This window comes from Balaenoptera borealis (genome assembly GCF_965194805.1).
Source record: "Balaenoptera borealis genome assembly, chromosome: 4".
Classification (NCBI taxonomy): Eukaryota; Metazoa; Chordata; class Mammalia; order Artiodactyla; family Balaenopteridae; genus Balaenoptera; species Balaenoptera borealis.
Genome location: NC_138861.1, coordinates 51,640,573 through 51,776,173, shown reverse-complemented (window position 1 = coordinate 51,776,173; position 135,601 = coordinate 51,640,573). Strand labels below are relative to the sequence as shown.

Sequence of the window (135,601 nt, the reverse complement as noted above, 5' to 3'; positions counted from 1 at the left end):
CCTAGAAAGAGATTAACTCCAAATATTTCTTATCAATTTCTCATGAAAACAGTATTTAGCAGAGCCTTAAAGTATTAGGTGTTCCAATATCTGAAACTCGGGACATACAGCCTCCATACAAGTGTGGGGTAACGACTGTCCCTTGAATTTGGAGACTTTGCCAAGCTTCCACTCCATACATTTATCTTTAGCTGTTGGCCAAACTTTTCTTCAGTTTCCCTTTGATGCCTACATTGGTATGTAATTACACCAAGCGCCATGCACTTCGGGCTTACTACATGCCTGGTACCGCAGGAGGTGATTTACCTTGTATTCCCTTTCACTCCCACAGCACTGACAAGTGGGCATTATCCTCATTTGACATGTGAGGACCCAAGCTCTGAGACATTAACATGTCCAAGGGTCAGAATCGGGATGGGAATGCACTTACGGAGCAGCTGGCAGTCTGTCTTGGCTGAAATGTAACTTCCTCAAAGACGCTTCGCCTGAATCTCCAGGCAGCTGAATTCCCCCCATGACACACTCTTACAGCATCCTGAACTTGCTAGAACTTACCACATTTGTTAGTATTGTATTGCTACACATTGGCCTCACCTGCTGGATTATAAACTCCGTGAAAGCAGAGACGGGGTTTGTCTTGTCTACTGCATTCATCAAAGCTCACAGCACCGTGCTTGGCACCTAGTCTGCATCCAATCAGTGTTGAGTAAGCAAATGACACCAAAACCCTTAGATTTTTCTGCTTAGATTGTACCACCAATAAAGTAATAAATAAAAATGGATTGTTTTGAAATTTATGTCTAATTTTCATAGATCTGTCTATTCTTAAGCAATTTAAAAGATTTTCCCCCGTGCTGCATGGCTTGTGGGATCTTAGGTCCCCCAAAGTCCCTGACTAGAGATCGAACCCGGGTCCCGGCACTGAAAGTGCTGAGTCCTAACCACTGGACCTCCAGAGAATTCCCATTAAAAGTTAAATGTATAGTTAATTGAGGAAGGTTACAGTTTGGAGATTTTGTGTGTATGTATCCACTACTTAGCAACTGTGCAATCTGAATCAGGTTTCTATCCTACAATTATACATAAGAAAAAAATTCATATATAATCACCAAGCTACCAGGGGATCATATGGCCACAGACATGAAGGTGGAAAAGCAGATGCCTGGGCTCCTTTTCTGCCTTTGTGCATGCAACCTACCCCACTCCACCCATGCCCCTGTTGTCATGGGGCAAATCACACCAATTTCTTTGGAATATTTGGGCTATTTTGAAAACTGATCATTGCAAGTTTTCTAAATAGTAAATCCTTGTGACATGGTGAGATGTGGGTCAGTGCGGTCCACATGTGAGTTACTAATATGGAAACCGGGAAAACATAAATGAGGAAGTGAAGAAAAGCGACTTGCATAAATGATGGCTGAGGTCAGATGAGTTCCCAGCTCCTGGATCTAAGCTGGTTTGATCCACTGTGCCAGATAAGAATATACAGGCACATAGAAGGGAGGCTATGTGGTAATATTAAAAGAACTTGTCATTTCAGAGACACTTTATAATTAGATACCTTACATTTTTATGGCAAGTCCAGCTTACACACATCCTAGCTAGAGCCCTTTTACATGCATCTTAGGCCTGCAGCTTGGAAGGGTGTGGAAGGTTGGGCCAGTTTTTCAACTTCCCAGAGCCTCAGCTTCCTCATTTGGAAAGTGGGTGTAATAATACATATTTCACAGTGCTTCTTTTAAGACTCAATTAACCTAATATATGTAACACATCTAGCTCCATATGCAGTATGAAGTACATGTTCAACAGATGATTTATTATAATTACTCATTTAATCTTCACGATAATCTTGTAAAGTAGAGTTGGACCCAGCTTTCTGATTCTAAGTCCAGAGATTTTCCACTATTATCTCCCAGATTTAGTGACTCACAAATTATGTGACGATAATGATTTAGAAATAAAAACCTTTAAATGAACTAGGACCAGTGCATGCGAATCATTTAATAATTATGACGTAACATCATTTCCATGTAGCCTTGGATTGACTTTCAGTAGTGGCATTGGGTTAAAAGCCAAAAGGGACTCACAGAAAGTTTACCAGGTCAACGACTACAAACACTTGTAAGACAACAGCTGACTGCAGGGCGTCTTCAGAAAATAATAATCTTTTCACTTGTCTGTCTAGAAAATTAAGATTTTCCTAATGTAGAAATCCCTTAGTGATGGCAATCTCTCAGGCATTTGTGGCTCCCTCCAGACTGTGTAAATAGTACACAGATAATATGTTGTTTTCAGTTATTGGGTTAAGACTTACTAAAGTTTTACTTTTAATTTTTCGACGATCAAACTATACTCTAAAACAAGGGGAAACTAAAAGCAAATATATGCTAGAGACTGGAAAGAAGGAAGTTAACATGTACTGAGTGTGTGTTATTCTTCAAGGTGCTTTCACATATTTGTTTATTCATCTAATCATTCAAAAATGTATTGGGTGCCTATCATATGTCAAGCACTGGGTTGGGCAGCAGTAAGTAGCGAGCAGGAGGGGTCCCTGCACTCTGCAGCTCTCAGTCTCCCTGGGGAGGCAGATGGTATTAAAACATAAAAATCACACAGAAGTGAAATTGCAAGTGTGACAGATGTTTCAAAGATGATCATGGTGCTTTACATGCATATGTTGGAAGATTTGAATTTGTGTGGGTGGGAGAGTTCCAATGGAGATAAAACAAGTCGAGAGCTGAAAGATTAGTAAACAACTTGGCAAAGTTGGGGGTTGTGAAGCATTCAAGGCCAAGGGGATGGCATGTGCAAGGGTGAGGGAGCCAGGAAGGAAGAGGCTAAGAGAAGTCTAGGGGAGCTGGACAGAGAGAGCGAGGGGACTGGCATTGCAGGGTCTGGCAATATCCTTGCAGCGATGGGGTTGAAGCACTGGAAGGGCTTCAAGCTTTCAGCAGGCAGAGAGGGGATGTGATATGATCAGATTTATATTTCATTTTATTTTTTTATTTAAAAAAATTTTTTGGCCACGTTGAGTCTTCGTTGCTGTGCGTGGGCTTTCTCTAGTTGTGGCGAGTGGGGGCTACTCTTCATTGCGGTGTGCAGGCTTCTCATTGCGGTGGCTTGTCTTGTTGCGGAGCACAGGCTCTAGGCGCACGGGTTTCAGTAGCTGTGGCACGTGGGTTCAGTAGTTGTGGCTCGCTGGCTCCAGAGCGCAGGCTCAGTAGTTGTGGCGCTCGGGCTTAGTTGCTCGGTAGCATGTGGGATCTTCCCGGGCCAGGGCTTGAACCCGTGTCCCCTGCATTGGCAGGTGGATTCCCAACCACTGCACCACCAGGGAAGTCCCAGATTTATATTTTAAAAAGCAAACTATAGATGTTCTGTTTCCTCTCTTGTGTGGATGTCTGTTCATAGAACATGGATGTGCATTTCTCTATAGCTCTAGACTGGGTTCCCAGTTTTTTTCTATTAAGTTTATGTCTATGTATACCTTATAAATATGTATTTCACTCTGTGTCTGTAGGAAAGTAGGTACTTGGGGCCCGGAAGTGAGCCTGGGGGTGTCAGAGAAAGCAGGAAGTGTCCCTAGAATAAGGACTTATAAGTCCCAGTGTTCACACACAGTAACCAGGTAGGTTACTGTGGTGTAGGCTGAAGGATTATTCAAAGATCCCCAGAGGAAAGCTGACAGCCCAATTTTGGTCACCTGTCACTGGGATGGTGAAGGCCCTGGAAGACCCTGTTAATTATACTTATGCCAAAAAAAAGCACAATAAAGTGAGTTAAGTGGACATTATTTATTATTATCTCCGGGTTCTATAAAGAGCATAAACAATACAAACATGGGCAAAGAAGGAAATTTCCAGCAAATGCATTGGAAATAAGTAAGTGGTTGGGGAGATAGGGAGGAGGTGTCCTACCCCAATACTATATGTACAATAGACTCTCTACTATGTTCTTGACTTGGGTCCAGGCATCAGGTAGTTTGGGGCCCTCTCAAGAAATAAGTGCTATGAAGCGGGTTGAAAGTATTTCCTGCTTTGTTGAGTCCAGATAAACAGTTAATAAGGAAGGTGGCCTGTGTAGGAAACTGTTCTTGAGATGGAACTGATTTCGTGCTGGTGACTTAGGCATTGTAATGATTACTGTTTGCATCCAGATTGTGGCCAAAGTGCATGTTGGAATGCTCAATGAGCTGGGCGGGCAATGGCTTCTACAACTTTCATTGAATAGTTGGTTCGGGCATGATTGTGCAATTATTTGAATACTGCATTAGATTTTGCCATTATTTCATAAAAAGAATAGAAAATGGAAAATACTATTGCTGAGAAGCATGCATCTTAGTAACTTACTTCATTTGCAACCAGGTGGGAAATCGTTAGGTGTGCTGATAGAGACAAATCTTTTTTTTTTTTTTGCATTTTTTAAATTGAAGTATAGTTGATTTATAATGTTGTGTTAATTACCGATGTACAGCAAAGTGATTCAGTAATGCATATATATTTATATATTTTCTTTTTTTAGTATATTCTTTTCCATTATGGTTTATCAAAGGATATTGGATATAGTTCTCTGTGCTATACAGCAGGACCTTGTTGTTTTTCCATTCTGTATATAAAAGCTTACATCTGCTCACCCCACCCTCCTACTCCATCCCTCCCCCAACCCCCTCCCCTTTGGCAACTACCAGTCTGTTCCCTATGTCCGCAATTCTCTTTCTGTTTCATATATAGGTTCATTTCTGTCATATTTTAGATTCCACATATGAGTGATATTATATGGTATTTGTCTTTCTCTTTCTGACTTACTTCACTTAGTATGGTAATCTCTAGTTGCATCCATGTTGCTACAAATGGTATTATTTTGTTCTTTTTTATGGCTGAGTAGTATTCCATTGTGTATATGTACCACATCTTCTTTATCCATGCATCTGTTGATGGACATTTGAGTTGTTTCTATGTCTTGGCTATTGTGAATAGTGCTGCTATGAACATAGGGGTGCATGTATCTTTTTGAATTATAGTTTTGTCTGGGTATATGCCCAGGAGTGGGATTGCTGGATCATATGGTAACTCTATTTCTAGTTTTCTGAGGAATCCCCACACTGTGTTCCACAGGGGCTGTACCTAGAGACAGATTTTTATCCTCAATCTGAAGCTCTTCAGACATACTCAGGCCAAATGTGCATTCAGTTCTGAAGGAAAAATTTATATTAAAGACTCTATTCAAAAATGCTAGAAATAACCTGATTCCAGTCCCAACTCAAACAAATAAACTTTGTTTTAAAACATGTATGAAGCCATTAGGGAAACACAGACTGGATATTTAATGATACGAGACAAGTTATTGTTAATTTTTTTTAAGGTGGGATAATGGCATTGTGGCTGTTTTTCAAGAATCTTTATGCTTTAGAGATATACACTGAAGGTGTTTATGGGTACAGCGATATGATGTTTGGGATTTGCTTCAAAATAAACTCAGCAGGAGGAGGGAAGTGGGTTTGGGTATGGATGAAACAAGATTGACGGGACTTCCCTGGTGGTTCAGTGGGTAAGACTCTGCACTCCCAATACAGGGGGCCCGGGGTCAGGGATCTAGATCCCGCATGCATGCCACAACTAAGAGTTCGCATGTTGCAACTATGAACCTGCGTGCCACAACTAAGACCCAGCACAGGCAAAATAAATAAATAAATAAATATTTAAAAAAATAAGATAAAGTCAAGGACAAAGAATAAAAAAAAAAAGATTGACTGTGAGTGAACAATTATTGCCGCCGGGTGATGGGTATGTGATTTTATTTTCTAAATATGGAAGTAACAGTATTTCCCAAACCACATATCCTTCTGTAATTTGACCTATCCAACCTCCCATAGAAAGGTGGGGAACTATGTTTCTTCCCTTTGAAAATCAGGCAGGCTTATAATGACTTTGATCAATATGGCATAAGAGGAATGACACAAGGTGACTTCTAAGGCTAGGTCATAAAACCCACATGGCTCCCACCTGATTCCTTTGGTACACTTGCTCTCCAGACACTCCCTCTCAGGATGCTCCATCTGGGAACCCAGTTGCCATATTATGAGGAGACAAGTCAAATGGAGAGGCCATGTACAGATGCTCCAGTCGACAACCTCACCTAAGTTCAGCCTTGAAGTCACCCCAGCACCGGGACGGATCTGTGAGTGAAGAAACCTCCAGATGATTCCAGCCCTGGTGATTCAAATCACACCAACCATTCTGTTCTTTTCACTTGAGGCCCCAGACATTGTGAAGCAGAAATAAGCCATCTCTGCTGTGTGCTGTACAAATTCCTGACCTTTGGAATCCATGAACATGGTAAAATGGTTCTTGATTTATACCGTAAAAGTTGGGGTTATGCAGCAAAAGAGAAATGAAACAGAGGGGCATTTTGCTCTTTAGCTTTTGTATATATTTGAAATTGTCCATAATAAAAAGTTTTGAAAAGGTTTGTATGGACATTAAAAAAAGATTGCTAGAAATACACCATCAGGTTGTCTAAAAGGTGAGATGCGGGACTTCCCTGGTGGTGCAGTGGTTAAGAATCTGCCTGCCAATGCAGGGGACACGGGTTCGAGCCCTGGTCCGGGAAGATCCCACATGCCGTGGAGCAACTAAGCCTGTGCGCCACAACTACTGAGCCTGCGCTCTAGAGCCCGCGAGCCACAACTACTGAAGCCCATGCGCCTAGAGCCCGTGCTCCCCAACAAAAGAAGCCACCGCAATGAGAAGCCCGTGCACCACAACGAAAAGTAGCCCCCGCTCGCCACAACTAGAGAAAGCCTGCGTGCAGCAACGAAGACCCAATGCATCCAAAAATAAATAAATAAATAAATAAATAAATTTATTAAAAAATAAATAAATAAAATAAAAGGTGAGATGCAATGAAGGATTTTACAATGGTTTTAGCTCTCTGGGGACAGAATCCCCCTTATAGTATGGTAAACTTTCAGACTCCTTGATCATACACGTGCAGCCTGTGAGAAAGTCAGAAACTGTCTAGATGAGATTTCTTGTATTAAATTGGAGAGGAGAGCGTGTGGGGAGATAGTGGGAAGGGTAGACTCCTGTATACAGAGTGAAGGGTCAAATTAGAGTAAATTGCAGGCTCTAGGTAGATTTCTTTTTTTTTTTAAAGATTTTTTTTTTTTTTTGATGTGGACCATTTTTAAAGTCTTTATTGAATTTGTTACAATATTGCTTCTGTTTTTATGTTTTGGCTTTTTGGCCGCGAGGCATGTGGGATCTTAGTTCCTCCACCAGGGATCAAACCCGCACCCTCTGCCCTGGAAGGTGAAGTCAACCACTAGACCGCCCGGGAAATCCCAAGCTTCTAGGTAGATTTCTAAATTTTATGTGTAGAGAAGCTGTCTAAGCCCTTATTTCTTCTTCATGAATATTGAGATTGTGAAGTAAAATTCATATTTTATGGCAAGACAAGAAAAATTTAAATATAAAAAATTTTCTCTGCCCTTTGCCCTCTTCCCTCCCCGCACTGTGCACTGTGTATCTGCATCATGCAGTGAGCAAGCCTCTCCCGTAGGCAGAAATACCTGCTCAACCATAAAAAGGCAACATTCTCCCAGCGCCAATAAGACAACACCTTAAAAGACGACATTCCTTCTTGATCTTGTAAGGGGCCACGATGACGCTTAGATCTGGATTGTGTGAACTGTCAATAATACGTCATTTGATGTACAGCCCTCGGTCTCAAAAAACGGATATAACTCTGCCTTGACTTCTAATGGGCGGAACAGTTCTCGGAGCTTTCTGAGATGTTCTTCCCGAGTTATAATCCTCAAATTTGGCTCAAATAAAATGTTCCATTTCTTTCTTAGATCGACTGCTTAATTTTTCATCGACAGGATTATGGACAATCTTTTCTTTTCCTTCATAGTTGACTAAATTCCCAGCAGTCCTGCACAATAGGCTGATCAGCTAAGTTAAAGACCTTTGCACCTCCCTTTCCTTCTCTTTGTTACCTGTGCTTTTCGAGGGAGAATGTGTTGTCTTTTTCCAAAATGGATATAGCCTAATTTTATTTCTATTTATAAAGTGAATTCATGTTCTTTAAAAAATTAGTATGTTTAGAAGCAACCCAAATGTCTATTAGTGAATAAATATGTAAACAAATGTGATATATACATACAATAAAATGTTATTGTCTTAAAAAGGAAGGAAATCCTGTCATATGCTATAACATAGATGAACCTAAGTGATATTATGCTATGTAAAATAAGCCAATCACACACAAAAAAACCAAATATTCTATAATTCCACTTATATGAGGTTCCTAAATTAGTCAGATTCATAGGAACAGGAAGTAGAATGGTGGTTGCCAGTGGCTGGGGGCTAGGGGGAACGGGGAGTTTCTGTTTAATGGGTATAGAGTTTCAGATTTGCAAGCTGTAAAATATCTAGAGATCTGGTTCACAGCAATGTGAATATACTTAGCACTACTGGACTGTACACTTGAAGAGGCTGAAATGCTGAATTGTATGTTATGTGTTTTTTACCACAATGAAATGTTTCAAATTAGTATATAAAGAAAAGGAATAAAGAAAATAAATATCTTCATAATCTTATAACCTAGAAATAATTGGCATTAATAGACATGTATCCTTCCATACATTTTCCCTATGGGTATACACACACACACACACACACACACACACACATTTATTTTAATTAAATACGGGATCACACCATACCCATTTAACAATAAAGAAGATAACTTTTCATTCAATAGATATGTTTCCATGCTCCATTTCAATGGTTGCAGAGTTTTCTGCCATACTAGATGTGTGGCAGAATAAAACTTTGGCAGTGGTACTCAAAGTTTTTGCTCGTAGGAACCCTTTACACAATTATAAATTATTGGGGCCTCCCTGCCACGTCTGCCACCCTCTCCCTCCTACGTGGGCTTAGCTGTATCTCCCGTAGAACAATGAAGGGCTACCAAGTTTGCTAAGACTCCCAGGCACATTCTTTGGACTTCTGTGATAGTCTTCAAAATGTTTTGCCACCGACTTTTACAAGAAGCTGTTTTTTTAAAAGCCCTTCCCTTCGTGGATTGCTTTGTCTGAAGATTACTCAGGGTGACCACGGCTAAGCACTTTAGCCTCAGAAGGCAGCTATCCAAGAGTGTTTTTGTGCGTGTCTATCTGTTGAGACTTAGGAAACTAGCCACAAATGTTGGTCTCAATTAACAAATTCTCTTTGGACAAAATTGAAAATCTGACCCAGGTTATTCAGTATCTAGTGCCCAAAATGCAGCATCCGGGAGCAGAGTTTCACACTTGGAACTCTGGTCTGAAGTACCAGGTGGAGGCCTCTGCATGCAGCATCCTATGAGCAAGTGAAACTAGATGAAGCGCAAAGGAAAACAAACAAACAAACAAAAGATCTAAGGGAACCAGAGGCTGGAGATGTGGAGTAATTGTCCCAGCTCTCAAGGTGATAGAGTGAGAACCAGAACAGAAGTGTTTCTATTCCCTGCCTCATGCTCTTCTGGGTACTGTCAGAGCCTAAGAGCTGGACTTAGAAGAGACAGCAGTTCAAATCCTGGTAACACCACTTCCAAGCTGGGAGATTGGTCTTGGTGCTCTGGCCTGGTGGCAGGCCTGAGCCTCTGAGGTGGGAGAGCCGAGTTCAGCACATTGGTCCACCAGAGACTTCCCAGCCCCTCATGATATCAATCGGCAAGAGCTCTCCCAGAGACCTCCAACTCAATGCTAAGACCCAGCTCACTCAACGACCAGCAAGATCCAGTGCTGGACTCCCCATGCCAAACAACTAGCAAGACAGGAACACAAACCCACCCACTACCAGAGAGACTGCCTAAAATCATAATAAGTTCACAGACACCCCAAAACACACCACCAGATGCAGTCCTGCCCACCAGAAAGACAAGATCCAGCCTCATCCACCAGAACACAGGCACCAGTCCCCTCCACCAGGAAGCCTACACAACCCACTGAACCAACCTTATGCACTGGGGGCAGACACCAAAAAAAATGGGAACTATGAATCTGCAGCCTGTGAAAAGGAGACCCCAAACACAGTAAGTTAAGCAAAATAAGAAGACAGAGAAATACATAGCAGATGAAGGAGCAAGGTAAAAACACACCAGACCAAACAAATGAAGAGGAAATACGCAGTCTACCTGAAAAAGCATTCAGAGTAATGATAGTAAAGATGATCCAAAATCTTGGAAATAGAATGGAGAAAATGCAAGAAACGTTTAACAAGGACGTTTAAGAACTAAAGAGCAAACAAACAGTGATGAACAACACAATAAATGAAATTAAAAATTCTCTAGAAGGAATCAATAGCAGAATAACTGATGCAGAAGAATGGATAAGTGACCTGGAAGATAAAATTGTGGAAATAACTACCGCAGAGCAGAATAAAGAAAAAAGAATGAAAAGAATTGAGGACAGTCTCAGAGACCTCTGGGACAACATTAAACGCACCAACATTCGAATTATAGGGGTCCCACAAGAAGAGAAAAAGAAAGGAACTGAGAAAATATTTGAAGAGATTATAGTTGAAAAATTCCCTAATATGGAAAAGGAAATAGTCAATCAAGTCCAGGAAGTGCAGAGAGTCCCATACAGGATAAATCCAAGGAGAAACACACCAAGACATATATTAATCAAACTATCAAAAAATAAATTCAAAGAAAAAATATTAAAAGCAGCAAGGGAAAAGCAACAAATAACATACAAGGGAATCGGCATAAGGTTAACAGCTGATCTTTCAGCAGAAACATTGCAAGCCAGAAGGGAGTGGCAGGATATATTTAAAGTGATGAAAGGGAAAAACCTAAAACCAAGATTACTCTACCCAGCAAGCATCTCATTCAGATTCAACGGAGAAATTAAAACTTTTACCGACAAGCAAATCTAAGAGAATTCAGCACCACCAAACCAGTTTTACAACAAATGCTAAAGGAAATTCTCTAGGCAGGAAACACAAGAGAAGGAAAAGGCCTACAATAACAAACCCAAAACAATTAAGAAAATGGTAATGGGAACATACATATCGATAATTACCTTAAATGTAAATGGATTAAATGCTCCAACCAAAAGACATAGACTAGCTGAATAGATAAAAAAAACACGACCCATATGTATGCTGTCTACAAGAAACCCACTTCAGACCTAGGGACACATACGGATTGAAAGTAGGGGGATGAAAAAAGATATTCCATGCAAATGGAAATCAAAAGAAAGCTGGAGTAGCAATTCTCATATCAGACAAAATAGACTTTAAAATAAAGACTATTACAAGAAACAAAGAAGGACACTACATAATGGTCAAGGGATCAATCCAAGAAGAAGATATAACAATTATAAATATATATGCACCCAACACAGGAGCACGTCAATACATAAGGCAAATGCTAACAGCCATAAAAGGGGAAATCGACAGTAACACAATCATAGTAGGGGACTTTAACACCCCACTTTCACCAATGGACAGATCATCTAAAATGAAGATAAATAAGGAAACACAAGCTTTAAATGATACATTAAATAAGATGGACTTAATTGATATTTATAGGACATTCCATCCAAAAACAACAGAATACACTTTCTTCTCAAGTGCTCATGGAACATTCTCCAGAATAGAACATATCTTGGGTCACAAATCAAGCCTTGGTAAATTTAAGAAAATTGAAATCACATCAACTATCTTTTCTGACCACAACGTTATGAGACTAGATATCAATTACAGGAAAAAAACTGTAAAAAATACAAACACATGGAGGCTAAACAATACGCTACTTAATAACCAAGAGATCACTGCAGAAATCAAAGAGGAAACCAAAAAATACCTAGAAACAAATGACAATGAAAACACGACCACCCAAAATCTATGGGATGCAGCAAAAGCAGTTCTAAGAGGGAAGTTTATAGCCATACAATGCTACCTCAAGGAACAAGAAACATCTGAAATAAACAACCTAACTTTACACCTAAAGCAATCAGAGAAAGAAGAACAAAGAAACCCCCCAAAGTTAGCAGAAGGAAAGAAATCATAAAGATTAGATGAGAAATAAATGAAAAAGAAATGAAGGAAACCATAGCAAAGATCAATAAAACTAAAAGCTGGTTCTTTGAGAAGATAAACAAAACTGATAAACCATTAACCAGACTCATCAAGAAAAAGAGAGAGAGGACTCAGATCAATAGAATTAGAAATGAAAAAGGAGAAGTAACAACTTACACTGCAGAAATACAAAGGATCATGAGAGATTACTACAAGCAACTGTATGCCAATAAAATGGACAACCTGGAAGAAATGGACACATTCTTAGAAAAGCACAACCTTCAGAGACTGAACCAGGAAGAAATAGAAAATATAAACAGACCTATCACAAGCACTGAAATTGAAACTGTGTTTAAAAATCTTCCAACAAACAAAAGCCCTGGACCAGATGGCTTCACAGGCGAATTCTATCAAACATTTAGAGAGGAGCAAACACCTATCCTTCTCAAACTCTTCCAAAATATAGCAGATGGAGGAACACTCCCAAACTCGATCTATGAGGCCACCATCACCCTGATACCAAAACCAGACAAAGATGTCACAAAGAAAGAAAACTACAGGCCAATATCACTGATGAACAGAGATGCAAAAATCCTCAACAAAATACTAGCAAACAGAAGCCAGCAGCACATTAAAAGGATCATACACCATGATCAAGTGGGGTTTATCCCAGGAATGCAAGGATTCTTCAATATATGCAAATCAATCAATGTGAAACACCATATTAACAAATTGAAGGAGAAAAACCATATCATCATCTCAATAGATGCAGAAAAAGCTTTTGACAAAATTCAACACCCATTTATGATAAAAACCCTCCAGAAAGTAGGCATAGAGGGAACCTACCTCAACATAATAAAGGCCATATATGACAAACCCACAGCCAACATCGTTCTCAGTGGTGAAAAACTGAAACCATTTCCCCTAAGATCAGGAACAAGACAAGGTTGCCCTCTGTCACCACTATTATTCAACATAGTTTTGGAAGTTTTAGCCACAGCAATCAGAGAAGAAAAATAGATAAAAGGAATCCAAATAGGAAAAGAAGTAAAACTGACACTGTTTGCAGATGACATGATACTATACATAGAGAATCCTAAAGATGTTACCAGAAAACTACTAGAGCTAATCAATGAATTTGGTAAAGTAGCAGGATACAAAATTAATGCACAGAAATCTCTTGCATTCCTATACACTAATGATGAAAAATCTGAAAGACAAATTAAGGAAACACTTCCATTTACCATTGCAACAAAAAGAATAAAATACTTAGAAATAAACCTACCTAAGGAGACAAAAGACCTGTATGCAGAAAAGTGTAAGACACTGATGAAAGAAATTAAAGATGATACAAACAGATGGAGAGATATACTATGTTCTTGGATTGGAAGAATAAACATTGTGAAAAGGACTGTACTACCCAAAGCAATCTACAGATTCAATGCAATCCCTATTAAACTACCAATGGTATTTTTCACAGAACTAGAACAAAAAATGTCACAATTTGTATGGAAACACAAAAGACCCCAAATAGCCAAAGCAATCTTGAGAAAGAAAAACGGAGCTGAGGAATCAGGCTCCCTGACTTCAGACTATTCTACAAAGCTACAGTAATCAAGGCAGTATGGTATGGGCACAAAAACAGAAATATAGATCAATAGAACAGGATAGAAAGCCCAGGGATAAACCCACACACATATGATCACCTTATTTTTGACAAAGGAGGCAAGAATGTATAATGGAGAAAAGACAGCCTCTTCAATAAGTGGTGCTGAGAAAATTGGACAGCTACATGTAAAAGAATGAATTTAGAACACTCCCTAACACCGTACACAAAAATAAACTCAAAATGGATTAAAGACCTAAATGTAAGGCCAGACATTATAAAACTCTTAGAGAAAAACAAAGGCAGAACACTCTATGACATAAATCACAGCAAGATCCTTTTTGACCCACCTCCTAGAGAAATGGAAATAAAAACAAAAATAAACAAATGGGACCTAATTAAACTTAAAAGCTTTTGCACAGGAAAGGAAACCATAAACAAGACCAAAAGACAACCCTCAGAATGGGAGAAAATATTTGCAAATGAAGCAACTGACAAAGGATTAATCTCCAAAGTATACAAGCAGCTCACGCAGCTCAATATCAAAAAAACAAACAACGCAATCCAAAAATGGGCAGAAGACCTAAATAGACATTTCTCCAAAGAAGATATACAGATTGCCAGCAAACACATGAAAAGATGCTCAACATCACTAATCATTAGAGAAATGCAATCAAAACTACAATGAGGTATCACCTCACGCTTGTCAGGATGGCCACCATCAAAAAAATCTATAGACAATAAGTGCTGGAGAGGATGTGGAGAAAAGGGAACTCTCTTGCACTGTTGGTGGGAATGTAAATTGATACAGCCACTATGGAGAACAGTATGGAGGTTCCTTAGAAAACTAAAAATATAACTACTATACGACCCAGCAATCCCACTACTGGGCATATACCCTGAGAAAACCGTAATTCAAAAAGAGTCATGTACCACAATGTTCATTGCAGCACTATTTACAATAGCCAGGACATGGAAGCAACCTAAGTGACCACTGACAGATGAATGGATAAAGAAGATGGGGCACATATATACAATGGAATATTACTCAGCCATAGAAAGAAACAAAATTGAATTATTTGTAGTGAGGTGGATGGACCTGGAGTCTGTCATACAGAGTGAAGTAAGTCAGAAAGAGAAAAACAAATACAATATGCTAACACATATATATGGACTCTAAAAGAAAAAGAAAAAGAAAAAAATGGTTCTGAAGAACCTAGGGGCAGGACAGGAATAAAGACACAGACGTAGAGAATGGACTTGAGGACACAGGGAGGGGGAAGGGTAAGCTGGGACGAAGTGAGAGAGTGGCATGGACATATATACACTACCAAATGTAAAATAGATAGCTAGTGGGAAGCAGCCACATAGCACAGAGAGATCAACTCGGTGCTTTGTGACCACCTAGAGGGGTGGGATAGGGAGGGTAGGAGGGAGACACAAGAGGGAGGGGATATGGGGATATATGTATACATATAGCTGATTCACTTTGTTATACAGCAGAAACTAACACAAGAGTGTAAAGCTATTATACTTCAATAAAGATATTAAAAAAAATTATTAGGATCCCAAATATTTTTTTTGTAGTTATATCTGTGATATATGATGTACTAGATATTAAAACTGAGAAAGTTAAAATATCTATTCATTTAAAAATACTGTAATAAACACATTTTAAATTAATATAAATAACATTATTGTGAAAAATAACTATATTTTCTAAAATGACAATTAGTGAGAAAGGTGGCATTGTTTTACATTTCTGCAAATCCCTTTCATGTCTGGCTTAATAGAAGATGCTGGATTCTCATGTCAACTTCGGCAGTCAATCTGTTAGCATATCACATATGTAGCTTCTGGAAAACTGCACTGTTCTCTCATGAGAGAATGAAAATGAAAAGAGCAAATAACATTTTAGTATTATTATGAAAAGTGCTTTGATCTCACAGACCCCCTGCATGGGTGTCTGAGACCCTTTATGGACTGTGGACTACATTTTAAGAACAGTCTTTTTATACAATAGATATTACCATATGTCCTATTCAAAAATTTTTTGAAAATTTCAGCTTTATTTAAGTACCATTGGCAAAATTTTAAGACACTTAAAGTGTACATGTGGACTGCCCTGGTGGCACAGTGTTAAAGAATCCACCTGCCAATGCAGCGGACACGGGTTTAAGCCCTGGTCCGGGAAGATCCCACATGCCGCGGAGCAACTAAGCCCGTGCGCCACAACTACTGATCCTGTGCTCTAGAGCTCGCAAGCCACAACTACTGAGTCCCTGCGTCCCACAACTATTGAAGCCTGCATGCCTAGAGCCTGTGCTCTGCAACAAAGAGAAGCCTCCGCTATGAGAAGCCCGCACACTGCAATGAAGAGTAACCCCCGGCTCACCGCAACTAGAGAAAGCCCGCGCACAACAACAAAGACCCAACAAAGCCAAAACAATAAATAAATAAATAAATAAATACATGTATAAATAAATCATATTAAAAAAAAAATAAAGTGTACGTCATGGGAATTCCCTGGCGGTCCAGTGGTTAGGATCCCGCGCTTTCACTGCCGAGGGTGCGGGTTCAATCCCTGGTTGGGGAACTAAAATCCCACAAGCTGCGCAGCATGGCCAAAAGTAAATAAAGTGTACATCATAGTGATTTGATATATGTATGCACTGTGAAAGGATTTCCCACTCTAGTTAATTAATACATCTATCACCTCGGGTATTTATTTTGTGTGTGTGTGAGAGAAAACATTTTATTTCCACTCTTTAAGCAAATTTCAAGTATACACTACAGTGTTATCAACTATAGTCACCATGTTTTACATTAGATCCTCAGACTTTACTCATCTTATAGTTTAAAGTTTGTACCCTTTTACCACCCTCTATATGTTTTGTTTTGTTTTTTCTTTCTAGTCTTCCCTTTAGAACAAGTAGCCAGCCAGGCTCATTGCCCCATGGTAGGGATGTGACAAGGTAAAAAAAAAAAAAAAGAAAGAGAAAAAGCTTTCATTTCTAAAAGCCTATGCCTAAATCTTCTAAGGAGATTATCTGATGTGCATGAGAGGTAACATGTCACCGTAGTGCAGCTGCCAACCTTGTACTTGTTTTGACATACACAGGAAACTACAGCATTTGTAGGGCACTCTAGGGAAAGCTATGCTTTGGAGGAAATCTATATACACTTGGCAAAAAATCATTCCATTTTGTATATTATATAATTATGATAAGAAAAATAAAATACAGAGCATATGCTTCTTAAATATTTGATTTGTACACAACTTCCAAATACTGTCTCTTCCATTTTCTTAACAAAAGACTTGAGCTTGATTCCATGAACAAAACTTTTTAACATCCAATGTTGTGCTTGAAATGGCTGGCCACCATCTTCATCAAAAGCTTTAAATGATGATCTCTTCAAATTCTTGAGAAAAACTTTACTCACACAGTATATAATAAACAAAAAAAATTTTTTTTACTAGTTGTAATTCTATTACGAGAATCTTACAGCAATTCCTTTTCTTTCACGACAAAGATAATGTTGAAATTTCCTGTGATAAAGTGAATAGATTTTTAGATATAATTTAACTTTTCATAGTAAGTATTTCAAAATACTGATGAAGCTGTAATTGGCAGAAAGGGCTTGCTGATGACCAAGAGGCAGATGGGCCAGTAGACGTTCCAGCTGACACTAGAGTGGATGGATGCCTGGAACTTCAGTCCCACCCGTCACCTGCCTGCTCCCTCCAAATACCACACCTTGGCACTGTGCAGGCATCCCCAAACTCAGAATAATCCTACAGAAGAGGGAAAATTCTTTTTTTAATTTTTCTTTTCCATTATGGTTTATTACAAGATTTTGAATATAGTTCCCTCTGCTAGACAGTAGGACCTTGTTGTTTATCCATTCTATATATAATAGTCTGCATCTGCTGACCCCAGACTCCCTCCCCATCACCCCACCCCACCCTGCCAACCTCAAGTCTGTTTCCTGTGTCTGTGAGTCTGTTTCTGTTTTGTAGATATGTTCATTCACGTCATATTTTAGATTCCATGGATAAGTGATATCATATGGTATTTTTCTTTCTCTTTCTGACTTGCTTTGCTTAGTATGATGATCTCTAGGTCCATCCGTGTAGCTGCAAATGGCATTATTTCATTCTTTTTATGACTGAGTAATATTCCGCTGTACCACATCTTTTTTTAAAAACGCCATTTATTCTATGAGTATTATTTTTTTGTTTTGTTTTTTGGCCACGTGGCATGTGGGATCTTAGTTCCCTACCAGGGATCAAACCCACACCCCCTGCATTGGAAGCACAAGTCTTAACCACTGGACCACTAGGGATGTCCCACCACATCTTTACCCATTCATCTGTCAATGGACATTTAGGTTGCTTCCACATCTTGGCTGTTGTAAATAGTGCTGCTATGAACATAGGGGTGCATGTATCTTTTTGAATTATAGCCTTGTTTGGATATGTGCGCAGGAGTGGGATTGCTGGATCATATGGTAACTCTATTTTTAGTTTTTCGAGGAACCTCCATACTGTTCTCCATAGCCGCTGCACCAATTTACATTCCCAACAACAGTGTAGGAGGATTCCCTTTTCTTCACGCCTGAAGAGGGAAAATTCTATTGACTGAGATTGTGTCTACCCCTCCTATGGAATGGGCTCAAAATAAAAATTAAGTTGTCATAGAAAATGTGTTTAAATTTTTTTTTTTTAAGGTGGAACTCTATTCTCTCGTGTTCTTTTTTTTTTTTTAATCTTTGTTGGGGTATAATTGCTTTACAATGTTGTGTTATTTTCTGATGTACAACAAAGTGAATCAGTTATATGTATACATATATCCCCATATCCCGTCCCTCTTGAGCCTCCTTCCCACCCTTCCTATCCCACCCCTCTAGGTCGTCACAAAGCATCAAGCTGATCTCCCTGTGCTATGCAGCTGCTTCCCACTAGCTATCTGTTTTACATTTGGTAGTGTATATATGTCAGTACTATGTTTAAAGTTTTATACTTAAGGCACACCTCAATTTGTGCTCTGAGATTCATTTCTGTCACAGTATTTATTTAGGGTATTTCCAAGTGTTTTGTTATGATAAACAACACTTTGGGAAACTTCTTTCCACATACATTTTTTCAGCTAAGATATGATTATTTCCTTAGACTAAGTTGCTGAAACAGACTTGCTGGGTCTAAGGTTTGTGGTATCTATCACCTATCATCTATTTATACTCTGTTTTTTTATTTTTAAAAAATGTCCTTGATATATGTTGGTAAAATAATCTTAAAAGTTGAATAAATTGATCATTCGGGTTTTTTTCCATCATTTTGTTATAAAAGCTGCAAATATACAGAGAAATTGAAAGAATCATACAGTGAACACTCATAGCCACCACCTAAATTCTACAATTAACATTTTGCTATGTTTGTTCCATCATGTGTCTATCCATCTAACCATCCCTCTATCCCATCCATCAATCCATCTTATTTTTTTCACTGAGGTACAATTCTCGTATTATAAATTCACCCTTTTAAAGTGTACAATTCGGTGGTTTTTAATATATTCACAATGTTGTGCAACCATCATCACTGTCTAATTCCAGAACATTTTCATCACCCTTAAAAGAAATCTTATACCCATGAAGCAGTCACTGTATGTTGCTATCTACTTCCTGTCTCTATGGATTTGCCTATTCTGGACATTTCATACAAAAGGAATCATACAACCTGTGGCCTTTTGAGACTGGCTCCTTTCACTTAGCACAGTGTTTTCAAGGTTCTTCCATGTTGTTGCATGACTCAGTATGTTGTTCTTTTTTTTTTTTTAATTTAATTTTATTTTTTTAATTTATTTATTTGGCTGCGCTGGGTCTCAGTTGCAGCACGCGGGATCTTTTTTTTTTTAACTTTTTTTCGGTTTATTTATTTATTTATTTATTTATTTATTTATTTATTTATTTATTTATTTATTTATTTATTTATTTATTTATTTATTTATTTATTTATTTATTTATTTATTTATTTATTTATTTATTTATTTATGGCTGTGTTGGGTCTTCGTTTCTGTGCGAGGGCTTTCCCTAGTTGCGGCAAGCGGGGGCCACTCTTCATCGCGGTGCGCGGGCCTCTCACTATCGCAGCCTATCTTGTTGTGGAGCACAGGCTCCAGACGCGCAGGCTCAGTAATTGTGGCGAACGGGCCCAGTCGCTCCGCGGCATGCGGGATCTTCCCAGACCAGGGCTCGAACCCGTGTCCCCTGCATTGGCAGGCAGACTCTCAACCACTGCGCCACCGGGGAAGCCCCAGTATGTTGTTCTTTTTATGGCTGAATGATATTCCATTGTATGGATATATGCCACCTGTATTTATCCGTTTATTCGTTGACAGACATTTATGTTTTTTCCATTTTTTGGCTATTATGTATAATGCTCCTGTGAACATTCATGTACAAGCTTTTGTGTGGACATATGTTTTCAATTCTCTTGAGTATATACCTTAGGAGTGGAATTGCTGAGTCGCATGATAACTCTGTGTTTAATATTTTGAGGAATGTTTTTCCATGGTGACTGTACCATATTACATTCCCAACAGCAATACATGAGGGTTCTAATTTTTCCACATACTTGCAAATACTTGTTATTGTCTGCCTTTTTTTTTTTATTATACTTATCCTAGGAGGTGTGAAGTGATATTTTATTGTGGTTTTCATTTGCATTTCCCTATTGAAAAATGCTGCTGAACATCTTTTCATGTTCTTATCAGGCACTTGTATATTTTCTTTGAAGAAAAGTCTACATAAATTCTTTGTCCATCATCTTATTTTTTTGATATTGCAATGTAAGCTGCAGATAGTATACTTTAAAGACTTCAACATGCATATTATTACCTATAGTTCAATATTTGTTTATGGCTCTTTCATTTTTAGGAAAAATTTACATACAGTATGTTAAAAACAACAGTCCCCAAATGGAGTCATTTAGGCTAAACCCCATGTCACTAAACCGAGATAGATATAGTTTTAGCATCTCCCAGAAATGGAATCTTCAACCAGTCAATCAGGAATCACTTGATCAGCACTAGTTAGGTAATCGGCCTGTTAGACCCCTGCCATCCCCTAAAGAAAAGTGATCTTGCAGTAACCAACCTGCTTTTTTGCGTAGTATAACTTCCTTGCTCCCGCTCCCTTCTGCCTATAAAAGTCTTTCATCTTGTACAGCTCCTCAGAGCTCCTTTCTGTCTGCTAGATTGGATGCTGCCTGATTCATGAATCATTGAATAAAGCCAATAAGATCTTTAAAATTTACTCAGTTGAATTTTGTTTTTTAACAAGTGAAATGCACTAATTCTAAGTGTAACATTTGATGAGTTTTGACAATGCGTGAACCCAAATCTCTATCACTCCAGAAAGTTCCTTCAAACTCTTCCCCTGTAAATCCCTTCTCCCATCCCCAAAGGCAATCACTGTTCTGACTATATTCATCAAATATTGGTTTAGCCTGCTCTAGAACTAAAAAAAAAACCAACAAATCACTAGAATCATACATTATATACTCTTGTGTAATACTCCTTTCACTCAGCATAATGTTTTTTAAATTAATTCAGGTTGTTGTATGTATCAGAATTTATTCATTTTTTTTTTCTAAGCAGTTTCTATTGTATGAATATACCACAGCTTGTTTATCCATTTTTCTATTGATGGGCATTTTAGGTTGTTGCTGATTTGGGGCTATTATGAGTAAGGCTGCTTAGGACATTCTTATCTTAGTCTTTTTGTGGACATATATTTGCATTTCTCTAGGGTAAATAGCCAGGAGTGGAATTGTTGGGTCATAGGGTCATTATGAAACTGCCAAAACTTTTTTCCCAAGTGACTGTACCATTTCACACTCCCTTAAACAATGTTTGGGAGTCCTGGTTGTTCCATGCCCTCACCAACAATTAGTGCTGTCACTTTAAAAAACTGTACCCATTATATGCCCATACAGGGCGTATAATCCTATCTCATTGTGGTTTCTATTTTCATTTCTCTGATGACTAATGATGTTATTTATGTGCTTACTTGCCATTTGAACAGCTTCCTTTATGAAATGATTGCCCAAAAGTTTGTTAACTGTATAGCATTTTAATATATGTAAGGGTTGTATGCCCTTCAAGGTAGTAAAATTTTAAAAAGAACACAGAATTCTGAGAATTCAGACACATGTATCTGAAGAGCCAAGGAAATGCAAAATGCATTTGGCATGAGGGGCCCATCTAGGTGGATGTCAGAGTTCTGTAGATTGATTTAAGAATAAGGTCCTGATAGAACTCACACCCAGGGAAGTGGGCTAAGTGACTAGAGTGCCATTATGACTTCATAGACTCTGGGCACTTTTGCCTTTATGGAAAAACGATATTAAAATTTGTATTTTACTACTGCATTGGAATAAAGATTAATATAATCCACACTTGATTTGGTATTATATATTCATTATTGTTATACTAATATTTTTCTTCTGATTTTAAAAGAAATTAAAATTAGAATATATTTGTGGGCACCAAAAATATTGTAGGTCCTAGACACTGTGCCACTCAGCTTAATGGATAAGTCAGCCCTGTTGTTCATCACCCCTTCCTTAAATTATGGCATAAAACACCATAGTGATTAGAGATGGGAACTCAGTCTACGCTGGGATTGTAAGAAAAGCTGGTCAGGTTGCAACTTCTGGTTGTTCTGCAACCTCTCAAGCATCTGAGAAGATAATTCCCTAAGAGTGTAGAATGACATCATCTTTTCCTTGGTGGGTAAGCATCTCTCAAGCTCAGAAAGCATTAAGTATAGGAGTTTAGGAAAATCACACCTATACATGAATATCTTTGGGTTAAAGAAATTGTACATATTTGACATTTAAATGTTTAAGGGAATTTGGCCTCTTTTCTTAATATTTTAGCTTTGTAACTCCCAGTTAAATGTATAACTGAGCAACTGATTTAGCTCCTGATTTTAAGTTGAGGTGTTATATAAATTTAATTTATTAGATTTTAACTCACCTAAGAACATAGGAAGGTTTTGTTTGTTTAAACAGTACGTGAAAGGTAAATCAAATATGTTAAAAGTATAAATATAGTTGGAAATATTTAAGGGAATCTACTCACTTTAAAAATCCATCTTTAAGGTGAGTGTTAAAATTGTCTAGAAATATAAAGAGAATTATATGTTTTAAAAAACTGTGACTTCTTGTGTGGTGAATTGGGAGATTGGGATTGACATATATACACTAATATGTATAAAATGGATAACTAATAAGAACCTGCTGTATAAAAAAATAAATAAAATTCTAAAATTCAAAAAAATACTATGACTTCTTAAAAGCTTAAGAAATAATCAGGTTTTAAATAAATGAGATACTAGTTTTTAAAATGAAAATATCTTTCTGTGCACAGAAACTACTCATGAGGACATTAAAAAAAAAAACGTGTTGACAATATATATTGCCGCAGTGGAGGAAACTTGCTTTAGATGAGTGGTGAGGAGAACGGGTTGTATAAAGATGGGATGCCAGGAACACAGTGAGAATAAGAGCCTGTTTCTCTTATCCAGATCTCAGACTTGTCATTCTGGGGGCTTAGCCCTAAGCTCAAACATGTATCTATGAAGGCATATGTGCTAGATAATGACACCCCAATATCAAAGCCTCGTATCAATCAATTTGTTATGGTCACCCTCCCACAAAACACACTTTAAATCTTTCCATCAGTACCCGAGCTCTCAAATATGACTTCCACCTTGGCCCAGACTCTCTGCTTTTGCATTATTTATCTAGCTATTTATTCCACCCAGATTCTTCTTTGTACTCCCTGGGTGCAAATTAGAGTTTTTGGAAGCAGTCTCAAAATTTTCAGTCACTAGGGTCCTATTTACCCTCACTTCTCAGCATAATAATTCCTCAAATGGTGCCCTGGTGGCCTGAATAAATGGAGGCCCCTTCCAAATGGCCTAATTTGCATCCTGAGCATGATTTAGCCACCCAGCAACATCTAGGATTCTGTTTCTATTTATCTCATTAGTTAACTTTCTAGTTACTTTGATAACTATTCTCAGAGTAGCCATATCATACTGCTTGGATAAGAGAAATATTAAAGCCACAGAGCTAATGTGGGTTATTTTAAGTTGCCGTATGTGAATACACATTCATATGCTAAGAGTATCATTTTTTAAATGTGGAGCATGATATTCCTATATGCGGGCAGTTTAAGAGTTACATCAATTCCACATTAAAGCTACAAAGTCCTTGTTCCCTGGGACATTGTCATGTACATACGACAGTGTGTTTACCTACTCTCCATCCTCCAAGAGCTGCTCCTCCTACCCATCCACAGCGTTGATTCTGTGCAGTAAATTTGTCCTGTGTGATGGCCACTCTTTCCCACCACAGTTGATTGACCAAGGATGGGCATGCAAACTAAACGTGGTCATTCTGGGGAATTAAGTGTCTGCTGGTCTGCAGACGAGAGGTCCTATGAACGAGGTTCTGAAGCTATGGCTGTGGGGCAACCATCCTGCACCGCACATCTGTAGAGACCAAGGACTCTGTCTGCAGAGTGAGAGAGAGCGAGAGAGCGAGAGAGAGAGATGCAGAAGTGCTGAGCAAAGCAAAGGTAGATACGCGCTAGGCAGCATGGGAGAGACATAGAGCAGCTGTCTGATAGCTTTCTAGCTCCTGGTTCCGTCCCTTATGAACCTGAGGGCACATCCCGTCCTTGGAGTCTGTAAAGTGACCCTGCATTTTATAATAAATCACCCCCCATTCACCCTACATTACTCTGCTTGGGTTTCTCTTACTTGTAACTCAAAGAACTTTGACTAAGAAATAAAGGCCACTTACTGGGACTATCCTGGTGGCACAGTGGTTGAGTCTGCCTGCCAACGCAGGCGACACAGGTTCGATCCCACATGCCGCGGAGCAACTAAGCCCGTGTGCCACAGCTACTGAGCCTGCGCTCTAGAGCCTGTGCTCCGCAATGAGAAGCCACCGCAAAGAGAAGCCCGCGCACCACAGCGAAGAGTAGCCCCCACTCGCCGCAACCAAGACCCAACGCAGCCAAAAATAAATAAATTAATTAATTAAAAGAAAAGAAAGAAAAGTCACTTACTAAATAGTAGTCACAGAATCTGAATATCATTTTAAAATTAACTTATTTGGTTAATGCAATCTTAAATGAAAGAGGTGTCACGGTTTCAACAGTTTAATTAGGTTCTACTGTGTTAGGATTTCCATTCTCAGCTTAAAGCAAATAAAGTGCACAGTAAGTTCAACCTAAAATACCAACCTAAAACATGCATGGAAATAAGCACATGGTCATTTTCCCTTGATTTTCTCAGAAACTTTTACTTTTCAGAGGAGATGTGTGAATTCTGTAACACACCCTGTTCAACAGCTCAGTTCAGATCTTTAACAGACATTTGATGAGCATATAATAGATTGTGCCAATATTGGGGATACAAGATGAATAAGAATGGTCTTTTGCTTCTAGAGGAGTGTCCAACACAGAGGGAATGTCAATAAATATAAGTTCCCCTCCTTCCCCTTCTCTGCTGTCGGCTCCATGGGGAGGTGGGGCGTGGATCAGCTCCAGCCAGCCTTGGAGTCTGACCTAGCAGAAAAGCACTGAGCAGGACACTGGGTTTCAGGCTGGGCTTTACCAAAACTAACACAGCTCTGTGACACCCTCTCCTAAGCCAGTTTTCCTGTTCATTTTCACAACTGTAAATGGGCAAAGGGAGACTGAGAAAGGGGCCCACGTGGGTAGATCACTCAAGATTCAGTTGTGGAAAAGGGACGCCGCTCCATGTATACTATGCAGAAAGGGATTTCTAAAAAGGTAATTAAGCACTTACAAAATTGCTGCAGGGGCTATAAGAGAGGACTCCAGGCTGGGCCTCTGCGATGAGTCTCAAAAGCATGCTGCAGAATTGGCCCACCAGGGAATCAGAGGCTGAAGCAGGACCCATTGACTTCAAGGACACACTTCCACTGCCTTGATCCATGACCACCTGCCTCAGGACACCTAGGAAGCTAGTGATGGACACCAGACCCAGGCTGTAGAAAACCCCAGGGCAGTACTTGGCAGAGAAAGTCAGCTACACAGCAGGAAGGTGGCCTGCACTGCACTTCCACCTTCAAAATAACCACCACAGGGCTTCCCTGGTGGCGCAGTGGTTGAGAGTCTGCCTGCCGATGCAGGGGACACGGGTTCGAGCCCTGGTCTGGGAAGATCCCACATGCCGCGGAGCAACTAGGCCCGTGAGCTACAACTACTGAGCCTGCACATCTGGAGCTTGTGCTCCGCAACAAGAGAGGCCGCGACAGTGAGAGGCCCGCGCACCGCGATGAAGAGTGGCCCCCGCTCGCCACAACTAGAGAAAGCCCTCGCACAGAAACGAAGACCCAACACAGCCAAAGATAAATAAATAAATAAAATTTAAAAAAAAAAAAAAAACCACCACAACAAAGATGATAATAGAGCTAACATTTATTGATACTATGTGCCAGACTAAGCAGTTTATAGGATTTAATTCACTAGTTCTCATAACAAACCTAGACGTAGATGCTGTTATTTCTATTTTACAGACAAGGAAGCTGAGGCAGAGAGAGTAAGCATCTCCAGGTCACGCAGGTAGCAGTAGCAGTAGAGGTGGGCATGCATTTTATGGTGTAACCTCTTTCATGTCTAGGACCCCAGTTGCAAAGAAGTCTAGGAAGCAAAGCGTGGTTTTTGTTTTCCCACCTCTGGAACTTTCAAGATCACACTATAAGGGAGTCAGGCTATGCTGCGTGGATGTTCACGACATCCATCCCGGTGAGGCAGCTGCAGACCCAGGGCTGAACATGGTAAAAATGCTGCAGCAACAGTAATTCAGTGCAAATAGATTCAATGCACCTAATCTCTTTGTCATCTGTTACCCTAAGATTAGCTCACCACAAAACCCTATCAAAGCAATACACACAGCTTCTAGATTGTATCTGACATGCATTCCTGTTTGAATAAGGCTTAAATTAGTGTGTTGCTTGTGTTTATTTCATTGATACAAAATTACAGCCTAAATTTTGGTGTTTCAGATTTACTCATTTTTTTGGCAAAATATGAAGTGTTTTTCTTTAAAAACTAGCAGACCAACTCCGAATAATGATTACAAGCTCATTGGGTGTCAACAATTCCCCTTTATTTTTCAGAACCAAAGTCAAAAGTCATCTCTTTTGTGAGGATTTCCATTCTGGCTTTGCGTACTTTTATTAATTGTATTATTTTCTGTAAAATATCTGTACAGGTATGCATTAGTTTGCTAGGGCTGTTGTAAAAAAGTACAACAGACTGGGTGGCTTAAACAACAGGAATTTATTTTCTCACTATTCTGGAGGCTAGAAGCCCAAGATCAAGGTGTTGACAGTGATGGTTTCTATTGAGGCCTCTCTCCTTGGCTTGTAGACGGCTGGCTGTCTTCCCCCTGTGCCTTCAGGTGGTCTTCCCTCTGTATGTCTGTGTGCTAATCTCCTCTTCTTATAAAGACACCATTCATACTGGATTAAGGCCATCCTAATGGCCTCATTTTACCTTAATTACCTCTTAAAGACTCTATCTCCAGGGGCTTCCCTGGTGGCCCAGTGGTTGGGAGTCTGCCTGCCAATGCAGGGAACACGGGTTCGAGCCCTGGTCCAGGAGGATCCCACACGCCGCAGAGCAGCTGAGCCTGTGAGCCACAATTACTGAGCCTGCACGTCTGGAGCCTGTGCTCCGCAACAAGAGAGGCCACGACAGTGAGAGGCCCGCGCACCGCGATGAGGAGTGTCCCCGCTTGCCGCAACTAGAGAAAGCCCTCACACAGAAATGAAGACCCAACACAGCCATAAATAAACAAAAATAAATAAGTTAAAAAAAAAAAAAAGACTCTATCTCCAAATACAGTCATATTCTGAAGGGGAGTTAGGGCTTCAACATTTGAGTTTAGCGGGACACAATTCAGTCCATAACAAATCCTTTGCCAACTAAACTATTTTGCTTTCAGCATTTTTCATACCAAATACATTTTTTTCCAAATCTAATTTTATTTTTCCATGTAAGGGATAAGAAATTTTATGTAGTCAAATATGCCCATCTTTCCTCCAATTCTTCAATTACAGTTTCTTATTTTTCGTTCTGTTTATTTATATAACTTTAAAGTATCTTGAGCTTATTCAAGTGAGAACCTAGTTGTTATTCCTCTAAATTTTTAACTAATTATCCCACCATCACCTTCTGAATATGCCTTCCTTTACTCATTTGAGTAATAATAACTAAACAATAATAACAAATGAATGGTAAAATAAATAATAAATAAAGCTGTATTTTTATGTAACTCTGTTGTTTTGCACCCAAGACCTGTAAATAGGTTCAGACCTTCACCAGAACAAATGGCAGAATATTTCTTTGTGTTTTCAGTCGGCACATCCCTCGGTCTGTCTGGAGGCAGCTGAGGATGGTCACTTGCAAATGGCCCTACTTCCCCCCTTGCTCTGGTCTCCTCTGCTGCCCCCCGGGGTCCAGACTCCACCTCGCTTCACTTCTAGCTGCTGGGGTTGGTGGAACCATTTGCTCTTGGCATCTGAGACAGGTAGGATCGATTTTTTTCTCTTTGTCCTGGAGGGCGATGGATCCTTACAACCTTCAGAGATCTGATGGGTACGGATGCCTGAAATAGCCGTTCTGTTGAGTGCAACAGGGAGTTGATCAGAGAAATGCAGTGTGATTTCTGGGCAGGACTGAGCCCATTTGAGGTTGGTGATCATGAATTTATAGTGGAAATCAGCAACTCCACCGTGTGCCTCTCTTCAGTGGGACTGGAGAGCTTTGAATTCTTTTGTGTGGGGATTAAAAATGAGCGGAGTGGAGAGGTTGAAATCGGAGGAGAGATGGAGACAGTGGACAAGACAGAAAATACTTCACCCTCTTTGAGGAGGGAGAAGAGGAAAGGGAGTGTGCGTGTACATGCGTGTACGTGTGTGTGTGTGTGTGTGTGTGTGTCAGGCAGGGGGCATGTGCAGAAACTGAGGGAGTCCCTGCCTGACATGTCATGGTGCCCTCCTTCTGACAGGGGCAGCGGAAATGGGAGGATACCTCTCTCCCATCCCTTTGCAACCAGGGACAGGTCATATGTTCCAGGCTCCCTCCATCTGATGCTGACCTGGGACTTTGAATCTGGAACAAGCAGCTGTTCTTTGCAACTGCAGTGATGTTCTGCTGAGATGGCAGCAGTGCCTGGTGTCACAGTGTCTCTCCCAACTGGCGCGGCTAAAAGATGCTTTTATATACTTCCTTTTTTGATCCCCAGAGCTGCGTTGGTTCCAGCTAATTTTCCAAGTCTGGTCCTCAGGCCTCAAGCCAATATCGTAACCCCCCATTATCCTTCTGTTATAATAGTCAGTGTCAGTTTCTGTCACCTGCAACCAAGAGCCCTGACCGTTGCTTGGGGATGGGCTTTGGAACTAAGCACAAGTTTTCATCTCAGCCCTGGTACTAGCTTTGCAGCCTCAAGCAAGACACTTAAGCATTCTAAGCCCCAATTTCTCTCATTTTGTAAAATAAGAATACGTATCTTACAGAGTTGTTAGATCCAATGAAACAATAAGTGTAAAATAGCCTCAAAAATACCTACATTTTGGTAAGACCTTGATGAAGAACAGTTGTTTTTTCACAGAGTGCTTTTATGTATGTAATCTCACATGACCTTCATACAAGGCAGGGTAGAAATCCCCATTTCACAGATTTGGAAACTGAGTTTCAGAGGGGCAAGGTGACACCCTCGAGCTCACACAAGGAGTGAGTGAATCTGAGGTTTGAGTCTAGGTTTTCTGATTCGTGGCCCAGCTGTCTAAGAGCCCTGGCTGCAGGCTTGTAGATGGATAGGAGAGTTTCATTGGGTGTTCACAGAAACCTTTGGGCAAAGGTAATTTGGGGGCAGGAATTTGGAATTTAGGACTAGCAAGAGGCATTGTAATCCTACAATTATAGTGAACGGGGGAGAGTGAGGTCTATCCGGTGTGCACCAGCTCAGAGGGTAAAGAGGCACAAACAGAAGGTATGGAGTAGCGTGCAGAGAAAAGAATCGGCGTCTTTACAAAGCCTGAGAATAAATAAATAAGACCATGGGACTGCTTGACAGAATCAGGCATTTCAAAGAGGTCAAACAGAATGAGGACGGAGAACAGGCCATTGAACGCAGCTACAGAGACGTCACTGGTGTCCAAAGACTCCTCAATGTTCCCTAGTTTACTCATCAGACTTATCTATATCATCAGATCAAAAAACGTTTTTTAAATTGAAGTATAGGTGATTTACAATGTTTCCAGTGTACAGCAAAGTGATTCAGTTATCCATGTATATTTACATATTCTTTTTAAATGGACATTTTAAAGCATTTGTTTCATTCACAAAAGTAGACAGAAATAAATAGAATAACATCAGCGACATCTTTCATTAAATATACTGTATTATGGTTTTCACTAATTACCATTAAACTTCTAAATAGTAATGTTCCCAAAAATGGAAGAATATAATAATAATAATTTCTGGGCTTCCCTGGTGGCACAGTGGTTGAGAATCTGCCTGCCAATGCAGGGGACACGGGTTCGAGCCCTGGTCTGGGAAGATCCCACATGCCGCAGAGCAACTAGGACCCTGAGCCACAACTACTGAGCCTGCGCATCTGGAGCCTGTGCTCTGCAACAAGAGAGGCCGCGACAGTGAGAGACCCACGCACCGCGATGAAGAGTGGCCCCCGCTTGCCGCAACTAGAGAAAGCCCTCGCACAGAAATGAAGACCCAACATAGCCCAAAATAAAAATTTAAAAAAAAAAGCCATCTCAGAGCTGTGACTATTTAAAAAATAAATAAATAAATAAATAATAATAATAATTCCTAAAATCACTCCATTTGCTGATTTTCAGTACATTTTTCTATTGATCCCTGGGAAAAAAATGAATAGCTTTTCTGATACATGTAAGTGCACAATGAAAACATTGTAAAAAGCCAGCTACACAGGTAATGTAAATCTATCTCCTAATATCTAGAAATAGGAAGTATATAATACCAGTGAGCAGTTTGGATTTTTTTTTGCAAGGTTCAGGAATACAAATGAGCACCGAGCCTGACAGGTTCACTCAGCTCTAAAGTCATAAGTTAAAGACTGAGCACAGTATTTGCAATTGACTTTGGAGGTCAATCCACACAGACAAGCAAGAGGATGTTAAAAAAAACCTTCTCTGGTGCTTCGCATTGTCTCCTCTATATCTTCTGGGGATAATAATGACACTGGTTTCTCTTTATCACTATGAAAAAGACATTATTTGGAGAATATAGTGTTATTCTATATTCTTTTGCTAGTTTTTGAAAATCTATTTTCAAATATATTTTAATATAAAATACAAATATATTTTTACGAGAGTGTATTACTCCCGTGTTTGCGTCATCAAAATTTACGATCTTTGGGCTTTGTTTAAGGCCAAAAGCGACACTGGCTACTTTGACAGCCTTAAAACAGACTCGAGGAAAGCCATCAACATCGCGGCCTTTGAGACCAAACACAGCAACCTAACTTCATCGTTTTCCTCAATACAGTTCAAGCAGCCATCACTGTTAGGCCTGGTAGAATTTGGCTGTTTGGCTTCAACCCTACTTTTCCCAGCACCTCCAAAGGGCCTGGCTTTCAGGGCTGTGCCAGATGGTTTTCTTGTACTATTTACCGTGCCACTTCTGCTCCCATGGGGGCCTCAGAGCTTCCTGGCAGTGGCAAGACTGCGACACTGGCCCATCCTGCCAGCACTGCAGGCCTGAGCAAAAAGGCGAAGTAACGCAGGCTCTTTTGTGAATTTGAGGGTAAATATTATATACACTCAGAACAGAGAGGACTTCCCTGGTGGTGCAGTGGTTAAGAATCCGCCTGCCAATGCAGGGGACATGGGTTCGAGCCCTGGTCCAGGGAGATCCCACATGCCGCGGAGCAGCTAAGCCCGTGCGCCACAACTACTGAGCCTGCGCTCTAGAGCCCGCGCACCACAAGGAAGAGAAGACCCCGCTCGCCGCAACTAGAGAAAGCCCGCACGCAGCAACAAAGACGCAGTGCAGCCAAAAATAAATAAATAAATAAATTTTGAAAGAAAAGGGATGGAGAAAAAGAAGAAAAGCCAAGGAAGGTTTAGTGTCTAAATGTGATCTTATTGTGTGTGTGAGTTATCAATTTACTGCCCATCAGCTCGAACGCTACAGTTATCTGCGCTGTGATAATGGGCTAGACCCTTGCATCACCTCTCGTTTGCAGAGTGCGCATTGTTAGGCTTTGTCAAGAGAAGGCACTGGGAGGACACGCACGAGGGAGGGGCTGCTCCTGGTTCTGGTTCCTCCATTTTATTTCCCCCAGTTACACACATCTGCTCACTCAGACAGAAGCTGCCCGGACTGCAAAAGGCTCCCTGTGGTGGAGATGGCTGCGGGACCCAGATCCGCTTTGCCCTCAGGTGCGCCCGCCCACCCGCTTGCTGGCAGCGGCGGCTGATAACACCCCACACTTGCTGCCTTCGCCAGAGCATTGCCCTCGGCCACATAGGGCTGCCTCAGCCCGCCCAGGAGGCCCTGCTATCCTCTCACCTACCCCTGAGCTGTCCAGTGACTGGCTGATGAAGGAGGGTACAAACGGCCTCGAAACGACTAATTCTGTGTTGCAATCTGTGCTCCCGAGCTGCTCTGTGGGATTAGACGGAGCTAGGCTCCAGAGGAGATCACATGCTTGCCTCGCTTTATTCCCCTCTCCTGCCCGGCTCCCCTCACTCTGCTTCTCCTGAGAGCGCTCCCCCCATAAAGCAATTGAACGTGAACTCGCAACTGAGGTTCTGCTTCTGGAGAACCCAACAAAAGACCCACCTCCAGAGGGAGGTCAGCCCGATACCATTCACAGCCTGCGAGAGCTGAACAGGATGGAGGCCCCTGAGGGCAGGATCATGCCAAAGAGGAAATTGAGAGAAGACAGACGTGGGATCCCAGCTCTGCTCCTTATGACAAACTCAGCGGGGGGGAAGAGTGAGTAAGGGGTGGAGAAGGCAGGAGCATTCAGGAATGTTAGAATTTCAGTGCTCCCTCCTTCCACGGGAAGAGGAGACCAGGTGTGAGGAACAAGCATCAATACCAACGTCATCAAACTATTATTTATTATTATTATTATTTTTGGCCTCGCCAGGCGGTTTGCGGGATTTTAATTCCCTGACCAGGGATTGAACCCCAGCGTGGCATTGAAAGCGCCGCGCCCTAACTGCTGGACCGCCAGGAAATTCCCAGACTATTATTTTTTAAATGCTACACTGTTGTATTGTTTCCTAGGGCTGCTGTAACTAAGTACCCCAGACTGCATGGCTTAAACCAACAGAAATTTATTCTCTCACAATTCTGGAGGCTAGAAGTCAGAACTCAAGGTGTAGCAGGGGAGTCCTTGGATTTCAGACGCATCACTCCAATCTCTGCCTCCGTCACAGCGTTCTCCCCCTGTGTCTTCACATAGTCTTCTTACGAGGACATCAGTGATACTGGACTTAGGGCCCAGCCTTCTCCACTATGACCTCGTCTTAACTAGTTACTTCTGCAATAACCTATTTCCAGATGAGGTCACATTCTGAGGTACTGCGGTTAGGACTTTAGCGTATCTTTTTGGAGGACACAATTCAACCCATAACAACTGTATAGGTCAAATAAGATGCACATGAGGGCCAGATTCAGCCAGAAGGCTGTCAGCCAGCTGACAGGTACAGGTGTTCCTCCTCCGTGTTACTACAGCACCTGCCTGTGTGTGCAGGGTACCCGTCTCTAGCACAGCACCTAGTACACTGTACAATAATCTTCAATCTGCTTTGATTTCCTCTTACACTGCAATGCCTTGAAGGCAGGAAGAATTTATTATTTGCATCCTCAGCGCCAGTATGAAACCTGCCACATAGGATTCACTCACCAAATGTTTGTTGAATAGAAGAAGAATGGTTCTAAGACCCTCAAATATTACAGTTTGGCTCAGATCATTGGGCCTATTACTTAACTTCTCTTAGCCTCTAGTTTGCTATTTTGTAAAATGGGATTAATCAAATCCAACCCCGTAGAACTTCTGTGAGTGAAGAACCCAGCCCAGTGCCATGATTCAGAAAGTGTTGGCATACATCCCTTTGCTGCTTTTCCATTTCTGAAGGTGTGGGGACCCACTCAGAATGCTCAGAGTTGTTCTAAAGATTATTTTAGGCGGAAGACATTTGAGATTCAACAGATGCAGAAAGGAGCCTTCTCCAAGCTTCCCTTTATCTGACTAAAAGTAGAAACTTCTGAGAAATGAGGCTGCCCTAAAATCTCTCTTTGGCTGCATAAACAAACATTAGCACAAACTTTCTTATCTCCCATTTGATTTTTCTCCTAAAAATCCATTTGTCTGTCCTAAAGAAATATATTTGTTCTTCCCATAGAAGCTGTTAGATATACAAGCCTCTAACTTTAACCACTTAACTAGCCAGCTGCTTCTTTTATTGGCTTCTGTGTGTATACCAATAAACCTTTTTTCTCCTGTTAATCGTTTGTCAGTTTAATTCACAAGCCCCAGGCACTAAACATAAGAGGGTAGTGAAAAAAAACTTTTTCCTTCCCTATAAAGGCTTTGGAAAAGAGCTGTTTTTTCATTTGTGGCTGTGTGGCTTGACTATGTATAAATGCAAACATCCCAGCGTATTATCTTAACAAGGATGGATGATTCTGCCAAAAAAGGTGTGCTCATTATTACTCTCATCAGCTTCTAGCAACTGGTGGATCATGTCTGTTTTTTTTTTAACATCTTTATGGGAGTATAATTGCTCTTTACAATGGCATGTTAGTTTCTACTTTATAACAAAGTGAATCAGCTATACGTATACATATATCCCCATATCTCCTCCCTCTTGCGTCTCCCTCCCACCCTCCCTATCCCACCCTTCTAGCTGGTCACAAAGCACCGAGCTGATCTCCCTGTGCTATGTGGCTGCTTCCCACTAGCTATCTGTTTTACATTTGGTAGTGTATATATGTCCATGCCACTCTCTCACTTCGTCCCAGCTTACTCTTCCCCCTCCCCATGTCCTCAAGTCCATTCTCTACGTCTGCATCTTTATTCCTATCCTGCCCCTAGGTTTTTCAGAACCATTTTTTTTCTTTTTCTTTTTCTTTTAGATTCCATATATATGTTAGCATACGGTATTTGTTTTTCTCTTTCTGACTTACTTCACTCTGTATGACAGACTCTAGGTCCATCCACCTCACTACAAATAACTCAATTTTGTTTCTTTTTATGGCTGAGTAATATTCCATTATATATATGTGCCACATCTTCTTTATCCATTCATCTGTCGATGGACACTTAGGTTGCTTCCATCTCCTGGCTATTGTAGAGAGCTGCAGTGAACATTGTGGTACATGACTCTTTTTGAATTATGGTTTTCTCAGGGTATGAGCCCAGTAGTGGGATTGCTGGGTCGTATGGTAGTTCTATTTTTAGTTTTTTAAGGAAACTCCATACTGTTCTCCATAATGGCTGTATCAATTTACATTCCCACCAACAGTGCAAGAGGGTTCCCTTTTCTCCACACCCTCTCCAGCATTTATTGTTTGTAGATTTTTTGATGATGGGCTGGACCATGTCTGAACCACAGATGTCCACAGTGACACCTCTCTCCCTTACACAGGACTAATCGGCAGCACATTCATTAACAGTGTTAAAATGTAGATGCTTGCAAGGGAAAAAGAAAAGAATACATACCAGCATGAGTTATTTCTGGATGAGACCATTTTTAAATTTCCTTTTTTGGGCTTTATTTTCTAAATTTTCAGCAATGAATATTAGTATTATAATTTAAAAAAGCTGTTTTCTCCACTATAAATATTACTTAAAAAACAAAAGTGATTGGGACTTCTCTGGTGGGCCAGTGGTTAAGACTCTGTGATTCCACTGTAGGGGGCACGGGTTCGATCCCTGGTCAGGGAACTAAGATCCCGCATGCTTCGTGATGCAGCCAAAAAAATAATAATAATAATAGTAAAATTTTAAAAATAAATAAATAGATAACAAAAATAAATGATTAAACATGTAAGATAGGCAATGTCCTCTAGATCACTCTTGTTTGCTGGGGTTTTTTTGTTGTTGTTGTTTTGTTTTTGTTTTACCTTCTATCCAGATTTGACATTGTTTTTTAAGCATTTACTGCGTATTCAGCACTCCTCACTCTTTGGATGGTTACATTAGTAGTAGAAGGTAAAGTCATTTCCTCTGGGATTTTGCAGTCTATGCAGAGGTTCAACATTTGCCTCCCAAATCTGGAACTAGAGTTCATTTTACTTTATTTTTGTTTTTGTTTTTTTGCAAAAAAATACGCCAGCTAATCACTACTTCTTTCTAGAGCTCAGCTATGGGAATTATTTTTATTAAGTATAGCTCCTATTAATAAAGGAAAGGAGAAAATTTAAAAAGAAATGAATAGAATGATTTCTTGGAAAGGAATATGAAACAGTAAAACTTCCTTTTGAAACAAAGGTGATTGTAAGACCACATATAAGTTATTTGAAAACAGTACTAACACTATAATTCGGTTAAGGACAGCTTATAAGAACATTTAAACAACAGAGAACTTAATCTTGAATTGAATCAAGATGAAAAGAAAATCACAATGAATTGGTGTGAAATATCCTTATTAGAAAACCACGGAGAAATGTGTACATCCACATGTCTGAGTTTTAAAGAGTTTGCCCTTTAATCTCACTAATCAATTGGCATCTGTTGGGGAAATATAATTAAAAACAAAATCTCTTCACAGCCCAGAAAATCCCTCTACAAAGAAAGAAAGAAAACAATTGTTATTATTGAATAAGCATCAACTGGAATGCGATTCACATGTCAGGCCATCTGCTAAGAGATGGTAGAGACAGAAAGCCACCTCACACTCAGAGCAGAGAGGGTGCAGCCCATGGCGTTAGGTTGGTTTTGCAATTTGCAGTCGGGGACAGCTGATGTTAGGCCCACCTCCTCCTGGGAAAGTGGGAGATCGGGTGATGTCCTTGATGCAACTTTCTTAGGTATGGCTCCCAGGTTCTTGGGAAATACTCCCGAGTTGTGAGACCAAGAAGAGGCTTATCTAGCCATTAAAAAGATTTACATACAGAGCAAGAAATTTTTAAAGAAAAGGGAAAAGTAGGGGGGTCTTTTCAGCAAGAATTAAGCCTCTTATTTGCCCTCACACATACTATGGGGTAATTTACCAACTCAATTTGCGTCCAATAACGAGCAAAAATAAATAAATAAATAATTCAGTAATTCAGGTTTATAGTTTTTCCTTTTTTGGCAAAACAGCAGAAATATACTCTTTTCTGATTGCCCAGACCGGGGTTTTTAAAGTGTGGCACTATTAACATTTGGGGGGCCAGATAATTTTTTGTGGTAGGAACTGTCCTGTGCACTCTAGAATGTTTAGCAGCATCCGTGGCCTCTACCCACCAGATGCCAGTAGGACATCCCCTCCCCCCAACCTATGACAACTAAAAATGTCTCCAGACAGTGGCAAATGTCCCAGGTGGCGTGGGGATGAGAACCATCCTCCATTGAAAAGTCCTGGCCTAGACAAATTATCAAGAAACACAGCCCAAACAGACAGTTGAGCCCAGACTGGGCTGGGATGCCAATAAGCCTTCTACTGTCACTCCATGGGCCACACCTGTCTGATGCATGTTGCAGTAATGGTTGCTGTGGGCTGACCACTGCAATTCTTAGAGGAACTTAGAGTCAGTCCTCTTAGTGGAAGACATCTCTGACCAGCCCAGAGTCAGCCTTTTTTTTTTTTTTTTTTAAAGTAACAACACCTTAATTATCTATCTCAGTTAGTCCAGGGAGGGGGGTTATGACCCAAACCATTGTAGCTTTAGGGGTTGTCTTGTATCCAAGGCCTAGTCAATTGCTCATCTTTTTAGCCACCATGAAAAAGTGTGAAAGAGGAATTCTTTTTTCTTAGCTGTGAGGGTGAGCCTGACTGAGAATGGAAGCAATTCAGGGGGAAGCAGAATTAAGATAAAAGGAGGCAGTATCCTGGGGAGAAAATTTGAGTCCTGGATCTAGCCATGCCTGAAGCCATCTTCTGAATTGTTTGTTCATGTGAGCCATCAAAGCCATGGTTCGGGATTCAGCAAGCAAGTGGCACACAGCACTCACAGACTCTCCATGCTTTCCTCTTTTCCCAAATGAATCAGGGAGGTAGAGGTGGAAGAGCTTGGGGTCTTAACATCCTCTTCTAATCTACCTCAGAAGTATGCTTCTACCTCTGCTCTGAAGTTCCTCTCCTAATCACTTTTGTTATAGTTATTTATATGGATGGCTTCTCTCTGCTACTAAGCTACATGTTTCCTAAGGACCAGATCCTATCAGATTCACCTTTACATCCTCTGCAGCACACAGTTGCCCTTCAATAGAAAGTACAGATGGTGGAAAGCAACTTGAGCAGGTACCAAACTCTGTGATCGACATGTATCTTAAATTGATGCCCTTCTGGTTTCCACAGTAAGATTAGAGGGAAATTTTCAGCAGTGTTCAGATTCCGGAAGCTGGGCCTGTTTATTCCCCCTAAGCCCTCTGGACTCCATCTTTCCTTTCTCTGTCTGTCTTCCTTCCTCATAGTTATGGACAGACACAATGGCCAAATAGCTCAGTTGTCACTTTCTTTGCCAGCCAGTGCATGTTTCTTTGCGTTGGAGAGACCTCCACCGTGTTCCCAGCGGCCACATGCATGAAAACTATCAATATAATTTTATGTTGGTTTATAAGCAACACCAAATTGACGTGCTTAAATAAAATACCCAAATAACACTTGGAAGCCTCTTAACTCACAATATGGATGTGACAAGTGGCCCCAGAAAAAAGGACTAGAGCTCATTCTTTTCCAAACAATTTGAGTTACCTACGGAACTGTTACCAACCAGGGTTCTTGGCCTTTCCCAGTCAATAGAAATTGATAAGAGGCCGGACAAGACATTCAGGCGAGGCTTTAGTGGGGCCCCTGCTGTAGCATGGGGGAGCAAGAACAAACAACAGGTTCCCTTGCTTGCTCGCTCCCTGGGGGAGGGGTGAGGCAAGCTTGTTCCTTCTATGGGGTGAGGGTAGGGGTGTGTCCAGGGGTCAGGCCAGAGGGGTGGCTTAGGTGTTTCGCCCACCCCTTAGGTGGTGTCGTGTGCAGGGGGCACGTGCAGTACCCTGCTTTTGCTCCCAACACCCTGCTTTTGCTCCGGGCTGTTCAAAAGCGGCAGTTGGGTTTTTTGGTCTCTTTGCATCATTTGGGTCCAGAATTTGGCATGCACGCAGTTACTTTTAGTCCCGTACAGTTTCTTTGTATTTTGTTGCTCAAGGAGAGGTGTGTCCAGGTCCAAGCACTGCAGCACTGCAGCAAAGGGTCCCAGGTCCCAGCCTGTCTCAGAACAATTTCCCTACAGTTCCAGCCAGAGACCAGTCAGGGCACCTGTTTCCAGGAGGAGAATTCAAGCTTCTCATTCAACAGAGATCACTGAAGTTCACTGTGGAGGAGCAGAAATCTGGGATGGGATGCCTTGATCTTCGCCTGCTTGGTGGCCTGCCTCAGCCATAGGAACCCAGTCGACCACTGTGTATGAATGAAACCACTAGCCATTATGAATCAGGAATATGCCAAGTATGCATTTGGAATAAATAATGGGAAAGACGCTTTCTCTCTGCTGAATTGACAAGAAAGAGGTTTCGGCAGCATCTGCTAGAATCTGCTCATTTCGCAGGAAAAGATAACAAAAAGGTCACCTCACAAGTCGGCCTCCACCGGAAGTACACGCTGCCCTTGGTAAGAGAAGGGCAGACGCAGCCACAGCCGAGCTTCTTGCTCTGCATGTGGGACCATTTGCTGAGGCAGGACATCATGCTCACCTTTTTCTATGTGTGGATTCATGTCCTCCTTTTGTGCTTCTCTCAAGAACTTTCAGCTTCTCCTGCGAGAACACAGGTTCCTCCAGTGACCGTCTTGGCAAAGGCGAGTCTTTCTGGCAGCAGGGTCATTAACGATAGTAGGTGCCGGCGTAAATCTAGGAAGCCAGGGCACAGGGGAAGGCAGTGACCCAATTACTGACAGCTGTTAGAGCCTCGTTTCTCTGCATTCTAGTTTCCCCAGCAGAGTGGCACAGACACCACCATCATTAACATTTAATTTTGATTTAGTACGTCTGCACGGGCTGGAACAACTAAAGTGCAGCCTGTTGCCTGTAAAAGTTCAAGCCCCCTTGAGGTCATTCTGGACCGCACCTGCTCAAACCCAAGTGGTGGGTAGAGAAAGCTTTTCAAGGTCGCCCCAGTTTCTGAAGGCTTCCTCCTGCTGCAGGAGTCCTGAAAGGTGAACTTAAGAGCTATGTGAAGAGCTGGAATAACTCGTGCAAACCCCCTTCCTACTCCCCTGTGATCACGCTGAGAAAAAGAACCAGGAACTAATATTAAAGACCAAGGTCTAGGTTTCATAACGTAGATTGAAGGAAACCAAATATCACTCTTAGTGATGGCATGTTTTAAAGTGAGCTAAGTGGTGCATGTGGAACAAACCTTGGAAAGTGACAAAGATTCTCTTCTTGACCAGACTTTAAATGGGCTCATCTGAGCCCTCTTTTTGACCAGGCCTCAACTCTGGCCTAGAAAAACTGCAGACTCCCAGCACAAATGATTCCGTTCCCCCTCCTCCCTGCCCAGTCCCAAGCCCCCACTAAAAGATTTGAACAAACACTAACATAGCTCCTAACAGCTCAAGGCTGCACCCCTAGGATGACCCTACTCCCCCCTTAAACTGTCTGCCTGAGAAAACTGCCAGGAGGATTACTGTTTGTTCCAGCCCAAACCTGGTAATAGACAGATAGGCCACTGCACGGCCCCCATTCCCGTTTAGAAGGCTCTGGGGGGCTTGCTCTGACTTACACCACTACCTCCTGTCATAGAGATACTAGAAGCTTGCTTCTCCTCTGGATAAGCACCAATCAATAAACCCAGTCTCTGCTGGAGGGCCCACTCTTTCCCCTCCTGCTCCCCCGTTCTCCCGTGAAAACACCCATCACCTCTGCACTTAGTACTGAATAAATTCCATCCTTACCGCTTGAGCTAGTGTCCAGCTTACGTTTGACAAAGCTCAGATCTACATTTTCTATCTGTCCTCGGCAGCAAGGACTAGACAGACAGAACACAGTGTTAACAAGGCCAAGGTTATGAACTTGATCTCCATATGGCTCTGTCCATATTTTGGTCACATGTTTCCACCTCTGTCAGGTGTTTCACCAGGGCCTTTCATTGATCACAAGGTGAACCAGATGAGCACGTAGAGATGGCTCAGCACACATCATTTGCTGCTGCTTTTCTGGTTCCTCATTACTGCTTTAAGAGTGCAAATATACAGATGGTGCTTGCAGCCTTCACTCTGTATAGCTCGGCCAGAAGAGAACCTTCTTGTTGTCGCTCATGTTTTCCCCTCTCCCACCCGCCCTTCTCCCTCTGTCTCAGACATTCCCATCACCTCCCACTCTGTCTCTAGTGCCTATAAGCATTTATCTTTTGTACACTGTGCTTCATGATGTAACCATCCGTGGCTCATGGTTCATGTATTTATGCTTTACTGCTCCTAAAAGCAACAAAAACCATATATTCCCTCTTGTTTTCCACCAGCATCTAGCATCAGGCTAAGCACATCAAAACTATTCACTAAAATGCATGTAAATATTTTCATTGAGCTTTCAGATGACTTTGACAAATTTCAGCAAAATGATGTTGAATTCCTTCATCATTTCTAGGCTGGGCAGTAGACTCTCAAAGTGCTTACACATTTATAAAGAAGTAAACTAGTGTTACTGTACTTCACATAGAGTGAGTAGTCTTGTCTGTAGATTTTTTCCAATTTTATGTGTGATCATACAGTAATACTATATTTTACTACAAAGGAGGATCATTTAGCATGCAGCATTATAATAGCTAGTTCTTCATACTTACATTGCTGTTAGCCTACATTTTCCTAGTTTTATACATATCTCTTTATCATGATAACATACTTTTATGTCCCGTTGAAGACAGAAAACAAGGTCTGGGGAAATATCATAGACTAGATGGCTCATAAAACTCCTCAGAAGTTAGGAATTCAAACCTCCAATCTCTGTGGTAATTGGATCTTTTTTGTTGTCATTTTGTTTTAGTCAACTAGGGATAGGACTTTTTTACTTAAGTTGTTGAAGGGATAAATAAAAAGAAATCTTTTTACTGGAGAAAATGCAATTAATAAAAATGGTTGGGGTACTTCCCTGGTGGTGTAGTAGTTAAGAATCCACCTGGCAATGCAGGGGACACAGGTTTGAGCCCTGGTCCGGGAGGATCCCACATGCTGCGGAGCAACTAAGCCCATGCGCCACAACTACTGAGCCTGCGCTCTAGAGCCCACGAGCCACAACTACTGAGCCTGAGCTCTAGAGCCTTCGTTCCACAACTACTGAAGCCCGCACACCTAGAGCCCGTGCTCTGCAACAAGAGAAGCCACCACGATGAGAAGCCCGTGCACCGCAATAAAGAGTAGCCCCTGCTCGCCGCAACTAGAGAAAGCCTGCACACAGCACCGAAGACCCAACTCAGCCAAAAATAAATAAATAACAAATACATTTATTAAAAAAAAATGTAGGCATTCACCACAGTTAATTTCTATAGTTTTCAGGAACACAAAATAATCCTGTCAATGGACCTAACACATTTAACTGAGACTGCTCATACGCTAAGATCCAGAAGGGGTCCTGCAGAATGGTAGCTCCCCAATTGTGTTCCAGGCTATTTTCAGATGTGTTCGTTTCCTATTGCTGCTGTAACAAAGCACCACACATGTAGTGGTTAAAAACAACACAAATTTATGTTACAGTTCTGGAGATCAGAAGTCTCAAAGGGTCTCAACGGGCTAAGAGCTGGTGTCAGCAGAGCTGTGTTCCTTTCTGGAGACTCTAGGAGAGACTCTGTTCCCTTGCCTTTCTCAGCTTCTAGAGGCTGCCTGCATGCCTTGGCTTGAGGCCCCTTCCATCAGTGTATTAACTTGTGCTGCCAGGTTCACATGTTTTAGTGCAGCCCTTAGACTAAAGCTTCTACCGCCCTCTCCGTGCATATGGATCATTTTGGGGAGGTTTAATCATCTAATACATTTGGTTCAGCTGGAGCAAAATCACTCATTTCCTCTAGAGTGGTAGTTTTAATTCTAATAGCAAAATTTTTATACATTACAAACATCCTGAAAGAGATGTATGTAATTCTCCTGAAAGAGAATTATCACATCTTTAAGTTTTACTCCAAGTGACGACATATCACTTGGGTAACCACTTACTGAAGAAAAGGATCAAAAGACTATTTCAAAAATGAAAAATGAAGCATGCTAGTTCATCACATCAAATTTGTATTTTTAATCACTTCACAGGATTTTAGGCAGGAGGAGGGGCTATTATACTGATATATGCTGTCTGCCATCTTGATCAACTCCTTTCCAAACACACATAGGGTAGCTTGTAATGCAAATAAACACAATCAAAGAAAGAATTATCAGCGTGACCTAGGTGTGACCTAGGCTCTGTCTCTTATTAATGGAGTGATCCCGGGCAAGCCACACTTTCTTCATTTGTAACATAGGGTAAAAAACAACACGTACCTCAGACGGCTGTAAGGAAAACAGTATGGAATTAAAAAGCTGTAGTGATTCTTGTGTGGGAAGGTTCTTACAAATGGAAGCAGAAAGCCAAGGAGAGTCTTACGTTAGTCCTTCCTGAAAGGACTGAAAAAATATCAGTTTTGATATTTGTTGAGAGGATAGCTGGGTTTGAAACGCTTAAAACTTGACCAAAAATTTGATGTACCCAATAGAAAAAAAAAAAAATTCTTTTTTTTTTTTTTTGGTGGTGGTTATTTAAGCTTATAATGCAAATCCAAAGAAGCTAGGACATTATCACGATCTTGGTGAAGTTAAACATTCTAGAAATGGGCAAGCTTGCTCATAGCTTGAAAAAAATACAGAAAGGAAAATTTTTTTTCCTTTTTTTCCTTCTTCCTGGACTTGCTGAAATTTTACTGTCTTGAAGCTTGATTAACAAAGGAACTGTGGGCACACTCCTTGATGCTTCAGTGCAGTCAGATGATACCATCAAAAAGTCCACATTCAAATCTTTTCATTTACCTAGAATTTAACTTGGTTTAGGAACATAGGCAGAGATTCAGCTTAATCTTTTCCTAAAACATGAGGTAGCCATTGTTTGAATTCCATTCACTGAGTTATCCATCTTTTCCACTGTGACTCAAGTGTCACCTGTATTAGCTACTGATTTCTCTGCCTTCCACCTCTCCCCTCCAGCTTCTGAAAAAACTAACACAAAACAAAAACTCTACACCCTGGCCACAGAGGTGGGCAAAGGACCAATTAGACCAATGAGAATCCCTCCCAGCAACTTCTCTACCTGGAATGGCAGCAGAGAGCTCATTGTGCTTTGATCTTGAAGCCGTTGAGTCAGTCAGTCTAGAGTTGCCCGACAAAGCAGAGGTGGCAAGTCCTGAGGTGCTGAGTCTCCAGCTCCAGTTGCTCCAGGCCAGTTCTATTGCTGCTATGGTTTGAGAATGTGGCTGCTAAATTTTCTTTTTTGTTTAAGCTAGATATACCTGGGTTTCTATCAATCAAAACTGAAAAACCATGTTTATTATATATTAAGTTCTTAAATGTCTTTGAATCTATTTTTACTCTCCACTCTGTTCCCACTAATCTACTTTTCTCTTCTTCTCTAGAGCTGAACTGTTTCAATTTCTTTACATTTTAATATCTTTCAGGGCTAATCTCCCATCATTGCCCTTGGTTACAGCCTTTCAGTTGGACTGACCTAGAGAGACACTGATTGGGGGAGGTGGAGATGGTCCCAGACTGCAGGTACAGGTTTTCTAGTTTCCATAAAGGTACCCCTCCAACTTGCCATCTCGAATCTTAAATTAATAAATTGGGATTATTAATCAGTCTCTTATAAATTGGTTAGCAAGAATCAGGGCTCACTTAGAGACTTGCTCACTTGAGCAAACTAACAATACTGGGGTTTCTAGATTTTAAAACACTGAAGGCTTGACTATGGACCTCTGGGGCACACCTCAGTAGCTGCACCCAAGCAGCCAGTACGTGGGCCAGCTGCTCTTTTACAGTCTTTTTAGCTGCAATAAATGGAACATGTGCAGTACAGCCCAGGATTCTACCAGGACATTAGGATGCCATACTGTGCCTCATATGGAGGGGTGAGGTGTGACAATGTGATGTAATGCTAGGGACAAAATCAAGCAAGGTGAAAGGGACACTCAGGAAGGACAAAATGGGAAAAATTCTACCAAGACAATACTGTATATTGGTTAAGTGCAGAGACTTTAGACTGGGATTGGCTGGGTCTGAATCCCTGCTCTGCCACTAACAGTACATGACCTTGGGCAAGTTACTCTAATTTTATCGGCACCACTTTTCCAACAGCATTTGCTCACTTTGTGTCTTTGTGTCACATTTTGGTAATTCTAACAATATTTCAAACTTTTTCATTATTATTATATTTGTTATGATGATCTGTGATCAGTGATCTTTGATGTTACTACTGCAAAAAGATTACAACTCACTAAAGGCTCAGATGATGGTTAGCATTTTTTAGCAATAAAGTATTTTTTATTAAGGTATATATATTGTTTTATTTTAGACATAATGCTATTGCAGACCTAACAGACTACAGTATAGTGTAAACATAACTTTATACGCATGGGAAAACCAAAAAATTCATGTGACTTGCTTTACTGCAATAATTGCTTTTTTGTGGTGGTCTGGAACCGAACCCACAATATTTCTGAGGTGTGCTCATATTATAATGGTCTACAATGTTAAGGAACAAAGAACTTAGACTGTGGATCTATTTGCAAAGTTTCCAATGGATGTCTCTCAGACAGGTGAGGAAAATTTTAACTAAACCAGTTCAGTACTTATAAATATTGTTATTACTTTTTTTCTAGTTTAACCAGTCATCTACATTTGAACTATTAATCTGAAAAGGGAGGGAGGAGAGGCAATATATAAGTCGTGTTTAAAGAGAATCTTTAAATTATTAATGAGTAGAATTCTTTTTTCACAGAGGTTCTTACTTTGTACAATAAACTGGGGTAGGTGCTGTGTGGATACAAACATGGTAACAAAGGTCTTGGCCCTCCAGGAGATTTCAAACTAGTCACATTAAAAAAGACATGGGCGGGGCTCCCCTGGTGGCGCAGTGGTTGAGAATCTGCCTGCCAATGCAGGGGACATGGGTTCGAGCCCTGGTCTAGGAAGATCCCACATGCCGCGGAGCAACTGGGCCCGTGAGCCACAACTACTGAGCCTGCGTGTCTGGAGCCTGTGCTCCGCAACAAGAGACGCCGCGATAGTGAGAGGCCCGCACACCGTGATGAAGAGTGGCCCCTGCTCGCTGCAACTGGAGAAAGCCCTCGCACAGAAACGAAGACCTAACACAGCCATAAATAAATAAATAAATAAATAAATAAATAAATAAATAAAAAAAAAAGACATGGGCATAAATGAGGGACTCACAATACTTATAGGAGGGTAAGAACCCATGTATAGGGTGGGGAGGAGGTTGAACTTGGACAGTTTCTTAGAGGAGATAGTATTCGAGCATTCTTAGTTGAAACTTGAAGTATTTAGTACATTTTAAAGATAATTTCCCATTTATGGGGAATAGCATAAGGCAGTTAGGAAAGAGAGGGTTTGGAAATCCCAGGGAAAATTCTGGGATTTCAAACAGTCCAGTTTGATGAAAGAAATGGGTAAGAGGATAATGAAATATCGGCTAAAAGGGTAGGCTGGGGATATGTTGAGAAAGTTGGATTTCATTTTGTGGTAGACACCAGATTTTTGAGCAGAGAAATAATGCACAATTATGTATGCAATTATGGGTGACAGGAATATTCAAACATCATCCACAGTTCTTAATATATAATTAAAATATATTTTTTTCACTCATAAATTACAGGGAATCTTTAATAAAACATATGTACAATAAATAATTATACTTAAAAATGTTCATCTGACAGTTTCATGCCTTTTCAACAGAAGAGGCCACAATACCAGGGAAATCAGAAGGCAGTCTCAATAACTCTTCTACTTCTTCTTGCAAAGCCTCTGCTTTCTCATGCAACAGCAACTACAATAAAAAATCAAGACATGAGGCAAAAACACCAATTTCTAGAGAACTGCTAACATTTTACCACCATCTGTTCGACACCTGAATCCTTACATACCAGCAAACTAGACATTAAAACTAATAATGAGATCGAAAAAAATGGCCACTTAAGAACAAGTGTTTACAATTAATGAAGCTGAGACATTTAGTTAAAGCCATTTTAGCTGATCACTGCATTTGGTATACCAAAAATAAGGGAGCTTTAATACTCTCAAAGATTTGTTTTATTGAAGACTCAGCCACTTAAAAATTAACTTTTAATCTATAAAATTTAAGACAATTTTGCAAAAATTTAATTAGTTCTTGAAAATGTTATCCTTTATATATGGATTTTAACTATTCCTCAAAGTTTAGTATGCTATCTTTTAAAAGCTTATCAGTGTTTCAAAGAAAAGTTTTATTCAAGCTTCTAAAATTAACATGGTTAATTTCAAAAGAAGCATAATGAGCAAAGAAAGTATTTCTAAACCCAGCACATAGTAGATGTCAATGAATATTTGCTGAATAACGATTTCTCCCCTTTCTTTAAAAAAGCCAGAAATAAAATATTCGTATTTGTTGCATCTGGGTTTTGAGTATATTGGTGTGAAATATTTGCACTATTTCTCTTATAACATTTTTATAATAAAAAGGTCAGCAAAATCACACAGAGGAAAAAAACCACTCTCTACCAATTTGATATAAAGCATAACATTATTTAGCACTATATAAAGGAGTCTAAAATGTAATTAGGATGTATATGTGTAACTGACACTGTGCTGTACAGCAGAAATGAACACAACATTGTAAATCAACTACACTCCAATAAAAATTAATTTAAAAAAAGAAATTTCAAATATAAAAAAAAATAAAGCAATGAAGTAAAGAAAAAAAAATGTAATTAGGTAAGCTTTCCAGTAACTGAGGTAATGGTGACCATGCAAAATGAATCTACCAACACATCCTGTAAGCACTCTACAGATCACCAAGAACAATAAGTAAACCATAAAAAACTCACATGTCAACATTACTAGAATACAGAGAACACCACCAACATCAAATGACTTGAAGTGTTCTGTTCACCCCTTAGAGGCCAACTAGAAACCTCTGTTACTAATTCTTTTTTTTTTTTTAATTTATTTTATTTTTATTTTTGGCTGTGTTGGGTCTTCATTGCTGACTAATTCTTTATATTAGGCTTTCCTGTTCAAATTACTGTGTGGTTTCTGTTCCTCATGATTAGACCCTGACAGATACAACCAGAAAGTAAGAAAGTACACCAATAATGATGGGGACAGGCCAAAAAGACACAGGAGCCAGTTTGCAGGGGCTCTTCCTGGCCAACTCTGAGACCATTTGACTACCAAAATAAGTATGAACCCATCGTTCACTCTGATATAAATAAATGAATTAAAAGATAAATGAGGAAGGAATAGCTTTTCCTCATAGTAAAATGCCAATAAAAAATATAGAGGGAATAATAGAGTTAGAAAATCACCACTTGACAAACATCACAGAAATAACTGAGGCAAAAATCATCAATGAATGCTAAAAAAAGCGTGTGAAAGTTTAATGAAGAATAGGATATCTACATAGTCTCAAAGTATCCACTCCAAAAATACTAATAAAAAGGGAAAAATAATAACTTTACAGTGGAAAAGCTTGCCAGCTGACACTTCCTTAACCAAATGATCAAAGTCATTATCAGTAATGTGATAAAGTGACATCCTGTGGCTCCTGATGTACTAAGGCCACACAGCTTTTTTGTGGCATTCCTGCAAAAACCTGTTTAGCCTCAATATAATCCTAACTGGTTTCCTTACTTCCATTCTTGCTCCCCTATTTTCAACCTCTAACCCACTCTTCTACTCAAAATCCTGCAAGGAATATCCATTTTACTCTTTCAAGCTTACTGGAAAAGCAGAAGGGATGGTGGGAAGGAGAGCGTGTACCTCAGTCCATAAGATGGAAGCCATATATTAAGAGTGGCTGAGCAATGGGACAGGGCAAGTATGGGTCCTTGGACACACAACTGATTCCTCATATCAGCTGTGAACTGTTTGTGTTTGAACTAATAAACCTTTAACATTTAAAGTCACTTATTTTGGCCATCGTTACCACAGCTCCCTTTGTATCCTTAATAACATATAGTGTAACTCTATAGTCCTGCTCTACTACTTACTGACTAGCTGTGTTTCCTTGGGTAAATCAATTTCTTTAAATCTTACTTATTTTATTTATTTATTTATTTATTTATGGTTGTGCTGGGTCTTCGTTGCTGTGCACGGGCTTTCTCTAGTTGCTGCGAGCGGGGGCTACTCTTCGTTGTGGTGTGCAGGCTTCTCATTGCAGTGGCTTCTCTTGTTGTCAAGCATGGGCACTAGGTGCACGGGCTTCAGTAGTTGTGGCTCGCGGGCTCAGCAGCTGTGGCTCGTGGGCTCTAGAGTGCAGGCTCAGTAGTTGTGGCACAGTGGCTTAGATGCTCCGCGGCATGTGGGATCTTCCCGAACCAAGGCTCGAACCTGTGTCCCCTGCATTGGCAGGCAGATTCTCAACCACTGCGCCACCAGGGAAGCCCCAATCTCATTTATTTATTTATTCAAATATTTGTTAAATATCTACTATAGGCTGAATACCGTGCTAGGTGCTACAGAAATGGAAATAATTATAACTTCATCCTTATCAACCCAAAGAACTCCTAATCTAATGGAACAAGTTTTAGTGTCTTCATTTGTAAATTGAATGTGACACCAACTCTGTCCACCTCAGAGGACTGTTGTAAAGATCAATCAAAGCAATACAAACAATGTGAGCACCATTCAAAAAAGTAAGATGGAAATTTACTTTTCAGCCAGTTCTGATCTATATATGACAATAGTGTAACAGTGAAGTTAAAAAAACAAAAAACTATGTGATTTCAGACCACAAGGATAGAACTATAGTTGAGATCAAGAAGGAAATAACCCCAAACTGTTGTGTAATGGATTTACCCACATGGAGCAGGAGGGTAATGACAAAGTGGATTGCGTCTAGCAAAGGGTAACCAGGATAGTGAATAGCCTAAAACTAGGTTATTTACTACAGGTGAAAGAAACAGAAAAGAGAAGCCCTTGGAGGCAAGAAGAGCCGTTTTCAAGTATGTGAAAAGCTAGCAAATGAACAAAGCAACAGCCTAGTTCCACAGGGCAGTACTCTACGAGGCCATGGTAGACATTTTAAGACAGCCTCATTATATTGGGATGCTCTTTGTAACACTAGGGGTCCAAAAAGAGAACTACTTAATTTTTGAGGTTGTAGGTTCCTTGTCAGTGAAGGTGTTTAAAGGTGAAAAGACCAGATGTCAGAGATGCTGACGAAAGGACTTCTGTGTCAAGAGTAGCGGGAGGCAGAGTTCAGCGAGTTCCAGAGTTCCTCGTACTTCAAAGAACTCTTGAAAGCGTCTTTATTTTTTAGGAGATTCTTTTCCTCCTTTTAGCAAGCCTTGTATCATAACACGTGTACTATTTTTACCCACATACTGTGAGTATAAACTTTTGCATATATAGTTAAATGTTTTTGCTTTTATGTCTAAAGTATAAGGAGATTACACTACAAAATATCATAAAGATTGGGCTTCCCTGGTGGCGCAGTCGTTAAGAATCTGCCTGCCAATGCAGGGGACACGGGTTCGAGCCCTGGTCCAGGAAGATCCCACATGCCACGGAGCAACTAAACCCGTGCACCACAACTACTGAAGCCCACACGCCTAGAGCCCGTGCTCCGCAACAAGAGAAGCCACCACAATGAGAAGCCCGTGCACCGCAACGAAGAGTAGCCCCCGCTCGCTGCAACTAGAGAAAGCCCGTGCGCAGCAACGAAGACCCAACACAGCCAAAAATTAATTAATTAAAAAATATATATATATCATAAAGATTAAAAAATAGTTTGTTTGCTTACCTTGGCTGATGAAACAATTTGCTTGGCCTGGCGTCTTGATAAATGATCAATTGTTTTTATCAGCACTTCAGGATTTGCATTAGCTAAGTGCATTAGACTTTTATAACCTGCATTGTATAACTGTCTTGCTCGACCCTGAAAAGTATTACAAAAATCATTACGATCAGAATTTGGGATTAGGAAAAAATAATTAAGTGTCTTACTGAAGGGAAAAAATGCACTTGCAAAGACAGGAATAAACTAAGATAATAAATATGAAGAGATAACACATCAGAATCCTGAGGAATTTTAAAAGAGGCATTTGGGTGGTTCCAATCTGACTGCAAGATAGCTAGTTTTCTGTGCAGCTTAAGTGAGCTGATATGTGCTGCAATCAGAAATAAGAAACCCATTAGGGCACTTAGGCTAGGGGCATCCCCAATCAAATGTTTTAGTCCAGTATCCCTAAAATGTTCTTACCATCTACTCAGGGGACCTCTGAGGTAGGGGTGTGGGGGGTGTGTGTCTGCATTCCCAAACAGAACTCCTCTGATTTAAGAACTGAATAACGGAGGATAAACTGAAATCAAGGGTTGGTCAAAAATAGAAAACTAAGAAACCAGCTGAGGATACTTTCTCCTCACTCCCTTAGAAAATGTAAATGACCCTCACTGCCACCAAGTCACCACCACCTTCAACAAGCACTGTCTAAACTGACAGAAGGTGATTCTTCACTGGAGTAGAGGAAGGAAGGGATGTTAAGAATGACACACATACTTGGGGAGAGTCACCCCTATTCCTACTGTTACTTTTTCTCACAAATGTGATTTTTCATCAGAAATTCTTCCAGATTAACAGGGATTTCTGGGAGACCATGGCAGCAATTAATTTAAAAAAAAGATTCCCATGATAAATGAACAATAAGGCTATTGTCACTTACCCTGTGTGACATGACAGTAAAACCTGAATTTTCTGTTAGTTGAAATCATCTCAGGTGGGAAACTGGGAAGCTACTAACCTCTAAAACTCCAGTCACTTCCATGAGAGGGATCAGCTCTGCCTTTACACAGTAAGTCAACTTCTTGGTAAGTTCTACCAAAAGGGCTCTATAAACCCAGAACTCCTCAAGTTCCTGCAGAACACAAAGAAATATGCAGAATTTAAATCTGGCGAGTTATTTCAAAATCTAGTTTGCATTGTAGGGGGCTCAGAGAGGACTCTCCCTTCTGTAAATTCTGGAAGTTGGGTTAAGCCAGAGATGACCAATGACTCCAAGCAAAATTATTCCAAGGAAACATGGCAGAGACTGAGGAATGTGATGGAATGATTTTACGATGAGGAAAAAGATTGAAAAGTGAAAAATAAACAACTATACCCCAATTAAAAAAAAAAAAGAAAAAGAAGTCAATAAGAAGAGTTCTATTCATTTTTATCAGAACATCAGCAAGTGATTGCATCGTTTTTCTTTCCCAAATGATTGAAAACAATTCCTACCTCTGGAGATTTATCCTGAAGACAAAATACTGAATACGGCAGGATTCAAATACAAGATGATGCTCAGTGCAGCAGTATTTAAAATAGTATTAGAAATCATGAGCTGGCAATTCTTAAAGCTGGGTGGGTAAATGGGTATTCATTACATTATCTTGTCTTTTTAAATATATGGTTGAAATTTTCTGTAATAGTAGTTTGGTGTTTTTTTTTTTTTTTTAAGTTTCCTTTCTAACCTTTGGGTATCACTGTGAGCATTTGTGATGCATGGAACAACATTAGCTAGCTACTTTGTGACCACTAGGAAAGTAGTCAATGCACCAGTACGGCAGCAAAAAAAGAAGAAAAGAAAACCTTGAATAGAACTACTGAATCAATCAATCCCAAACTGCCTTAGCTCTGGCTTTCTTGCTACATAAGATAATCATTTTTCCTTATTGTTTAGATTTCTATGGTATTTTTCTGTTACTTGCAGTTAAAAGTATCTTAACTAATATGATCGGTGTACTATTTTATTCCACTTACATAACTTTTTTTGTTATGTTTTGTTGTTGTTTTTTGTTTTTATTTATTTATTTATTTTTGGCTGTGTTGGGTCTTTGTTGCTACATGTGGGTTTTCTCTAGTTGCAGCGAGCGGGGGCTACTCTTCGCTGTAGTGCGCGGGTTTCTCACTGTGGTGGCTTCTATTGTTGCGGAGCACGGGCTCTAGGCGCACGGGCTTCAGTAGTTGCAGCATGCAGGCTCAGTAGTTGTGGCTTGCGAGCTCTAGAGCACAGGCTCAGTAGTTGTGGTGCACAGGCTTAGTTGCTCCACGGCATGTGGGATCCTCCCAGACCAGGGATCGAACCCGTGTCCCCTGCATTGGCAGGCAGATTCTCAACCACTGAGCCACCAGGGAAGTCCTACATAACTTTTTATAAAGAAAAAAATGCTTTAAAATATTGAAAATACATTCATGAGAGTTGTCGGGTAGACTGACCCTAGGATCAACCATCAAATTATAGTTGCTTTTGAAGTTCAACCTATAGATTCTTTCACTTGAACAATTCTGTAAGGCTCACATCCTTATAATTCTAAGTAAGAACTATAAAGGGATAGAATTATCAGGGAACACCTTTTTAAATATGAAGAACAAACACAGTAAACTTAAGAAAATACATTTTAAAGGCCAGCTTCTCCTTATTATCCATAATTTTTGTGTACTGATAAGCTACCATGTAATTAGGGAATATAAGCTAAAATTTAAAAATCAGCATAAATAAAAGGTATTTCGAAAGGTAAATTTGCTAAAATAATTATCATTCAATCCAAAGCCAAGTAGTTTTTGGATTATTTACTCCATTACCGTATATGATAGAACTAATTGCCATATACGCACACAGAATATGGAGGCTTAAGATAGGGCAAATGAAGTAGATTTTAAGTTTAAAAGTAGAATTCATTGTGGAAAAAAGTTTAAAAAAAATAAGTACAGAAACAAATATTACTATGCCACCCAAAAATAATAAATTTCAATGCAGCAAAAATGGTTTATCTTATAAACTCATCAAAAAACTGTCTGGGTAGAAAACTCTGGTCAGCTTTGTTGTGTTATTTAAGGAAATTCTGAAAGCTTCTTTTAGTAAAGTCTTAAACAAATTGATCTCAAATGCATATGGTCAAAATTAAGTTTTCTTCTTGATTTATTTTATAAAATATACACTTGATGTAGAAACTAAAGTAGCTGCCTGACACTGAAAGCAAAAATGGGAAATTACTGTGGTAATCAAAAGAACATGGTACTGAGTAGTCAGGTATCTGCTGGATATTGGTAACATACCAATCAAACACTTTACACAGTTACCACTCAGGAGAAAGACACCCCCACAGAATCTACATCAATGGAGAAAAGTTATTGTAAGAGTTGATTCCAGGGACTTCCCTGGTGGTCCAGTGGTAGGGAATCCACCTTTGTCTAATCCACCTTAGACAATGCAGGCAACGCAGGTTTGATCCCTGATTGAAGAACTAAGATCCCACATGCCACGGGGCAACTAAGCCCGCATGCCACAACTACTGAGCCCACACACCAGAACTAGAGAGAAGCCTGTGTGCCACAACAAAGAGCCCATGTACTGCAATCAAAGATCCCTCATGGCGCAACTAAGACCCAACGCAACCAAAAATAAAGAAAGAAAAGAAAAAACAACAACAACAAAAAGAAAGAGTAAAAAAAAAAGAGTTGATTCCAAATACTTGAAACTATTAATGATAGTTCCAAAAGTAGGGATAACTAAGGACTTTCTACTTGTTCATTATACGTTTTAGTTGATTCTGTCATTCTGTAATACCTTTATTACATGCCTGTATATAGTATTTTTTTAAGTGGATAAAATCAAAGATATATTTTAAACAAATTTTGAGTGCTTTGTAATAACAGAAGAAACGAGAACATACTAACTGGTTTTTGAGTTTAGTAACAGTTAAAACAGAAGATGCACACAGCATATATCATCTATTTAGTGGAATTACCTCACAGAAATGTAACACACAAGAGGAGAATGCGGCAGCTCCAGAGAGAAGGTTTTGTATATATCCTCGAGGCATATTGAATTTTTCAGACACACTCCAAATGTTGGTCTCTTTGAGCAAGGTATAAAGGACAAAAGACAGGTATAGTCTGTTGACAATATTCTTGTCCACCTTCTAGAAAGACACAAGTAAGTTTATGTACTGGACCTGCTAAAAAATGTACATTACATTCAAAATGGACAAAAGGTAAAGCAAATGAAGTTGTTCCACAGGACAGCAAGGATAGAATGGTTCCACAGAAATAAATCTAAGTTCTAACAAATGTACTTTAGATTAGTTCAAATTACCATTTTTCCAAGTGTAAAAAAAGAGATATGCCAAATTGTTTCCAATTTAAAGTTCCTTCTGTAGGGAGTGTAGTGAGTTGAATTGTTCCCCCAAAAAGATATGCTCAAGTCTTAACCCCTGGTACCTTTGAATGTGACCTTGTTTGGAAATAGGATCTCTGCAGATGTAATTAGTTATGGATCTGGAGATGAAATCATCCTGGATGTACAGGGGGCCCTTAAGGGCCCATTATTCAATGACTGTCATCCCTTACAAGAGAGACGACACAGAATGACACAGAGAAGGCAATGTGAAAATGGAGGCAGACTTTGGAGGGATGCATCTACAAGGATTGCCTGCAACCACCAAAAGCTAGGAGAGAGGCAAGATGGTTTCTTCCTCAGAGCCTCCAGAAGGAACAGCTCTGCCAGCATCTTGATTTCAGATCTCTGGCCTCCTGAACTGTGCCAGAATAAATTTCTGTTGTTTTAAGACACCTGGTTTGTGCTAATTTGTTATGGTAGCCTTAAGAAAGAACACAGGAAGGAAAGGAGTTGGGGAAACCTTTACATTTACTGTAGTATTTATAGGTGGTATATATATGTGTGACTGTGATTATAAATTAGACAAACGCATTTGTTTAGATAAGTATGTTAATAAGTTTACAAAGTAAATACTAGATTCTATGATTTCTACATGGTCATGATAAATAATTAATGTTTCCAAAGTTAAAACACTGAAAGAAAAATGCTTCCTGTAGTTGACTATTTCTATTCTGTATATGTGCTTTTGCCTGGGGTGCCTAGTGATTATTTTCTGGGTAAAGCATTAAGCATTAAGCTAACTCAGAAACTGAGTAACTCATGCTTAAAATCAGAGGAAGAAAAAGATGAATTTTAAAGAGAAAAAGTACGTTTAAAATATAAAATTATATCCTTTACTATAGTAAAAGAATGTTTACGATGAGAACTTAGGGTGGCACATCGAAGGATTTAAGAATTACAGATTCTGCATGTTGTACTGGATCACCCTTTTAAAAAGCATTAAGCTGAAAAAGCATGATAGCTGAAAAACAAGTAGGAAAAGATTACCTTTTAATTTCCCAATTTTAGCGCATCTTCATTATCAACTATAAATTGAGTCAATGTAGATTTTGCTTAGAATGTATTTTCAAAGCCAAGAAAAATGATATAATTATATTACATGGCAAGATAAGCCACATTATGCCAATTTCAAGATTTTTACAAAAAATGTTTAAAGGTCTTTTTCAATGTGAAGACATCAATTAGATTTTAAGTAAACATCATGTTCTGCAGAAGTTTTTTAAAAAGATACTTCTAAAGCACTGAACTAGTAACTAACCCATTTGTAATTAAGACAAATCCATGCCCATACTATTTAAAATATTTAATTATCAATTGAACAAACATTTATTGACTATATTTCATAAAATGTAACAAAAATAAATTTTGATTCAAGTTTTAAAAGATACATTATTCTAATAAGGTTTTATAAATGTTTATTATTTGGTAATGAGTTCCAAACTAATATGATTTTGTTTTTATTTTATATTTTAGAGTTTGATACAAAAGGCTTGTTTTAAGAAATATCTTTATTCAACATTTTGAAGGCCTAAACAACAGTCATTTCTGAAGTAAAAGACCCAATCTAAATATTGACAACATGAATACTGAAGTGCTATATATTTATAATTTTATGATACATCAATACAGGGGACAGCTGCACCATTCAATTCAAATGTAAGTAAACACCGCCTTCCATTTTTCAAAATGAAATCAGTAAAATCTATATAAATTTAAAAGATATAGGGGAAATGGTAGGTAAGATAATTAGGTTTCAAGGAAGATTAGATTACCAAAGAAAATGAAAAATGAAAAAAAGTGTATTATGAGGTGGAAGATTATATGAACTTAAGGATTTTGAATGCATGTTTGCCACAGAATTATTTCCACTTCTCTTAAGGTTAGTGTGTGCATTCAATGCTTGCTTCATGTTTGTTGACTAAACTTTAAAACACAAAAATATAAGATATCACACAAGAGTATTGCCTTTTCCACTTCAACCTTCTAAAATGCTTTATGTACTTCAAGTACATTGGGAGTTCTTTGGGACAACAGCAACAACAAAAACAAAAATCTCAAACTCGTCCTATCTTAGAATCCCTGATACCAAGTAAAATGCTTAATAAAAAGTTTCTAGAAGATTTTTTTCTCCCTTGAATTGAACTTATTTCAGGATTCCATAATACTGTGAAAACATTTTACAAATATTTTACAATTTATATAATTTAAGCCATAATAAGTAGCCTAAGAAAAATAGATAAATAAGGTTTACCTTTTCCTATGATAAAGACTTACATGTGCATGACTATTTTAGAAATACAAAGGTACACATAAAAAGGGCCATCACACCACCCAGAAATAAATACTGTTTAAAAAAAAATACCTAAATTTCTGGTCCTTAGATGTTTTAAATAGTAAAATGGGAATTATATTAAAGAGAAAAAAAGTGAACCAAAAGGATCAAGTCAACAAAGGAGATGATACAACAGCATTAATTTTGTTTTATGAACTTAGTTATTTAGGAAGGAAAAAAAGACTAGGTTACCTTCCTGATGGCTTGACCTGATGCTTTCTTCCCAATAAAGTTCTCAGAGACTCCAACCAGAACAGCCACATTTTGTTCTGCTGGGCTGAGCTGGCTAAACTACAGAGAAAAAGAGTATAAATATATAGAAAAATTAAATTGTAACTTTAAAAAGTCTGCCATTAACCAAATCCAGTATTTAGTCATATCACACTTTCATTATTATAAAAGATATGAAAAAACCCACATATTTTGTTTACAAATATTGCAAGCTTAAAAGATATAGTATTAAAATATTTGGGTTAGCCAAAAAGTTCGTTCGGGTTTTCCCGTAAGCTGTTACGGAAAAACCCGAACGAACTTCTGGGCCAACCCAATATAACAAACTTCAGTAGAATGACTTAAAGACACGGCCACAAATACTGTGACCATGGACTATGGGCTCATGTTTAATATGGGAGATGTCTGTGGGAAGAGAGAAGAGGGAAAGCTTTTTGAAAGTAACCGCATTGTATAATACCACTTAGAAAAACTTAGAGTAACAATTTAAAAATACGACATTAAAAAGAAAGTTAATTTCCTGCAATTAAAAGCTGCATATTGCTTCTGCCTAATATGTGTTCATGCATCTAGCCTGTTCACAGTAAAATCATAATAGACTGTACTCTACCACTTGGTTTTGTAACAAGTATGGCCAGTTCCACCTTGCTACTGTTGATAAAGATGATATTCCTTCTCAGGTATTAACATCACCGGGTTTGGTGTGACATGATGTGACATCACGTGTGACTGTAATAGAGCTTTCATGTAATTAAACTATCAATCATCAGGGATGGCTTTCATGGTTTTCTTTATATTCCAGGCATTATAAAATGTAGTGGTCACCAAATCACAAGAGTAAACTACCTTTGGGGAAATGGGACCAGGATGACCTTTTTTTCTTTTCTGCACCTTTCTTTATTTTTTTGATAATGAACATGTTTATATTTAACAGAAAATATTTAAGTGAAACAAACAAAAAATGTTATTGCCATATTACTACTTTAAAAACTTGAAGACAAAGGGCCCAATTTCAAATATATTTTAATACAGAAAAAAGTGAATAATCACTTGACAAAAATCATATCCTGATTCATTATTGTAGCCTGTATTGCAGAATCTTATCGTCTCACCTGCCTGAAGTATATCATCCAATCAGGGTTACACTGAGAAGCCATATCATAGGGAGTTGTTAGGTAAATTAGATGAAGAAGGCTTTCAAGCACAAGTCCTTCAAGACCTTTCTTCAAGTCTCTGTAGAGACTGTCACAATAAGCCAAATCTATAGTTCCTAAAAGAAAGACACGAATAGTTCATATTTCATAATCACCAAAGGGGGAAAGAGGTGACTTTAAAGAAAGTCTAGTTTAGGAGTTAACTAGAAAAGTCTTTAAAATCTCTTACTATGTAACTTAACACAACTATTTTGGAGGTCATTTTGATAGTATCCATCAACATTTAATAAGTACATACCTTCTGACCCAACTACTCTATTCTTGGGAATCTAACCCAGAGAAACATTTCCACACATATCCAAAAATACATGAACAGAGATGCCCAAGCAGCCTTGTTTATAATGGAGAAAAATCAGGAACAGTGTAAATGTCCATCAATAGGGGAGTGGTGAAATAAATTATGGTATCCATACTATGGATGACTATTGTACTAAAAGAAAAATGAGGTAGATTTAAAGGGATTAACATGTGAAGATGCTCATGCTATTTTATAAGTGAGAAAAGCAAGCTCTGTGTGTGTGTGTGTGTGTGTGTATATATATATATACACACACACACATATACACATACACACAAAAATATTTGGAAGGATATATGTATCAAATTGCTATGAAATTTACAGATAATGTCTGCAAAAATATATACCAAATTGTTATTCTTGGTAAGATATTATGATTTTATGATTGCTGAGGGAGGGGAGCATGAAGGAGGGATGACCACCTTTTTCTCTATATACCTCTACAGTATTCTAAATTACTTGTTTCAAAACACTTTTCAACTTTTTAAAGTTGAAGTAGTCCAACAGTTTGTAAGATAAGATTAATATTATTAATATGAAATTACAAATCCAACTTAACATTACATAATAATTTCTATTTTTTCCAATGCATTTCCTCAGATTAGTAATGAGATTTAGGTAAACTCTTACCCTTAAAAGAAGCTCGTCCCAACTTTGTAATGTGAAAACTATATTGGAACTCTTCTTCAGACCCATGAATAGTGTCTTTTTGTAGAAGTCCTTTTTCTGTCAAAATAGTATCTTTTTGTAGGAGTCCTTTTTCTGTCAAGTATCTAAGTGATTCGACAGTTATTTCCCAGAGACTTCTTTCTTTCAACAAAATCTTCTGCTGAACACCAAAAAATGTACCACTCATAAAGTGATATATGTCACCAAGATTTGTTGCAATCTGAAACAATTCAGGACATCATTAGACCATCTTCCCTAATTCAAGGCAACATTCTGAATGAATAATTAATCAAGATGATGACTCATTTCCATACTGCAAATCTATTTAAATAAAAAACTATTATAAAATCTACATAGTTGCATAAAGGTAATTTTATAACAACATTTTAAAATCAAAAGAAAAAAACAATTTAAGGGAGAAGACAGTTATCATATTCATACTGAAAACACCTACACATTTCTCATTCAAAAACCCCTTAGGTTTTTGAATAATTTTTCACAATACCTCCAAAGCTGTGCTCTCTGTTTACTCCTCAATTATCACTAATTCCCACTCAGCCTCCTTCAGAAATCCTTCCTCCACCCCTTTCCAGCCACATGTGAAAACATTCTTTAGCTTTAAAAATTGTATTAAAAAAACAAACAAACATGGAAAACAAAACTGAAAGCCTCCACTAAAACAGGATCAGGCAATACTTTCCCTGACATATTATCTAAAAATAGATAACAGTTTTTTACTGCTTTTTGTCTCTATCATTCCCATCTCCTTTTCCTGTTCTTTTGCTGCCTTTTTTTCTCCCCACTTACTCACTATTTAAAACTTATAATGGCAATCATAAGTAATACTTAACTCACCACTTGGTATTCAGATGTAGAGCTGTCTCTGAATTAGAATAATTTATATTAGCCAATTTCAATGAAATCAGCAAGTTATACTAAAATATAGTCAATCAATAAGCATATTTCTCTCTCTCACAACTCTGATGATATTGCAACTGGAAAACTTAACTAGTAGTTTCATATTAAACCATTATAAGCGATAACAGAAAATAATACGGAGCACAGACATTTCCTATTGTTTCTCCTTTTAATAAAAATCATTCTTAATATAGTATTCATTCAGGCCAAATTGTACTTTTAAGATACTCACTTTGTAGATTATCAACATACTTAGTTTCTATATTGTTTTTTGGTTGGCCGATTATAGTTAACCATGGGAGTAAACAAATAAACAAAACCCTTTACTTGATCCTTCTGGCTACCAACAGGTTATCTTTCTAGCCCTCTGTGAAAACTTTTAGACATAGTGGTTTAAACCCACTGGTATAGCCTCTGCTTCTGGCTTCTCAAAGCTGGGTTCTTCACTGTTGCCCCAACCTTCAAGTTCAGCCATGACCAACTCCAAAGTCAACCCATTCATTAATTAAAGTGTTTACCAAGTGCCAACCACATGCCAGGCACTGTGCTAGCCACGGGGATTCAGTGATAAATGAGAATAAATGTGGATCCTGCTGTCACAGGGCTTATATTCCACTGGGGTAAAGTTATTAGCCAAATAATGGCACTAACAGGAATACAACTACAAACTGATAGGTGCTATTAAAGGAAAGAAATGTGTTTCTACAAAGCATACAACAGACTGACTGGACTCAGTGGCAAAGGAAGGCTTCCCTGAGGAAGTGGTGGTGAAGTGAAAGTCTGACCGTTAAGTGGGAGTGGGTGAGGGTGAAACTGGAGATGGGGAGGTAAGAAGGGCGAGTCCCAGGCTTACGGAACACTGCAGTAGGAGCAAGTACAGAATGTTTGAGAAATGTAATAGAAGGCCAGCATGTCTGGAGTACAGAGTATACGAAGGCTGTGAGAGATGAGGATGAAGAGACAGGCAGAGGCCAAATCTACCACAGTAGACCATGATAAGGAATTTGGGCTCAATCCTAACAGCAACGGGGAAACAACCAGTGACAAATTTTAAGCAGAAGGGGGTGACACATTCGGATTTCACATTTTGCAAAGATCAGTCTATTGAAGAATTACTTGGAGGGGATGTGGGAAGGCAGGGCAGACAGAGTGAATGCAAAGAGACCAGCTGGGAGACCATTACAGTGATCCAGGCAAGACCGCAGTAGCATGCACCACAGTGTGCAAGCAGCCTACGTAACCTGCCTTTTTGCCTTGGATTCTTTTTTTGTGAAAGCAGTTATATTACTTTATTCAAAGGTATGCAAAGATCAGCGATAAAACATATAAAGTGTCTAGCAGAGCGTCTGAAACATAGTTGTGAGAAACAATAATTGGAGGCTCCCTGTATCCCATGGCCCAACAACTGTTATGATCTCTTATTAAGTCCTGGAGTTTCCATCTCTTCCACCAAACCCTGGACCTAGTCTCTCCAGGGATGCCCACCTCTACCTCCTGCCTCCTGACCTCACACTTCCCTTCTTGCCTCTCACCCCTATCCCACCTGGTTGTTCCTGTCCAGAGGACTTGACTTCTGCTTCAGTTCTAACTCTAAAGATTTTCCCACTTCTCCACCTGGTCTGTAATTCCGGCCTCCTTCCACAGCTATAGCCCTGTTGTGAAGCCCTACCTCAAGGAGTAGGAGGAACCCGGATGGCCTGTCCTCCTCAGGACGGGGCCCAGTAGCCTCCTATGGGCAGGCTTGAAACAATAGCTGCCTATAGGCTAATCTCCTGAGCCGACTCTGCCTGGACTTCTTGCTGCTGTACTTCAATTGTTAAAACAGAATATAACGGTTGCATTGCCAGGCCCATAAAACCAGACCTTTGTGGCCAAGTCAGTTCCCCCAGGATTCCTGTACCTGAGTGCACTGAAGTCCCAATTCCCTCCTAATTCCATTGCCTTTTGTGGAGTCCTCACTCATGACATACATATATTTGTCAGATGTATAAATATTCTCCCCCTGCCTTTTCATTTGTTAAGCAGGGTCTTTTGAAGAGAATTTTAAAATTATAATGAAGCCTATTAAATTGATTTTTTTCTTTCATGGTTTATGGCTTTTGTTTCCCACGTAAGAAATCTTTGCCTACCCCAAGGTAGGCTTATCTAAAACCTCTATCTCCTTCAATACCCAGCATTAATTCCCTTTCTTTCTTGTAGTCTTTCACTCTTGTAAATGGCCAGGGGATAGTGCAATATTACACCATTCATCTGCAAGGTAATCAAAATTTGTCTCATGATATCTTTTATTTGTCAATAAAATTTTGGATTTTCACTTAAACCATTCAGGTTGCTGAAGAGAGATTGCATGATAGGTTAAGAACATTGGTTTTGTAGTTAGAGAAAGCTGAATTCAAACCCTGGCTTTGCCACTTTGGGGCTGAGTGATTTGGGCACAAAGTTAAAATTTACTTAAGGATAACCCTAAAAAAGAGGTTTAGCTCAAGAGATATCCTAAAAACGGGAGCTAATTTCTAATCTTAGGAAAAAAAGAGTGTTTTCCCATTATGCCCCACCCAACTTTTTTTTTTTAAATTTTCTGCCTGATAAAGGCTATACTGATCTGACAAATGTTTATGGCCACAGGACTACAATGAACCTTATTCTTAACAATGGCAGAGATGCTGGATTATCCCACATCAGGACCCATGTCTTTAGAGCTCCTTCTATCCTCCATAGTATCCACCAAAGTTTCTTACTTGTAATGGATGCCCCGTTATGATTTGTTGATTTTTCACATTCTTCAGGATTAAAAGTGCACATATAAATCCAGACTCAGATTTATCATGTCACAGACTGTTCTTTTCCACATTAGATTAGAAGTTAACATTTTTTTTCATACTTTGTAGTTTTCAAAACTTTTTAACTTCCATTATCTCAGGTAATAGCAATAAGATATAAAAATATTAAAAAATACCTTCAAACCAATCAAAGAGAGAAACAAAGTTTGGATTCCCTTGGTGAATTCTTGAACAAGTTGGCTGTAACAGTTTTCCAATGGTCTGCTTATTAACTCCAATACCTACAAGAGTTAAAGCGTTATTATAAAAAATAAATTTATGTTTTGCGTTATTATAAAAAATAAATGGTGTTCCATATAAATTTTATATTTTGCATAGATTGTGTGGAGGCTGGGGGAGATAAAAAACATAAAGACAAAAAAATAAGAATTTAGCAGGTGTTCTCATGAAAATGGAAGAAGATAAATAAGGAAAATACTTTTCATGGTTTGCCTGAAATACAAAAGTATTCGAACTACTCTTTCTAATTCTTAATCATGGGGGAGAAGGAAACATTATTTAAAGGAATATTAATAATTAATTTTTAAAAGACAGTCTCATAAAAGGGCTAGACCAAAGTCCAAGAAAAGACAACAAAATGACCAACCATCCACCAGATTATTACCTGTTGCTTGTCTTTTTCTTGCAATATAAGGATACTCTCCCCAGTAGAATCTATTCCAGCACGGCCAGCCCTGCCAATCATCTGTTTATATTGATTCCTCTTTAAAAATTCTTTAGCAACATAGGGGGCTCTTAAAATAACTCTATGGAATTGATAAAATTAATTAAAAGTGGCACTCCATCTATAGCAATAGCATCTATTTTTTAAAGTTTTCATTATATTTATGTGATATTAAATTTAGTAACATATTACCTCAAAAAAATAGGCAACTACTGTTTACCAAGAATCTATGATGTCCTAGGCTCTTTATGTACATTATTTGTAATCTTACAAAACTCTTGGTGATAATATTCTTACTTATTTACAAAGGAGCTAACTAAAGCATATATACATGTTAAGTCGTTCAGTGAAAGTCACAAAATTAGTAATTACCAGAACCATAACTTGAACTTAAGTCTGCTTAGCTGTAAAACTTACGGTCAATCCACTAGAGCAATAATCTCAAAATAGTTTTGATTTGATACTCCATAAATGAAAAATCTGACCATGGACCACCAACATATGCATATTCATTTATGAGCTTACAATACTGTCAACATAAAATTGTAGATTGCAACTGATTTTGACCTACAAACATGGTGATTTCAATCCTGTTCACATATACAGAAGTTTGTAGCCAGCTTTCCTATTCAAAGGTGAGAGAAAACCTGTCATTTACCTAAAACAATCAGCCTACCTCTTTATTTATAAATCTCAATGGACAGCCAAGATTACCAAATACATGAAGAAAACTAATGACATAAAAGAAAAACAATGAGAACATACAGAAAAAATGTCTGACAGAAGCAGATAATACGCAGAACAGAAAAGAACTTTAAAAAATTCTAATTAGTATCCACAGAAAATTCTAAAGGGTATTGTAGTCATACTATGAGAGCAGACGGTTATAAAGAAAGGACAATAAAAGAGAGTTCTTAGAAATTAAAAAAAATTAATTAATTTAAACAATAGAACAACTGAATAATGAATGAAACATAGTTAATGGAATACAGTTAAAAACTGACTTTGTTATATAGAAAGTAAAGGTGAAGAAATCACATAGCTCATATAGATTGAAAAATGTGTAAGAAAAATTAAGAGATGAAAGCTCAATTTAAGAGGTTTCAACTGTCTAACTGAAGTTACAAAAGCAGAGAACAGAGATAACAGAAGAAAAGAAATAATAAAATAACTGAAAAAAAATTACTCTAAGATGAAGAAAGGCGTAAAACTTCAGATTGAAAGCATGTACCAAAGGGCTAAGCCCTATGAATAAGTAGTAGCTAAACTGGGAGAGTTAGGATTGCAGAATTAGATTTCTCAGTTTCTTGAGTTTCAAACCTCGGCTTTGGGCTTCCCTGGTGGCGCAGTGGTTAAGAATCCGCCTGCCAATGCAGGGGACACGGGTTCGAGCCCTGGTCTGGGAAGATACCACATGCCATGGAGCAACTGGGCCCGTGAGCCACAATTGCTGAGCCTGCGCGTCTGGAGCCTGTGCTCCGCAACAAGAGAGGCCGCGATAGTGAGAGGCCCGCGCACCGCGATGAAGAGTGGCCCCCGCTTGCCACAACTAGAGAAAGCCCTCGCACAGAAACGAAGACACAACACAGCCATAAATAAATAAATAAATAAATAAATTAAAAAAAAAAAAAAAAAAAAACCTCGGCTTTGAAACTCATTTGTTGGCCGTGAAGTTGGGTAAGTTACTTCATTATTCAGTGCCTCAGTCTTCCCTTCTATAAAATGTGGATAATAAAATACAACCTTCCTCACAGAGCTGTTGTGAGGATCTATTAAGTCAATGCATGTAAAGCTGTTATGACATGAGTGAGGGCGTGTAATAGCTGTAACTATTATTATACACTACGACGAAATGTTAAGGTTAAAGAGAAAAGTCTAAAAGCTTCTGGAAAGGGAAAAACAGCAAGCCTATGCAAAAACAAAAATGACCAACACTCACTCCTCAAAGACATGGAAGAGTACTACAAGGGCCCCAAAGAAAAAAAACTGAACCTAGAATTCTGTTCCTAGCAAGGTGTTCAAGTGTGAGGCTAAAATAAAGACATCTTCAGCTACGCAAAGATTCAAAAATTTTTACTCCCAATGCAGCATTTAAAAAATAATTACCCAAGGATGGCAAAATAAAAAATGGATCATAGAAGGAAGATGTGAGGCACAAGAGGCAGTGGTAGGCAAAAAACAAACAAACAAAAGGATAATTTACAGGTAAGTTTAAATAACTATTGATTATAAGATGAAAGAAAATTTAAAATCTAGAACTAAAATTCCAGGTAACTGCAACAATACATGAGGTGGTGTAGAAAAATACACAAATGCTAAGACTCTTGTTATGTTCAGCATATGTTATGCTGTTATGTTATGATACATATATGTATCAATATAGTTATTGATTAATTCTAAAATGATAGAAAAACACAGTTGCGTTTTTTAACAGTTTTACAACTGTTAAAAAATTTAAGAGTAACCATTGAAATAAGAGAAAGAGGATACATAACTTCCTCTTTTATTTCAACAACTGTCTGAAAAACCAGAAAACTTAACCAGTGACAGAGTTTGAAAGTAAAAGAATAGAAAAAAATATACTTGGCAAAAAATGTAGTCCCAGTATTCAAAATAAAATCACTAAATGAGGAAAACAAGGATGTATTCTATTCACAAAAGGTATAATTCAGCAATAAGGTATTTGCAGTAAACCTTTATATACCTAGTTTTGAAATACAAAGCAAGAACTTTTAAAAATGTAAAAAGGAGAAGTTGACAACTCCATAATTTCAGTGGGAGACTCTGAAACTGACAAATCAAAGAATCACAAAGAAAAAGGAGGAGCTGATGACTAATAACTGTTACATATTGAGCTATAGGAAGCTACATACCCGGGCTTTCCTGGTGGCGCAGTGGTTGAGAGTCTGCCTGCCAATGCAGGGGACACGGGTTCGAGCCCTGGTCTGGGAGGATCCCACATGCCACGCAGCAACTAGGCCCGTGAACCACAACTGCTGAGCCTGCGCGTCTGGAGCCTGTGCTCCGCAACAAGACAGGCTGCGACAGCGAGAGGCCCGCGCACCGCGATGAAGAGTGGCCTCTGCTCGCCACAATTAGAGAAAGCCCTCACACAGAAACGAAGACCCAACACAGCCAAAAATAAATAAATAAATAAATTAATTAATTAAAAAAAAAAAAAAGAAACTACACACCCAACAGAAAATACATATTTTTTTAAATCTCATGGATGATTTATAAAAACTGACCATTTATTTGTAAAAGTGTCACAAATGACAAAGAGTGGAAATCAATTATACTGGTAATAACCAAAAAGATAATCAAGGATCTACTCTTTAAAAAAAGATACTAGACTCAAAAGTCTTTATGGATGAGTTCTCTAAAGTTTCCAGGAAATCTCTGTTAAATAAACTCTTTCAGATCATAAACAATGGTCAAAAGCTTGCCAACTGTTTCTACACAACCAGGATAATAAACCATAACATCAAAACCAGATAGGGAGAGTAACAAAGAAAGAAGGAGTTCTAACAGCAAGAAATCTACTAGTGTTATTTTTCATTAAAATATTAAAGTAAATAAACCAAACAATCAACTGAGCAAATGCTGAAAAAAACATTTGATAAATTCTCACCCACTCCTGAGAAAGAATAAAACAACAAAAAAACTGTTGGCAAGCTAGGAACTGGAAAGTTTTGAGACCGGCCAACAATGACTTATATCTTACCTCCGAGCTGGTAGGTTAACACCTGCTGCTAGGGTGGATGTGCAGGTAAAAAGGCAGAGAACTCCTGCGGAGTAGGCCTCCTCCAAGAGCTTCCTTTCATCACTCGTTAAACCACTATGGTGATAAGCAACTCCAAATGGGATGGTGTGCTTTAAAACAGGACACAGGTTGCCACTGCTGATATTCTTCAAGTTCTTAATCACCTCATGTTTTTCTTTCTCTTTGTGTTTCAGATATTCCCTGGGAAAAAGATGTTAGACATGAACCCTTGATCTTATAGTGACAAAGTACCTAAAATTTTAATTTCAGTAGGTGCATGTAAACATTCTTTTTTTAAAAGAACATATTACTTTTATTGATATAAATACATAGACTGTTCTTAGAATTTTGATTTGACTTCATTAGCTATTAGGCAGTTTCTCTGAACCTCTTGTGGATCACAGAGCCCTGTGAAAATCTGCTTAAAACTAAGGAAAAAAATATTCACATAAACACAACACTTTGCATATAATTTCAAGGATTCATGAACTTCCTAAAGTTCAATCCTGTACCTCCTATGAATCCATGAACTCCAGGTTTAGACCCCTACTCTAGATGTTACAATTATTTTTTCACAAGAACATACATCTTTAGTGAAGATGATTTGTTTTAAGTCATAAATTTTCTTCTCTGAAGATGAAAACATATATTATTAAATCATATGAATTATATGTAAAACACTGTCTAAACTCTAGCATTTTAGAAGCCTCAGTAATATCCTCCAATGTCTCCTTACCTAGAAGCACCTATTATTTTAAATTCCCTTCTAGAAAAGAAAAAAAGGAAAGAAAGACTAAGTACAACTAACTACTAACTGACTACAAAGCAACAACTTCTGAATACCAGTAGCAAACAAATATAATCCAAGATATAAATATAATACACACAGCTCTATGTTGTTTTAGCATGCTTCATGGAAAGCATAGAGAGCTCTGGCTGGTGCTAACTGCACAAGGACAGTAATTTCACACGAAGCTGGGAAATGGGAGGCCAGGAGACAATGAAGAATTGGGAAGAAAGTGGTCAAGAGTCATCAGTGCAAGAACTAGAAGTGGCTGCTGAGTAGGGAGCAGAGACTTTATGTTATACGTTCCAGCCAGTGTTTGAGGTCCTGAAAGGGACAAATCCTTCTCAAGGAATTAAGACTTATGGATAATCACCCCATAATTTTAGAGAAGGGAGACATTATTTGTACCTGACCAGATAAGACATAATTACATGGAGAAGGGTTTTGTGGGAGAAGTTGAGATGTGAGCTGGGCCTTGAAGAACAGGTGTTAGAGAGGCAGCAATGAGGGGGCAGGAAAGTGCAGTGTTGGCAGAGGGTAAAGCATGATTGTAGGCATAGAAATGGGAAGTTCAAGAATAAACAAAGAAGACAAGTAGTTCAGTCTGGATGAAGTGCAGGGTGGATAAAAAAAAGGAAGAAATAAGGACAGAAAAGTAAGTTGAGTCATTATCTTAGCGTGAATTCTAGGCTAAGAAGCACTGTGGTATCATTTTCAGGGACATTTTTAGGGAAAGTGGTATGACCAGAGCTCTGGCAGTTGTCAGTAAATAGTGTTTAAAAGACATCCTTAACTTAGAAGTCAAAGGTGGTAATAGCTATAAAAAAGATAATTTTCCTTGAGATTGAGACAATCACTTGGGAAAAAATCTGCTTCAGTCTTTGCACTTAGACATACAAACATATTCTAGGTGATTTTACTATACCTGCTTCACATGAAATTTATGATTAGAAGGCAAATCATTAAGACATAGGCTGATATTCCAGGACTCTCATGAAATTATGTTTTAAGGACAATACTGAGATCAGAAACCATTTAGCCCCAGATTTTACTTCATCTACATGTAAACTACAGAATAATATAAAAAAGTATGCCCTAAACATGACATTTTAGTCAACAGCCACCAAAAAAGGGGGCTAAGCTATACTCAGAACATTCACCTTACAAAAGCAGCAAGTAATATGGAAAATGTATTTTAGAGGACGTTTTCCTTCAGAAAGAGTTTAAGAAAGTATCAAGGGTCCATAATAATTCATTAACTAAGGGTTCTGGAGAACCAAATTTTTAAGTAATTCAATATTAAACATCAACATTTATGACCCAAATAAACTGTTACCACCAAAAAGCAAAATAAGTCAAGGATATAACTTGACTAATAATAAACCTCACATCTCCCAGTCAAAAGTTTGTCTCTAAATTTCCCCATCACTTAGTCAGTGCTACACTACCTTATTCTAAGAAAACAACTGATTTACTGAGAATATCTCAATGATAATTTAATCTCCTTAGGTTTTTATAATCTACATCATCACTGTAAAGGCAGACTGTTACTGAAATGGGAAACTCCTGAACTTTACCCCGAACATCTGCATCTCTGTGCTAGTCAATGAATTTAACTCTATATTAGATCAATCCATGATGACAGCAGGATTGGGAGGGGAGGCGGAGGATGGCTAGATTAGAATCCATAGTACTGGTCTGTGAACAGTGATATAGCACTGGCTCAGGGGCCAAAAAGAAGTCTGAAAAATATGATAAAACTACACATGGGACAAAAAGGTACAGAAAAAACTAAACTGTTCATACTAAAGTTCATTTTATACTTATCTCTACGACATAACAGAACCAACATTAAAATTTTATAGTATAAAATTACAAACTAACACATTTCTTAATTATTTAGGAAATTCAATTCAAATGTCCCCACAACCTAAGTGTGAAGTTTACTAAGAAAACAAAGGCAACAGTACTTAATTAAAAAGAAAGTTAAGCTGAAGATATGATTCATCCATGCAGTGATCAGTGATTTGTCCTCTGATCATGTAGGCCAGCGGTTGACCTTGGCTGCATGTTGGACTCTGCCTGGGAGCTTTACAAAATAATGGTGCCTAGGTCCCACTCCCATATATTCTGATTTGTCTTGGATGTAGCTTGGGCACTGAAATTTTAAAAAGGCCCCAAGACGATTCACTGTGCAGCCAAGCCATTATATTAGTCAGCATTCTCTAACATGTAGAATTTTTCTCTGGCCATTTCACATATGTGAATTTCACAGTGCAATTTTCTTCAAGGTCAGGGCCTTTAGAATCTATTATAACAACTTAGTATAATGTTCTGCAAGAAGTAATTAGTGCATGTTGAATAAACAGAACATACAGCATGTAAATCATAATAAAAATAAAACAGAATATTTTTAAAAGAGTAACATACTTGCTTAAAATTTTGCATATCATTGCTGCTACGTTTTCACAGTTCTTCTTAGTGGGACAAAAAACTAAGCAGGAATAATTGGGAATAACTTCTGTCACCAATGCTACCAAGTGATCAGGATCCATCTTTTTCAGAGTATCAGAATACTGCACAACAAGATTTAGGAACAAGGTAGTTAGCAACCGTGAAAGCCTTTCATTTTACCAGTGTAAAAGGTAAGTAAAAAGGTACGCTTTGAAAGGTAAGTAAACCAACCATAGATTTGAACTTCTCATTTAAAATATGATCATTTAAAAGAAAAGATACAACCTATATTAAACAGCAAAATGTTAAGTCCCACTTTTCTCTTGGGTTATTAGGGTTTCGTTAGGTGTATTTAGTTTTAAATAAAGGAAGTGAAAATAGTTAATGTTATTAATAACCCCACTGCACGCCCATCTCCACTGAAGCAGAAAAAGTCCACAGAGAGAAACACAGATTGATCCTAATAATAGTCAAAGAACTGCATAAATAAGCTAAACCTCCTGCTTTTACTAACAGTTTTCAAAAACACAGATTCAATCATACTACAGGACATATTTTCAGAAATAAAAAATATATTTATCAAGCAGATGCAAAGAACTCAAAGAACGTGAAGAAAAATGTAAAGTTATTTAAAATCTCCTCACTTCCTTCGACTTTACTGAAAACTAATTAAGATACAGATTTAGAATAATATACCTTTACAGAATTCTAAAACTGTTGTAAAATCCCTTTCTTCCCCTTTTAATGTTCTTCACATAAATCACAGAACATTAACATAGTATACATTAACATTTTCATACACCAGTATCTGAGCTATACAGCCCACAAATATTTCTTCTTGTTTTGCTGTTGTTGCTGAATGAATAAACATTTATGAGAGAGGTCTCCAAACTTTCTTGGTTCCTGGAGCCCCAAGGTCAAAAGAAATAACTAACAGTTCTGATTGTTAGGTAGTTATGTCCAAACAACTTAATAAGTATGTATTTCCTCACAAATTAGTAGCCATCTAAATAAATAATACACATCAATTGAATAAAAAATTTTTTTATTTCATTCTTAAATAGCCATCAGAGCCCACTAACAGGATGTGCACACACTGGGCCCTGCAGTCTTTCAAACCTTAGAAATCCTCATTTCCTGTCCCACATTGATTTTCACATGGTATTTGCTAACAGTAAGTGCAAAAACAACCCCCAACTTCACAAAGGTACAATAGCGTAGAAAGGAATGTAGTGTGATCTAATGTTGACATTGGAAACTGCCTATCTTGAACCACACCACACTGTTTGTGTGGTGTCCAAGAGTTGTCAAGCATCAGTTGTTTCTCTGAAACAACTAAACTACCCCATGGTACCCATGCAACTCTTTTGTGGTGCCCCAGGGAAGCTGGGCACAAAGTCTGGGAACCTCACCTTCAGGGATTATCAAGGTTACCTTATAGTTAAGGAGACGTGAAAAAGTCATGCCATTCTCAGCTTTGCTGTCAACCTCATATATTGCGTCCTTTATTTTCAGATACTCTTTTAATTCAACCTCGAATTAAAAGGACATTTACAATTAATATCATATGTAAATTCCTTTTTCCAGAGTATCAAATTTTGTAAAATGTTGTAAAAAGGAAAGATATACAAAAATTTTAGCTTTTCTAAGGTATGTAGAATGCTTCAACTTAAAAGTTCTTTCTTTCCCATCTAAGTTTATTTTTCCCTTTAAATCAAAACAGGGATTAATATCCTTGAAGAAATACTTATGAATTGAATAGCCACATATCTAAAAGAAAATCAGATACCTGTATGTGTCACAAGAGGAAGTATAAATGAGTCAAGTGTTCACACTCTATCTTTTATTAAGGAGTTATTTGTGGTATTCCTCAAGATTTAAAGATGCATTAATCATCAGTTTTAATCTAAAAATGACCAAATTATTAATTTAACCATTTGTAGACAAAAAAAGTTTGTAAATACAGCTCATTGAATTTTTAAAAGAACAGCATCTACTTTGACAATTAAGGTCAGAAAATATCTCTTGAAAATTCTCATATTTGGTGTAAATGTAAAAACACTAAATTTCAAATTAAAATTTGGTGATTCTAAAAAAATTATTTTCTGAAAACCTATTTAGACACAGAAACTACAGACAGAGTATATGTACATTATAAGTTACTTTCGAATAACTATGAACTACATTTATTTACTTTCTTCAAGTCTTTTAGGAATGCTGTTATTGGGGAGTTTAAATTTAAATCCATGTGAAGTCTTAACTTATTTAGAAAAAGCACTAAAACTACCAAAGCATAAATATTTGAAAATATTTTAACTTTTAAGATAAATTTTTTTATGTGCCAATAACTTGAAACATGAATCCCTAAATTCTCACTGAATGAAAAAATTTACCTTACAGAAAATAAAGTAGAAAAGCAGAATGGGTCTGAAAAATTTCATTCAATAAATATTCATCGAAGGCCCATGGGTCAGGCACTGTTCCAGGTGTTACCCATACAGTACTGACCCAAGCCAAGATCCCTGACCTCTACACACAAACTTGCTACCATTCAGCCATGGTGAGTGGCATTATGTTCCTTCACTACTCTAAGAATGTTTATACAGTACATTTGCTACTTTTCTTTCTAAATAGAAGATGATACATAACAAACCAAACCTTAGGTACATACTGGTCTAAACTGACTCGTGTAATATTCTGCTTGCAGGAACTCTTGTAGGTCTTCAACATTGTTTAATGTTGCACTCATACCAATAATTTGAGTTGTTTCTAAAAAAAAAAAAAAAAAACCCAAAGTATTGAGGAAAATGTGTTACTTAGTATATCATAACAGTAATTTTAGCAAACTTTTAGTGTTCTTATTCTTCCTGAGTGATTTGAGAAAGAGGGGGCAGGTAAGAAAAATACCAACACAGTTGACCCTTGAACAACATGAGGGTTAGGGGTACCAACCTGCTTCGCAGTCGAAAATCCATGTAAAACTTATAGTCGGTCCTCCATATCCCCAGTTCTGCATCCCTGGATTCAACCAACCACAGATCATGTGGTACTGTAGTACTTACTATTGAAAAAAATCCACATATAAGTGGACCCATGCAGTTCAAACCTGTGTTGTTCAACGGTCAACTGTATAATACCAGAGTATTAATCTGGCAGATGATATTACTCAGAAGAGAGGTATAAGCTGGTAACACAGATTGGGAGCCATCAAACACAAGAAGCCCCTGAAGTCATGAGTATGGATGAGAATTAGCAAAAACTGTATGAAGCAAGAAACAAGAGAAGAGTCTAAGGTGAATCTATGGTAACACCAATGTACATGATGAATACGCTTAGAAAGCAGTGTCACAAAGGAGAACAAAAGGAGAAACTAAAGAGACTCCTTTCATTCATATCTATTAAGTGTAAGGCATTGGTGACAGAAGGACAAATAAGTATACAGCAGTAGCAAAGACGTGTCCATTATGTGCAGGTACTATGCTAGATGCTGTACAAAGACTGACTCATGCTATCTTCACATCAATTCAGTGAGGAAGGTTCTATTACTATCATCCATTTTTGATGCATAAGGAAAAAGAGGCACAGTTACTATAACTTGCCCAAGGTCACAGACAAAGTTAAAAGTGAGCCAGGATTTGAATCCAGCTCCAGAGTCTGCCCTTAGCCATTATGCTATGCTATCTCTCAATGCTAACACATGATCAGTCTTACAGACAGATAGTAGGGAAACCAAGACAGAATGATGTTTCAGCATCCAAAGGAAAAATGAATGATAAATAATCAAATGCTGAAGAGAAATTAAGACAAGGACAGTCAGTGTACACTGGATTTGACAAGTAGATGATCATTTTTCCCCTCTTCCTCTGCTTTATATTTTTCCATAGAATTTGTCACCATCTGACACACCGTATGTTTTCTTGTTTATCTGCTTATTATCTGTTCACTTTCACTGAAATATAGGTTTGATAAAGGCAGGGCCTGATGCACAGGGGGTACTCAATAAATATTTTTTTAATAAATGATTATAAAGTGCTACAGCCTGACTAAATAGCACTGTTATCAAAATTTTAAAAATAATTCTTAAGATTTGACCTTTATGATTAATAATTTTCCATATATAAACTATTACAATACATAACAACTAATAAGTTATTGCAATAGTATATCAAAAAATAATAGAGAAGATATTTAGAATATTTCATATACATTTAAAGACTATCTGATGTTGTAAAATAGCTCCTTAAAGTGACTATTCATATACAATGTTTTCTTGGTATGATGATCATACTGATGGTGGCAACAGCAGCAAACCCTTATTGTGCTACGTGCTAGGCATGGCTGAATGCGTCCGTTACATGTGTTAACTCATATAATCCTCACAACAATCCCATCTGGTTGGTACCATTATTATCCCCATTTTACAGATGAAGAAAGAGAGGTTGAGTCACATGCCTAAGTATACATAGCTAGTAAGTGGAGGATACTGATAGGGGACATTCTCAAATGCTAACTTCATTTATCTTCACAGTTCTACTCACTCATCCATTCTTCCAACAAAAATTTATAAGCTTACTTTAGACATAAAAAACTAAGGCAGAAAGCTTAAGTACCTTACTCTAGGTTACATGATCTAGCTAGTGACAGAATTAAGTCTTTTATAGGCCTCTTGATTATAAATCAATTAGTGACCACATCTGAAAGAATACTTACTGCTAGTGTAGAGGATTTTTGCTAGAGTCATTTCCAGTATAGCCCCACGGCTTCCTTCACCAATCATGTGCAACTTTGAGATTTAAAAAAAAAAGGGAGAAAAGTAAATCTGCATAGAATACCTATATAAAACAAGCATACATTTGATGAAATGAAGAAGCAATCTTTGCTTTATAACTCAAGCATTTTCGTTATGGCAACTAGAGTACACATACTTTATTTCACTGGTATTTTAAGTTAATGAGGTTGTCCCGAGGACAACATTCTGGCATCTGGAATTCATAAGTACTATTATAAAACTGAACATATATACATATATTCACTCTTCATGAAACACTTGACACAAAACTGAATTTAAGACTACCATGCATGGGGGCTTCCCTGGTGGCGCAGTGGTTAAGAATCCGCCTGCCAATGCAGGGGATGCAGGTTCGAGCTCTGGTCCGGGAAGATGCCACATGCCGCGGAGCAACTATGCCTGTGCACCACAACTACTGAGCCTGCGCTCTAGAGCCCGCGAGCCACAACTACTGAGCCCACATGCCACAACTACTGAAACCCGCGCACCTAGAGCCCGTGCTCCACAATGAGAAGCCACAGAAATGAGAAGCCTGTCCACCACAACGAAGAGTAGCCCCTGCTCGCCACAACTAGAGAAAGCCCTCGCACAGCAACGAAGACCCAATGCAGCCAAAAATAAATAAAACAGATACATTAAAGAAATAAAAAATGTTTAAAAAAAAAATTACCATGCATGAAACGTCTTCATCTGTGTTATCTATATATTAAAATAAATTACTTATCCTCATAAAGGTATTAAGCAGATCCACATAATAATAAATGTTAGTATAATAAAATGTTGATAAATTAATAAATGGAGTAACCAACCTCATCTACAACAACCAGACCCAGACTGTTAATCCTTTTGGTTTCAATCAAGGAGTTCACCAGACTATGTCCTTTTTCAATAGTGGCAATATATAGTGATTTCTTTTCCCTTCTTTTAATTGGAGGAAATTTTCCTTTGCTTCCAGCATATTCTTCAACAAAGAAACCCAGTTCTATACCAAAAGTTGACAAACCTGAAATCTAGAATATTAGTTAAAATAAACAAAAAAAATCAGATAAGAATCCTAATTATTAATTGTTCACAGGGATTTAAAAAATCTAAAATAATGTTTAATACCAAACAATGGGAACAAGGTCACAGATAATACATACCTATATATATATATATATATAAGAAATGTCATAATTAATGTATTAATCTTTGCAAATAAATGCCACTTTTAAACTAGATAATATAAATATAAATTTTAAGTGTCTCCTCTGATGTTAAAAAAAATCAAAATAACTCATTTATTTTGATAAAATAATTGGTTAGTTTCTCCTTGAAAAAGCAGGCTAAATATCAATACAACATGTAAAATGGAGTTTAATCCACAGGTTTAGAAAAAAATAAAACCCCTTCTGAAACAGGTAATTAGAAGAGATTTTCGGTTAAGTACTCTACACTGCATTTGCACATCCTAAAAATAATAATTCTCCATCATTAATAGAGATACCTTTTCTCAGTCAATAAAAAGTTGTTACATTTATGCTAGTTTTTATATCTGAATGTGGAAATTACATTAGCAAATACCACTTGTTAAAAAAAAATCACACCTTTTCTTGAACAATTGCCACATATGGTAGGATCATTAAAACATCTTTTCGCCGGCAAAGCAGTTCTTGCAGCATTAAAATCTCAGCCACGAGGGTTTTTCCACCACTTGTTGGCAAGGAATATATTAAATTTTTTCTTTCTTGCACAGAATTCAATGTTAAGCAAGCATGTTGCCATTCTGTGGAATTGAAAAAAAAAAAAGCCTTATTTTCTCCTTCTACAATCTCAAAGTTTTCTAAGAAGAAAAAATCAAATTTTACCCTGTGTAGCATCTTCTCATAGTGATAAAAAAAAAAAAGGCTTATTTTCCCCTTCTACAATCACAAGGTTTTCTAAGAAGAAAAAATCAAATCTTACCCTGTGTAGCATCTTCTCATAGTGATAAATGTAACTATATATCAATGTTAATCGTCAAAATCCTCAATGCATGGTGTGCATTCTAGTTCAGGCCTGGTCAGTGAGGTGGGCAACTAGCCCACCTATTTGTCAGCTGCAGGCTGAGGTCTAAGATTCCACAGGGCAGACAGCGCCTGCTGGACAAGAGATGTCTGTCACCTGGGACATCGGAGGGGCTAACGGGCACTTCAAGGATCTGTGTGAATTCTAAGGCCTTCCTCTTATGTTCTGCAAGGACACTGCGTAAGCTTCCCTTCCTCATTCACCCAAATACCATCTTAGAGAGAAACAGGGCGAGGAGGAATAAGATTTATGAGGTTTTACACAAACTAAGAAAGACTATTCAACAAGCTCTCACAGGGAGCTGAAGTTTGAATGGCCTGAATGCCACCTTAAACTGATTGATGAGACAGTTTAAACCATAAAAGACTAGGATTATTAACTAGGACATCCAGGATTTCTACAGCTTAGCAAGGTGGAATTTATGAAAAGGATCGCATCAGATCCAAAACAATGCGAAAACTAGTATAACTACTCTGTAGGAAAATTTGACAAGGTGGATCATCAAAAGTCTTCAAAATATGCATCATTTTTATCCCTAGAAAAATGGGCAAAAGATATGACATTTCACACCAGGGAGAAATGCAAATGGCTAATAAATACATGAAAAGATGCTCTATTGTTACCTATTAGGTTGGCAAAATAAACAAATAAAAAATGTTAAACAGCTACCAAGAAAAAAGCCCCCCCACACATAAAATCCAGAGTTGACTAGAGTGGACACGAACAGGCATTTTTGTGTATGGTTGATGAAAGCATAAACTGCTACAATCTTTTTGGAAAGCAATCTAGCAGCATCAAAAATAAAACTGCACACTGCCTTTGATCTAGCAGTATTACTTGTAGAACTCTACACCTACAGAAATAAAAGCAAGGGTATATATATATAGGTTATGTGCAAGATGTTCACCATAGCATTGTTTATATATAACAAAGAGCCATCAAGGGGTAAAGACTGAATTATTGCACAATCATATGATGTAATTCTCAGCCTGAAATATTTGCAAACGACTATGTATTTTTACTTTATAAGTATCTCAATATTTTACAGCACAGGAAAATATAGCCATTATATTGCAATAACTTTATTTACTTATTTTTTTATCTTTTGGCTGTGCCGTGCTGCATGTGGGATCTTAGTTCCCCGACCAGGGATCGAACCTGTGCCCCCTGAAGTGGAAGCATGGAGTCTTAACTACTGGACTGCCAGGGAAGTCCCCTGTAATAACTTTAAATGGAGTATAATCTATAAAAATACTGAATCACTATGTTGTACACCTGAAACTAATATTGTAAATCAACTATGCTTAAATAAAAAATTTTCAAAAATATTTGAATTGAATATTTAATACTTAAATATTAAAATACTTCCGACTAGTATCACCCACTAGTTATCAAACTGCAGATGTCTGTGTGAAAATACAACTTGACCATATCCACATTTTATCCAACTCAGAGTTTTAAAGTATAAAATGACCAAAATAATGAATATTTAGGAATAACATCTATCTTCACACACTAAAAAAAAAAAAAAATTACATTAACTTAGTTCCCAACATTTCTATAAAACAAATTAAGCATAATTCTACACTTAAGAGGCAAAAATAACAGTATAAGGTTGAAGTTCTCTAGCTCAGTGGCTCTCAAACTTTCCACACATCAAAATAACCTGGAGGACTTACTAAAGCAGATTGCCAGGTCCCACCCCAAGGTTCTGATTCAGGAAGGCTAGGGTGGAGCCTGGGAATGTGCATTTCAACAAATTTCCAGGTGCTGCTGCTGCTGCTGCAGTAGGAACTGCACTTTGAGAAGCACTGCTTTAGCTCAATGAAAAGCAGCACACATATTTATGCTTTAACTTGGTCATCCTTAAGCCAGATTTACAAATAAAAAGGGATTTAAAAAAGTTATTTACTGGGACTTCCCTGGTGGTCCAGCGGTTAAGAATACACCTTCCAATGCAGGGGACGCGGGTTCGATCCCTGGTCCAGGAACTAAGATTCCACATGCCGCAGGGCAAACTAGGCCCGCGTGCTGCAGCTAGAGAGAGGCCCGCACACCACAACGAAAGATCCCGCATGCTGCAACGAAGATCCTGCGTGCCGCAGCTTAAGACCCAATGCAGCCAAAAAAAAGTTATTTACTGAAGCTCTTACTTAGAAGCAATCAATATAATTACTGACAGTCATTACCAACGTCTGATTTGGCATGTCCTTGACACAGAACTGGAAAAACAACTATTATTATTATCCCTTTTTAACAGAGCAGGAACTAAGGCTCAGAGTGCAAAACCTGTGTTTGAGTGACACGGCCAGAATTCATAACTAGGCTGACAAACCCCAGCAGTTGAGAACCTACCAGAGTGTACCAGGCACAGTGCTAGTCACATAAGAAAAAGATGAGTTAGATAGAGCCCTGCCCTCAGGATACTCATTCTGGCAGGAGATGCACATTAGACAAAAAACAAGGTGCTAGGAGAAAAGCAGAGGGAAGAAAGTTAACATCTACTTCAAGGGCAATATACACCTGTAGCTCTTAAACTGCAAACCTTGCAATTTAGAATTTGTTAGACTCTTGTAGAGCCTTATATTAGACTTTGTTTCCTGTAGTCCTATTTCTCCAACCTGATCGTCTTCTCCTGAGATGAGAACTCATGTTTTCATGTGGTTCATAAGATACTAACTTAGGAGTTTCAGAAATAATTATGAAGTAATTGGATGATAGGCTGCTTTTCAGGGATGGAAGCAAGTGTCCCTTCTGTCTAAAATGACACATATTTGAAATATATGCAAGGACCCAGGATTTTTGAAAAACGTTACAAGACAAATGAATTATTAATACTATTTCTTTGCACTTAAATCCTAATGTTAGCTGTCCTTAAAAATGTTTAGTTTTAATCAAACTAAACAGTTCAGTCAGTTTTACAAATACTGACTTCTTTCACTCAAGACATATGAGTAGTCAATGGAATTTCAGCAACTAAGTTTTGGTAGTAAAGTTAAGAGCCAGCCAAGGAAGCATTAGCTAAGAAAACTGAGGAGCAGCTAGACAATCAGAGAAAAAAAACCAAGAGTGGAATGTCAGGAAGTCAAGAAATGGGTGTTTCAAGAAGAGTTTGGTCAATTTTGTCAGGTAAGCAACTGTCAAAGAAGGTAAGAACTAAAAGTATCGCTGAGTTGCGACCCCCTAGTCATTATATCTTAAGTGACAGCACAGAACCCAGAGTTGGAGTGGACTGGGAATTATCTGAAGTGAGGAAAGGGAGGCAGCAAGGATAACACGTTGGAGAAGTGTGGCCACGAAGGGAAGGAAAGAAGTTCAATAGTAGCAGGATAGGGATGGAAGGCTCAGAGAGGACTGATGTTTCGATTTGTTTTTTTTTTTTTTTTTTTTTTTTTTTTTTTTAAATTATTATTTATTCATTTATTCATTCTTGGCTGTGTTGGGTCTTCGTTTCTGTGCGAGGGCTTTCTCCAGTTGTGGCAAGAGGGGCCACTCTTCATCGCGGTGCGCGGGCCTCTCACTGTCGTGGCCTCTCTTGTTGCGGAGCACAGGCTCCAGACGCGCAGGCTCAGTAGCTGTGGCTCACGGGCCTAGTTGCTCCGTGGCATGTGGGATCTTCCCAGACCAGGGCTCGAACCCTTGTCCCCTGCATCGCCAGGCAGGTTCTCAACCACTGCGCCACCAGGGAAGCCCTCGATTTGTTTTAAGGGGAGAAATATGACCATGGAAGCATCAGTTTTCTTTTGATTTGCATCAATATTATGGTAATGATGGTAAATTATTTTCATTCCAGCAAAAAACATTACCATATAATTTTTCAATTCCCTTGAACTGAACATAAAGGTCTCTCACTTTGCTGGGTAATGAATAAAAAGGACCAAGGTCATCTAATGATGACTCAATTGTTTTCTTAGCGACATTAATTTCTTCAGATAGGAGAGTCTCTTTGAGCTGTTTAGTCCTAGAAAATACTGGTGTTTGGGCCTTGGCATTTCCAGTCATGGTATTTTTTAGATGATCTTTAAGACTTTTTCTCCTATTCGCATCTGAACTAGTTTTGACTTTAGAAGAGGATTCATCAGTTTGCTGTGGTTGCTCTATGTTATTAATGGGCAATTCCTTGTTCACAGTCTTGTGAGAGGATGAGTTCCAATCCCTCTTTTCAGTAGATGGATCACCCAAATCATCTGAAGAGTTATATAAATTTTCAAAGAATAAAACCTGTGAAGAAGGTATATCATACAAAACATCAGTTGCAGGTTCAATAGAGACCTCTTCATGCCCGCTCTGGTTCTTCGTGTGCTCATCTATTTTTAATTCAGTACAGTCGCCTACAGTAGTCATGCTGAGTGTGTTGTGTTTAATGCTTTCTGAACAAAGATCTTCAGTGGCATGGTCTGTAGCATGTTTCCTATGTTCAGGAAGTTGCAAATATTTTTGTTCCAGGTCATCAACTTGAGCTAAAAAAGAGTTTTCAGCAAAGCTATCATAGTCACCAAACAGGTCCTCTTCACTGTCAATATTCTGGAAAGAAAACAAAAAGATTTATGGTCAATTCTAGCTTCATTAAGAATAAAAGTTTCAGCTGAGGGCTCTATCAAGCATATAGTTATATGGTCACTTATGGTTCACAGACCTAAATGTAAATCAGCCTATAAAATAGATACTATCAACCCATTTTACAGATCAAGAAATGGAGGCCCAGAGAGGTTAAGCGACTGGCATAAACTGTCCTCCTAGTGATGCTGGGATCCTAATTGTTAAGCTAGTGCTAAATCCTTAAAAATGGCAGCAAGACCGATAACCATCTACTGGAAGGGGAGAAGTTTCTGATAACCGCAGTACCGTTTCACCTCCGATACTCCAATCTGCAGAGACTGGCCTGTAATAAAATCATGCTTGTACCACTGGACACTCCAAGGAGATTGTTCTTAGAAATCTGGAATTGAAAGGGAGAGTCTGACTTGGTATAGTCTATAAACAGAAGAGATGTAATTTGGAGGTAGCAATATAGGGGAGTGATTAAGAACCCAAGATTTGGAGTAGGAAGTGTAGTTTCTTAACTTCTCAGGGCCAGATTTCTGTTGTAAAATCTAGATAACGTAAATAGTTTAACAAAGTACCCAGCACATAATAGGTCTGCAGTAAATGGTAGATTTTTAGTACAAGGAGCAGCAGAAACTTGTAAGTCTAGGTTTGCGTCCCGGTCATGCCACTTACTTGCTGCGTGTACAACTTTTGTCTCGGGGTTTCATACCTATATAAAAATGGGGCTAACAGTGCGACACCTCACAGGTGAGGATTAACCGCGATAACAAAGACGAGGTAATCACGCGAAGGCTAGTAGATAATTGGTCAATTGTTTGCACCTGGGAAGGGAACTGCCAAACTTTTTGGAGTTCCAACCACGCCTTCTTCAGCTGGTCTCCCACGCCTCTTTCAGTGAGCATGCGCAGTGGGAGAGCTGGCTTTGTATCCTCACCCCAAAGGTGGGAAATGGAACGTGGAACTCCGGGGAATTTGAGAGGTGACGGGGCTGTACCTCGACCGGCTGCACGTCCATGGTTTTTCGCCGCCGGCTCCCAGCCACCATCTCCTCGTCCTCCTCCTCCTTCTCCTCATCGCCGGGCTTAAGCTCGGCCGCGGTGGGGGCGGCAGAAACGCTCTCCAAGCTAGGACGGTTCCTTTTGCGGACCGACACCCGCCGGCGGATGCGGGAACAACCTTCATCCATGGCAGGGGCTGGGGGCGCTGCCCGAACGTCGTTCCGCGTGACCCAGCCGCCAAACCCCAGTGAAGGGGTGAGCGCAGCAACAGCGGGAGGGTAGCAACAGGCGGAAACTGCGCTCGCCTCTCCATCCACCTTTGAGAAGGATCACAAACCAATAGTTGGGGCCTTGAGGCCGGAAGCGGAGGCACAGACGCAGGAGCCCGCCCTCTCTTCGTCCAATCGTAAGTGTCCCAGCTTGCGGCGCGGCAAGAGGGAGAGGAGGAGAACGGGAAGGTACTGCGCAGGTGCATAGAAATCCCCACCTGCTCTTTCCTTGGATTCCCAGCGTTCGCCTTCGGAACCTTTGAACCGAGTACTTGGGCCAACAGGGGAAGCATACCGGAAGTGACTTGTCCAGACGATTTGGAAAAAGGAAAGGAAGAGGAGGAGCAACGAACCATGGCCCCTCTGGTAGCCCTTTGCAGTGGGCTAGGAAGGAGAACGTTAACGCACTTCGTAACGGCTGCTGTCTGCCTCACAGATTCTGGGACTCATGCAGGTAAAGTCTCCATATCCTAGGCTCCTTTATAGCATTGCAGCCGTTTGGCTTAGCCCTAATTAGGTCGGTGGAGTCGTCACTGTTAGCTAAAGGACTCCGGTGTCTAGGCAGTTTTCTCCAAGGTAAATGGGAATCTGTAATGGCCCGTGACTAGTATTTTAAAGCTGAAGAGGGCGTGAAATATCGCCCAGTACTTTTTTTTTTTAAATGTACGAGGGGAGTTATGGGGTGATTCTTAAAAAGAGGCACGGACTTGCCCAAGATCTTCGGGTAGACTTGGTAAGGAAGGAGCATTTTCAGTCACCTAGCAGCAATTTCCAGATGTCTGAGGGCCCAGATCTGGGCGAAATTGTGACATGGGCCCTGGAATCTATCATTTCTGCACTTTTATCTACTTTGTGCTTCTCTGTAAAGAATCTTTTCATTTTCCCTTTGGTATGACAATGCCTTTCAGTTTGCATTAAAATCTGTCTCTACTCATGGAGAGAAGGGAATATAAATTTCCGGAACAGATGGGAGGTTGTATGGGTGGGGATATATATGCCCTTTTCCCAAAGCCCCAGAAAGCACATTTATCCTAAGTCTAACTCTGCCTCAAATCTGAAGACTTTTAATCTTCATTTAACCTTGTTAGTATAATGAATATAAAACCTTTCTTTTCTGTTATGTCCCTTAATTCATCTCGCCTCCACAGAAGCAGAACCTTTCCTTAGCTGCTCAGCTAACAAAAATAATTAGTTCGTTGCTGTTTCTGTTTAATTTCAGTGCTGTGGAGAAGAAGTTGTTCACAATATAAACAGGTAACCAGCAATGAGGACCTGGTAAGAATTTTTTTCTTACTTTTAATAAGGCATTTGCAAATACGACCAAGTTCTTATGTCTTTGCTATCTGAATAGAGTGCAGCTGAAGAACAAAAAACAATTAAGATGATAATCATTAGTCTGAGTTGGAAAATTATAATTGAGTAGTTACTTAAGTGAACTTTGAAGTAAGAGAATCCCTATATTCCTAGCAGGAAGCATGGCTTCTGTAACACCATATTTTGCTTCCTAGATATGTGCTTTGGGAATTTAAGAAGGTAGTTTTGGTGCATGCAGTAATTGCAGAAAACCTAACAAAGGGATTGTACAAAGTTTACATATACCTTGGCTCTCTTCCTCATTTCAAATTCAATTCTGTCTTCCTCCTATTCATCACTTTGGCTGGGTGGCGGCTGCTTTAATAAATGTGGGATCAAAATTAAAGTCTTATACCAGGACATTACGTACAGTCTCTTCTAAACTGTAGATGTATTTTTATGGGTTTCAAGTACTATCACTGGACTTGGGCAGTATAGGTTTTCTTGCTACATGCAAAGATAATTTGACACTAATCAGACCACATAAAGCACTTTGCACAATGTAGAGAAGGAACACAGTCATTACAGGTAATGAATGTAAACTGGATTAAGAACATTTGAGGAGTTGGAAAAAAAACAGAAGAACCCCTCTAGTCCCTCTGAGCCTCCATCTCGGTCATCTAATTCACACCATAGTCAAGAGAGTAAAGGAAATTACTAGAGCTCCTCTTTAGGTCATTAAACCCACTAAGACTAATGAAAGCTATGGGCTCTCCCAGAAAAAGGCACACAGTCCCATTTATTTGAAATTTTGCATACAACTACAGCGGTTCAGGGACTTCATAGCCATTTCTACATTAAGAATCTGTATACTGGAGACACCTAAACTGATTTTAGGAGGGAGGCCTTGTGATAGAAGCATTAGAGGCAGTAGCGAAAAAAGAAAAACGAATAAGGCTGACACAAACTTACAAAACAGTCTGGGGCCATAAAATTGTAGTCAAAGAACCTGATAGTATTACACTAAGCCTTGTCTTTTAAAATTTTATTTATTATTTTTGGATGCGTTGGCTTTTTTGTTGTTGTTGCGCACAGGCTTTCTCTAGTTGCTGCAAGCGGGGTCTACTCTTTGTTGCGGTGTGCGGGCTTCTCATCGCGGTGGCTTCTCTTGTTGCAGAGCACGGGCTCTAGGCACGTGGGCTTCAGTAGTTGTGGCACACGGGCTCAGTAGTTGTGGCTCGCAGGCTCTAGAGTGCAGGCTCAGTAGTTGTGGCGCACAGGCTTAGTTGCTCTGCGGCACGTGGGATCTTTCCTGGACCAGGGCTCGAACCCGTGTCCCCTGCATTGGCAGGCGGATTCTTAACCACTGCGCCACCAGGGAAGTCCTGCATTGTCTTTTTACAAGAAAAATAGTGATAAAACATCTAGAGAAATATGGGGATGGATTTAGGGATTATAATTTAAGAATTGCATATGGTATCTGTTGTGCTTAAGTTTTTCTTGATTTAAATCTGAGAATTTTTAGTCATCTACAGTCTGGACAAAGCATTTGAGGAGAGAATCATTTATCGAAGATTTGAATTTTTTTTCCCCCTCCCATAAGTCCTTTTTTCTCCAGAGATTGTATTTTATCCCAGAATCCTCCTCCATGACTTAATTCCTCCTTAGCCAAACTTAAACAAGACATCTGCACAAAGTATGTTTGAGTACACTGAAACCTTTAAAATGGTGAATCTTTTTCTGAAATACTCGATTTTTCCTTTACAAGCCTAGCTGTTGTATTCTCTTTCACAGTAAGAAAGGTACAACTAATCCCTTGGAGAGATTTAAACGTGGTAACCTAAGATTTTAAGTTTTTTCGATTCAAAGTTAACACAAACTATATTATCATATTTTTTTTTCCTTTATCCTAGCCTGTTCCAATGGAAAATCCTTATAAGGAGCCTCTGAAAAAATGTATCTTGTGTGGAAAACGTGTAGATTATAAGAATGTACAGGTGAGCTCTGGTTTTACTTCACTATGATACTTGATTTTGGGATTTTGGCTCCTTTATTAATACAATAGAGAAGCAAGTCAGTTTTTATAACAGGCTTTGTGTAGGGTGACTGTTTTAGCTACTTCATAATTTCAGATCTCGTTATACTTCTACGTATCGATACAAGGCATCTCTGTTTTATTCAAATAAGAGCCCCTTGGCTGTCCCTCATTTACTCTTAATTCAGCTTAGCATTCCTCTTTTTTCTTTGCCCAAAATGTCTTTACAGTAGCTCGCTGTGGCAGTGATTCTCAGTTGGTGGAGTTCAGTAGTTTGGGAAAAGCTCCTCTGGTGAAGTTGATCTCTGTACCTCACCACCAATATCGCTATTTCAAATGAAATTTTATCTGTTGTCGAGCACTCAGCAAATTAAAAGTGGCAAATTTAGGGGAGAGAATGGTGCTGGAGCTAAGTATACTGACAGTAGTATAAAGTGATAGCTGCCTCGGTGGGAGAAAACCCAAGGAATTTTAAATGCAATGTATTAGGGTTATGCATAGTGCCTAGAATGATGCCTGGTACATATAAAGTGCTAAAGAATTTAAATTAATAAAACATAAATAACAGCAAACGGCCTGATGTACCTGTGCATCTTGAAGACCTCATTGCAGTCTGATATTATGTGACAGCCTATCATGACAGATGAAATGTTTTGTACCTTGTTATAAAAGCAACAGTATTTGAGAAAAGTTATCTGTGGAAAAGTCAAGAAAACAGCTTTAGCACTGAAAGAATATGCTCATTAATGTGTCGTATAGACTTTTTTGACACACTGGATAAGAGATTTCAACTTTAGTGATTACTTTAGTTATTTAAACAGATGACCTATTAATAGAATGAACATAATTGTGTTTTTATTCATATTTTTGAAGTTTGTCTGAAATGTATTAATAAACCTTTACATAACTTGAAGGTGTGGAATAAGGTTTTTTTTTTAAATTTACCATTCAAGATGGAATAACAAGTGTATTAATGTAAATTTTTTTCCTTTTCAAATATAACTCAAAACAGCTTTTATCCCAGTTTATTTCTCCATTTACTGGATGCATTTATGGAAGGCACATAACAGGTATTTTGTTTTCTATATATTATAGCAACTTAAATGTAGGTAAGACTTATATAAAGCTACTTCTGTTATTTAAGGAACTGGCAGATTTTCAAATCTACAAATTACTATGCTACAAGTTACTATGACACCAGATACTATGGGTAGTTTGAGAAAGCCTCTTCTTAGGCCAAAGACATGCAATTATTTTGCATGTCTTCTTATACTCAGTTAACTATAGGCTGACAACATGTAGAAAACTTGGGCTTAAAAAAATTGCTTTGCTGTTTGGGAGTATACTATAATCATCCCCAGGCTATTATTTAAACCAGGGGCCTATTGCCTATAGGCCAAATCGGATCTGCCACTTGTTTTTGTAAATAGCTTAGTTTCCATAGTGTCTGAGCTACAAGCAGAATTGAGTAATGATGCCAGAGACTGTATGGCCCACAAAGCCTAAGATAGTTACTATCTGGCTCTTTACAGGTTTTCTAGTCCTTCCATGACATAGACAGTTGTTATGCATTTTGATTACTGGCATTTTTTTTACAAATAAGAAAGCAATTTCTTTTATAGGTCTTTGTGGGAAGAAACAAAAAGAAATCACAAAAGCAATTAAGAGAGCTCAAATAATGGGTAAGAGCATCTGAAAAACTGAATTATGCTAACCAAAATTTTGCTCATTATCTTTTGTGAAGAACTTTCATTATCTCTTTACAGGGTTTATGCCAGTTACATACAAGGATCCTGCATATCTCAAAGACCCTAAAGTTTGTAACATCAAATACAGGGAGTAAATTCTATAAAGTTATCATCAATAAATTTATTTTACAGTTGTGTGGTGGTAATACTGGCTCAAACTGTAAGATTTAATAACCTTTGAGTAGAGAACTGATAGGCTAAATCTTATCAAACTATAAAGTATTATGTTTTTAATTCTTAATAATTTGAAATTATATGAGGAAAAAGTGTTTCAGGAGTGAAGTTTCCTCTCCATATCAGAATGTTCATTAAGTAAATCAGATTATTTAAAATGTTAATACTTGTTACATTTTACATACATATGAATTTAAAAAAGGTACTGTGGGATTTTCACTTATATCTGGCCCCCAAATAGCTCATACAGCATACCACTGATAATGAGATGTTAAACATGGAAGGGATGACTTGTATTGGAATTTTACTTTAGGCCCAGATTCTGTGTTGTAAATTGTATTGTAAGGATATGGGTGCGGGAAAGTGGAATGCTTATATAATGTACAAATCCCACATGACAGGGTGTGGATTTGAAATTGCTAAGGAAGATCTTCTAACAAGTAAATAATTATGCCTGGCTAGGACTATGGGTCTTCCCTCTGTAGAGATGTTACGTGGGGATGAACAGTGGTGCTGTCACAGGACCTAACGTTTACTCCTGGGCTAGTCTATCATGAACTGGTAGTGTCCGTAAATAAACCGATCCATAGGCAATCTGTTGTATCATCTCCTCTTACTCCAGTGATACAAACTGATCGCCAAAAGATGGAGAATAACTGAGAAAAAATGTCCTACAAGGATTCTTTTCCTCCTTTTCATTGTTGAGTACCCTGAAAGTTGGGACATCAAACTTAATTATTTTAAAATTAGGGTTCAGACTGAACCCCATTTCCTCTCCTGCCCTGTGCTTCTTATGTAACTAGTAAAGCAATCCCAACAGCAACTCATTATTTGCACAAATCATCCCTGGTATTATGTGGGCTTCATAAACACCCCATGGTAACTAATGCATGTTAACACATAGATAAAAGATGATAGTTTTTGACACTAGCTATGAATTTGCTCTATCATTTAGGAGATAAGTGATGGAAGAGCAGTGGTCAACATGTGGGTTCAGCATTTCACCCAGTGAGTAAAGCATGAAGGCTTCATGTGATGTGTATGCTTCATGGGAAATTCTGTATGGAAAGGGCAAACAGAAATAACAAACAGTAAAAGCTCTCTTAATCATCCTCCACTTAACCAACTCCCTGGATTAAACAGGGGCTTTACATCCTCCTTAAAAATCGCATGGAAGCCCATGACTCTTAACCTGTTGAGTTCTACATTACCAAGAGTCAGCTATTTTGTTCCCAGACCTTATCAGTTATATTTTTGTAGTGATGAATACGAGCATTATAAAGAAAGTTACAGTTGCAGTGAAAACCAAGTAAATGCTCTGAGAAGACTTGATAAAGATAACTAGCTTTTTTAAAAAAATAGTTGTCAAATTAGGTGTGGTTAGGACAAATAAGATTGGGAATGGAAAATGAAAAAACCTAGTAGCATTTTATACTTAGATTGCTTTGCAAATTTCTTTAAAGAAACTAAAATTGGGAATTATATAGGGTAAGTAATGGGTTTGATTTACATAGGAACTCCAATACATTCGTAAAAAAGTTCCTGGCCCTACAACAGTTTGACAAATGAATGTACACTTCTGCTTTATGTTAAAGTGAAATCTCTGATAGACGCCTTATTTATGTATCATTTGAGTCCCACTTAACTGGCCTTTTCACCTAACTGACCAACTGCTGATCCCAAACATATTGCATTACCAGGCTTTGTTCTGTACTCAGATTCTGAACTGACTCAATTTAAAGTGCTTCATAAAATAAATGGACTAGAACTTACCTATGTGTTACTGCAAAGAGCTGAACATAGTAAAAACAATAGGCATGTTTGGCTTTACCCTTCATCTGATGAAAAATCTCCTTTCGGCCTAAAAGAATCAAAAGGTAGGAGACTGTGGATATTCACCAGAACCCTTCATTTTCTCAATCTCTTCATCTGTTTCTGGGCTGCTCACTGTGGATGCTTTTTCTTGGTTACTGCTGTCAGTATCTGTTTTATATGGTTTGTTCTGTATCTCTAACAACCGTGACTTCTTGAATTGCCATCCACCATCTGCACCTGAAGCCTTACGCTTAATCATTTGCAGCGCACTACCAGCTGGACTAGCTTCAGCAATGTCAGTATATTCCACCATTAGGGTCAGGTTGTCTACCACATTGAGATGGTGGTTGGTATTACAACTACTTTTAGAAATATGTCCATTTTTCAAGGAGATAACACACGAATGAAGAAATTCACAATTGGGAAAAAAGGTCTGTAAAGCTTGACAAAGAAAAATGTTCTCCTGAGGGTCTTTCTGGACATTCTTCTCTCCTAAAGAAACAAACAAATATTTCAACATACAGTATTTATACTACAAAGCTTTTATAGTTATCTATTTGTTAGTAAAGTCAGAGACTTTAAAGACTCATATCAAATTATCTAAATTAAATGATAATCCCAAATTTATATGCCACAATATCCTCAGAGAAAATTAAAGTTGTTACATTTTTTAACATCAAGGTAGTATAGCTATAGTAGTGCCATGTTCTTTGTTCAGTGGGATTTAAGAGTATTAATGGAGGTTATTTTTAATCCTAAGGTGAACAAATTGATCAGTTAGTGCAACCAGCTCATCCGTAATTCCAATCAGTGAGAATTTTTCTTCAAAGCACAGAAAGCAGTGATATGTGAACTTTTTACTTACGTGTTGCTTGAATCTGTGCTTGCTTTCTTTTTTGAATTTCTCGTTTTAATCTGTTTACATCCTTTAGTAGTTTCTCTACTGCTCTCTCACTATGTTCTACTTTACTGCATATACTCTGGAAAATAAAGTAATTTAAGAGCATAGATAAAGTTCCAAATTGTATACTACAATCTAGGTTCACAAATAATAATAAAATCCTTCATGGTATATAACATCAAATATTTTCCTTTATAAAAATTTTATTTTATTTTGCTCTTTTCTGGAGGAACTCACCAACAAGCATTTGTATGGTGCTTCACAGGTTACAAAATGCTTTCCAGATATATTAACTTCCTATTTATACAAAGTTTTCTCATTCAAGTTATTTCCTAGATAATACACAGAAATGAAATAAAAAACAAAAATATTTAACTGCTTCAAAACAAAAAATACTGTACTATTTTGAGATGCATACTTATTGCAAACATTTAAGAAACTGCCAATGACAAAGTGACTTTCACTATTATAAAAAAACTAAAGAAAACTACTGAAGATTTTAATTCCTGTAAAACTACTTTTGAAAAGCAGAATGGCCTTATGTGTCATCAGTTTTTAAGTACTAATAACCTTTGACTCAGTGATTTCATTTTGGGAATATATCTTGAATCAGTAACAAAAATTTATATAAGATAATGTTTCTTAGAATAGTGTCAAATCAAAAGTAACTAATTTCCAATTATAATGTAATGGGTTGTTAGAGCCAGTTTTAGTGGATACTTCATGGCACGTCTGCCCAGCCTATTTCTCATGAACTTGTTCATCCTGCCATAAGAGTTCACCAGTAACCCTTTCACCAACTTTCACCCTAGCTGACCCAAGCAGAGATAATTACAATAGCCAAATGGCAAATCCTACTCTCTTGAATAGAAGAGATTAAATGCAGAAGCTATAGGTTAGCTCTTTGGTCAGCCAGTGGGTGAATAAACAGCAAGATCTGTAGATACTATGAAGGAAACCAACAGGCAGACACAAAGGGAGAGAGTTAGTTTTTTTGTTTGTTTTTTGGCCACTCCATGCGGCTTGTGGGATCTCTGTTCCCTGACCGAGGATTGAACCCTGGCCATGGCAGTGAAAGCGCCGAATCCTAACCACTAGACTCCCAGGGAAGAAAGTTCTGATGGCATTCAAGCTCCTGGTTCCAATTCCTTCCTAGAGCTCAGTGGCCTTCTGCCCACAGTTCCTCTCACGTACCTCTACATTCCCTAATTTAGCCCAAGTTGGTACTTTTTTCTTTAAGTTAATTTATTTATTTTTGGCTGCGCTGGGTCTTCATTACTGTGTGCAGGCTTTCTCTAGTTGCGGCAAGCAGGGGCTACTCTTCGTTGCGGTGTGCGAGCTTCTCATTGCGGTTGCTTCTCTTGTTGCGGAGCACGGGCTGTAGGCGCGCAGGCTTCAGTAGTTGTGACACGCAGGCTAACTAGTTGTGGCTCATGGGCTCTAGAGCGCAGGCTCAGTAGTTGTGGTACACGGGCTTATTTGGTCTGCGGCATGTGGGATCTTCCTGGACCAGGACTCGAACCCGTGTCCCCTGCACTGGCAGTCAGATTCTTAACCACTGTGCCACCAGGAAAGTCCCCAAGTTGGTACTTTTCACATTAGAGTTCTAATTCTAATATACTGCTCTAAGAAATATACTGCTATAAAAAGAACTAAAATATGGAAAATGTTTAATGGTACATCAAATAAAAATCATGACACAAATTTCTATGTCCCCATCACTGTCAACAATGTAAAAGCACGTATACATTAGGGGGAAACTGGAGAAAATCGCAAAGTGCAAAGAGTTAAGTTACAACGGTAGGATTCTGGATGTTTTCCTATTTTCTAAAATTCCTGTATTATCATATTAAAAAACAATGTGCAATATTATCAGTGTGTAAAATGCATTAATCCCATTTCTCTTAGTGTGCTATATTGGTGAGTATGGTGGCCATGGAATACACTACTCAGATCTCCATTTGCAGGAAGCAGAGTTGACTGACAGTTCCAGGTGCCATCTTTTTGGGTCCACTACTGTGCTTGTGCTTAGGTCATGCTTCCCCTAGGTAGCTCTTAGCCACCGACTGAGCACAGTGGGGATATCAGTATAAGTCTATTCCTGTAGGATGCCTTTGCTCAAAGACTCTCCATCAGCCTGGCTGAAATTTTTCAGGCCTTGCAGTCTAAAGCTCTTCCTACCCAATCATTCTCCTTTCCCTGTCTCCTTCCTCAGGTGTCAAACTTACATTGCCAAGTCTCCCTGCCACTCTTGCTCCCTCCCCTCAAGGGACCTGAATGGACACAATGAGGTAGAACTTAGTACTGTGGTAGACTTTTTTGTTCCCAAATATTTGCTCCCTTTTTTATCCTGTAAAAGGGTTATGTATCCCTGCCTATTGCCATGACATCCTCTGGCCAATGAAATGTGAGTGGAAGTGACGGGCCAGCTCTGAGCAGAAGTTCTAAGAGCTGTTGTGAATTTCCACCAGCTTTCTTGCTCTTTTCCCTTTGTCATGAGAAGAGCATGTCCCACAGATGGGCTGGATCCTAGAATGAACATGACATTTAGAACAGGAGCAGAGCTGCAGCCAAGATACAATGTGAGTGAGACAAAACTTTTGTTGTTGTAGCCCACCAAGATGGAGGCCTTTGTTACTGAAGCTAAACTAATACAAAAATTTATGTCTAATCAACTGTCAGGTTATCCCTAAACATATATTCAGTGAGCAATGTGATATGAACTCTATAGCTGATCTTTAAATGTTTTTTTAACTTACCTTTAATTCCTCTTGTAAAGAAGCATACAGTTCATTTATCTTATGTACCTCCTTTAAAGATCCATCTTCTTTAAAAAATTCAGAGCTGTAAAATATTACCATTTCCTCAGGCAAATGTACAGAACTCATTTTAATGATACAATGAAAAATTTATTCGTCGTTGAGGAACAATAGATGATTCTTTTTACTGGCTTTGTAGGGACCGTAATTTTGTCAACCTACTTATTTACAGAATAAGTAAAACCAACCAGAAAACCTAGTTATCTATCTTCACCTCAGCAAACTTTTTAGCCTCCTAAGTACTATTTCCAGGACTCAAAAAAGAGGTTAAGTGAAAACAGATAAAGATTGAAGGGGGGGGTGGGTTCTTTCTTGGCAATAGGATCAGTCAATTATTTTACTGAGTTTAAGTCATCATTGACTGAAAGAAGCAACGTTATTTTATATACCACGAAGAAAAAAGAAAATTCTAAGGCATGTTTTGTAAAAATCCCAATTTGAGATAAATGTAAAACTGTGTCTTAGTATCAATGAAATGTGGTATTCAATTTCTGTAAGACACTGTTAAGCACTGTGGGAACACAAAAATAAATAAAATCTAGTCCATTATTCTCATAAAGTTTACACTTAGTAAGTATCCTGTAGTACCAGTGTTGTTATTTCTGACATTAATTATTCCCTTATTGCCCACAAAAAAGTTATAGCTCAGCAGTCTACAGTGTTAAGTCTTGGCTAAAGCCTCATTTTTTGTCTTTATTTCATATCCAATCTAATTTCTTGCCTTTAATCTGAACTGCTGCCTTAGAAAATTATTATTTTGAGGCTAGCTCTTTATTCTTAGAATAAATATGTTAAAATATGTAGGCTATACAACAATGCCCCTCTCTTCTGTATTTTATAAATGGACAGGTGCTAGAAGGAAATACTGAGAAATTAAAAGTCTGGTTTACTTGAGTAATGTGGTCATTAGTTTTCCTTTCATTTTTATTCTCGTGTAATAAAAAAAATTAACTTCAAAAAATGAATAGGAGTTAAGTTTAGTGGGGAAGCAGTTGAGGGATCTCACCTGTGTGTTTTTACTGCTCGACTAAAACCAGTGGACAGACAGGAATCAGATACAGTTTTATAACCCAGTTGTTCAGACATGCCCAAATTGGCCACCACTAAAGGTATCCTATGAAAAAGTCTGAAGAAATAAAATTTTTAAAAAAAAATTTAAAATAAAGTGAAAGATTAGCATCTACTTATTAGTATATAGACTACCTTTCCCCTACAAGATTAAAAAAGCAAAACCCCATTCCTTACTACTTATCCATGACAGAATTTACTGACTTGAGGCAAATAGCTTTTAAAATGTGTGAAATGTGCATAGTGTAAGATAACTGTGTGAAAAAATACTTTAATGGTTATTTTATCACCACATGTAAAAATAAAGGCAGTATTGTTGCGATTCATCCCATCTTCCGTGAATGATAAAACTACTCTTCCTTGGTACTCTTTTAACTTCATTCTCATACTCCATGAAAATGTTGTCTATATAACCTGCGGGGAGTCCTATTAACTCATTTTGGTGGATCATCAAGAACCACCCTGCTTCCTGGCAGAGGTTAGAGAAATGCTGCTCGGGTACGCAGGCTTCAGTTCTACATTATATTCCTTAGCAACCAACACCTAAAGCATGCATGTTTTTTCCACCTTATGGTAAATAAGAGCAAATCCTCAGTGCCAGAAACACAAGTCATCATTCCATACTGGGCTTCTAACTTCCTTATCTGACCTTCATTTTCCCATATAAAGAACCGATGGTAAGAAAGGCTAAAAAGGGTTATTGTGACAATCTAATGCAACAATATACGAAAATATTTGGTAAGCCATAAAAAGTACAATAAAAATATTGAGTACATTTTTCTGTTAGCTGAAAACAGCCAGTGACTGGCCAACATTTACCCTTTCTGAGGTTTATATAAGGCATGCTCCAGCCGATGAGTAGAGCAGCTTTCTGTTATTATACTCGGTGTTAATAACAGAAAAACAAGTTCCTGGCTTGAAAGATGCTGCTGTAAGTTTTTGTGAAGCAGTCTCTCTCTGAATGTCATGATCTGGTCTGAATGACGTCGGAATTTATACCAACCAACCACATCCTGAAAGAAAATATAGAAAAACATCAGGTGTATACCTTAATGGTTACAGTTATTATGTATCTTACTGTCATAATCAAGCAGTAAAACTGGCAACCTTAAAAATGGCTTTCTTGGGACTTCCCTGGTGGCGCAGTGGTTGGGAATCCGCCTGCCAATGCGGGGAACGGGTTCGAGCCCTGGTCTGGGAAGATCCCACATGCCGCGGAGCAGCTAAGCCCGTGCGCCACAACTACTGAGCCTGCGCTCTAGAGCCTGGGAGCCACAACTACTGAGCCCACGTGCCACAAATACTGAAGCCCACGCACCTAGAGCCCATGCTCCTCAACAAGAGAAGCCACCGCAATGAGAAGCCCGCACACCCTAACAAAGAGTAGCCCCCGCTCGCCTCAACTAGAGAAAGCCCATGCGCAGCAACGAAGACCCAAGGCAGCCAAAAATAAATTAATTTAAAAAAAAATTTTTTTTAAATGGCTTTCTTAGTATTTACCAAGATTTGGGGCCTATATTAAAACGTACACTTAAGAATACACTTTACCTTTTATAAAGCATGCAAACTGACTTGCAGTTAAATTACTTTCCATTCAGTTACCAGGCTACAATTTTATTCAATATAGATTAAAGAAAATAAATTCTTAACTTCCTCTATTTTCTCTTATGGCATTTACTGTCTTAACATTTTAACCCTTAGTCAAAATTTAAATGAAGAAAACACCAATGAAAACTAGTTAACTTCCTGTATGGACACTTGGTTTGCTAAGTAAGTAAACTGAACCCAGTAGCTTTTAATTGAAATTTATATGGGAATGTTATCACCTACCCCCCAGAGTTGGTTCCAAGATTAAGATCATATTAAAGGGTTTTGTAAACTATAACATGCTAAACAAACGTGTTGTTAGTATTATTTATTTATCTTTGGCTGCATTGGGTCTTCGTTGCTACGCGTGGGCTTTCTCTAGTTGCGGCAAGTGGGGGCTACTCTTCGTTAGGGTGTGCGGGCTTCTCACTGCAGTGGCTTCTCTTGTTGCGGAGCACAGGCTCTAGGCACGCGGACTTCAGTAGTTGCAGCATACGGGCTCAGTAGTTGTGGTGCGCAGGCTCTAGAGCGCAGGCTCAGTAGTTGTGGCGCACGGGCTTAGCTGCCCCGTGGCATGTGGGATCTTCCCGGGCCAGGGCTCGAACCCGTGTCCCCTGCATTGGCAGGCAGATTCTTAACCACTGCGCCACCAGGGAGTCCCTCAAAAAGTTTTAAGAGGAAAAAAGAACCCAGAAAAAATGTATTTGGAAAAAAAAAATCTATTTTGATCATTCAGCAAGTTTTAACTGAACACCAAGTGGGCTACAGAGGATCCAAATTAGGTGCTGTATAGGAAATCATCCCTGCACTAGGAAAAATAGCAACTTGTAGCTAAGTAAAAGAACAGCAATGGATTAAGTCCTAGAGTACGTGGTACTGGGAAGGGGTATGGTTAGAATGTAGAAGATGATGAGATCAGTGTAAATCAGAATAGTCAAGAGGATGAGAACAAGATGAAGATTTTTAATGACTAGCTTTGCTTTCAGGGAAACCCCTTTGAATTTCTGGAAAGAACAAGCCTTTCCTCACCTGCTTTACATAGGACATTGTGAAGACAAATGCTGCTTAAAAGTTCTGTCAAAGTATTACATGTTTTTATGAGCTGAAAATAATACATATAATACAAAAAAAAGAAAGGTAAATCAGGGAATACCTTTTTGACACTTGATAATATTTTCTTCAGCGCTTGCTCATTTACTTCACCAGAAGAATTATAAAAGCTGTAAAAGCCAAAATTAAAGGCATTTCAAATAAGCTAAAAATATGAATGATTTTATTAGCACTTTTAATTGTAGTTACTCCTAGCCCAACTACCCAACCAAAATCCATATACTTACTTGCCTGTTAGATGAAGTTCTAAATTAAATAGGAGAGAAAGTTCTCAAATTAACAGACTTAAAGTGGTAGAAATATGCGGTCCATAAGCAATGAAAAAGGAAAAGGAGTGGAGGAACTTTAAAGGATAAGTTTGCGTACCACATTTTTTTTTAACCTAAAACAAAACAAACTCTCCATTAAATACAGGTATTTGTAAGTTCACATAGCTAGTTCACAATTTACTCATTAAAACTTTTATGATACATACAAAAGAATGTAATGTGAGTAATGAAGCAGCACAATAACAAAAAGACAATTTATTCATTGCTAATTCCAAAAGCTATTCTTTTCTTTTATAAATTTATTTATTTTATGATTTTATTTATTTATTGTTTCTGGCTGCGTTGAGTCTTCATTGCTGCACGCGGTCTTTCTCTAGTTGCGGTGAGTGGGGGCTACTCTTTGTTGCAGTGCGCGGGCTTCTCATTGCGGTGGCTTTTCTTGTTGTGCAGCATGGGCTCTAGGTGCGTGGGCTTCAGTAGTTGTGGCTTGTGGGCTCTAGAGCGCAGGCTCAGTAGTTGTGGCTCATGGGCTTAGCTGCTCCACGGCATGTGGGATCTTCCCGGACCAGGGCTCGAACCCGTGTCCCCTGCACTGGCAGGCGGATTCTCAACCACTGCGCCACCAGGGAAGCCCTCCAAAAGCTATTATTAAATTAAGAGAAGTGCTTTAGGAGTTGGTTGTTTTTTGTTTTGGGGGGTTGGGGGGGGTGGAGGATAGGTATTGGTTTAGTTTAGTGACCTCTGTTCTGTAGTTGGAATGTCAAAGATTTAGGGAGAATAGAAAAATAATTCTAAAAGATTCTAAAGCATTTACTTTCAGCTTTCTTTCCCCTCCAGGGATTGCAAATAATATTCTCCTCTTTTTAACATTCATCAAGATCAACAATATTCTTTTCTATGATGAAATATCTATTATGCAAAATCTTTGACAAATACTATTCATTGTAATAGGTTTTTACTGGTAATTCTAATCTACACACTGAAAAAGTTTAGTTACATAAAACTGGAGAAAACATATCCTAATAGGCAATATATTTTTTCCTTTTAACTTACAAAGTGTTCCACCTACCAAAGGGGGATAATTCAGCTCATCGAACAGATCCTTCCATCTTACCTATTTATTCCAACATGAAAAATCTAAATACAAGAGTTTATTCCTGTGTTTCTCTAGGATGGTCCATTCTTGAGCTCCTCAAACTGGGACATAATGCAATACACCAGGGTGTATAAAACAACAAGATAAAAGTGTACATCTTCTGTGCAAGCACTGATTTTTATGTAAAGCTTCTGGGAAGGGGGGCAGTTTTTTTTTTTTTTTTGTAGAAATAGATATACTGTACAGTAGAATTCATGTTAAACTGTGCAATTTTTTTAAAGTGACTAAGTTTTAGGCTTCAATGGGCTGTCTTCCAGATTACCCCTAGATTTCTGAGATAAGGGAAACAGTGTATTTCAGTGGAAAACTTTGCAAACAATGTATCAGAGCAGGATTGACAAACTTTTTCTATAAACGGCTAGATAGTAAATATCTTAGGCTTTGCTGGACAGTCTCTGTTACATATTCCTCCATTGTTCTTTTTTTTTTTTTAACTCTTAAAAAATATATTAACTATTCATAGAGGTCCATATAAAAACAGGCCATGGGGCTGTACTCTGCCACCCTCTGTATCAGAAACATAAAACTGGTTATTAAAGCTTATCCAGCTCGGACTCCATGAAGTACGGTATCAGAAGACTTTGTTTTTAACATATTCCATCTACATCATTTAAAACAGTTGCCCCCAACCTTTGTGGCACCATGGACGGGTTTCGTGGAAGACAGTTTTTCCACGGATGGGGGTGGGGGGTGACGGTTCAGGTGGTAACGCGAGCGACGGGGAGCGGCGGATGAAGCTCTGTTCACTCACCCGCCGCTCACCGGTACCAGTCCAGGACCCAGGGGTTGGGGACCCCTGATTTAAAACAAGAAAGAAACAGCATAGTATTATGCTGTTGGATTAGAGCTCAAGAATCCGGATTCTTCTAGTTTTGCCCTACCACTAACCAATTCTTCCCCCCATCCCCTAATTTTGTAAAGCTAAAAGGCTGAGGGACTTCCCTAGTGGTGCAGTGGTTAAGAATCCACCTGCCAGTGCAGGGGACACAGGTTCGATCCCTGGTCCGGGAAGATCCCACATGCTGCGGAGCAGCTAAGCCCGTGCACCACAACTACTGAGCCTGCGCTCTAGAGCCCGCGAGCCACAGCTACTGAAGCCCGCGTGCCACAACTACTGAGCCCGCGTGCCACAACTACTGAGCCTGTGCACCACAACTACTGAAGCCCACACACCCTAAAGGCCGCTCACCACAACTACCAAGCCCGTGTGCCACAACTACTGAAGCCCGCGTGCCTAGAGCCTGTGCTCCACAACAAGAGAAGCTGCCGCAGTGAGAAGCCCACGCACTACAATCAAGAGTAGACCCCACTCGCCACAACTAGAGAAAGCCCATGTGCAGCAACGAAGACCCAACGTAGCCAATAAATAAATAAATAAATAAATAAATAAATAAATAAATAAATAAATAAATAAATTTAAAAAAAGGCCTAGGTATGGGTTTCTCATCACTGGATCAGATGGCTTCCTCGGCTCTAAGACTCTATTAAGTTGGTCTAATTATTTAAGGTAGTTTCCAGAAGGTATTGAATCACCTTTTTTTTTTTTACTTTCCCTCCTTAATCCATTGCTGGCCCAGAGTCCCTCAAGAAAGTACTTTTTATGAGTCTCCATCAAGAATCCCTCATTCAACAGATATTTTTTATACGCACTGTCTATTAGGCAATATGGGAGCTATGCCCCTTTCTGGTATAGCAGTTTAAGACCACACTAAGCCTTCTGTCACACCTACCAATGGTGTTTCTCACCTTAACACTATGTTCCATGGCAACTCTTACACAACCTTAGAAATGGTACATACAGTGTGACTGTAAGACAGTAATGCTGATTTTTCATGTATGGTTTATATAAATCATAAAGCTATTTCACCAAAACTACACCATGTTGTTTATGGTTACAGTTGTTTGCTTTATGAAACATCATTGATTTATGTACTTTTCTATGTAAATACCTCAATAAAAAGTTTTTAACAATATCATAGCCTATCAGGGCTAAGAGTAGTACTACTATCTGTAGGACTATGAGTACAAGTTTCCACCCTGGAAAAGTAATAGGAAGCGGGTTAGATAAAGAACCTAACCAGTTAATAGACAAAAGGTAACATTAAAAAATATAAGTGAAGAAACAGATGATAAAATAAACTGGAATAAAAAGAAAAAAGGGCTGCTGTTGATGTATGAGAATGTGTTGCTGAGTTTATAATATGCGATGAGGTGACTGGGTGGGAGAAGGAAAAGCAATCCTCAAGGTAAACTGGTACCTGGGAGAGGCAGTGAAGACCAGCTAAAGGAAGCAGATAAATACAGAGAAAGAACTATTAGGGTTGAAATGAACAGGTGAATTTTCAGGTACTTAAAAAAGGTCTTTTCATTTTAATCTGTACCACCAGGTATAACTAAGATACTTTGTTAGTTTCAAAAATTCACTTGCAGAGAATAATTTTCACAATGGATCATTCACTTGCTCTTACTACTCACCTAAAAAGCTGATAGCATGGAATGTATTTCTGAATGTCTGGAAAAAAAGAATTTTTAGTTATGATTACATTAAGTATCATTTGAATAACATATATTGAGCACTTCATGCCAGGATGTACTTTACCATTATCTCGTTTATTCCTCACAATAAACCTATGAGACAGATGTTATCACTCCTTCCACTTTAAAGATGAGGTAACAGGCAGAGAGATGAAGTGGCTCACCCAAGCCAGTGGTGGAGCCAAAATTCAAACCCAGAGCCTCACTCATAACTGATAGAATGCTATACTCCTTCTAAATAGGTTTAGTAATGGCCACACAAAAGATTAAGTCACAGTTGCTATAGTCACTGAGTTCTGAAATGGTTATGCTGTAATTTTACCCAACTGATAAAAAACAGCTGCTAAAGGAATTATCTTTTGTTATTCCAACTGGTTCTTTCATAAAGGATATGTCAGTGTTAATTGTAGACTAAAGAAAAAAAGTCCAACATCTCTGAAGAGGTGAGTTTTATTCTCCTGTCAATAAAAATAATACATCTAAAGACATCTAACTTCTGGTTGCTGCAGGTGCTGTGCAAACACTGAATTCTGTCACAAGACATCATTACAAATCATGAAAGTATCAAGATGAATATGATGTTTCCTCTATCATCCCGAACTTTCAGATCCCTCAAGATTCAGTAGGGAACAGTGAAAGGAGTGAGACATTCACATATGATCACACAGAAAGTCATCAAGACAATACAAATTCTTCTGGGCATCCCATCTTTATGTGTCCCTGTGTCAACAATCAAATTTTGTCAGACAGCATTTACAGGATCACTGTAGCAGTAATCACCTATTTCAGATAATTCCTGTGACTATGATGTTCTCTTCCTTGGGGAGATCCTACCCAGACTACTAGCAATTTCATTGGTCACCTAAATCAAAGACATCAGTTTGATGATGGAGAATTTGTGAATCTTCATCTAGGTGAGGAATCCCAACATCAAACTGCTGTTGAAGAATCTTTTCAAGTAAACATCTGAAGGATGCAGACATCTTTGCATCTTTGTACATGCAAAGGCCATCTTTAAGGAGAAAACTACATGAAGTCACCATTTCAATAACTTGATATGTATATAAAGTTATTGATATTATACTATTATATATATATACTATTATAAAAGTAATTCAGGCTATTAAAAAAATTGGAAAAGTGATAATCCTCTTCAGATATTTTTCTTCTAGCAAATATATGTTACCCTCAGATAAATCCCTCTGAACAGAAACAGTCTTTAACTGATAACCGGCCAAACATAATCTGGTGTAGATAAGGCACAGTATAATAAAATGATGAAAATCTCATTAACCAAAGCAATGTAGTAATTTGTAGATCTTGCCACCTGTTTTAAAGTAATCCAACATTTTAAAATAATTTAAGCAAATACTTAAGTGCAACTACAGCACTTGCCAGATACCTTGAAGCTTAGCACTGCTCCTAGCACAGTGGACTTGCTCGATAAATGGTTGCTTATTTAAACTCCTAAAATATGTCAGATACTTTGGGCAGCACACCAATTACAATTAGGAAAAAAAGACTTACTAAGGGCTTGCTTTTAAAGCTCATGTGTGAGCAGAAAGAAAAACATTAAGAAAATAAAATTACAAACAATATAAACGTGTAACACATGACAAAAGGCCAATTTCCTTAAGTTATGATATAGCATTACAAATCAATAAGAAAAAGCAAAATAGCCTAGCAGAAATATAGTCAAAGCATGGAACAGGCCTGTTCTTTTCAAATAAAAAGGTCTCCCCAAAAGTCAAACACATAAACACTTAACCTCATTTGTAATTTAAAAATGCAAATTAGAAAGGGGGAGGGGCAAGATGGAGCAGGGGATTAAAAGGTACAAACTACTATACATAAAATAAATAAGCTACAAGGATATATTGTACAGCACAGGGAATATAGTCAATATTTTATACCTTTAAATGAAGTATAATCTATAAAAATATTGAATCACTATGTTGTATACGTGAAACTAATATAATACTGTAAATCAACTATACTTCAAAAAAAAGAAATGCAAATTAAAATGGTTTTTTTTTTTTTTCACTTATCAAGTTGGCAAAGATTAAAAGATGTGATAATACCTAATGGTGATAAGGGTAGGGGGACCCTGGCACTTTCACATATTGTAGAGGCGTCTAAGATGACATGACTCTTCCAAAAGGTAATGGCCTACCTCTAGGAATTCTGCTTTCAGATATACTCAAAGGCACAAAGATATATGCACCATAAAATGTGCACTGTTACATTGTTTTGTATTAATAAAAAAATAAGAAGTCATCCATAGCTGGTTAAGTACATTATGGTACATTCATACAATGGGAATACGAAGACATCAGAAAGAATGACAAACTATACACATTCATACTACTCTGCACTAATGATATCTTGGAGATATTTATCCATGTATATAGTATGATCCCACTTATGAATATAAAAATACACATATATTTATATGTGTGTATTATGTGTAGTATTAATGAGTGAAAAAACACTCATGAAACCAAGTCATTGCCACAGAGGTGACTTTAATGAGTGAGTTTAAATTTATATGTTTACTTTATACATATATCCTAAATTTACATATATACTTCCATTTTTACCTTTTTAAAGTAGCAAACAAAAAGTACAGTATGAGTATAAACTGATATAATCTTTCTGGAAAGCAATTTGCTAATACAGATCAAGAACCTTAAAAATGTTCATACCCTTTGACATGGTAACACCATTTCCAGAAATCTACCTATAATAGGTGTAGAATATTTATGTACCAAGATGTTCCCTGTAGTATAATTTATGATAATGAAAAACTGGAAACAACTCTGATTATAATTTATTTATTTAAAGGACAGCTAAAATCACATACAGTCATAAGAGTAAGACCATAGAGAATAAAATGCAGTTATAAGAAATAATATTTAGAGGATTATTTACTATGAGAAAATGATGACACCAAATTTTTTATAAAGTATACCACCAATTTTGTTAAAAAATATATATATATATGCTTAGAAAAAAAGTGCATATGTTAGAGAATCAGAAAACTCCCTATGTATTTTAAAGCTCCATTTCCCTTTTTTTCTGAAAGAACAGCTGCCACCAGCTGCAGTTGCTTCACCACCCACTTCTCAAACCCTCTGCAGTCTGGCTTTTTCCCCATTACACTTCCGAAATTATGTAAGGTTTCCAATTATTTAATGACTGAGTTTTTTCAGTTCTCATCTTCCAGCTTTTCTGCAGCATTTTACATTTCTGTTGAACCTGTTTTATCTTTTTTCTTGGTCTTGCTTATTGGTTCTTACTTCTGCTGGATCATCTTTCTGCCACTCACATATACACAGGAGCTATTTCATCCTTCTTTCCCCACAGTAGTCTTAATCTGCTTCCTATGTCTCATATTGTTTCTTGCTTTAGACTAGGGCATAGCCATAACTTTAACTGAGAAATGAGTGCAATATATTCCTTTAAAATTTGATTTCTGGGACTTCCCTGGTGCCGCAGTGCTTAAGAATCCGTCTGCCAATGCAGGGGACATGGGTTCGAGCCCTGGTCCGGGAAGATCCCACATGCCGCAGAGCAACTAAGCCTGAGAGCCACAACTACTGAAGCTGGCGCGCCTAGAGCCCGTGCTCCACAACAAGAGAAGCCACCGCAATGAGAGGCCCATGCACACCAACGAAGAGTAGCCCCCACTGGCTGCAACTAGAGAAAGCCCACACCCAGCAACGATGACCCAATGCAGCCACGAAGACCCAATGCAGCCAAAAATAAATAAACAAATAAATAAATAAATAAATAAAATTAAAAATCTGATTTAAAAAATTCATACCTATTTCTGGTGCTTTTGTTTGTTTGTTTGTTTTAGTTTTTGGCCGCACCACGGGGCATGTGGGATCCTTAGTTCCCCGACCAGGGATGGAACCCGCACCCCCTGCAGTGGAAGCGCAGAGTCTTAACCGCTGGACCACCAGGGAAGTCCTGATATCTATTGCTTAATAATTTAAAAAGTAATTTATACTGACCCCTTTCAGCATAAACTATCAAAATAGAAGACACAGAAATAAGTGACTCACCAATTGTATAAATAACTTCAACATCATCCATTTGAGAATCAGTTATGCTGTTCTTCGCTTCACCTTTCACTTCCCCAAGGAGAAAACCTTCCTATGAGGATAAAAATAAGCAGTATATGGAATACACTGATAGAATTACCAATTTCAGTCACTTAACTAACCAGTATTTCCCAAGAATTTTACAACACGTACAAGCGTGTGTTACCAGCTGGAGCACACACAAAAGAAAGGCTAGGTGCATTCCAGTTTACCTGGGCAACATAACCAGGTTCAAAAACACGAGTAGAAGAGATTGTAAATACCACTGTGACTTTAGCACTCTTGGAAGTATAAAAGGCTTAAAGGCAGAAATGAGAACACAATGTTCAAGGAACAAGAATTAGAGCAGTTAGCCTGAGAATAGAAGCCTCCCATCTGTAAGGAAATCTTAGATAGCTATGAACAGCACCAATAATGGACCATCCTGAATGACTGGCCACGGAGTCTGGATTAATGGCACATGCTTCTGGGAGTCAGTGGAGGCTTCTGAGCTATGAAATGACACAGGATGGACTTTTAGATTAAGAATGTGCACAATATCAAAGACCTGTAATTCAATATTAGAGTCTGCTGTATAAAAGAGGAGCTGTGAGCCCTGGTTCTTTTTAAAATGCAGGCATTTTGCCACAATAGCGGTGATCTCTGAGTTCCAGAGGATTCAATTATTTCTCTTGGCACATTTAGAAACCCAATGAGCTTGACAATGAATTTTTTATCGTCTTTATAACTTCTTTAGTTAAAAATGGTGGTTTTTTTTCATTAAAAGAAGAACACAAAAGCAATGTTTCCACAATGTGAGTCTTTGCTGGAATCAAAGGGGAACAATCCAGAACTCTACTCTCTAGCGTTCTACACAAACCCCTGGAAAAGAGACAATGCGAGTACAGCTCTCCATCAAACCGCCTTTTAAGGACTTCAGGAAAAAGATCAAAGGAAGAGTCCGCTCTAACACTATGGTACTTTGCAAGTGCTAATCCTTTAAGCTACAGAGGACTTATAGTCCCACTCTGGTTATGTTTACACTAAGGTATTCCAAAGTAATTTCTACAGCCACACACATTTTAAATCATCATACATCTGCTCTTTGCTAGGTGTTAATCTACAAGCGTATTTAAAATTGCATACATGAAAGACAGCAATCCCAACCTTATTAGGACTGCGCCAAAAAACTATTTTGGATAAGGCAAGCCTTTATTATAAAATGAAGGGCACAAAATTTAGCAGAAATCACTAGGTTTTGTTCAGTATGATATTCTCTAAACCGTATTAGCAAGTTACTAAGCACTTACTCTAGGACACTACTTCTCAGATTCAAAAGTTTTACAGTGTTTTTAAATTTCATACAAATGAAAATTTTTAAAAATAGGTACTGTATTTTTTTTAAAAAACTACTTCACTACTTAACTTCATCTAGAGGCTCTGAACCTAGGCAAAAGTGTGAAGTAAGCATTTAAATATCTAATATTTCAGGATAAATTTAAATGTTTAAATTACAACCGAAAGCATCCGACAAGGAACTAGCTCAGACCTTACAACTTAATAAATTTGATACCAATGCAAACAAAAGTCAGCTATCCAATATACGAAATTAATCTTCTTCATCTACTAAGATTCCCCCCAAAATAGCCACTGGATGCATCACTTCTCATTCCTTTACAAGCCTTCCATTTCAACAAACGTGCACAGTAGCTGCTCTGCAGGGGAAAATTGAGTTGTCTGCGAAAACCACTGTGGGTAGTTAGGAGAAAGTTAACCGGCAACCTTCCCAGCGAGCGGTAGCGGGAGAGCGCGATGTGAACCTTCTATTCCTTCACAACCAAGCTGAACCAGAAAAGGGGGACTACTGAAAGAGAGAAATGCGGGCGTGCGGGACACTGCGGGCGGGGCGCGGAAATAAACACTGGTTGCGAGAGGGAGGGCTAACCCTGGAAAAGGCTCACCGCCCGGAGGCACCTCCGCGGCCGCCCGGGAGCGGGAGAAGGCAGCCCCGACTGCACAGAGCCGGCGCGGCGGCGTCGGGAGCCCGCAGGCGGGACCCGGGCAGCGACGGCCGGGACGGCGCCCGCGCGCACGCGCGCGGGTCCTTTTCCGAGGCGACGCCAGATCCCGCCCCGGTTCTCGGCTCACCGTGTCCGAGTCGGTGTTGAGGTGCTGGAAGGCGAGGGCGCCCAGCACAAAGCCAGAGAGCACCGCCGACGTGCTCTCGCCCTCCATGTTTCCGCCGCCGCCGCCGCCCTGCTCGAGCGGACAGGGCTCGGGCGGGCCGCAACAGGCCGGGTCCTCGGCGGCGCGGCGGCGAGGCGGGGCCGAGCGAGGAGGCGGGATCTGCGCCGGCGCAGTGGCCGCGGCGCGCTCCCCCGAGGGGCGGGGGGGAAAGTCCCTGGGGCTCTCTGGTGAGGCGCTGGCGGCGAGGCGGCTCTGAGAAGAGCCCCTGGTCCGTCCCTCTCGGTGTTGGGCACCTCTGCCCAGCGCCAGGCCACGGACAGCGCTTTGGTGGCTACTGAGGGACCCTGGCATATGTGCAAAACTGTAATAAATGAACACTTCTGACAGAATAGAGGCATTGCCTAGTGGCATAATATCACAATGGAAGTGCCACGTTTGGGGTTTTCAGAGTGTCAGATGCTGCCCGTTACCCATTGAAACTTCTGGAATACTAACGACCGTTTGAGAGAATGTCTTTTCTGGATCTCTCCAGCGATGTCCCGTCCCATGCAGTGGGGAGGAGGGGAACGGGTTTCTTTGAGAGTTTGCTTGCTTTTAGAAAATTAATGACTCAGTTCAAAGAATATACAGACTTTTTAACATTGTTCTGACAATTTAATGATAGGTATAAACGTACTGTGATGGATCATTTGATATAAACGTAAGGGGAGTAGGAAGACCAGGGCTTGCCAATTTTCCACACACTATATGTAAAGCTATGGTTTTTAAATGAAAGCCAGCAAAATATCAGACTGAATTGAATTGATATTGCATATTTCTGGGTTTTGTTGTGTGGCAGCCATATTGGACTAACACATTGAAGACGTGTAGAATTAAACATTATGTGTTTATTCCCTAAAATTGTTTCGTGCTGTCGTTTCAGCATAATCACTGTTAATATGAAGAGATTTTCACGTAATTTGTGTTTTATGGATAGTAATGATCTAAAGGATTAAAAAATAAAAAACGTTAGTCCAAGAGAGTGGAAGTAAACCCTCACATGTAAGGTCAAAAGATTTTTGACATGGTTGCCAAGACAATTCACTGGGGAAGGACAGGCTATTCAGCAAATGCAAAAGAATGAAGTTAGATCCTTAACTTATGCCATATATAACAATCAGCTCAAAATGGATAAAAGAGCTAAATGTAAGACCTAAAACGATAACATTCTTAGAAGAAAACATTGGGGAAAACTTCATGACACTGGATTTGGCAATGACTTCTTGCACGTGACACCAAAGGCAAAGACAAAGGAAAAAATAGACAAATTTTACTTCATCAAATTAAAAACTTTTGTCCATCACAGGACACTATCAAGAGAGTGAAAAGGCAACCTACAGAATGGGAGAAATATTTGCAAACCATATATCTGATAAGGAATTAATATCCAAAATATATATAAAGAGCTACAACTCAACAGAAAAAAAAAAAACCCAGTGTACCCTGATGCTTTTGTAAATATGTTCCTATAAAAGGGTTTCATCTTCAGGAAATTCATGGAAAAGACTCTGACAAGTACAGGTTTCTGGTAACTGACTGTACTGCTGAACTGAATGAATAAGCATTTTCAGAACTCTAATGAAAAACTGATGAGCTCATAAAAGTGCTAACAAAAGATCAAGATGAAAAAAAAAATTAATTACATGGGACTGAGTGAACTGATGAGGATGAGTATAATTTTTGTGACTTTCTATTTGAATTTAAAAAAAGAAAAAAATCCCACAAGGACTCAGAGGCAAAGAATATACAAATCAATTTTCACTGCAAAGTAAAGGAGCTGTTACAGTGGAGGATTACTGGACTGAATGTCAATATTATGACATAGTATGAGTGTGTTTCATGTTTGGTAATTGCAATCATTGTTGCTTTTGTTGTGGTCATCCAGGTACAATGCTTGGTGTCAGTCTATTTATCTCGTGTAAAAATAAAATACAGTGGGTGTGTGAAAAAAAGAAAAAAAAAAAAAAAGAAAGTTATGGGAAGTTATGGGATCAACTTCCAGGTCATGCTCTTAAAAGAAAAGGGGATATCTCTCCTTCTCTCTCCCCCTCTGCCTGCTGGTGAGAATGCTGGGCCATGTGGATAAAAACAGAGCAATAAAGTTGAAGGAGGCCTTGAAAAAAAAAAAAAATGAGCAAACATCTTGAATAGACATTTCTGTAAAGAAGCTATACAGAAGGCCAATAAGTACATGAAAAGATACCAATACTTAACGTCACTAATCATTAGGGAAATGCAATCAAACCGTAATGGCATACCACTTCACACCCATTAGGATAGCAATGGTATAATAAAAAATATATTTGGTCTCTGTTCCTGCATCCAGGAACAGAGTTCCTAAAACCCTTAGTGTCTCCAGAGTGATAATAGTGTCTTCTGTATGCTAACTGTTGGGGAGGGAGGGTGGTAGACTAGATAGCTTAAGGATGGGAGCTAGTTTCCAGAAAGACCAAGCCTTGATCAGAGGATTGAAACTTTTAGCCCCACTCCTGACCTCTTAGGTGAGAGGGGCGGGAGACTGAGTTTAAATTGTTGCCGAAATCTCGGCTTCTCTGTGTACCGATGCCGAACAGAAATACAGAGACAGAGGTTTTGGAGGAAGAGAGAGTTGGCTTTATTTTTCTGCCAGGCAGAAGGGAAGACACAGCAGGCTAGAGCCTCAAGAACTGTGCCCCGCACCTTAGGGAATTGGAGAAGATTTTTATATGTGGGGCTGGCAGTCCAGGGTATATGATAAGGATCAAAGTAGTGAAGGTCTTGCTATCTTCTTCTTCCTGCGTTACTTCAGAACAGTTGCAGCGGGCTTCAGGCAGCCGGGTAATTGACAATTGGGTCCGTTTGTCTCTGGGTTATAAAGGCCTGCGACCTTTTTTTCTGAAATGCAAATGCTACAAGGGGTGATTTGCTACAAGGGAGTGCAGGATGTAATTCGCATAGTGCTAAAGAGTAATAGGTTAGTTTTGTGAAGTACAAATCTAGTTACAGACACTACAGGTTAGTAACAGTTAAAAAAACCAACAAACCTAGGAGTGATTAACTCTTTCAGGCCAGGGTATGTTTCTTCTCTAGCCTGTTCACTGTTCCCTTTATTTTCCTTGTTCTCAGGGGAGGGAAAACTTCATTTCTATTTTTGCTGCAACAAAATCACTAATGGCCAGTGATTTAATCAACCATGCCTAAGTAATGAAACCTCCATTAAAACCCCTAAAGAATGGGGTTCCAGATTAAAGACTTGAATGTAAGACCTGAAACCATTAAACTCATAGAAGAAAACATAAGCAGTGCACTCTTTGACATCAGTCTTAGCTATATTTTTCTAGATGGTCTCCTTAGGCAAGGGAAACAAAAGCAAAAGTAAACAAATGGGACTACATCAAACTAAAAAGTTCTGCACAGCAAAGGAAACCATCAACAAAATGAAAAGACAACCTATCAAATGGGAAAAAATATTTGCAAATGATATATCTAATAAGGGGTTAATATCCAAAGTATATAAAGAACTCACACAACTCAACAACAAAAAAACCCGAACCACCCAATTAAAAAATGGACAAAGGAGCTAAATAGAAAAATTTCCAAAGAAGACATACAGACAGCTAACAGGCACATGAAAAGATGTTCAACATCACTAATTATTAGGGAAATGCAAATCAAAACCACAATGAGATATCACCTCACACCTGTTAAAATGTCTATTATCAAAAATGCAAGAAATGGGGACTTCCCTTGTGGCGCAGTGGTTAAGAATATGCCTGCCAGTGCAGGGGACACGGGTTTGAGCCCTGGTCTGGGAAGATCCCACATGCCACGGAGCAACTAAGCGCGTGCACCACAACTACAGAGCCTGCACGTCTGGAGCCTGTGCTCTGCAACAAGAGAAGCCCGCACACCTCAACGAAGAGTAGCCCCCGCTCGCCACAACTAGAGAAAGACCGTGTGCAGCAATGAAGACCCAACGCAGCCAAAAACAAAACAAAACAAAACAAAACAAAATGCAAGAAATGGAATTCCCTGGCGGTCCAGTGGTTAGGACTCCCTGCTTCCACTGCAGGGGGCACAGGTTTGATCCCTGGTCAGGGAACTAAGATCTGCGTACCACCATGACACAGCCAAATAAATAAATAAGATGTTGAATCAAAATCTGTGGACAAGAGCAACCTGAACTGAATAATTACAATTGACTAAATAAAAGCGGGTTTTTATCCTTTACTTTGAAAAAAAAAATGGCAAGAAATAACAAGCGTTGGTGAGGATGTGGAGAAAAGGGAACCCTTATACATTGTTGGTGGAAATATAAATTGGTGCAGCCTCTGTGGGAAACAGTATGGTGATCCCTCAAAAAAACTAGGAATAGAACTACCATATGATTCAGCTATTCCACTTCTGGGTATTTATCGAAAGAATACAAAAACACAAATTCAAAAAGGTATATGAACCCCTATGTTCATAGTGGCATTATTTACAATAGCCAAGATATGGAAACAACCTAAGTGCCCATCAATGGATGAATGGATAAAGAAGATGTTGTTACATATATATTTATATATATATATACACACACACACACACACACACACACACACAATGGGATACTACTCATAAAAAATATGAAATCTTGCCGTTTTTGACAACATGGATGGACCTATGCTAAGTAAAGTAAGTCAGGCAGAGAAATATAAATACTGTATGATTGCATTCATATGTAGAATATAAAAAACAAAGTAAATGAACAAACCAAAAGAAACAAATACATATATCCAGAGAACAGAGTAGTGGTTATCAGAGGAGAAAGGGCTGGGGGATGGTGAAATGAGTAAAGGGGATCAACTATATGGTGATGGAGAGAAAATAAATTTTTGGTGGTGACCATGACGTAGGGTATATAGAATTAGAAATATAATGTTGTACACATGAAACTTATATAATGTTGTAAACCAATGTTACATCAACAAAAAATATTAAAAAAAGAGTGATTTAATCAATACTAAAGGATAATACAGTCATAGCTAAACTAGATAATAAGAAATCTATAGGTGATAATTGTTGAAGCTGGGTGATGAGTCCATGAGGGTTTATTTTACTATTCTATTTTTGTATAGAAATTTTCTATAATCCAAAATAAAAAAAGAGAAACCTCTCCTCAGAAAGATGTGGGAATAATGGAATATTACTCAGCCATGGAAAAATAGGGTTCTATGAGAAAAATCAAGGAACTGTCTGAAAAGCCTTATCAAATTCGCTGTCTCAGCTTCCCCTCATGGTCTTATATAGGCTAATAAAAACATTAAATTAGTTACCAAGAAAATGGGGAAAGGCAGAGGGAAGAATCAAGGGACTCTCTCAGTAAGGTGGAAATCTTTAGATGGTTAATAAGAAATGGGATGAACAAAGTGTGCATTGATAGGGTTGAGAAAAGGAGCTTGGGTGGACCAAATGGACCCCCTGTTGGTTTCGCAATATTAAAATGCACCAAACGGGCTTCCCTGGTGGTGCAGTGGTGAAGAATCCGCCTGCCAATGCAGGGGACACAGGTTCGAGCCCTGGTCTTGGAAGATCCCACATGCTGCGGAGCAACTAAGCCCGTGCGCCACAACTACTGAGCCTGTGCTCTAGAGCCCGTGAGCCACAACTACTGAGCCCTCGAGCCACACTACTGAAGCCCATGCGCCTAGAGCCCGTGCTCTGCAGCAAGAGAAGCCACTGCAATGAGAAGGCTGCGCACCGCAACTAAGAGTAGCCCCCGCTCGTCACAACTAGAGAAAGCCTGTGCACGGCAACGGAGACCCAAAGCAGCCAAAAATAAATTAAAAAAAAAAAAAAAAGGCAATTACTAACTAAGACTAATGCCATTTGCAGAATGGAACCCTAACAGAGATCATTTACCAAAAGTCTAAACACCGGATCCATACAAACAATAGAATTGCTTTAAAAATATTTTTTTAATGGTAATTTGTTTCTTTCTTCACCAAAAGGAACTAGCACTCCTTAGAGAAAAGGCTGATTTTGAAAGCTGGAGCAAGAGAAAATACAAGATGAGCCTGAAATATTTATTTGGTGTCGGAAAATAAAGATGGACTCAAAAAATGAGGTAAACATGTCAACCTGACATAGGAGTCAGGTGGAAAGGGCTGATACTGACCAAATCTGAGGCAAAATATCAAAATAAATAACAATAGTAATAAATTATGTCCCATTGAATAAAATAAGGATCTTTGAGTCCATAGTGATACAAATGAGTAGATGAATAAATAAATGGGGTAAAAGAAAGCTCTTCCTTACAGTTGAATACTAACTAATAAATGTAGAAGGAATCACAAAATTAGAAAATCCCTTTTGGCAACTCTCATCATCATCATCATAATTGATACAGGCAACAGGTACTAAAACTAAAGGGTAAAGTTTGAGTAACAGCCTATTTATGTAGTGTCCAAGTATTTCCACCAAAGATATTTATGAATGACAGGAGGAAAAGTAACTTTACAAACACCATCTTAATCAAATAATGAAATAATGAAAGTTAACATCACCAGTTAAGAGGCAAGTCAACATCAGATGCCTCCTAGTATGAAGCTCTGAGAAGACAACATCAGTTCAGCCATATTCTTGCTAAAAGTGAATTTTCTCATGAGGAAACACCAAACTCAAATTGAAGAACATTTTATAAACTAACTGACCTGTACTCTTTATAAATGTCAATGGCATGAAACACAAAGGCTGAGAAAATGTTCTAGATTAAAGAAAACCAGGGGACTTCCCTGGTGGGTAGTTGTTAAGAATCAGCCTGCCAATGCAGGGGACATAGGTTCGAGCCCTGGTCTGGGAAGATCCCACATGCCGCGGAGCAACTAAGCCTGTGTGCTACAACTGAGCCTGCGCTCTAGAGCCCACGAGCCACAACTACTGAGCCCACATGCCACAACTACTGAAGCCCATGCACCTAGAGCCCATGCTCCACAACAAGAGAAGCCACTGCAATGAGAAGCCCGCGCACCGCAACGAAGAGTAGCCCCCGCTCGCAGCAACTAGAGAAAGCCTGAGCGCAGCAACGAAGACCCAGTGCAGCCATAAATAAATAAATTTATAAAAAATAAAAAAATAAAGAAAACCAAAGAAACAGGTAACCAAATGCTGCAAGGAATAACCCAAAATGACAGGGACAAATTGGTTCAATTGGTGAAAAGAATTTTACCAGATTTTATTCTGCCTTCTCTATAATTAACATATGTTAACTCAGGAAAACCTGAGTAATAGAGCAACTCTGAAACCTCCACTTCAAGAACTATTTTTAAAACTTACGAATAGATTTCCTTCAGTTACCCAAATTGCTTAGCTTTGAATACGTTTGAATAATAGTTTGTAAATTTTCTGGCCAGACTGAAACTTTCCCTGCCATGTTCGAAATTTTGCTTAAAAAAAAAAAGCATGGATTTTATTTTTCCAATCTGGGGATTCCTTTAATACATTCTATTAATTAAAAAAAAACACCTCATTTTACAGGTGAAATACTTAAAGAACTATACAAGATACTTTCATGAATCAGAGATGTCATTATCCATGTCATTCTGAGTCCCCAAACTCAGAAGATAAGGTGAGATAATCTATTATAAACTCCAAATAGTTTAAAATTTCTAGGAAGCATAATCTCCCTTCAGCCCAAGTTTTACCCCAACATAATGATAATACAATCTTTACCTCAAAATCCCCATAAAGTCCCACCATATGAAATTCTTATAGGAAGGCTCATAAAGCTTGGCATGACTCCTACTATGATTGATTCCTCCTACAACATTCCAATCTTACCAAGTATTTTCAGAGTATCATTTCCACAGTAGATGTCCAACAGGTACAAGATATGTTTCCAAAAAGAACATTATCAGACATACCCTTCCTTGATGTACCACCAGGAGACAAAAGAAAACACACTAAGAGAAGTCAGCCTTAGAACATACTAGAAAAGAACATTTTAGATCCTAATTATGTTTCCAAGCACCAATGCATACTCTTGTGGGAATATGCTTCCCAGCTGTATTAGTTTCCTAGGGCTACCATAACAAAATACCACAGACTGTGGGGCTTAAACAACAGAAATTATTTCCGGTTCTGGAGGCTAGCAGTCCAAGATCAAGGTACCAGCAGGATTTTTTTTTTTCTGAGGTCTCTATCCTTAGCTTCCAGGTGGAGGCCTTCTTGCTGTGTCTTCTCATGGTCCTTCTTCAGTGCACAAACATCTATCGAGTATCCAAACTTCCTCTTCTTTTTTAAAAAAAATTTTTTTTTAATTTATTTATTTATTATTTATTTATTTTTGGCTGTGTTGGGTCTTCATTGCTGAGCACGGGCTTTCTCTAGTTGCAGCGAGCGGGGGCTACTCTTCATTGCAGTGCGCGGGCTTCTCATTGTGGTGGCTTCTCTTGTTGCGGAGCATGGGCTCTAGGCCCGTGGGTTTCAGTAGTTGTGGCGCGTGGGCTCAGCAGTTGTGGCTTGTGGGCTCTAGAGCGTGGGCTCTAGAGCGCAGGCTCAGTAGTTGTGGCACACGGGCTTAGTTGCTCCGCAGCATGTGGGATCTTCCCGGACTAGGGCTCGAACCCGTGTACCTTAGCATTGGCAGGCGGATTCTTAATCACTGCACCACCAGGGAAGTCCAAACTTTCTCTTCTTGTAAGGACATCAGTCATTTAGATTAGGGCCCACCCTAATGAACTCATTTTAACTTAATTATCTCTTTAAAGACCCTACCTCCAAATAAGGTCACAGTTTGAGGTACTGTTCTTTAGGGCTTCAACATAAGCATTTGGGGGTACACGATTCACTCCATACCACCAGCCTGATGCAGTTAGAGCCCCAGATATCTAGTTCACTGGAAATCTGATCCTGACGCTCATTAAATGGTCTCTATAAACAGATGACTTCCAAAAGTAGAAAGCTTTCCCCTGTAAAAAATTAGTAAACAGAAACCTCAATTAAATCAAGTTGGGAGACCAGAAGGGGGAGCTCTCACACCCTGTGACGGCAGCAGAACTCAGCAAGAAGAAAGACCATTCTTTCCTGGCAAGGACTCAGCAAATGAAAAGCCACGGATGCTTTGTTTACTATCGTCCTCCCAATTTCCATTTCCTCTCTATAAAAGTGTGCTCCTTCCCTTGTTGTTTTGGAACTTGCATGTGGCTTGCCATGGCTGCAGACCCCCGAATTGTATTTCTCTGCCGATCCCAAATAAACCCATCTTTGCTGGAGAAATACCTGGCAGTCTATTTGTTTCAGGTCTACATGCCAAACATTTTATGTATCAAGAAGATGGCATCGGATATTGTTAAAGATAAACAAAGTTGGATATTAGTTAAAGTGGTAAAAAAAGATTTTATTTAGTAACTACTACCATAGGAGAAAGAGCTGAGCTCCACTCCAATTTGTGCAGAGGTGACTGGGCATTTTCAAGGAAGAATGAGGGAATAGGAAGGGGGAGTGAGTGGAGGCTTAAGCAGAGGCAGGGAGGTGAAAAATTACCAGAAAAGAGTAAGAGGGTTGGTCAATGTAAATATGATTAGACCTAAACAGTCTGTGCCTGCTAATTGGCATTTCTTCTAGGCTTCTACCCTTCCAAAGAGACTAGGAGACAGAGACCCTGTCCCTCCCAATGATTACATTTCAAAGGAATAGTTTTCAGGTCCTTGAGAAAGACACTCTTGGATTGTAGGAAATACAAATACATCTAAAGGGACAAAGGAAGGATTTATCATTGTAAGCCCTTTTTAGTAAATGTTCTAAGAAAGGGAAGTCAGGGGCCTATCATACGGTATTGGCTGGAACAAACAGCAAATTCTTTTGGCAGTCTTCAGCTTTTCAAGACAGAAGTTCAAGGGGCGGCAGGGTCATCCCAGGGACATGACCTTAATCTGCTAGAAGCCATTTAGTTTGGTCAAGTCTCTTAGTGCATGGGTTTGGATGGAGTCTTTTGTGCCAAGAGTTTTTGCAGTTCTCAGTATAAACATCTTTCTCCCACAACCTTTGGATCAAGATCTATGATCTGACGATGGACTTTAAAATCCCTAAATATGATTTTCAAACAATCAAAGTGACTGCAAATCTTTCTAAGGATTGGACTTTCCAACCATTGGACTTTGCAACTATTGGATTAACTGACCCTGGAACCCTCTGGAATATTATCAGCTGCAACATATCTACATGGTCAAGTGTGCTCTAGGCCTCCAATAATTAGCTGCTATTACTATCATCTTCCAGAGCCTTAAAGAAACCCAAGAGACATCAAGAATAGAAAAAGACAAGGGACTAATAATGGAAGCTGTTATCTATTTTCTCACCAAGTCATATAGAAACCATTATGTGATTTATTTAATACAATTCAGGGCATTTGTCCTCCACAATCAGACCAACAAAATTCAGACAGCAACTGATACTTTAAGCTGTACATTTTTGTCTCCTGAATGAGAGAATCCCTGGGAGAGTTCTTCCTGTGATTACCTCATCAAAATGCAACTTGTAATTTAGACATGATGCTGGTGAACAAGATTTACTGTTTCAGCTGCCAAGGTTTCTCTTAGCTCCAGGAAGCTACCTTGTCCAAGGACCTGCCCTTTCTAGCGTGGCTAACATCTAACTGATCGTGCAGGGGTACAAAGGCCTGGCCATTTTGGCCCAATGAGGGACAACTCTTGTGGGTCATATATGCCCCAGAGCTTCCTATGGATTTGGTTTGGCTGAGGCTTTGCCAGGCTTGCATGACGGTTAGATTTCGCCTTCTGCCTAATCCTATTCCCCCACACCACTCCCCAGCCTCCCAGGTGTTGGTGTTACTGAACCAAACTTGAGTCCCCTTACCTGACATGCAGTAAAGTTAATCTACTGACACTGGCTTATGGTGAAGGAAGGTGCAGCATTTTTTGCAGGGCACCGAGCAGGGATAATGGAAAGCCAGTGTTCAAAAGACCCAAGCTCCCCAATGGCTTTTAGGAAGATTTTTTTTTTTAATTTATTTGTTTATTTTTGACTGTGTTGGGTCTTAGTTGCGGCACGTGGGATCTTTCCTTGTGGAGTGCAGGCTTCTCTCTAGTTGTGGCATGAGGGCTCAGTAGTTGCGGTGCACGGGCTTAGTTGCCCTGTGGCACGTGGGATCTTAGTTCCCCTACCAGGGATCGAACCCGCGTCCCCTGCATTGGAAGGCGGATTCTTAACCACTGGACCACCAGGGAAGTCCCAGGAAAGGATTTTTAAAGGAAACAATTTTTAAAGGATTTTTAGGGGTGAGGGTCACAGGGTATCTGATCAGCTTGTGGGCATTCTTCTGATTAATTTGTGGTGAAGTAACAGGGTGATGTTTTGGGAATCTTAACCATTAGTCTTCTGCTTTCAACCAGTCTGTGGTCTACGTGCTTGTGGTCAGCTTGTCGTCACCATCCTCCACAGGGTGGGGGGTCTTAGTTTCTGCAGAACAACTCAAAGATATGCCTCAGATTATTATCTCTGTCCCTTCAGGAGGGACTAGGAGTCCTGTGACTCTGCTTTATGACTGAACTGTTGTTTCTTGACTGCTTTTCCTTTGTTTCTGTATTTCCTTGCTTCTCTAATTATTAACTGCTTGAGAGCAGTCTTTGGAACTTGGGGAAGTCCTAGGAGGCTAAAAGTTTTCTACAAACAAGAAGCGGGGCACATGGAGGGGCTTTTGTACCCAAGAAGGCCCTGCAGGGTCCTGCTCGGTTTCATTGGTCCCTAATCAATGCCCTACAGGCAAAATTCCATCTCAGCCGTGGCTTTCAAAGAACACAACATGCACCAGTGGTCAGTTGTACTTTCCAAATATTCAAAATAAACCCATCAGTTGCTCATATTTTATTAAGATGATAAATTACCAGGGGAGGTCTAAGACGCTGCATGTCACTGGTTTGTGCAAGGATGTTTGACCTGACTACAAGTTCTTGAACAAAAATCTGTGATACATAATTTAACCCTGACTATGATCCAAATTGGCTAGTCCTAGGCTGGCTAAAGAATTGGATATAAAAATAGGTTCAGAATATTTCTTATGATATTGATGATTGTCACTGCACTTTTTGCCTTTCTTCATTGTCTGACATTCAGGCACTTAATGTTGCTATGAAGTCGTTATCCCAAGGCAATTCCAACTAAAAATACTGTGTCAAAAAAGCAGCCCTGGGATTTCCCTGGTGGTCCAGTGGTTAAGAATCTGCCTTCCAATGCAGGGGACGTGGGTTATATCCCTGGTCGGGGAACTAAGATCTCACATGCCGCGGGGCAACTAAGCCCGCGCACCGCAACTACTGAGCACGTGAGCCACAACTAGAACCTGTGTGCCACAACTACAGAGCCCACACACTCTGGAGTCCGCTTGCCACAGCTACTGAGCCTGCGCCACAACGAAGAGCCCGCGCACCGTGAAGAAGATCCCACGGGCCGCAACTAAGACTGACGCAGCCAAAAATAAAATAAGTAAATAAATATTAAAAAAAAAAAAAAAAAGCAGCCCTTATGGACAACTTGGTTCCTTTAGGAGCCGACATTGACCAAAAGGGTGGAACTGAGAATTTCTGGTGAGGAAAGGGGTATAATCCTGGTTTAACAAAGATAGAGGTGCCAACAGAAGAACAAAGGCAGACATTACACACTACAGATAAAAGCTCTCATGACTTTTCAGAGCAATCGTTCTCCAAACGTGATTCCTGGAGTAGCAGCATCTGGGAAGCTGTTAGATATGCAAATTCTCCAGCCCCACCCCAAATCTAAGAAATCAGAAATTCAGGTGGTGGAGCACAGCACACAGTGTCTCAACAGCCTCTCCAAGCGCCTGCCCTAACATTTGAGAGCTGCTATTCAAGACAATCTGCAAGTAACTGAAATTGTTTTCCCTCAGGACTCAGTCAGCATGCCCCAGAGTGGACTCCTAGACAGGCCCTCAAGGATGCTTTCCAGTCAATCAGATGACTTAAGTAAAAAAAAAATAGGCCCACTATTCTTAGACTATCTTTTTTCCTCCCATCTTGTCTCCTCCTTTATATATTCTTTTTTTTTTTTTTTTAAGATTTATTGATTGATTGATTGCTATGTTGGGTCCTCGTTTCTGTGCGAGGGCTTTCTCTAGTTGCGGCAAACAGGGGCCACTCTTTATCGCGGTGTGGGGCCTCTCACTATTGCGGCCTCTCTTGTTACGGAGCACAGGCTCCAGACGCGCAGGCTCAGTAGTTGTGGCTCACGGGCCTAGTTGCTCCATGGCATGTGGGATCTTCCCAGACCAGGGCTTGAACCCGTGTCCCCTGCATCAGCAGGCAGATTCTTAACCTCTGCGCCACCAGGGAAGCCCTATATATTCTCTTTTTACCTTTGTTTAATTGTAACCAAGAGTAAACTCCTAATATGCTACCTAAGTGGAAGGTCTCTGAATTAGTCCCAAGAAAAGCCAGTTATTTCTTAATTTTTCTGAAAGTACCATTTTGAGTCTGAGAGAGCTAAACTGGGATTGCCAGGCTGATGATATAATCTGGACCAGCATGCAAACTCCCAGTGGTGAGTTTAGTGTAATTGACACCTGGAGCAAGTATGTTGTTTTTTTTAACATTCCTTCCTCTATACAACAAAATTATTTTCACTAATAATCACAAAATGAAGTAAATAATGATAAAGTCCAGAAAACAATTGCAAACGTTGAAACTTTTAAAAAAATTGAACTGTATGTATAATTATGCCAGGAAAAATAAGTAAATAAACATCAAATTAATAATAAAATAAAGATTAGAGTACAGAAAAAGACAAAATAGTAGATTAATACTTTTTAATTCCATTGATGTATTTTTTTTTTTTTTTTGAAATGGGAGAAACTCATATCTACACATTGGTCTATGTAATAATCAATAGTAATATTACAGTTTTTCCACCAGGGACATAAGTAATGAGGTATAGTCTCATTCTGTTTGGAATTCCTATGAAAGCCAGGGATTTATGTTCACTACAATATAACAATTTTAGGAATAATGTAAGTTATTGACCTAGTAGTCAAATAAAGCCAGAACAAAGAATCACAATAAAAATGGGGAGACACTTTAGCTGTGTTATTAGAATCATGTTAGTTATAGGTTTGATGCTCCAGAGGCATGTGCTTGCTTGCTTAAATTGGGATCCAATAGTATTCATCTCTGTTAAATATCTGTGGCATTTTAAATAGATGAGTTAATGAAAACTCAAATCATTTCAAGGAAAGACCTTTCTATTTGCAGTTTTAGACATCTATTTTTCTCATAAAAAGGATCATAGCAGGAATATGGAAAGCAATGATTGCACTCGTGGCATCAAATTTTGAACAAATATGCATACAAATAAATGAGCATCATAAAGGAAAACATAAGTTATCTTAACAGCATATCATTATTTATATAGTTTCTTCAAAATGAACGGAGTGTGTGATGGCCAAGGATGTGCTCCAGTCAGGTCTCCTTCAAGAGAACCCACTGCGAGAGCACAGTTGGTGGAAAGCCTCCACCTGCAGCCCCTGTGGATTCTGTGGCCATCCTGCCCCCACCCCCCATCCTGGCTGCTTCCAATCAATCCATGAGATGTTGGAGGAACTAATGCAGGCTCATTGTTACGAGATTCCAGAGTCCTTCGACAGGGGATTGTGGCTCAAGGACTCCCCGTCAGCCTGGTGGAGATTTTCTTAGCTTGTCCTGCAGCCTGAAACCCCTCCTCCACTGTCTTCCTTCCTTCCGTTCCTCTTTCCCAGGTGTCAGAGAGCTGGCGTTCTGAAGCCTCTGCCTGCTTACTCTCACTCTCTCCCCATTTATCTTTCACAGGCATTTCCCCCAATGTGTCTCTTGCACATTTAATCCTATCTTTGTGTCTGCTTCTCAGCAGAAGGACCCACATGGACAGAGTACCTGTGTTTTCATACACCTGTGAAGGTTTTTCTGAGCCATAAAGATCACAGCTTCAAATCTGTGCCAATTTAAAAAATAATCTCCAATCACTGATCCAACATGAATATTCATGCTGATCATTTTACAGGTCAAAACAAAATCATTCTCGGGTTTTTTTTTTCCCCAGCTTTATTGAAGTACAATTAAAAAATAAAATTATATAAATTTCAGGTGTACAACGTGATGACTTCACATATATATATATAGTGAAATGATAACCACAATAAAGTTAGTTAACACATCCATTGCCTCACATAGTTGTCATTTTGTGTATGTGGGGTGAGAACATTTAAGGTTTTCTCTCCTAGCAATTTCAAGTATACAATACAGTATTATTAACTATAGTTACCTTATTGTACATTAGATCCCCACACCCTTTGACAAACATCTCCCCATTTTCTCCACCCCTCAACCCTTGAAAACCACCATTCTACTCTCTGTTTCTCTGAGTTCAACTTTTTTAGATTCTACATATAAGAGTCTTCATATAAGATCATACGGTATTTGTCTTTCTCTGGAACGAACAGTAAATCTTTTGGCAGCCTTGAACTTTTTTATATAGTAACTCAGTAGGGGCCTGGATGGCCTCAGGGAGTGGGCTTAGGCTGCTAGAAGCCGTGTAAAAGTTTGGCGGAGTTTCCTACTGCAGGGGTTTGAATGGAGTGTTCAGGCAAAGAGTTTTCTCAGTTCTCAAAGATTTTAGTCAACCAAGTCCTTATTTCCTAGAGAGGCAATGTTGTAAATTGGAATTTCATTCCTGGGAACCCGTTTCATACTACAAATATATCAGAACTGAGGAAGAGATGAAGTAGGGAGAAAACAAATGCAAATCTTTGCTTTTATAAACATGAATTAACTAAATACAATATATGATTCATAACCACAGAAAATGTTTTGAAGCACTTACGAGTGAGGTGTACTGATAATAGGTTCCCACATCAGTGGCTCTCAAATCACTTAAGAATCACTTAAGATGTATATTTATTGTCAAAAGAATGCCATGTAAAGAGACGGATATGCACACAGGGAGAATGCCCTGTGAACATGAAGGCAGGAATGGGGTGATGCGAATACAGGCCAAATAATGTCAGATTGCAGGCAAACCACTGTTACAGGAATGGGGACCCCTTCTAGGGCCCGAGAGTGGGCTCTTGTCTAACACTCAGAAATAAATTGTCCGAGGAGACACGCGTGCTGACAAAGCAAGAGACTTTATTGGGAAGGGGCACCCAGGCGGAGAGCAGCAGGGTAAGGGAACCCAGGAGAACTGCTCTGCCACGTGGCTCGCAGTATCAGGTATTATGGGAATGGGATTAGTTTCTGGGTTGTCTCTGGCCAATCATTCTGAGTCACGGTCCTTCCTGGTGGTGCACACGTGGCTCAGCCGACGTGGATTCCAGCGGGGAGGCTTCTGGGAAGTTGGTAGGACCTATGGACTGGCGTCTCCTCTCTCCTTTTGGCCTTTTCCGAATTCTTCTGGCTGGTGGTAGCTTGTTAGCTCCGTGTTCCTTACCAGGACCTCCTGTTCTAAGAGAACTCACGCAAGTGGTTACTATCGGGCCTGGCCAGTGCGGACAGTTTCCGCCAGCGTTTCCCCTAACACCACCAGAAGCCAGGAAAGGGGCACAGGACAGAGTCTCCTTCCTGGCTCTCAGAAGGAACCAGCCGTGCCCTGCTGAGTTTGCACTTTTAGCCTCCAGAACTGTGAGACAGTGAGTTTCTGTTATCTAAGCCAACTGGTTTGAGGTAATTTGTTAAGGCAGTCCTAGCATATTAATTCATTTCCTAAAGCAGAAGATTATTCTGCTGTTTAAAAGCCTCACTGTGTAATACACCTAATCTTCTACCACCCTAAACCACAACCTCTTCTCCACTCTCCACCAAGATCATGCTCTTTCTCTATAACATTTTATTTTCTTATATCCCTGCTTTAGTCTGTTCAGGCTGCTATAACAAAAATACAATAAACTAGGTAGTTTATTAACAACATTTATTTCTCACAGTTCTGGAGGCTGGGAAGTCCAAGATTATAGCGCCAGCAGATTTGGTGTCTGATGAGGGCTTCTTCTCACTGTACCCTCCCATGGCAGAAGAGATGTGTTGGCTTTCTGGGGTCTCTTTTGTAAGGACACTAATCTCAGTCTTGAGGGCTCTGCTCTCCTGACTCAATCAGCTCCCAAGGACCTCAACTCTAATACCATCACCTGGGGGTTAGGACTAAAACTATGAGTGGTGGGGGGACACACACACAAACATTCAGGCCACAGCAATCCCTTTCATGTCTTCTCTCTTTCCTATACATCTACATTCCACCTATTGGCGTTCTAGTTTCCCGATTGTAGAAAGTTATTTTTGCTCCTATAGATTTTTTTTTATCAATATCAACCATTTTTCTAAAATGTGAGCGTCATACAAATAGAGATTATTTATCTCTCCCCAAACTCCCACTTTATTTTCAATCCCTAGAATAGGCCCAGATCAAAGTTGACACTAAATAAATATTTGTGGAATGAACACATTTTGGTTCTTAATTATTGACTGTTGGGCTAGTAAGGTGTTTCTTGGATTTTTTTCTTCCTTCAGTAAGATTCTAAGTTCTTGGAGGGCAAGAATCTTGCCTTATACTTTCCTTGTATTCATGAATTCACTCCTAACGAATACCTGCTTTAAATCAGGTACCCTGCTAGCTACTGAAGGTACATTGAATAATAAAATACATATGGTGTCTGCGCCAATGGAATTTATAATCTAGCTGGAGACAGAAACATTATAGACATAATCTCTTATATGATGACATAATTACAACACTTTGATCAACACTTTGTAGGAAAAATATAGAAAGCTAGAAGCAAGGATAGCTAAGGTACCTACTCCCCCTAGTGTTGGGATCAGGAAAAGTCTTCTCAAGGACCTAAAAGTTTGGAAGGAAAGGGGCGGGGAAAGAACCAGTGCTCAGGCAAGGGAACATCAGGGGTGTGGAAGTCCTGACCAAAACTTGGCGAAAGGGTTACTTGAGTTGAGAGAGAAAACTAATATATATTTTGGAATTTTATTTTGACTCAACTGTGAAATGTTTCTTTATTCTGGGAAATCACCTGAATGAACCCTTTGATTACACAAATGTAAAGCAAATACTTACCCTTTGCTTTTAGGAGAGAACTGAAAGAAAAACAAGGATGTAGATGTTTTAGACGGAAGTCTTAATCAGTGCTTGGACTCTAAATAGTTGTAGATAATTGAATCATTACTGCATACTGAGACTCATCTGCTTCTGTGGTGAGAAATGTTTCTTGATTTTATTTATACCTAGAGTTGATGGTTACAAGCAAAGGGGGCTTACCCTTGAGGAGGTGGGTGTGGGCTTATTCAAGAATTGCTTGCAGGAGATCCAGAGCTTTTGTCCCAGGGCCAAAGAGCCAGAGACTTCACCTTATGCTAAAGGAGACAGTAATGGGGAAGAGGCCTGGACTTGGTACAACCTAATCTGTGCTGGAATGCTGATACCTTACACACGACTCTAAGACCGCATAACCCCAAATATGCTGATGACTGCTTTCAAAATGACTGCTCCAATAGCAGAGCGGAGAACGGATCGGGAGGGGCAAAAGTGGATTCATTCTCGGTTATTCTGTATTTATGGACCTTGATAGTTAATTTGTTCGCATGCACTGGACTATTTTATTCCTCCTCAAACTTCCAAGGTTTATCATACTATCTGGCATATACATAGTATGCCCTCCATATTTGCTTATTGAATGAATGGACTTTTTCATTAGGAAATTATTTTAAAGGTCATTATGTAGAGTATGGAGTAAGGCATCCTCAGATCACCAGAATTTGGAAATAAGAACATCCTTTGAGAATGAAAATAATGTATATATATATACTTCTTTGCTCATCATTTTTTTTCTTGATTTCTTATTCTCCCTGTTTTCCAAAAATGATTTGAGGGGATGAATGAAACCATGCATAGTGAGCCATTGGCAGTGGAGAAAAAAAAAAAGAAAAATCAGAAAAAAAGAAAAAAAAAACCAGTCAATGTGTTGCCAAAGAGATGTGGGGAACATCCAGGAAGGTGACTAGAGTAAACGTCCTAGAAGAATGACCAGAAAATGACTAATGTGAAAGGTACCTGTGACCTCACTGACTATTTAGAAACCTGTTTAAAGAAGGAAGGCAGGGAGTCCAGGTGAAATCAGGAAAAGAAAAGAAAAGATACCAGAGAGGCTGACTTGGGTGTCATCACGTAGCTATCATGTAGCTTGACCAGAGGGGGAACTGGATGGTGGTCACTCATCTTTCAGCCCCACAGCAGTGATTCTGCTTCAGGTTTCTCTTGGCCCTGGATGAAAAAACTTTCTACACTATACTGCTCTCTTGCTCTCTTTTCTTTTGATTGTGAGTTTGGCCTTCCATCCCTTGACACAGTGAAGGAAGAGGCACTATATTTTGAAACTGTTCTGGCTACTAGAAAAAAATATATAGGATCGTACATGGCACTTGGCATTCTGATTTGTACCTCAGTCTCCTGTGAATCTGATTATTATGAACTGGCCACAAAAGCCCGACCAAATCAAGCTTTTGACTTTAAAACCAAAGGCCATTTTAGCTATCTCAAAAGGAGATGATCACACTAAGGTCGTGGTGGGTCCCCATTTTTGATATTCTGTCTCATCCTCTCTAACCCCATTGGAGTGCTAGGGGAAGAGCCTGCGTCCTCAGGGTAGCTCATTCCCAGACTCTCTTGCAGAATCTCTGCTGTGGAGTCATTGGCGTGGCTTTGGCTTTCAGAGGGCTGGGGAGACTGGGTCATGGTATTTTCCAGGTAGGAGTCATGGAAAAAATGCCCCTCAGATGCACTTTTGTAAAGGCAGATCAATAGGATAATCTAAGAGGCTGAAGCTTCAATCAAAAGTAAGCAAGCTGATGTTCTCTTTAACTCATTCAAAACACATGTGTAGGTGAACCATCTGCTTTTTAAGGTCTTTAGTGACAGACTCATAGGCTGGGCTTTCCCTGGTTCCAAAGAATACTTCCTCTGGTTTTAAGTTCATCAGATTCAGAACCATATCACCATCTTCTTGGGGTACTCAAACCAGAGAATTCTCAGATCTCTAACATGTTTGTTTAGGCTAATTTAAGAAATATTGAATAAAAGAGTGGATGGCAGACTTCCCTGATGGTGCAGTGGTTAAGAATCCACCTGCCAGTGCAGAGGACACAGGTTCGATCCCTGGTCCCAGAAGATCCCACACGCTGCGGAGCAACTAAGCCCGTGCACCACAACTACTGAGCCCACATGCCACAGCTACTGAAACCCGCATGCCTAGGGCCCATGCTCTGCAAGGAGAAGCCACCGTAATGAGAAGCCCGCGCACCACAACAAAGAGTAGCCCCCGCTCACCGCAACTAGAGAAAGCCTGCGCACAGCAAAGAAGACCCAACGCTGCCAAAAATAAATACGTAAAGAAATTAATTTAAAAAAAAATGGATGGCCACTACTTACTCACAGAGGACTTATGGACCCCTGAGAATATGTCTGTGTCCCCCGTGGGTTCCAGGGACTCCATTTTGAGAAGCACTGGGGAGATGATGGCCTTCACCTGATTGTTTACTCATGGACAAAGTTGGGTTACCAGTTTTCTTTGCATTTAGGTTGAAGTTCTGCCCAATATGTTGTTAGTCTTTTAATGAGAGCAATACGTGACAGACTAAAATGTAAATAAAACAAAAACGTTTTGGTTTGTTAAAATAACAATAAGAATTGTGGAGATTATTGAAGCCTAGAAATCAATCAGGAAGTGCTTGGCACCATTATCTCTATCAAGCTTTGCTCAACTAAACTCTGGTTTGATAAGGGTGGTGTTTTTCCTCAGGACTCCAGGGAGGGGACAAATAAAGAGTACTGGGTGAAACATTATAAATAATCGGACTGTGTTATAACAGTCATCATGGTAGTTGAAAAGATTTTATTTTTAACAGAGGCCAGAGTGCATTGAAGCTATTAATTAGTCAGCAGGTTGTTTTCTTTTTTATTGTCGTTGTCAGCCAGTTACTCTCTGCTCAAAATGCAGAGGTGAACTTTAGCACTATATATTACAGGGTGGTGACAGCAATCCATTAATTAAAGGAAACGTTCCTGATTTGAAAAGGTTTTAACTTATGAACATGCAGAATGGAAGACTCCAAGACTAATTGTGGGATAAGATTGACTGTTTAACTACTAACCTACTTATTTTTATTCTGCCTTAGTGAAGGGAAGGTATGTTCCTGAATAATATTTAAAATACTAGTTTCCATTTATTACCACTTGCCCAAATATATAATTCAGAGCTGCATTTGGTCTTTAAAATTCTTTATTTTTAAAAGTTTTAAAAATTGTCCCTGAAATGTGAATACTTTAAGGAAAGAGACAGAAAATCAATCTCTATGACAAGTTTTCCAGTCATGAATGAATTTCGGTGAGGGATTGATTATACCATTAGAGAATTATACATCATGAAACCATGCCTGGAATCACCAAACAAGCAAGACCTATGTACATGCATATATGTGTGTGCATGTGTGTGTGCATGTAGATACGGTGCAATACTTTCACCAGAGATGAGTACTTTACCCACTCTCTCTAGAGAGTAGCTAGATAAAGTATCAGCATCTGAGCAAAATGTTGTTATTATCCAGAAAATTCAAATATAAAGTCAATTTAAAAAATCTGTTAAAGGTTTTAGTGGTTATTATAATAATGTAATGATTCTTACAAAATTAGAGAGATATTTTGGGAAGATTGATAAGTTATGGATACTACGGGGGATAAAAGTGATTACAACTGTCTGAGGAAGAAGACCCTCCCTAAGTGAACCATTTCTTAATGGAAAATTTTGCCAACATTCTTATTATCCTCCACTTTTATTTTCCTTTGTTATCATCTCTCTCCCCTTCCCCAGAGGTGCCAAATTCTATGGTGGGGTCTTCTGTCTTAATATTGTCCTGGAGACACAGCGCACTTGGCCATCAAACTCCTTCTTTAATCTTTCTAACAAAAAATAAAATAAGAAAGAAAGGAAGAAGGAAGAGAAAAGAAAAAAAAATAATGAAATCTAAATAATGATGAATACTGAAATCTAAATAATGGAATCTAAAGCTTTGGTGGTAATGGGGTAATAGAATTCCTGGTGGAAGAAATTCTGACTAATCAGGACTAGCTGAAATTTATCTATATTCAAATTCAAATAACTACTGAAAGAAGCTGGGCAGGTAATGAAAATGAGGAAGTAGGCTGGGGTTAAGAAAAATTTTGGTAAGTACTTAAGTAAAAAGTACATGTCATTTTCTCCTTAAGTCCACTCTACTATAAGAAATACATCAATGCCATGGTGATGACAAAAGACCACGAGGGGGATGGACATAGAGTACACAGGAGAGGTTATGTCCTACAGGAATGGGAGCTCAGTGCTGCCTGATTCTAAGAGAATCCAGAAATTCTAATCTTAGTGTGAATAGTTTAATATGTGGACAATCAATTCAAATTTTCTAAAAAATATCGTATGGATCATTGTAAAGGCCCTCTGGTTTCTGACTGCTGATTTACATATAACCAGTGAATAAATGGATTGGGAAGAGGAGAGCCTGGGCTTTCTTGTCAGAGACTTTTCCGCCAATGTACATAATCCTTGAAGCTACACTCTTGCCCTTTTGGGGCATTCTGTTCAATTTAGCAAGTGTGCATTGAGTATATCACTATATCATAACGGTGTGCCCTGGGATGAAAAATTTTCATCATTGGTTCTTACTTTGGAGACTTGATCTGAACCTTTGTAGGTTCAGATATCACGTCCTATCATAGTGGTTCCCAATCAGACTGTAGATTAGAATTCAGACAGTCACATCCTGGATCCAAGAATTAGGTTCTAAGCCCATCCATAAAGAAAAAGTTGGGTATGTCAAAATTATCCTTGAAAAGTTCCCTGGGAATGCTCCATCATGGAGACCGATAGACTCTATCACCGTGTCAGTTTTTCCTTCAGTATTGGAATAGGTTCATTGTTTCCTGGACTGAGCATAGATGAACTAGTTGCTTGACTTTCAGGGCAAGCTCTTAAAAATATGCACTCTAGCATTAAACAGCAGAATCACAGTCAGTGGAGGAAATGTTCACACTTTGAGAGACCTCCCAGGAACTGAGACCTTCAGAAGGAAAAGCAGATTTATGTTCCTCATCTCAACATGCTGCCTACTATTCAATTTTGGCTCTTTTCATTATTTTAGTCATAAAATTTAATTCAAATAAATTAAATGAGACATAAAGTACGGCATGAGGTATTAGGCAGCTTCACTGTAAGTAATGTGCCTCCATGCACTGTTATGTTTTTGTTGGAGAAATACTTTTATGTAGGTCAGTAGTTCTCAAAGGATAGCTCAGGGACTCCAGAAGTCCTTGAAGCCCTTTCAGGGGGTGCATGAAGTCATAACTGCGTTTATAGTAATATTTAGAGGTTATTTTCCTTTTTCACTCTTATTTTCTCACACGTGTGATTGACGGTCTTTTTGATGTGTACACCTGGCCAGGCTCCTCAGATACTTAATCAAACACTAATCAAGGTGCTGCTGTGACATTATTTTGTATAAGTGATTAAAGTACATAGTTGACTTTAAGTAGGGGAGATAATCCTAGATAACCTGGGTGGGTCTGGTTAAAGAACAGAATCTTAAGAATGAGTTTTCTGGAGTTCATTTTCTAATTTAACTAGACTTAAAGACACTAATGCCTCTATTTTCAGTGCTAGAGAGGGCACTGGTAGTCCATTTCATAATATGTAAGAGATACCCAAAATATGGCCATTGGATACTTCTAATCAATAGCAGGAGAAGGCAAAGTTCTGGGTGACCATATATTAGCTATTTTAGAACATTTTAGTCAAACTGAGGAATATAATGAAATTGGCTAGTTGCTCCTAACTGCCCTCCAGCAGGGAAAAGAAAAAAGCTTCAGATTCTCAGGTTGAACTTTACATAATGGTCTGAAAGCTTCTATATCTGCCCAGAAGGAAATCCTTATCTCCTATAGCTATGGGCCAAGATTTCTGAAAACCAAACCTAGAGACTCATCCTTCAGTGGCTGAACTACAACACAAAAGTGAGGGCATTGATTGGGAAGAAACAGGATCCTGAAAATTGGCATGGGGACATCTATGGGCAGATCTTGATGAAGGTAGGAACATTGAACTCCTCCCCTAAATTCTGCTGAGTCATCTTTGCCAGTAGAAGCAACTTTCTACCTCTGTCCAAAGAACCTGTAATGGCCTCCCCTGAAGTACCTGCCCTGCAAGACACTGATGATCCTCCTCAGGACCTGACTCTGTCACTCTTTGCTTCTAGAACTGTAATTAAACTCAAGTCCCGGCAGGCCCTGAAAGGTGAGGTACAAAGTATGAGGTACTTCCATGAGAAGGTGAGCTATGCTCCAAAAGAACTGCATGATTTTTCCAGTTTATACAGGCAGAAATCTAGGGAATATGCGTGGGAATGGATATTAAGGGTGTGAGGGCATGGTGGAAGGAATAGAAAGTTGGATCAGGTGGAATTTATTGAGGTAGACCCACTAAGCAGAAATTCTAGATTTCGTGTTTTAGCTCAAGGGGTTAATTTGATTTGTTATTGAAACATGGATTGTTTGATTTGTTATTGAAACATGGATCCATAAGTGGTCTACACTGAATAAGTTCAAATGCCAGAATTGTGTTGGTATACTGTAGAGGAAGCATCCAAAGGCTTAGGGAGATGGAATGTTAGAGTGGATTTATCATGTAAGAGCTGATCATTCACCCTGGGAAGGTCGAAAGACATACCTTTTACCTCAACTGTGAGAATCATATTTGTGAGAGGAGCCCCAGGATCTTTGAAGAGCTCTGTGGTTGCTCTTCTCTGTAGGTCAGAATTTACAGTGGGAACTGCTACCATTCAACTAGTGTCCCTAAATGCAACGAGGATAACAGGACTCCAAGAAGCCAGGTGCCAAGTGGCTGTATTTAATTACCAAAGACAAAGTGAGTACGATTGTAATGGGCAGCAGAGTCCAAGTATATAGTAATCAGAATAGTCTGACTCAAAGAAACCTGTGGCGTTGAATAACTGATCAAAAGAAATAGATGGCAATCAACTAAATTCTCAGTTGTATAAGTGGAAAAGTTCTAGGTTAGTCAACAGATGTCTAACTCAAATCCCAAAACAGTCACAATCTCTTGATTAATTCCCGAACTTTAGCCAGTTTACAGACCCAGAACCACTTGAAAGAAGGGGGGGGGGGGGGCGGGTCCCCTGGAAGACTGCCAAAGTTTTATACTGTTATTCTGTTTCCCAGTCTTCCACAAAGGGACCTAAGGCCATTTATGAGGGTGAATGCTCTTTGAAGAAAGGGAAATAATCAGACTTTTCAGGGATTACTGGACACTATTTCTGAAGTGACACTAACTCCTAGAGACCCAAAATGTCACTCTGGTCTATCAGTGAAAATAGGAGCTTGTGGATGTCAGGTGAACAATGGGGTTTTAGCTCAGGTGCATCTAACACTGGGCCCAGTGAATTCCTGAATCCACCCTGTGGCTATTTCCCCAGTTCTGGGATGCATAATTGGAATAGACAGACTCAGTGACTGTCAGGATCCCCCTGTTGGATCCCAAACTTGTGGAGTGAGAGATTTGGATGAGAGGTCAGGAGAGTGGTGTGCAAAGGGCAGGGTGTGGGAGGATGAGAGTGGGGGTGGGGCACTGGGATGTGATCAAGCGTCCAGAGAAGAAGAAGCTCTGCAGAAACCAGGGGAAGGTGAGAAAGGTTTTGCTGGAATGTCAGGGAGTTAAAGTTGGAGTGCTTTAAGATCCAGCCTAAGATATTCGATATATTTGGACTTTAATTTGTGACCATTAGGGAGTCACTGCTGGCTTTGAACAGTAGTGTGGCATGAAGTAAAACTCTGTGCAGGTGAAAGGGACAGAATAGTGGGAAGGAGCTACAGATAAATGACACAGTTCCTGGTATTAAGCAGTTTACAGTGGGATGATGAAGCAAATACACAAATCAAGGTGGGATATGATGAAGGCCCAAGAAAGGTGTGAAATGAGAGAAAAGAGAGGTCTCACACAGAGACTGCAGACAAGAAATGCAAGACTTGCCTGTTCAAAAAATGCTTCAGCAATCTGCTACACCCCCAGATTTCTCCTTTGCCAGCGTGGATTCCTCCCTCTTAAATTAAATCAATATCTGCCATTTGGCTCCAACTATGACATCTTATTTGTCATAGGCACCTATTCATGAGCATATTGACATTTGCTCAAAGCTTTGTAGCCTAAACTCCTCTCTTCACAATTGCTCACAATTGCTGTCAAAGCAGGGGTATGGAAAAAGATGCAGATAATACAACAAGTCCTCAGGTAAGGAGGAGCTCTTCAGAATCAATTCTTCTTGTGTTGGCTCCTGGAGACTTACCTGGACTCCCACGGTCTTTTCTTGTTTATTTATTTAGTTATTTAGTTTTATTCATGAAGTAACTAACAATGTTGTGTTAGTTTCAAGTGTAGAGCAAAGTGATTCGGTAATATATATATATTTTTTCATATTCTATTTTCATATTCTTTTCTGTTATAGGTTATTACAAGACATTGAATAT

At 39.1% G+C, this 135,601-nt stretch overlaps 3 protein-coding genes across 16 annotated transcripts; 1 reads left to right on the top strand and 2 right to left on the bottom strand.

The window, feature by feature from the left end:
- Positions 1 to 46,813: 46,813 nt before the first annotated feature.
- On the bottom strand, positions 46,814 to 84,101 carry HELQ (helicase, POLQ like; the record flags this gene model as incomplete). Of its 4 annotated transcripts, XM_082391105.1 has the most annotated exons (18): positions 46,814 to 46,994; positions 50,949 to 51,083; positions 51,946 to 52,059; positions 54,932 to 55,105; positions 57,887 to 57,985; positions 59,038 to 59,195; positions 60,068 to 60,326; positions 63,981 to 64,085; positions 64,469 to 64,610; positions 68,253 to 68,492; positions 71,509 to 71,654; positions 72,967 to 73,065; positions 74,204 to 74,301; positions 76,243 to 76,315; positions 77,131 to 77,331; positions 77,908 to 78,086; positions 82,174 to 82,891; positions 83,910 to 84,101. In XM_082391105.1, 18 exons carry the CDS (start codon positions 84,099 to 84,101, stop codon positions 46,887 to 46,889), a joined length of 3,240 nt encoding a protein of 1,079 aa, XP_082247231.1. In that variant the 3' UTR covers positions 46,814 to 46,886. The 4 variants fall into 4 exon arrangements, with proteins under 4 accessions (XP_082247231.1, XP_082247232.1, XP_082247233.1 ...); XM_082391106.1 differs by lacking the exon at positions 63,981 to 64,085; XM_082391107.1 differs by lacking the exons at positions 50,949 to 51,083; positions 51,946 to 52,059.
- Positions 84,102 to 84,181: 80 nt separating this feature from the next.
- On the top strand, positions 84,182 to 106,434 carry MRPS18C (mitochondrial ribosomal protein S18C). 6 transcript variants are annotated; one of them, XM_082391201.1, is made up of 7 exons: positions 84,182 to 84,319; positions 84,424 to 84,636; positions 85,402 to 85,457; positions 87,389 to 87,472; positions 88,523 to 88,580; positions 89,133 to 89,192; positions 103,202 to 106,434. In XM_082391201.1, exons 2-7 carry the CDS (start codon positions 84,537 to 84,539, stop codon positions 103,249 to 103,251), a joined length of 408 nt encoding a protein of 135 aa, XP_082247327.1. In that variant the 5' UTR covers positions 84,182 to 84,319; positions 84,424 to 84,536; the 3' UTR covers positions 103,252 to 106,434. The 6 variants fall into 6 exon arrangements, with proteins under 6 accessions (XP_082247327.1, XP_082247324.1, XP_082247329.1 ...); XM_082391198.1 differs by lacking the exon at positions 103,202 to 106,434 and adding an exon at positions 89,277 to 89,393; XM_082391200.1 differs by lacking the exon at positions 103,202 to 106,434 and adding an exon at positions 89,277 to 89,393 and having other exon boundaries at positions 84,242 to 84,319; positions 84,467 to 84,636.
- Positions 86,506 to 109,124, bottom strand: ABRAXAS1 (abraxas 1, BRCA1 A complex subunit). 6 transcript variants are annotated; one of them, XM_082391149.1, is made up of 10 exons: positions 108,929 to 109,124; positions 106,763 to 106,853; positions 102,633 to 102,669; positions 98,776 to 98,842; positions 96,855 to 97,048; positions 95,974 to 96,093; positions 94,908 to 94,992; positions 92,113 to 92,227; positions 91,206 to 91,739; positions 86,506 to 86,899 (listed from the first exon to the last, which is right to left on the bottom strand). In XM_082391149.1, exons 1-9 carry the CDS (start codon positions 109,013 to 109,015, stop codon positions 91,303 to 91,305), a joined length of 1,233 nt encoding a protein of 410 aa, XP_082247275.1. In that variant the 5' UTR covers positions 109,016 to 109,124; the 3' UTR covers positions 86,506 to 86,899; positions 91,206 to 91,302. The 6 variants fall into 6 exon arrangements, with proteins under 6 accessions (XP_082247275.1, XP_082247274.1, XP_082247276.1 ...); XM_082391148.1 differs by having other exon boundaries at positions 86,506 to 86,869; XM_082391150.1 differs by lacking the exon at positions 86,506 to 86,899 and adding an exon at positions 87,479 to 88,205.
- Between the last annotated feature and the right edge of the window lie 26,477 nt (positions 109,125 to 135,601).

Coding starts and splice junctions, on each gene's coding strand:
- MRPS18C (XM_082391198.1), top strand. CDS start 84,537: ATGGCCCCTCTGGTAGCCCTTTGCAGTGGGCTAGGAAGGAGAACGTTA. Junction 84,637..85,401: donor AGATTCTGGGACTCATGCAG/GTAAAGTCTCCA, acceptor GTTTAATTTCAG/TGCTGTGGAGAAGAAGTTGT. Junction 87,473..88,522: donor TAGATTATAAGAATGTACAG/GTGAGCTCTGGT, acceptor AACTCAAAACAG/CTTTTATCCCAGTTTATTTC.
- ABRAXAS1 (XM_082391149.1), bottom strand. CDS start 109,015: ATGGAGGGCGAGAGCACGTCGGCGGTGCTCTCTGGCTTTGTGCTGGGC. Junction 98,843..102,632: donor CCATGCTATCAGCTTTTTAG/GTGAGTAGTAAG, acceptor TGGCTTTTACAG/CTTTTATAATTCTTCTGGTG. Junction 94,993..95,973: donor CGAGCAGTAAAAACACACAG/GTGAGATCCCTC, acceptor AATATTTTACAG/CTCTGAATTTTTTAAAGAAG.